This window comes from Grus americana, chromosome Z, assembly GCF_028858705.1.
Source record: "Grus americana isolate bGruAme1 chromosome Z, bGruAme1.mat, whole genome shotgun sequence".
Lineage (NCBI taxonomy): Eukaryota > Metazoa > Chordata > Aves > Gruiformes > Gruidae > Grus > Grus americana.
Window position 1 is genome coordinate 53,667,972 of NC_072891.1, and position 141,471 is coordinate 53,809,442.

General features: G+C 43.4%; 1 protein-coding gene across 1 annotated transcript; it reads right to left on the minus strand.

Annotated features, from left to right (window-relative positions):
• Positions 1-13,058: 13,058 nt before the first annotated feature.
• On the minus strand, positions 13,059-114,338 carry PIGG (phosphatidylinositol glycan anchor biosynthesis class G). Its single transcript, XM_054810491.1, has 13 exons — positions 114,115-114,338; positions 110,317-110,522; positions 108,961-109,170; positions 107,235-107,423; positions 105,568-105,706; positions 102,998-103,210; positions 93,884-94,101; positions 91,024-91,305; positions 81,519-81,976; positions 73,568-73,759; positions 66,319-66,628; positions 54,084-54,247; positions 13,059-14,724 (listed from the first exon to the last, which is right to left on the minus strand). The coding sequence occupies exons 1-13, from the start codon at positions 114,272-114,274 to the stop codon at positions 14,499-14,501; spliced, it is 2,967 nt and encodes a 988-aa protein (XP_054666466.1). The 5' UTR covers positions 114,275-114,338; the 3' UTR covers positions 13,059-14,498.
• Between the last annotated feature and the right edge of the window lie 27,133 nt (positions 114,339-141,471).

The following is a 141,471-nucleotide window of genomic DNA, read 5'->3' on the forward strand; positions in this document are numbered from 1 at the left end:
CCAGATCTGACCTGCAAAGACTGTCCCTGTGCACATGGACGTCTTGCCTGGATTCCTGCAGATCACACTACGAGTTGTGCTGAGGACAACTCTCCTTGATTTCCCACGAAGCTCTTCAGCTTGCATAAGACATGTAAATATTTATAGCATGCAGAAGAAGACAGCTTACTAACTGGTGGGGAGGGACCTCAGCTCCAATGGACACTCAGCTGCTTCATACGAAGGAGAAAAGAGTCAACAGAAGACGGTAAAAACATATACCAGTGATGCTGGGGTAAGTACTCCTGAGTGCCTGGGAGCTGGAGGGTGTCACACAACTGTCCCCTTTTCTTCTTCATGTTGAGTGCTCCAATCAGAGGGGTCTGGAGAAAGAGCTACCATTGCCACTTCTCAGCCCCTTTTTGTGACTCATCTCCAAGTTCTCCACTTCACCTCCAACCATAAAATCAATGTGGCAAATTCAGCCTGAATTGGGGAAGCTGAGCATGGCTAGAAGCTCATTTTCCTGTGAATACATTACTCAGACATGGCAGAAGAGAGTATAGGCTAACTCTTCACTTTCTATCCTCATGCCTCTTCCTGCAGGACCAGAGCCTGGACTAGCTATGGTTGCCTGGCAGCAGCATGCCACCAGCCTCATCAGTTACCAAACTCAAATATTGAGTTTTCCTGAGTGTTGTCTCACGTGACAGACCATAGTTGTGAAGAAACATGCAGAAGAGGCTGAGTATGATCTCTGTCATTTAATTTACTGGAACAGGATCCCAGACATTCCCCCCACACCCCAGGTGTGTACATACCAAGGCAGTAATTGCCATGTGGAGGTAGAGGCACAAGAGTACTATCTAAAAGTGCTTTTCCCTCTCTTGAAACCTAGCTGGGTTTCTTTCACCATAGCTATGTGAAATGCAGGAGATGGACAAACATATACACAGAAAGGCATGCACAAAGATGTGAGATGCACCCTGAAAGAGGCACAGGACAGTGGTATTTCCACAAGCTGGCTTGTGTGCAGCTGAGTAGCGCAGGGACTCAGCAGCTGCAGTAGATATAGCAAGAGAGAGTAGAAGATGTATGGGAGGTAGAAGGGTTGTCAAATAAATAGGCAAAACAAGCAAATAAACATGCTGTCTTCCACTTGCAGAGATCTTGCATATTCTTGCAAGAGGCCATGTCCAGAAAAGAAGGGGTTTCCCAGGTATAATACACCTTTGTAGATTGCTATGGTTTTTCTTTCACCAGCAAAACCTTCTCTTTTTAAAGCAAAGAATTTCCCAGCCACTTTCAAGTATTTCAGCTTTGTTCTTCTTAAAACAAGCTTCCCTCCTCCTTTCACAAACTGTGCGAGGGCCTTTCCTCAGACGTTACCTTCAGGGTGCAAGCAACTCAGGGAAGTAAGGGCCATGAAAGGATTGTTTTCTAAAACTTTCATACATGAAAAAGGAAATTGTTTTGTACTATCAACTCTAGCAATGCTCAGGGCATTATGTCTATGGATATTTGTATATTACATTTACAGCTTTCCCAACCCCTCCCTGTTTTTCATAGAATCATAGGAAGATTTAGGCTGTAAGGGACCTTTAAAGATCATGTAGTCCAACATACCTACAATGAGAAGGGACATCTTCAACTCGATCAGGTTGCTCAGAGCTCCATCCAATCTGACCTTGAAAGTTTCTTGGAATGGAGCATCTACTGCCTCTCTGGGCAACCTGTTCCAGTGCCTCACCACCCTCATTGTGAGATTTCTTCCTTATATCTAGTCTGGATCTACCCTCTTTCAGTTTAAACCCATTACCCCTTGTCCTATCACTACACCCCCTGATAAACAGTCCCTCACCAGCTTTCCTGTAGGACCCCTTCAGGTACCGGAAGGCTGTAATTAGATCTCCCCAGAGCCTTCTCTTCTCCAGGCTGAACAACCTCAACTCTCTCAGCCTATCTTCATAGAAAAGGTGTTCCATCCCTCTGATCATTTTTGTAGCCCTCCTCTGGACCCTCTCCAACAGGTCCATGTTCTTCTTGTATAGTTTTTCTACCTCCACTACATCAAGAAACAGTGGTCTGAACACATCTGTAGCTGTGAGGATGACCATGACAGGATCCCATGAAGTGCTGGGTAGTCAGCAACCCAGGCTAAAGATTAATAGGCAACACAAAACACTATGGGATCACAGCACCCTAAGCTTGTAATGTGAGGTGCCGCTCATGAGAAAACATGCAATGTAGAACAGAATGAATGTTCCTCAAAATAGAGAGGAAGCGTGCTCAGTCAAAGCAGGCAGTTTGAGTTGGTAACTCTTATAAATGTTACTGCTCTTCAAACTGATCTAATTTTCCAGCACCGCTCATCCCGTCTAGCCTATCTTTCCAACCCTCCTTTTACTTTCTTGGTATTTCAGTTCAGGAACACAGTCGAGTGAAGCCAGTCAGAACAACCCCTCTACAAACACCTTGAAAACAGATTTCAACATAACTTTTTCATGTTACCACCAGTAAGTTGAAGGATCACTGCCTGACAGTGTATACACACATTTCCCAGTCTTCCTTTCTTTTTCCTCAGTTTGTCTTCCTGGTGTTTTCTATGACCCATCTGGCTACTTCCATCTGATTCCAAACACTCCATCCACATCGCTTTTCTACCTCCACCTGTCCTCACCAGTCCTTCTTCTTCTCTCCTGCCAAGCCTCTCCCTCCAATGACCAGTACTGCTCAAGGATGAGATGCTGTGTGCTTCTGCTGGTTTCAGTCTGCTAAAGGTGGACCCCAGCCTTGAACGCAAGAGTGGTTGGATGTCTGTGTCGTCCCTTGAGAGGGCTTTCTCCACATGCTTCAGCATTTGCAGGATTGGGATCTTTGATTCTCAGACCCTTGAGTCAGAGAATGCATCATTCTCTTTGCATGATCAACAGTACTTAAGGCAATTACACTCAGAAAATAATACTTAATATGCATATGCCTACATAAAAGCAGCATGACACTGACATTTCAAATGCAGAATTAAACTGATTTGGCTTTTATTTTCTAAGAGTACTTAAGACATTTTAAACAATACAGCATCAGACAAGCAAAAGATTTCAATTATGGGAACTGGAAATGATTTGCAAGCTAGGGCTCTCTTGGCAGTGTGAGCAAAACTCCCCTGATTTCAGTGGGAATGGAGCAAGGACATTAAACAATAATGTTAAAAAGCCCATTCTGGGCAAACAGCATCTTTAGAGGTTTTTTGGGGGATGATACATATAACAAAATCTAATTGATCTGATTAAAAGAGTCCAGCATTTTGAGTTAAGCATCCAACAGCAGGTGAAACACTTCCAGAGAAGTGACACTTGCTCTGTATTCAGATAAGGCATTTTCAAACCATTGCATATAAAAATACGAACTAATTATAATCTTTGCATCAAAGAGGAAAACTGCCCAATCTCTGTGCTTTTGTTTCAGCTAATCTACGTTCACTGCATTCTTCATGCAAATGAACACATTTGTTGCAAATGGACTAAAATTACTTTGCTAATTATCTAGCATTTTATCACCAGAATTTCAGGATTTAAATAGCTAGTTTGTGCTATACCTGTCTGCTAGCTATGGTATAGTACATGGTATCATAGAGTCATAGAATGGTTTGGCTTGGAAGGGACCTTAAAGATCATCTAGTTCCAAACCCCCTGCCATGGGCAGGGACACCCTCCACTAGACCAGGTTGCCCAAAGCCTCATCCAACCTGGCCTTGAACACTTCCAGGGATGGGGCATCCACAACTTCTCTGGGCAACCTGTGCCAGTACCTCACCACCCTCACAGTAAAACATTTCTTCCTAATATCTAATCTAAATCTACTGTCCTTTAGCTTAAACCCATTACCTCTTGTCCTTTCACTACACTCCCTGATAAACAGTCCCTCTCCAGCTTTCCTGTAGGCCCCCTTCAGGTACTGGAAGGCCACAATTAGATCTCCCCAGAGCCTTCTCTTCTCCAGGCTGAACAATCCCAACTCTCTCAGCCTGTCCTCACAGGAGAGGTGCTGACAAAGATGTCAAACACTGCTGGTCCCAATACCAACCCCCGAGGAATGCCACTCATCTCTGATCTCCACTTGGACATTGAGCCGTAGACCACAACTCTTTAAATGTGACCATCCAGCCAGTATACTTTTGGTATCATTGTGTTGGCTCTACCAAATTCACCATAGGTCAAGTGAGCAAGGTCTATACAGAGCTTTTTCAGGGGATGCAGAAGACTGATCTTTCTTTAACTGTGTGTCTGTGCTGATCTGCAAACTAGGAGAGTACTGTGTGTCCTTTCTGGTAGCAGACAGCCCCCAGGTGCTTCCCCACACCATTTTGTGGAGGGGAAGAAGCTTTCACCCCCAAGTCATAGTCCAAGTCACAGGCAGGCTGTGTGGCATTTCTGGCTCCCTTTCTGTTGAGGTGAGAGTCTGATGCAGCCAGTTTCACATACACTGACAGATGCCACAATGTGGAGAAGGATGGAAAGGGTGTCTCATTTCTACCCTGCAATTGTACCCAGGAGCCAAACCAGACAACAGCTGTCTGGACTTCACCACAAGGATGCTAAGGCAGATCTGCAGGTGTTGACCATGGTCTGAGGTCAGAAGCCTACGTCAAAAGCCCAGTAATACTCTACTAATGAGGCACATTTTCCAGGTGTCTCCAGCTACTATGAATAAGAAAGAACTTGTAGGAACTTCTTCAGTATGCATTTAAAGAAAGCTATTCCAGGACCAGGGGAAATAGCAAAGCCTGCTTTCAACATCCATCCTTTGCCCAAAGCATACCTGCATGGACTGGTCAGACAGGTGTTTTTACGTGGACTGGACACTAGCTAAGTCCTGACTGCCCAGTTTTTAGTGGAGGCATGCCCTGAGATTCTTGTCCATGACACATTGCTGATGCTTAGCAGAGAGATGTGGGAACTCAGGTTATCCTAAGACCTCTGCCTTGCTCCATGTTTGGTTGAAACAGGTCAGCAGTATGAATATGGTCACAGATATTTTGTTTCCTTACGTCCCCTTTCTCTCCAACCAGTAAAAGTCTCTCCAAGTAGGATGTTGAGATGAAAACATACTGGAAGTCAGCTGTTGTGAGCTTATGTGTAGGTGAACCATTGGTCCCAGTCAGAGAACTGTCTTGATTTTGTGGGCTTTTTTTCCCTGGGGTTTTCATAAAATGGCTTCATTTTGGCCTGCTCAGAGATGCTGCAGGTGTTACAAGGGCAGATGGGATCTCTCCCCCTGGCCCTGCCCACCCTGCAGAAACTACCCCACAACAGGAAAATTCCTGCCACTTGCCTCCCATAACTCTTATTTTGTTTTGCCCCTGTACCTCCCTCACACCACTCTGCCTTCCCTGAAGTGCTCTTCCCATCCCACCTGGGACTCAGCCCTCTACTGAAAGCCTCAGGAAGGAGCCCCAGTGCCCTCACAGGACTTCCCCAGACACCCCTCCGCACACCCAGACCTGAAGACCATGGAGCTTCTAACCACCCCACAGGGACCTGCTTCTGGGAAGCCAAATAGGCGAGTGAGAGGAGAGTGACTCTCCACATATTAACCTTTAACATGCTTCACACATGAGGCTGTGCTGTGTAAACCAAAGCTGTCTCCCATGCTGCTGTTCACTGAAGGATTTATCACATGCAGGCATCTTGGTGCAAGTGCCTACACGAAGTGCTGTGGTCTCCTCGGCACTACGCACGTGTTCACCTCCCGTGGCGTATCTCCACAGGCTAGCCCAGTAAGTTTATGGGAAAGCGGGAGGGAAGCCTAGGATTTCTGTGCTGCAGCATACTGCTAGCAGGATTAAATAGGCAACACTGGACACTTTCTGTCAACACCCACAGTAGGTATGTGTGAACACCAGTGAACTGCAAACTGAACTCACCTGTAAGATAAGAGGTCTGCACACCAGCAACCAGAGCATGGCTGCAAACCTCTGGGGTTCTCCTGTCTGGGCGCCAGCAGCAGGGGGGGCCAATGGAATTTTTGCCAGGTGTTGGATAAACTATCTACGCAAATACCTGTGTAGGTATATGTGTGTGTTCCTTGAATACTGATCAGCTGGGCAGCAGGATCAGGCTGTCAGTGCTGCTCACCATCCCCCTTGCTGCCCACTGGAGCTCCAGAGCTGTTCCCCAGCCCATGGGCCCCATCCTGCACCACTACCAGTCTCTTGCCCTGAGCCAGGGTAGAACTCGGTATTTGCCCAGGCTGTACTTCATTTCTCCAGTCTTCCAAGGTGCCTCCAAAGGGTAGCCCTCCCCTCCAGTTGGTACCATCTCCAGACTTACCCTGGTCTTGCCATCCTTTCATCCAGCTAAGAAAGATCTTAAATTGCCTTGCCCTAGCATTGCCCCCCAGGGACACCACTGGTCACCAGCCAACCATGGGACCTCAGACCACTGAAGACAACCCTCAGAGCCCAGTGATCCAGTCCACCTTCAAGCCCACTGATACATAGTTCACCATTTGGGCAGCAAGTACACCATGCTGAAGGCCTTGCTAAAGTCAAGTTGTCCAATATCCAGTGTTCTTCCTTTCTCCACAGAGTCTGTCATCTCTTCAGAAAAGGCATTCAGGCACCAATGGGCCAGGCACAAGTTGTCCTGGTGAATCCCTCTTAGTCATTTCCCCTCCATCCAGTTCCTGGGAAACAGTCTCTCTCTCCATCATCTTTCTGGGGACTGAGGAGAGGTGATGGCATAATTCCCTAGACCTTCCTTGCACTTCTGGAAGATGGTGCAATGCTAGCCTCATCAACATCCCCCCATCACAGCCTTTCACAGTTAGACAGAGTAGCCTAGAATGAGATCAGCCAGCTCCCTCTCCTGCCCCACTGATCAGTGGGACCATAGTTTTTTTCCCCTCCCTGTGCTGCTGAAACATTCAGGGAAGCCTTTGTTATTCAGAAGCCCTTCACGGCAACTTGCATCTGTGACCCCTGTTCCTGTGACTGTGCAGTTGTGGAGATAAATCTTGTTTAACTTGCAAATACTTTACATGACGAATTCAAAAAACTGCCCTGACCTTTACAGACAGCACCATAGAGGAGCAGTGGCTTAGCATGCATTCATAGACTCATAGAACCATAGAATCATAGAATAATTTGGGTTAGAAGGGACCTCAAAGATCATCTAGTTCCAACCCCTTGCCATGGCCAGGGACACCCTCCACTAGACCACGTTGCCCAAAGCCCCATCCAACCTGGCCTTAAACACTTCCAGGGATGGGGCATCCACAACTTCTCTGGGCAACCTGTTCCAGTGCCTCACCACCCTCACAGTAAAGAATTTCTTCCGAACATCTAATCTAAATCGACCCTCCTTCAGCTTGAACCCATTACCCCTTGTCCTATCACTACCCGCCCTTGTAAACAGTCTCTCTCCACCTTTCCTGTAGGCCCCTTCAGGTACTGAAAGCTGCAATTAGATCTCCCCGGAGTCTTCTCTTCTCCAGGCTGAACAATCCCAACTCTCTCAGCCTGTCCTCACAGGAGAGGTGCTCCAGCCCTCTGATCAACTTTGTGGCCCTCCTCTGGACTCGTTCCAACAGCTCCATGTCTCTCCTGTACTGGGAACCCCAGAGCTGGACACAGTTCTCCAGGTGGGGTCTCACAAGAGCAGTGTAGAGGGGCAGGATCACCTCCCTCGACCTGCTGGTCACACCTCTTTTGATGCAGCCCAGGGCACGGTTGGCTTTCTGGGCTGCAAGCGCACACTGCCGGCTTGTGTTGAGCTTCTCATCCACCAACACCCCCAAGGCCTTCTCCTCAGGGCTGATCTCAATCCATTCTCCACCCAGCCTGTAGTTGTGCTTGGGATTGCGCCGACCCACGTGCAGAGCCTTGCACTTGACCTCATTGAATTTCATGTGGTTTGCACAGACCCACCTCTCCAGCCTGTCAAGGTCCCTCTGGATGGCATCCCCTCCCTCCAGCATTTGACCACACTACACAGCTTGACGTTGTCAGCAAACTTGCTGAGGGTGCGCTCGATCCCACTGTCCACGTCACCAACAAAGATGTGAAACAGTGCTGGTCCCAATACCGACCCCCGAGGAACCCCACTTGTCACTGGCCTCCACTTGAACATCGAGCTGTTGACCACAACTCTTTGAGTGCGACCATCCAGCCAACTCCTTATCCACTGAGTGGTCCATCCATCAAATCCCTGTCTCTCCAATTTAGGGATAAGGATGTCGTGCGGGACAGTGTCAAATGCTTTGCACAAGTCCAGGTAGATGACATCTGTCACTCTTCCCTTGTCCACCAATGCTGTAACCCCACTGCAGAAGGCCACCAAATTTGTTAGACATGATTTGGCCTTAGTGAAACCACGTTGGCTGTCACCAATCACCTCCTTATTTTCGATGTGCTTGAACATAGTCTCCAGGAGGATCTGCTCCATGACCTTGCTGGGCACAGAGGTGAGACTGCCTGGCCTCTAGATACCCTGGTCTTCATTTTTTCCCTTTTTAAAAATTGGGGTGATGATTCCCCTTTTGCAGTCAGCAGGAACTTCACCAGACTGCCAGGACTTCTCAAACATGATGGCGAGTGGCCTGGCCACTTCATCCACCAGTTCCCTCAGGACCTGCGGAAGAGTCTCATCAGGTCCCATGGACTTGTGCACCTTCAAGTTCCTTAAATATTCTCGAACCTGAGCTTCTGCTACGGTGGGTGGTCCTTCATTCTCCCAGTCCCTGCCTTTTCCTTCTCAGGTTTGGGTGGCATGGCTTGAGCCCTTGCCGGTGAAGACTGAGGCAAAAAAGTCATTGAGTACCTCAGCCTTCTCCATATCCCAGGTAACCAGGTCTCCTGTTTCATTCCAGAGTGGGCCCACATTTTCCCTCATCTTCCTTTTGTCACTGACATACCTATAGAAGCTTTTCTTGTTGCTCTTTACGTCCCTGGCCAGATTTAATTCTATCAGGGCTTTAGCTTTCCTAACCTGATCCCTGGCAGCTTGGACAATTTCTCTGTATTCCTCCCAGACTACCTGCCCTTGCTTCCACCCTCTGTAGGCTTCCGTTTTGTGTTTGACTATGCCCAGGAGCTCCTTGTTCATCCACGCAGGCCTCCTGGCGTTTTTGCCTGACTTCCTCTTTGCTGGGATGCATCGCTCCTGAGCTTGGAGTAGGTGACCCGTGAATACTAGCCAGCTGTCTTGGGCCCCTCTTCCCTCCAGGGCTTTGTCTCAAGGTATTCTACCAAGCAGGTCCCTGAAGAGGCCAAAGTCTGCTCTCCTGAAGTCCAGGGTAGTGAGCTTGCTGTGTGCCCTCCTCGCTGCCCTGAGGATCTTGAATTCCACTATTTCATGGTCACTGCAGCCAAGGCTGCCCTTGAGCTTCACATTGCCCACCAGCCCCTCCTTGTTGGTGAGAACAAGGTCCAGCATGGCACCTCTCCTTGTTGGCTCCTCTATCACATGGAGAAGGAAGCATTCCACCAATGCATTCCAGGAACCTCCTGGATTGCTTACACTCTGCTGTGTTGAAGTCCCCCCATGAGTACCAGAGCTTGTGAACTGAGACTGCTCCTATCAGTCTATAGAGGGCGTTATCTGCTCAGTCTTCCTGGTCAGGTAGGCTGTCGCAGACCCCCACTATAATGTCCCCTGTCCCTGCCCTCCCTTTAATTCTGACCCATAGGCTCTCAGTCGGCTCCTCATCCATCCCCAGGTGGAGCTCCATGCACTCCAGCTGGTCACTGACATGGAGGGTGACACCCCCTCCTTGTCTCCCCTGCCTGTCCTTCCTAAAGAGCCCGTGTCCTTCCATCCCAATGCTCCAGTCATAGCAGCCATCCTACCACATCTCCATGATGCCAATGAGATCATAGCCCTGCAGGCATGAGCACATCTCTAACTCCTCTTGTTTGTTCCCCATGCTACGTGTGTTTGCATAGAGGTATTTCAGTTGGGCCCCCATTGAGGCTGGCTGGCTGACTGGCTGGAATTCCTTTGAGGTGTTTCACCTGTGTTTCCCTGTCGGTTCCTATTATCTCAGGAGCCCCTCACTCATCTCCTCTAAGCTTCAAGTGTGCTGCAGTGTCCTGCACATCTCTGAGCAACAGGCTGAGGGCTCTCACTGGCACCCCATCTCTCCAACCTTGGCATGTCATTCCACAACTTGTTGCAGGCAAGCCTGATGTTATTCCCCCTGATGTTATTTAAAGCCTAGTTTAAAGCTCTGTCAATGAGCCCCGCAAGCTCCTGGGCAAAGACTCTCTTTCCCCTTTGAGAGAGGTGAATCCCATCTGACTGACACCAGCAAGCCTGATGCTGTGTAGGTCACCTCTTTATCAAAAAACCCAAAATTGTGGTGGGGATACCAGCCACAGAGCCATGTATTGATAGTCTGATTCCATCTGTTTCTCCCAATGTCAGTGCCCGCAACTGGAAGGAGAGGGGAAAAATAACCTGTGCACCAGATTCCCTCACCAACCAAGGCCCTGAAGTCTCTTTTGTCGCTCTTGGACTATGTGTTGCAGCTTCATCACCACCCACAGGGAGGAGCAGTAGTGGGTAACAGTCAGAGGGCCGTACCAGGCTGGGGAGTTTCCTAGTGATGTCCTTAACGCAGGGCCCAGGGAGGCAGCAGACTTCCCCAAGAGGAGGGTCTGCCTGGCATACCAGACCCTCGGTTCCCCTCAGAAGGGAGTCACCTACAACTATAATCTGCCTTTCCTTCCTTGTGGAGGTGGTCATGATACAGGAGGAGGGCCTTTCTGACCTTGGTGACAGCCCTGGTGTAGATAGACCATCATCCACATCATCCATTGACTGGCCTTCCACATCCAGAGCCTCATACCTGTTGTACAGAGGCACCTGGGAAAGTGATGTGGGCAAGAAGGAGGTTCGCCTGCCACCCCAAGCATGGACTTGCCTCCATTCACTCCTTTCCTTTAAACTACTGCCTTCATCCTGGCAGGGGGAGGATACAGGGCCCCTTCATATTGGGTTTTGTCTGGTGGCCATCCCTGTTTCTGTATCAGGGAAGGCTGAGAACGCTCCACCAGTCTATCTCTCTCTCACCCTCCCTGATGCTCCTTAACCTGTCCACTTCCTCTCATAGCTTTGTCACCAGGCTGAACAGATTGTCCACCTGGTCACCCCTCACACAGCCATTCTCACCACTGCCATCCATTCCCAGTGACAGGCTCTGGCACTCCCTGCAGCCTGAGACCTGGGGGGCTGCATGTTTTCCTGGGAGCTCTGTCTGGGTTGCCACATCCATTCTGTCGAGCGCAGAGGACAGAGCTTTCTGCCAGGTGGGTACCACAGCTAAGCTCCTTCCAAGAGGGTGGTGACCATCAACTGAACTTGCCTCTTGAGCTGGTAGGGTGACTAGGCTCTTCCTGCACACCCTCCCTGCGCAAACTGCTGCGCCATGCACTGCTTGCCCGCTCCGTTCGCAGTCTCCTGGTTGCTGACGCTCCCCAAGCTTTTTATAGGTGTGGGGTGGCAACCATGGCTCTGGCAATGCCTGGCCATGTCAGCATCTCCTGCAAGAGCTGCCAGGTCTCTCCACTCCCCTGGTGTTTCCCAGCCTCAGGAAAACTCCCTGTGTGCCACGACCTGCCACGCCGCTGCGGATCAGGCCAGCAGCAGAGCAGCTCCCCTCAGCAACTGCTGGACACAGCACAAGTCCCAGCACAAACAAGCCTGTGCTATGACCCTCTGGCATCCTGAGCACATGACCTTCTCTGCATCATGTACAAAAAGTTCAACACATCCATTTCAGTGTGTAGCACACAGGTCACCTGCACAGGACACACCAGTTCATCTGCAGTGCATGGACTCTACATCTATCAGAGGAAGCTATAGTCCACTGTTAACTGGCAGAACCTGGCTCTGACCTGCAGCAAAGGTGTTGAGTGGAAAAATTTACCATGTGTCAAAACTTTGCCCAAACACAACATCCCTGCTCAGAATGCATTCAAGAAGCAGTCTGTGCCTGTGCACATGGTTCTCCTGAGGAAGCTGCAGCCCAGGCTAATACCATGCTGGAGCAGGGACCACAGAGGACTTGGACAGAAGGAACTGGTATGCTCAGAGTGGCAGAAACCATCCCACGTACCATTCCTGCGTCCCACATTGTTTGTCTTCTTCTCTGAGGGTTTGGGGTACCTGAATGTGACAAGGGGTATTGGGATGAGGAGGGAAGACGAGCAGCTAACTACTGAGATGAGAATTTGCATTCAGGCATTTGCTTTCTCTGTACACTCAGATCAACTGCCAAAACTTCGTGCTGATTTAAAATGAAATGGTTTTTACATAATTCCCCAGTTCAAGTCTGTTTGCCTGCAGCAAGAACCAACTATTTCTTCACTGCCTCAGCTTTACATTGCTGTATCCCAAAAGCTGATGAAGTTAAAATGTTATTTCATTTGCCTACACCCAAAGAAAAAGGGTGAAAAAGAATAAAAATGGCAGTTTGAACTTGAAAGCACCATGTTTCCTTGAGGTATCACCAAACTCGTGTTAGACCGCATCTCTGTCTTGAGCCAAGTTCGTCCTTCTTCCTTCCTTTCCTAGTCTTGAAGACCTAAATAACAGAGTTTTCCCAAGCCATTTATTTTCTCTTGGATTCACTCTGGACATCTTTCAACTTCAGAGGAGAAAGGGGACACTATGATTTTTTAACTAAGTAATCTGAAGAAACACAACCTTAATACACACACAATAGTTTTGATCCCACTCTTTGATAAAATGTCCAAGGGGTACACTAGATGCAAAAAATATCAGAAGGAAGGAATAAGAGACCTTGAGAATTTCACGTCACATTCTTTTAGGATTCTGTACCCCAGACGCAACTTCCCCTCCACCCCTTCCAGTAGCACCCTTTCTATCTGAGTCAAATCTCTTATAAACATATTCTGTATGAACATTAGGGAGGATTGCTTAGGAATTAACCAAGTAAGTAAACAGAGATGATGTCGATAACCCCCATATAGTTGCTAGGCAACAGGTAAGGAGAAAAAATACTGAGAATGATGAAAATGGTAAATGTGTACACCATTCACAAATACAAACTGGTTTAAATATTCCATAATTTGCAGTGAAAAAACAATTTATTAAAAGTATTTAACTTTAAAACTTCCAACAGGTGACAGTGAATGACATTAAGATCCAGCAGTCTCTTCTCCAGGTGAACAGCAATACATGGCCAGGATACTGAAAAGTTTGTTGGTTTACAGTTGAAAAAAATTTCATTGTGAGTGATCAAGATTACCTAATATTAATGTATAAACCCTAAAGGCCTACTTCTTGAGATTTGCTCTATCTGAAACCTGAGATGAAAAGTGTATCAGTGGTCCTAACAAATGTGGTGTCAGCTACATAGCGCTTAAAAGCTTTTTATTTTCAGATTTATAACAAAAGTTAAAAGTTCCCTGTATGCTTCCCTTCTGCTACACCTCTAATATATTTAGATTAAATCCTATTGGCTGCTAACATGGACAAAAATACGAGGCAAGAAAACCCATATAAAGAATACTGATACGCAGAATACTCATCAATGTATATCTTCCTGACATAAACAAGGAAAACAACATTGTTAGGAATTAATTATAGCGCATTCATAGTGAAGTGGGTAGACAGGTCACTAGGGGGGAGGTGATGCAAATACACTTTTTATTTTGCTGGTAACTTAGCCCATTAAATTATTTTCCTGCTCAGGGCTCATAACTCTCTACCCTAGCGTGGAAAACATGATCGAATGTTCAGCGCAGCTGCCACCAACCTGATTTAACATTTATACATTAATAAAAAGAAACACAACATTTGAGCAGTTCATGGAGTCCACAGAAGATTCATTACTTTGTTAGTCCATTAGTGTTTCTTATCCAGTGCCTGAAGTGCAGATCGAAATCCAATCCATTACAGATAGTGATTGCAGTCATCTTACAAAGAAAATACTGCCTTTAAATAGAAATGCTGCCTATGCAAAATAAACAAACAAATCTCTTACCTAAGATATTTGTACAATAATTTGATAATTTAATAATAATTTCAATGCACAGGCTAGAAACAAAACAGAAAAACCCCCAAGGCTAATGAATATAAGATCTTGTGAACAGCAACATCCGGCATATCTTTAGGATTCTGTAGTCTAAGAAGGTAAAAAAATTGTATGTGCAAAAGACTTTTTCAGTGCCCCTGAAGCACTGGTCTGTATTTATATTAAGATGTACATTTTTAAATTCATTTCATGTAATATTGCCATTCTGTTATTTGGAGAACGCTATAATGACAGCTACAGAACAAAAGTTATCCATGAAAAAAGAGTTTATTTCAATTCAACATTTTTAAAGCAAACTCAGTTTTAAAACAGGACAGGCCCTTCAAATCCTGATCTTGACTAAAATAAACAAGGTTAATCTTCAAATTCTGCACAATTTAAAGTCATTATTTTCCTTTCTTCCATTCCAGCGACACACTGGACATTACAACACAGAACTGCATACTGCGCACTTATTTTCAGTCTTGCACTTTGTGAGAGTGGTTCTGATCCATGGCTGTGAAGAACAGGCAGATAGCGGCTGTGATGAACACATGCACTCCCTCATAAAGTAGTTTCGGCGAGAAGACGCTCCATATGAACAGGTGGTAACGCAGACCGGTTATGAAAACAATGTAGATGGCAACTGGAATTGAATGCATTAGAGCATAGCAGAAACAGCCATGACCCACTGCTGCTGAATTCCTGGTAACAAAAACAGAGGAGTTCATTCTCAGGCAAACTTAGTAAAGACATCTGAGTTCCTCCACTCTTTGGCTTTATTTCACAACACAAAGAACACTCACAGATCTCCACTTTGTGTTAGAAAACATTATTGGTGCAACAATTTAACTAATAAAGCTTGTCCTTATCACCTCTATAAAACCTATGATGTGTAAGTATGTTAAGCGTAAGCATAGCAACTGTCACCGTAATAAAGGCATCCAGGAGTTCACCTCAAACTGAGAAGTTTCTGTGCTTTAATATACTTTGTTCTAATTGTTAAAGTCTCCATTAAGCAGTTTCAAGATAGCTTTGTCTGTTGGCCTTCCAGTGCCTTTCCACAGAATCTGGATGGTAAGAGGCAGAGAAGAAAGACTTCAGCACTCTTCACAAAGCTGCCTAACCTGTACAATGGATAATCAGCTGGAGTCTGCTCCCCTTGTAAAGGGCATAAAACCTGCCAGAGTACACTGCTGCCCACAGCCAGTAACATGGTACAAAGTGACATGAAAATTGTGCTATTAGAAAACTTCGCAAAGCTAGTGAACATAACGTTCTCCAGAGAATACCATATTCTTCGGCTTACAAGAGCATTACATTGCACTGCTGTCACAGCAGCTTAGCTCAGCTGGGCCCACTGTATTGCAAGAAACCTCTGCCCCGTATCTAATCTATGTGGTCCAAATCTGCCACACCGAGGTATTCTGGTGGGTGACAGGAGTCAGAAGAAAATGGAAGTGAAAGGGTTTTCTGCACTTTGATTGCTCTCCCTCCCCTGAGATGCCAACTCACAGCAATGATGCTGGGTTGGCACGTGCCCACTTTCCCCAAACCACGTCTGCAGAAACTAACTTGCACAGATGCTTACCTGTACAGACAAGAGGAAGGAATAAAGCTATTTCACTGGAATAATAAGCAGAACATTTTCCTCTCCCCATCAAAATATTTTACATCATCCATTCCCGAAAGAACACATTGGTAAAAAGCAGAAATTATTTACACTGAAATCCTGATCTGAGGATCTGTTCTGCTCCTCTTGGTTTTTAATTCTGATCTTGTTCCAAGTAATAAAAATTTGACTAGCACTTCTGTGAGATGTAAATTAGTCACTTATGACTAAGTAAGCTACAGAATGCAGTATTTTACATAAGCCATTAACTTATTATTCTTTAAGTCAAAATAATTAGGATACAGTCCTGTTTTCCAACAAAGTCAAGAGCAAAATTCCCAAAGCTTTCAGTGGAAGGAAGAACAGGTCATGAAAGCAGAGTTGAAAAATCAGCTAAGAACAGCAGGTGCGAATGACTGCAAAACATCGTTCAGTTCACAAAAAACTATTTCCCTCGCTGCTTAGCCAAGGAAACTGTGACTTGGGAGTGAACTAGGCTGCTCTCTGCTTCTGCGTAACTATCTTAGTCTTCAGTGAGCTTGTGTAAATAACCAGCTTTATGTTTAATAACTGATTTTGTTGACATGGATTAAACAAACTGCAGTTCACTCAGTCTTAGCTGTTTTCATGCTGATACGACTAAAAACAGTATTTGTAGTAGTTAGATGATATAACTGAATAAACACAGGAAATGGGTTTCGAGTCGGATAGGCAAACGGGCAGTTTTTAAACAATTTTCTGGAGTAAAAAAATGCACTTGATAGACCAGCTAGATGAAGGCTATCAGTGGCTGTGGCTATCACACTTATTAAGTTCAGTGATGGGATTTTCAAGGGAATCGTAAAGAGAAAAATGAGAGTGTTCACAAACTTAAACATGCAGGTCTTTCAAGAGCTCTGCATTTTAAATTTAAATTTCAGTTCATACCTTTTTCCCTAGTTTGTGCTCACCTAACAACACATTTAGTAACCTATACTGAGAAAGCTCCTAATCGTAAATTAATGGTGTTAAAAATTTTAAAAATGGCTACTTTTTTAATTATGAAAAAAATGGTTGGAAGATTATTTTGAATCAAATCTCTGTTTGCTCACTTCTTTGGCTCAAAAAATTAAGTAGACATAATATTTTAAATTCTTGGATTTTATACTGGAATGAGAGCACACAGTAATCTTTACTACTAACATTTAAATTCTGCATTTTCATATTATAATTACTAGCAAAGAAACCCCAAGTCAATATGTAAATGGTATAACTCTTTCTGTATTCTGATATAGTAAAAACGATGAACCATTTTCTGCCTATATAATACCTTTACTTTCAAAAGGTCTCAGCACTCACTTCATCTCTCAACAAAACATAGACACCTACCTGCAGAAGGAAATCTTGGGCAGTTTCACAGTATAATGCAGCAGTGCAATTTAGAGAAGGCAACAGAAGCACGCTGTATCCACAAAGTTAAACTGTTAGTGGGGTTCAAGAGCAGGATAATTCGGTTTACTTTGGAGCTGGCATAAGAGTTCACACACGTGTTGTTGCGGAAACAGCACTGGAATGACTGAGCACAAGCAGTTAGACCTCTCTGATGCTAAGGCAACGACCCACTTCTTTAAGCACAGCACCATTCTTTCCTCTTGCTTCTGCCAGGCACCCAATTTGCTGAATAGCTAAGAATAATGACTTTGTGCTCTCCTTCTGCTCATTCTGCACAGAGTGACCACAGGGTACAGGGCTTTGCCAGGCCACAAGGAACACAGTGGCCAGGGATCAGGCTGCTGCTGCTAACGTGACCACGAAAATCCAGGTGGTTCAGCTAGTTCCAAAAGAAGTCACCAGGCGAGTACAGAAAGCTGGCTGTGGTGTACCACTCAGGTACCCTACCATTTATGAGCTGGATCAGCCAGTAATGAATAACCTTGCAACCCCTCAGTGCTGTTTCAATGAAAACAACAGAAGACTACAGGACATATCAAAAGCATCAAGCTGTAACTGCTCCATACTGAACTGCCTCTGCAGCAGTTAATGCCTTTTCTTATTTAAAGGAGAACAGGAATAGAGGGATGTAAACTGTACACACTACCTCCATGTTCTGACAGATCCAGCCCAATATTAAGGCCTCAGCATAATGCAGGAGTTAAAAAAAAAAAAAAAAAGGTACCCAGCCTCTAATACTGAGCTCTTTTAGCAAGTTAGCTTCTGGGGACTTTAATGAGAAATCCCAATGTGTTAAGGATGGCAAAGCATATCCAAACTTCATGCGAGATTGATGCTGAAGATTGCTAGATCCAGAAAAAAACAATGCCTTCAGAGACATTTGAAGCAAAGAACACTATAGATTCACAACACTGTACACGCCATACATAGACTGCAAACATTAAGTGTAGTCTAGAGCACATACTGGCCTTCAACAAAACCCCTCTCTTTTAATTGAATATTTAACACATAGAAAAATCTGGCCAAGAAATTGTGCTATTAATAGGTTTTCTGCTTCCTTGGATCTCCTAAATCCTAATTGCCAATGTTTTGTCAACAAATCTTTCACCTCTCAATCTGTCTCTAAGGTGCTATTAAAATGGGTAATACAAGATTTGTAAAATGAAAGAATTAGGATGCCAAAAATATGAAAGAAAACCAACTCTTTTATTGTGAAAGCATGTCTCCCAGTTATATAGAATACTTGGCAGATGGTTTCACACGTTTTGTAGTTTAAAAATTAAGCAAAAAAACCTCCACAGACAGCCCTACAAATACCTCCACAAGGAATTTTAAAATACACTGCTTTACATTGTTTCAACCCTTGTTCTAACCCACCACATTAAATAAACATTTTAGAAATATGCAAGCATATGAGTGGGGAATACCCCGGGACTGTAATTTTTCTGGGATTGGGGAAGGGGGTCATGTCTGGAGGGTTTCAGTATGAAATGTGCTGAATCTGTTCAATTAAAGATATCCTCCAGCATTTCTACCCTTCTAGCTCCTCTTTTCTAACTGAATATCACTGCCTAAATTACCTCTTATTTGGGATACTGAATTTGCATATTTGAAGGCAATTTTACTGTATTAACATTTTTTACTGTATTAGTGGCACTTGTCTTTCTAGGCTTTCTGCAGTTTCAGTTTGCAAGATCTCCCTGTTTAGTGCTCTCTGAAGAACAGTTGGCACTTTGTTAATCTGTCCGGTGTATATTAATAAAGGGTTGCAGTCAGAATCAAACCCTGTACCACTCTAAGTGTCTGTCTGTGACATCTTAGACTATCTGCGATCTATAAGAAATTCCTCTGATCTAAGCAAATATCAATTAGTTTAGCAGCAAGAACAAATTTGCTATGTCTCTCCCACATGCCCTACTCTCACCTAGTATAATTCTTACAGTGCTATCTTAGATTATAGCATATAATCCTGCATTATCATGGAAAAACACTTTATATTTTTAGCAGATCCAAGGGAATCAAGAGTCCTTTAGAAATTTACATCATCAACTCTGGTACAGACTATCAATCAGAACAGCATTAATTCTATAGAGTCACAATTTTTGACAGCAAACCCTATCAATGGGCAGATGTCAAAAAGGGCAGTTGCCAGCAAGCTAAAAAGATTATCAAGTATATTTTACAACCACGGAAATGAAGGAACTGGGGGATGACCATTGATTTTCCTGTGCATCCTCTTTTCCAGTAAGAAAGGTGGAGAAGCTACAACTAGCTGAACAAGGTCAAGCACCTGTGGCAGTATGTTACAGTGGACTGAGGTTATGTATGGACTGCAGTACAGGGCTCAGCAGGTTCTCAGAAAGACTGAGCTCTAAAAGGCTATTAAGACCCGAAACTTCAATTCTCTTCATTTCAGCATCAAAAGCAAGAAAAATAGGATCATATCGATGGTTTTGCCTGTTTTCACTGCTGGCATAATCAGTTGTGCTGGGAGCTTCCTGTCAGAAAGAGAGGTAGTGTCAGTCACCTAGCAAAGGTAACTTTTCTCATTGGCATCCACTACTTGCTAACCTGCTTAGAACAGAGTTCTATCTAAAACACATAGCATGTATCAATTAAGTTTCAGGTTCCTTTTTCCCTTCTTCAGTCAGGCTTGGCCCCTGATAATAGTTCCTAGACTGGATACTTACCAAAGATTTGTATTAGATTGCAAGTAGGAATCAAATTATGCTGGCATTGGGCCAGAAGGTCTGAACAGCCACTCTGAATGGCTATGGTCATCAATTAACTGCTATGGCAAGAAATCAACTGTAGATTTAGTAAAGACTTCTAAAAATCTTGGCAACCTAATTGGAAAGACGTCCACTAGATCCAATTCATCCCCTGCATATGCTCTTCTACCTGAACACTGATCCTGTGGCAATCAGCTTACAAAGGACTGGAAACTCTCTGCTTTTCAGCTTCACTTGATCAGTCCTCACCTTCCCCTACAGAAATGAGAAAACACTTCACAAGCTCAAACATCCGTTTCTATTTCAGGACTGCAGGCAAAGAGATAGCTAAACTGTACTCTCAGCAACATGGTCATGTAATTTCTAGGTTTCTTCACCACAAAGAAGGTATTCCTTTTCAGTAGGTATCCCTGACTCGGGAAACCAGCTTTCTCCATGTAAGCTACAATGGATATTGAGGAGTTCCAGCCATTCTTCAAAGACAGGATTTGCATGAATTTGAGCTGCTTGATATGTTTTTCCTCACTACTTCTGTGGCAGGCCATACTGGTATATATGCAGTGACTGTTCCTGCCTGTTATCACTGTCTCAAGCTTTCCCATAAGTCTGTGTTCAGGTTAATCCTTAGCACGTTTTAGTCTGCTCAGCTCCAAGAAAACAAAAAAAGTAAAATCAGTCTATTCCTGTTGACACAGGCCCAGACTTTACAGCAACAAGAGATAACCAAATCACTGACATTTCTAACAAGCAAAACACAAATCATAATTATTTCAAAGCCCAGCATTAGTCAATTTTCTGCAAGTATTCTTCCAAAATCCACTTAGCACTTCTGATGACTTCTGGCAGAAAAAAGCCTGAAGAATTTCACATCAGCATCACACACGCATGGAATAACAAGGAAACTTATAGTTTGATTTTCTGTTAAGGTGCATCTACAGGCTTTCCTGCCCACCTTTGTAAACAAATAGCTCTTCGTTGTCTTAGCTAAAGATATAAAGAAAAATTGCATCCGACAACTGTTCTGGACAGGAAGGCTCTACAGAGACTTAAAATAGACTGTTACCATGTTATTTAATTAAATTCAAACTTATTGGTTTAGAATATAGCAGTCTAACTGAACAGTGTCACAAGGCATTTCTAGAGATGTGAGGCAGAAATTAGTTAACTAATGGGTAGGAAATTAAGTATTGGTAGGAAACTGGCCAACAAGGCCACACTCAGCAGGTGGTGATCAATGGTTTTTACTTAGGTTGGCAGCCTGTCACAAGTAGGGTCCCCCAGGGATTGACAGTGGGCCCAAATCTGTTCAACATCTTCATAAATGATCTGGATGATAAGATTGAAAGCACCCTCACCAAGTTTGCTGATGACACTAATCTGGGTGGTGACGTAGACATGTCAGAAGGGAAAGCCATCTTACTGAGAGACCTGGACAGGCTGGAAGAGTGGACTTGCAAGAACTGTATGAATTTTAACAAACACAAGTATGAAGTCCTGCACCTGGGACAGAATAACCAAAGGCCCAGTATAGGCTAGGATCTATGAAGCTGGGGAGCAGCCTTGCTGAAAGGGACCTGGGGATGCTGGTGGACAACCAGCTGAACGTGAGCCAGCAGAGCGCTGCAGCAGCAACAAAGATAAATCAGGTCCTGGGCTGAGTCCGCAGGGACATTACTAGCAGACACAGAGATGTGATCATCCCACTCTTCTCAGTGCTTGTCAGGCCACACCTCCAGTACTGTGTTCAGTTCTGGTCCCCACAATTCCAAAAATATGCAGACAGACTGCAGAGGGTCCAAAGGAGCACCAGAGATGATCAAAGGGCTGGAGAACCTGCCCTACAAGGTAAGACTGTAGGAGCTTGGTCTCTTCTCCCTGGAGAAGAGAAGCCTCAGAGATAACTCACTACAGCATTCCAGTACTTAAAGCATGGCTACAAAGAGGGCAGAGGTGCTCTCTTCACTAGGTACCACACAGAGAAGACAAGAGGCCATGGGTACAAGTTGCACTGGGAGAGGTTTCATCTCAGTATAAGAAAGGCATTTTTTTACAGTGAAAACAATCAATCACTAGAACAATCTCCCCAGGGATGTGGTAGAGTCCCCATCAATGGAGGATTTCAAGACGCAACTGGACAGGATACTAGATGATCTCAGTGAGGCTCCCTTTTCCATGAAAGGCTGGACCAAATGATCTTTCGAGGTCATCTCCAACCTAGGATGTGCTATGCTTCTGTGAAGCAATGCTCGCTCTTTTGTACTGAGACCAGAGCCAGTTCTTTCTTGTATTTTTCCATTACAGTAACTATTTTTAAACTTGTGACTTAACTAAAGTAACAGCTCTCTCCTCAAATTACTCCTGCCACCCCAATAACATACACGTTTGAGAAGAACTTGTGCACTTCAAGAAAAGGTGTGAGAAGACAGAAAAATCTTGGATAAATGCAGAAGGACAGTATCCTATGTACAGTCCTATCCACAGCTACCAGAAACAAGAAGTTAGCTTATGCTGGCCACAGAACAGCGGACAGAAAATTAATGGTGAAAAAGAAAAAGAAAAAAAAAACAACAAAAAACCTGCAAGTAAGAACAGTAAGACAATGCCATTAACAGCAAAAAGGTTACATCTAGAAACATTTCTAGTTTGTAAGCAAAAGTCTACAAATATGGTCCTCACTTTCCAGAAGTGTCCCATTGAACGGCCCTGCTCCTGCTTGAGCAGTAATGTAAACCACTGAGAACCCAGCATCATCATGCAGCCCTTACTAATTGTAAAGAAGAAAGTAAGAGAAAGGCAGTGTGAATGAGAAGACAGGGTGTGACTACAGGGAACAAGCAGGGCAGAAAAAGGGAGAGAGAGAAGGGCAGAGACAGGAAGAGAGAAAACACAGGAGAAAGAGGGAGAGATGGATAGAGATGGAGACACAGAGAGAGGGGGAAAGAGAGCACATGGGGAGAGGAAGAAAGAGAAAGGGAGAGAAAGGGAGAGACAAAAGGAGAGAAACAGAGCAAGAAAGAAAGGGGAGGGGTAAGAGCCAAAAAGGGAGAGACATGGAGAGATAGAAAGGAAGCCTGAAGAGAGAGACACACACAAAGGAAGGAAGGGAGAGGAGGGGCAGGAAAGAACAGGAAAAAGAAAAAGGCAGGGGGCTTTATGGAGAAAGGAGTGTGAAAGGGAAGAGGAGAAAAGAGGAAAGAGAGATTAAGGGTGTGGAGGGAAAAAGAGAGAAAAGGGGCGACAGAGTGACAGGGAAGGGAAAAGACAGAAGGGGATGGGGGGAGAGAGAGAGCAATGGGGAGAGAGAGTCAAAGAGACTGAGAGAGAAATTGAAAGAGATAAAGAGAGATTGACCAAAAAGGCAAGGAAAAGGGAAAAGGAGAAAGAGAAGGATGAGAAAGAGAGAAAAGGAGAAAGGGGAGGAGGGAGAAAGGGGGAAGACAGAAAGACAATGGTATGGAAAGAGAGCACAAGAAAGGGCAAGAGATCAAGAAAGGGGGGTAGAGTAGAGAAAGAACAAAGAGTACAGAGAAAGAGGGACAGAGAAGGGGGGAAAATGAGGAACAGAAAATTGACAAAGGCATAAGAGAGGAAAAGTGAGGGGGAGGGAGAGAGGGGAAAGCAAGAGAATGAGAGAGGAAAGGAGACAAAGAGGGCTAGTAATAGGGAGACATGAAAAGAGAGGGAATGGGGACAGGGTGAGAGAGACAAGGGGAGTGAGAAAGAAAAAGAGACAAGGGGAAGAGAGAGAAAAACAGAGTACGAAAAAGAGTGGGAAGGAGGAAAAGACAAAGGTGGAAAGAGAACGTGCATGAAGGAAACTGCATGTGCAAGGGAAACAGAGGGAAAGGGGAGAAGCTGGGCAAGTGAGAGCAGGAGGGGGAAGAGGGTTGGAGAGAGAAGGAGGGAAAAGAGCACACGTTGGCATGAGAGAGAGATGAGGTGGAGACAGAGACCAAGAAAGAAGGGAGCCCAGAGTAAGGGGAGAGAAGGAAAGAGTTAGGAAGGCAGAGAAAGAAAGTGAAAAGAACAAAAAAGAGTACAATGGGAGAGACAAGGACTGAGCAGAGGGTGGTGAGAGAGATGAGGGGACTGAGTGGGAATGAGAAGAGAGAACAGGATTGAGAGAGAGGAGAATACAGAAGAAGAGACAAAGGTGGAGTGAGACAGGAAAGGCAGAATGAAAGAGCAAGCGAGACAAAAATATAGGCAAAGGGAAAGAGAGCGAGAGGAGAGAGACTTGGAAAGGAACATGCAGGATAGAGAGACTTGAGTGAGAGGCAAGGAGACAGAAATAGAAGCAAAGAAAGCCAGAGCATGATTGAGAGAGAAAAAAGAGCAGAGAGAAAAGAGTGAGAGGGAAATAAAGCAAGTCAGGCAGAGGGAAAGAAAAGCAAAGGTAAGACAGCAAGCAAGAAGGAAAGAAGGAGAGAGTAAGAGCAAGCATGGACAGAGATTGACAGGGAGTGAACAAGAGAGAAAGATGCAGAAGCACAGAGGCAGACAGAAAGAGTGAGCATGAGGTAAAGACATCAAAAGGGACGCAGCAGGACAGATTCAGAATGACAAGGGAAGAAAGGGACTGCAGCAGGGATAGAGCGCGAGAATGAGAGGGCAGCAGGTGAGTGAAGAGAGTGAGCAAGGATGCAAAAGGCAGAGGTAAGGGCATTGAGGGATAGGGGAAAAGAGTAAGGAGGGAAGAGAACAGGAGAAAAGACAAAGGGGAAGTGTGACTTGGAAAGACTGATTAGGAGAGAAAGGGAAAGAAAATAATGGTGAGGGAAAGACAGGAACAGGTAAAGAGAGGCAGAGGTAAAAAGAGGAAAACACAGTGAATGGGAAAGAGCAAATGAGAGGGAAAGAGCACAAGCGAGCAGATGAGAGTGGCAGAGGGAACAACTGTGAGGAAAGGGAAGAGCAAGAGGAACAAAGAGCAACAGAGAGAGGAGAAGGGAAGATGACTAGCAGGAGAGAAGGAGCAAGAGAACAAGCAGTTTGCACAACAGTTTCTGGGTCGTCCTTTGGGAGCTTCTGGTAACAGGGTGCAGGAACACTGGGGGACTCCTGGGAATCCTCTGAGAAATTTGATGGTACATGCTTCTGCAAGGTAAGGACAAGGTAAGAGGAGCCACAGGGCTGTGGGCCTGAGGAAGCTTCAGCGGTTTCTGATGTGTTCAGCCAGCTGCCCTTGGCCCAGGGTGCCTGAAGCCTTTGTTACAGCTGCTGCCTGGTAAGAAAAGGTCAGGCACCTGTTTAACTGTAGGCCTAGAGCACAGCTAAGAGACAGCAATTTGTGCAGAAGCATTTGATGAATGGATCCTCATCTCAGTTCAGGCTAGCCTAAACATTCTCATCATGGTGGTGATGCACTAGAGCACATTCTCCAGCAGCTGTTGGAGCAGCTGTCCCAGACTGAGTTTTGGATAGCATATGCAGGCCTGCAAATCCCCAGCTGCAGGGATTGCACAGGGCCTCTCTGTAAGGCTTGCAGAGATGGTCGTCTTTCCTGCAGCAGATACGCTGTTGTTGAAGAGCTGTGTCACTAAGTCAAGGATTTATGGAAGTGAGCAGGCTTTGCAGCATCAGAGGGGATGAAAGAGAGACATGATCTTCTCAGAGACCCTATAGTTTCAAGGGCCCTCAACCCCAACTGCAGTGCAGACACAGGAAAACTCTGTCCCCAGCAGAATGGTAAGTGAAAACTCATGGAAGGCCAAGACTGAAAGACAGTGACTTCTGGCACCAAGAGGAAGGCTGCTGCTCCACCTGAAGGCTTTCAACTATGGAACAGGTTCACTGTCTTCAAAGCTGAGGAGGATCTGGGTGTGCTTTCGAGAGAGGTCATAAGTAAGGATTAAAGAACAGAGCAGTACAGTTGACATTGTAATGGATGTCTGTTATAGGCTTCCTGACAAGGAAGAACAAGTAGATGATACCTTCAGCAGATAGCTATAAGTAGCCTCATGTTTGCAGGCTGTGGTCCTCACAACATACTTCAACCACCCCAACATCTGCTGGAGGGAAAACACAGCAGGGCCTAAGCAATCCAGGAGGTTCCTGGAGAGCATCAATGACAACATCCTGACCCAATTGACCAAGAAGCCTATGACAAGAGGTGCTCTGCTGGACCTCATATTCACAACCAGGGAAGGACTTGTTGGGGTTGTGAAATTCAAAGGCAGCCTTGGCCGCAGTGACCATGAGATGGGGACTCCTGAGAGGAGAGAAGAGGGCAAAAAAGCAAGAGCACCACCCTTGACTTCAGGAAAACAGATTTTGGCCTCTCCATGGATCTGCTTCAAAATCCTATGGGATTTCAGCCAGTTTTCTTGGATGTCTTTTCCCTCCAGGCTGATATTTGAGGATCACCTCCTACAAGCCTAAGAGCAGTTCATCCCAGTGAGCAGGAATTCAAGCACAAATGCCTGGAGGCCTGCATGGATGAACAAGGACCTCCTGGCAAAAGTCAAACATGAAAAGGAAGCATACAGAAGGTGGAAGCAGGGACAGATAACCTGGAAGGAATAGAGAGACATGGTCCAAGCATACAGAGATGTAGTTAGATGGATTCACCACAGGGAAGTCATACTTGACGAACCTGATAATCTTCCACAATGAAACGGTTGACTTGGTAGATGAGGGGAGAGCAGTGGATATAGGTTATCTAGACTTCAGTAAGGCTTTTGACACTGTCTCCCATAAGATCTTCATAGAGACATAGTAAGTGTGGGCTGGAAAAGCAGACAGTGAGGGGGGATTGAAAATTGGCTTAATGGCCAAGCCCAGAGGGTGGTGAACAGTGGTACAAAGTCTAGGTGGAGGCCAGTGACTAGCGCTGTAAGGATCAACACAGGGTACAATACTGATGAACATTTTTGTTAATGACCTGAATGATGGGGCAGAGTGCGCCCTCAGCAGTTTGTTAATAATACAAAACCAGGAGGAGAGGCTGGTACACCAGGAGGCTGCACTGGCATTCAGAGGGACCTCAACAGGCTGGAGAAACGGGCTAGCAGGAACCTCAAGAAGTTCAAAGGGTAGTGCAAAATCCTGCACCTGGGGAAGAACAACCCCATGCACCACTACATGCTTGGGCCACCCAGCTGGAAAGCAGCTTTGCAAAAAAGGACCTGGGGATCCTGGTAGACACCAAGTTGTCATGAACCAGCAACATGCTCTTGCGGCAGAGGCCAATGGTATCCTGGGCTGCATTAGAAGCAGTGTTGACAGCAGGTTGAGGAAGGCGATCCTTGCCCTCTATCCAGCACTGGTAAGGCCACACCTGGAATGCTGCGTCCAGTTCTGGGTTCTCCGCTACAGGAGAGATATAGAGCTACTAGAGAGTCCATGAAGGGCTATTAAGATGATGGACTAGGGCATTTCTCCGCTGAGGAAAGGCTGAGAAAGCTATGATTGTTTAGCCTTGAGAAGAGGAGGATCTTATCAAAGTATATAAATACGTGAAGGGAGGCTGCAAAGAAGATGGAGCCAGTGACTGATGCCCACTGACAGGACAAGAGGCAATGTGCACAAACACAGGAGGCTCCCTCTGAACATCAGAAAACACCTTTTTACTGAAGGATGACTGAGTACTGGCACAGGTTGCCCAGACAGTTTGTGGAGTGTCCATCGTTGGAGATATTCAAAGCCCTCTGAACCTCGGCAAGAGGTTCCAGGTAGCCCTGCTAGAGCAGGGGGACTGGACAAGATGACCTCCAGAGGTCCTTTCTAACCTCAACCATTCTGTGATTCTGTGAAGCAGGTTTGAGAATGAAAGGAAAGGAACAAGAGGGAAAGAGGGGGTCAGGGCAGAGAGGCAGAGGGAAAGAAAGCAATTGAGAGAGAAAGAGGCAGAAGGAAAGAGCACAAGGGAAAGGGATTGTGTGTCAAAAGAAGCAATCAAGATTGAAAGACAGGAGCAGGAAAAGGTAGCTAGAGGGGGAAGGAGTGAGCCAGAATGGAAGACAGGCTGAAGAAAGAGCAAGCAAGAGATGAAAAGTGATCAGGACAGGGAGGAAAAGAGAGACAGAAAGGGAAAGAGATAGAAGGAAAGAGTGCAGGAGTGGAGGAAAGACAGCAATTGAGCAGGAAAGAGATAATAAGAGAAAGAGGCCAAGCAAGTGGGAAGGTTAAAATGGATGTGAAAGAAAATCAGGGGGAAAGATGGTGAGAAAGTGAGAAAGCAAGAGGTATAGAGACTGAAGGAAAGAGACAAAGCGAACACAAGGGAAGAGTGAGAGGTAAAACAAAGGGAGCAAGAGAGAATGAGATGCAGGCAAGAACAGCACACGCAAAAAACTGCATGAGAAGGAAAGTACAAGCAAGGGATAAAGCATGTGCAAGAGAGGGAGATTTGAACAAGGGAGAAAGAGTGTGTGACAGAATATGTACAGGAGAAAGAAGGAAAGCTCAAGAGATCAAAGAAGAGGGGAAAAAGCAAAAGAAAGAAAGCAGGAGAGCAAGATGAAAGGAGTTAAAGACTGAGAGGGAGAGAGTGAGCAAGAGAGAAATTGCAATAACAACAAAAGCACATATAAGTGTGGAAAACCATGCACAGGAGCAGGGGGAGGTGCATGCAAGAGAAGGGACTCACAAAGAGAGGAAAAGTCCATGAGAGCGAGATGGAAAGCTTGTGAGAGAAAAGGCACAGACAAGAAGGGGAGAGCCTGTGTATAAGGGGGAGCATGCAAGAGGGGGAAAGCATAACAGAGAAGGCAAGTGTGTGAGACTGAGAGCAACAGAGAACAATTGTGTGTTCACGAGAGAAGGAAAGAATGCTCAAGATAGGGAAAAAAAGGGAAAAGCAAGACAGAGGGAGGAAGCACATCTGCACATGGGAGAGGGAAAACACAAGACAGAGGTAAAGGCCACAACAGAGGGAGAAAAAGCACGTGACAGGGAGGGAAAGCAAAATTGCACATGAGGGAAAAGAGAAACTGGAGCAGAACATACAAGAGAGAGGGGACATGCCTGAGAAGACATGAACACACATGCAAGGAACTGTGGCAGAAAGAAAGAAGGAAAGTCTGTCACTGACAGACAGACAGAAACCACAAGATAGAGAGGGGAAGCAACAAGACAGTATCAAAGAGGGAAGGGGTGTGCAAGAGAACACACATGCAAGACAGAAAAGGAAAGTGTGCAAGAGAGAGAAAGCATTGGGGGGGGGGAGTAGGAAAGAGAGAGAAAGATAGAAAGCACATCAATGAGAAATGAAAAGCACAAGAGGCAGAGGAAAAGCACAAGACAGTAAGAAGGAAAAAGCATGCAAGAGAGGGAAAGAGAGTGCAAGGGGGAGAGAGATGGAAATGCCCCTCAAAAAGGGAAAGAGGACAACACCACTCAAGAGTGAGCAAGCAAGGAAAAACATGAACAGGTGAGATAAGTAAAGCATGCAGTTCAGAGGGAAACCATGAGAGAGGGACAGTGTGAGCAATGAAGAGACATCATGAGTGGGGGGCACACATAAGGGAGGTAAAGCTCAAGACTCCAAGAATGATGAAAGAGCAAAAGAGCACCAAGAAAAGAATGACAGAGTGAAAAGTGCACAAGAGAGAAAACTTGTGTGAGAAGGAAAGCAAAAGAGAGAGAGACATAAGAAAAAAGGCACATGAGATTGGGAAAGTATGGAAGACAAAAAGCACAGGAGAGGGAAAGGTGCAAGCATGAGAGTGGAAAAGCATGCAAGAGAAGGCGGGAAAGTTTGAGAAATTAAGACGGGGAAGGAGCAAGAGAGAAGGAACGAGATGGTGAGAGTAAAACAGAGAGGGAAACTGCAAGGGAGAGGGAAAGTGCATGAGACAGGAAAAACACACATGAGAGGAAAAGCACACAGTAAAAAAAGTGTGAGAGCAGGAAAACCTGCAAAAGCATGAGAGCAAGAAAGATTGAGAGAGCAAACGCACAAGAGAGGAAAAGGACATGAAAGAGCAGAAGTACATGGTGGGGTGGGCATGCAGGTGAGAAACCACATGTAAGAGGGAAAGAACATGTGGGAGAGAGAGTGAGCATGTATATGCAAGAAAGAGGAAAAGCATGAGTGAGCATGAGAGGAAACATGTGGCAGCATACTCACAACAAAGGGAAAACGTGTGCAAGGAAGTATGTGAGAGATGAAAAGCCCAAGAACAGGAAAGCACATGTGAGATAGAGACGAAGTGCACAAAACAGCAGAAGATTGTGTGCGAGAGAGAAAGCATGAGTGGCAAAGGGAGAGAGGGGAGGTGTACACATGACAGAAGAAGGCCATATGCTAGACAGAGAGGAAAACATGCTAGAGAGAAAGGGAGAATGTGCAAGACAGAGGGAAAGCATGAGAGAGGTGAAGAACAAAAAAGAGGTAGAGAAAAACTGAGAGAGAAAGAGAGGGAAAGCATGTCTGCAAGAGTGTCGAACAGCATTGCAAAGCATGAGACAGCGTGTGGGAAAGTGCTGCAAGACAGAGGGGAAGAGTGCATGACAAGGAAAACAAGAGAAAAAAACTGAATGCAAGGAAAAGAAGCCCCAGAACTCAAGAAAAAGGCAAACACAGAAAAGTAAGACAGCATGAGGGAACAAGCAAAGGAGTAAGACGGAAAGCATAAGATGGAGTGAAAAAGCGTGCAAAGAGGAAAAGCGCACATTAGAATTCTTAAGAGCTAAAGCACAAGAGCGAGTGTGTACTGGGTCTGTCTGGGATGGAGTTAACTTTATTCATAGCAGCTTGTATGCTGCTGTGTTTTGGATTTGTGATGAAAAGAGTGTTGATAACACACCGATGTTTTAGTTATTGCTGAACACTGTTTGCATATCATCAAGGCCTTCTCAGTTTCTCAAGCTGCTCGCCCAGTAAGTTGTCTGGGGGTGTGCAAGAAGTTGGAAGGGGACACAGCCAGGACAGCTGACCCCAACCGACCAATGGGATATCCTGTATGATGCGCTCAGCAATAACAGCTGGGGGGGAAAAGGAGGAAGGGGGAATGCTTCTGGTTACGCTGTGTCTTCCCAAGTAACCATTATGCATGCTGAGGCCCTGCTTTCCAGGAAAGTGGCTAAACAAACCTCTGCCTACCGATGGGAAGCAGTGAACAAATTCCTTATTTTGCTTTGCTTGCACACGCAGCTTTGCTTCACTTACTAACCTGTCTCTATCTCAATCCTTCAGTATCCTCACGTTTGCCCTTCTGATTCTCTCTCCCATTCCACTGGGAGGGGAGCAAACAAATGGCTGTGTCATACTTAACTGTGGACTGGGGTTAACCCACAACAGAGGGAAAGTGCATGAGAGAGGGAGAGCCTACACACAACAGAAAAGGATGAGAGAGTCTGAAACATGCAAGAGAGAGAAAGTACAAGCAAGAAAGAAAGCATACAACAGATATGGAAATGGCATGCACGAGAGAGTATGAACACACATTGGGGGGACAGCATGCGAGAAAGAGGAAGAATCAAAGAAAAAGCATGAGAAAGTGTGACAGAGGGAAGGAAAGAGTGCACAAGAGGTGAAATTGCATGACAGAGACACAAAAAGCCCCAGACAGCTAGAAGCAGTGTGCAAGAGAGAGAACATGCACAAGAGAGAGGGTAAGCCCTCACATGCAAGAAAGAGGAAAAGGGCACAACAGAGGGGAAGCACAAGAAGGAGAAAAGGGAAAAGTGCATGCAAGAGAATGGGACAGTGTACATGTGCAAGAGAGAGCAAATGCCCAAGATTAACGGAAAGAATATACAAGAGAGGGACACTAGACAGAATCTATAAGGAAAGCAGACACATGAGAGGTAAAACAGAGCATGCGTGAGAGAGGAGGAAGTCATGCAAGATAAAGTGTCTGCAAGCGGTAAACATGAGATACAAGGAAAGCCTGATACAGAGGAAGTGTGCAAGATAGGAGGGAAAAGTGAGAGTGTTAGCAAAATAAAGTGCAAGGGAGACAGAACACAAGAAAAAGAGAGAAAAGCACATGTAAGATATGTGAAGTGCCGAGGAAAGTGCAGACAGCAGGAAAACAGGCAAGGGAGAAAAGGAAAGCATGATGAGAGAGAGAGAAAGCACTTGTGATAAAGCATGTGACAAAGAAAGGGTAAAGCATGTGCTTAAGAGAAAGAAAGCAAAGGAGAAAGACAGGAAAAGTGCAGCCATGAGAGAGGGATGATGAAAGAGAGAGAGGAAGTGCACCAGGGAGGAAGGGAAAGCACACACAATAAAGGAACAGTGTATGACAGAGAAGTAATGCAGAAGAGAGAGAGGGAAAGAGAAATCAAAGAACTGAAAAGCGTGAAGAGTGTCCAAGGGTGAGAGGGACAGATGTATGAGACAGAGGTAAAGCATGTAAGAGAGGGAAGGAAACCTTGCATGATAGGCACGAAGAGAAAGCATGCAAGAGGGAGGGAAAGAGTATGAGAGTGCCAAGTTCAACCAAGAAGGGAAGTATTTGAGAGGGAGAGTAGGCACAAGAGGGGAACATATGTTAAACGAGAGAGCTCAAGAGAGCATGAGAGTGAGAAACATTCACAGTAAAGATAGAGAAAGCTTGAGCAAACAAGAGGGAAAGTGCATATGAGAAAGTGAAAAAGCATATGAGAGAGAGGGGAAACATACATGATAAAGTAGGAAACTGTGACTGAAAGTCCATGAGGGAAAGACAAAAGCATAAGAGCGGGAAAGCATGCTGGAGACAGAAAGTAAATGAGGGAAGTGCACATATGAGAAAGCGAGAGAGAAAAAGAAAGGGAGCATGCACAAGAGAGCGGAAAGGTGCAACAGCGAGGGAGCAGAGCAGAGCAAGGGAAAGGTGTCAGAGAAGGGAAAGGTGTCAGAGAAGGGAAAGGCATGCTAAAAAAGATGGAAAAACAAGAGATGTTCATTAGAGATGGAATGCGCACATGAAAGAGGGAAAGCATTTGACAGAACAGGAAAGTGCCACAAGTGAGAAAGAAAGCATGCAAGACAGCACAAGGGAGGGAGGAAAAGGGCTGCAAGAGGGACGGTAAGTGCCCAAAACAGTGAAAGTACAAACAAGAAACACAGAGGAAAAGCACAACCAATAGAGGGAAGATGCAAGAGTGTGAGAGTGGGAAAGCATGTAAGAGAGGGAAAGCACATGCAAAAGAGAGGAAACACATAACAGAGAGAGAAGGAAAGCATGCATGCAAGAGAGGGAAGACTTCAGAGATGAGGAAAAAACAATAGAATGTGAGGGAAAAGAGAGGGAAAGTGTATCCACACACAAGAGGGAAAAGTTAACAAGAGCAAGCAAGGAAAACTGGCATAGACAAAAGGAAAAGCACATGCAACAAACTAAAAGCATGCATGAGAGGGAAAGCACACTAGAAATTAAGAACATGCATGGAAAGGAAAGTGCGAGAAAAGGAGAGGGAGGGAAAGTGTGATAGAGGAACAGAGAGCATGAGCAAGAGAGAAGAGTGGAAGTGAAAGAGCAAGTGAAGGGGGGGAAGAGAGAGCGTGCATGAGGGAGGAAACATACAAGCAGGAGAGACTGGGAGACTGTTCAACAGAAAGAGAAACAACATGTGGTAAAGGGAAAATGAAGTACAGAAGAGAAACAAAATGTGTGAGAACCTAGAAGAAAAGGAAAAATGAGAGAGGGAATGCGCACATAAGAGAGGAAAAGGGTGCAGTAGAGATAGGAAAGAGCATATGCAGAAGACTAGGAGACACAGAAAGCATGCTAGAACGGGAAGCCATGTGAGGAAAGCATGAGAAAGCATGCAAGAAGATAAAAGAGGGGGAAGTGTGTGAAAGATAAAGGGGAAGCAAGAACAAGAGAGGGAAAGCACGAGCAAGAGGAAAAGTATACGAGGTGGGTGTGAGAAACAAAAAGTGCACGAGAGAGAGGGAGTGGGTGAGAGATACAGAGGAAAAAGCATGTGCACCAGAAAGAAGGAATTCATAGAATCATAGAATCACAGAATGATTTGGGTTGGAAGGGACCTTAAAGATCATCTAGTTCCAACCGCCCTGCCATGGGCAGCAACACCCTCCACTAGACCACATTGCCCAAAGCCCCATCCAACCTGGCCTTAAACACTTCCAGGGATGGGGCATCCACGACCTCTCTGGGCAACCTGTTCCAGTGCCTCACCACTCTAACAGTAAAGAATTTCTTCCTAACATCTAACCTAAATCTACCCTCCTTCAGCTTAAACCCATTACTCCTTGTCCTATCACTACCCGCCCTTGTAAACAGTCTCTCTCCACCTTTCCTGTAGGCCCCCTTCAGGTACTGGAAGCTGCAATTAGATCTCGCCGGAGTCTTCTCTTCTCCAGGCTGAACAACCCCAACTCTCTCAGCATGTCCTCATAGAAGAGGTGCTCCAGCCCTCTGATCAACTTTGTGGCCCTCCTCTGGACTCGTTCCAACAGCTCCATGTCTCTCCTGTACTGGGGCCCCCAGAGCTGGACGCAGTACTCCAGGTGGGCTCTCACAAGAGCAGAGTAGAGGGGCAGGATCACCTCCCTCGACCTGCTGGTCACACTTCTTTTGATGCAGCCCAGGACACGGTTGGCTTTCTGGGCTGCAAGCGCACATTGCCGGCTCATGTTGAGCTTCTCATCCACCAGCACCCCCAAGTCCTTCTCCTCAGGGCTGATCTCAATCCATTCTCCACCCAGCCTGTAGTTGTGCTTGAGATTGCCCTGACCCACGTGCAGGGCCTTGCACTTGGCCTTGTTGAACTTCATGAGGTTTACATGGGCCCACCTCTCCAGCCTGTCAAGGTCCCTCTGGATGGCATCCCTTTCCTCCAGCATGTCGACCACACCACACAGCTTGATGTCGTCATCAAATTTGCTGAGGGTGCACTTGATCACACTGTCCACATCACCGACAAAGATGTGAAACAGTGCTGGTCCCAGTACCGACCCCTGAGGAACACCACTCACAACTCATATGTGAGGAATGGAGGGAGAGAGAAACCATACAGGTGAATGAGAGGGAAAGCACATGCAGTAGAGGTAAAGTGCACATAGGAGAAGCACATGCAAGACAGGGAAAGTGCATGCATGTAAGAGAGAAGGAAAGCAGACATGCAGGGGTAGGAAAGCACACCTGTGGAGAGGGAAAGCACAAGAAAGAAGGCAGAAAAAAGGTAAAGTGCATGAGATTGATGGCACAAATGAGAGGGATAGTGTCTGAGAGTGAAAGCATACAAGTCAGGGCAAATGTGACAGGTTGCAGAAGTGAGAGAGGGCAAGTGCGCAAGAGAGCTCAAGCATGCCAGGTTGTACATAACAGCAAGTGCAAGAGAAGAAAAGCATGAGATGGAGAAACTGAGACAGAAAGGATATAACAGGGTGGCTATGAGTCAAAAAGCTTGTAAGGCACAGGGGGAAAGTTTATTTAAGGGAGGCAAAGAGTGTGCAACGGAAGTCAAGACCATGTAGTAGAGGCAACGAGCATGCCAGAGACACAATGTATGTGCAAGACAGGGAGAGTGCTCGTGAGAGACACAAAGCGTCCAAGAAAGGAAGGTATGCAAAAGAGAGAGTATGAGAGAGACAAGAGAAAGAAAGAGTGGCAGATGAGAGACAAAAAGTGTAAATGTGTGGAAATTATGAGAAAGGGGAAGGGGCAGTGAAAGAGAGAGATAAGGAGATGTAGGGACAAGGAGACAGAGGGGTGGGGAGCAAGATAGCAAGAATGAAAGGAACAATGAGGCAGGGGGAGAGCAGTGAGAGGGAAAGAGAGGAAGGTACGGGGGCGGAGGGGGGGAGGCATGGAGATAAAGACCAGGAGGGACAGTGGGAGGGAAGGAGTGAGGGAGATAGACAGCAAGAGTAGGGAGGGACAGAAAGTGAGAGAGGGGGAAGAAGGTACACAGAGAGAGGACGGAACAGCAAGGGCAAGGAGAGAGACAGACAAAGGGACAGAGAGGGGGCAACAGTGACAAAGACAGGGGCCATGAGACAGAGAGAGGCAGAGGGGCAGCAAAAGAGACAGAGGAGCTAGAGAGATGGAAGGACAGTGCAGGGAGGAAGGGCAGTGAGATAGATGAGGACAGGGAGACTTGGAGGGGAGAGAATGGGGTGGGGTGGAGAGAGAGATGGGGACAGAAAGGGTACGCAGTCAGTGGGAGGGCAACCAAAGAGAGAGGGAAGGTGAGAACAGGGGCAGGGGGGAGGGACTGATGGGGGGACCAGAGGGCCAGCCAGGATAGGAGGGGAGGGACAGCCAGGGAGAGAGGGAGAGAAGGACAAGGTGGGCAGTGAGAGGGAAGAGTGAGGGGTGGAGGTAGTGCAAGAGAGAGGGAGGGACCATGACAGAGAAAAACGGGGAGGCGGGAAGGGGGGAGGTTTTCAGCATGTGAGGGTGACAGAAACTGTGCATGACAGCAAGTGCAAAAGTCTGTGAGAAAGAGAGGGAAAGGCTGTCTGCGAGGGAGGAAAACGGAGGGAGAAGGAATGGGGGAGACAGAGGGGAAGCAAGAGAGAGGGAGTTTTGGGGACACGAAATGGGGGGGGTGCTTGAGAAGGAAAGTGAAGGGCACAGCAAGACAAATAAAATGAGGGACTGAAAGGGATGGACAGAGAGAGAGAGGAGAGAAGACTAGCAAGTAAGACAGTGAGATGATGAGTGCTAGTGAGCAAGAGACAGAGAAAGCGCAAGAGAAACTGAAAGAATGTGCAAGAGGTAAAGAGCAAATGAGAGATGCAAAAGCATGCACAAAGAGGGGAAAACTGCAAGAGAGCAAAGGAGCAGAGAATGAGAGAGGGAAGAGCATGAGAAAGATGTGAGTGAGGGAACGTGTGTGAAAGAAGTGGAAAGCATGCAAGAGAGCTGAAAAGCAGAGAGGGGTGGAAGGCTCAGGGCTGGAAGAGTGAGAGGGGGAAGGACCGAAGGGTTAGGGTGAGAAAGCTCATTAGAGAGAAAAAAGCACATTCGAGGGAATGGGGGGGGGAGAGGCTTCAGACAGTGGAGAGAGAGAGAGAGAGAGAGGAAACTTGGGGGGGGTAAGACTGAGGGAGACAGCAACTAAAGGAGGTGCCAGAGAAAGCACATGCAAGAGAGGCAAGGCGTGACAGAGAGATGGCGCATGGGAGGGAGGAGGAAAAGGGGGCAGCAGAGAGGGGCAAAGCATGTGATTGAGGGGGAAAGTGTGAGAGAACGGGAAACCAACAGAGAGGAGCTTCGTCTGAGAGAGAGGTAACACAAGGCAGAGGGAAAGCAAGAGGGAGAGAGGTGGAAATGAGGTACAGACAGGGAAAGATGGGAATAAGGGGGGAAGAGAAAGAGGGAGGGGAACAGGAAGAGAGGGAAAACAAGAGAAAGTGAAAGCAAGGAGGATAACGAGATCAAAAGACACAGCATGAGAGAGGGAAGAAAAGAACACAAAAAACTGACAGCGGGAGTGAGAGAGAACATGTAAGCATGAGAGAAGAAAACTGCCTGGGAGAGCATGCAAGAGAGGGGGAGAGCAGAAGGGCAAAGTGACACAGAGAGAGGGGGATATGCAAGAGAAAGAAGATGCACACAAGAGAGCGAAAGCACACAACAGCTATATGGAAAGCAAGAGACGGGGGCTAAGTGTGTTCAGGAGAGAGGGAATGCACATTCAAGAGAGAGGGCATGAACATCAAAGACAGCATATGACAGGGAAACATGCAGCGGGAGAGAGAAAGCTAGAGAAAGCAGGAGGGATAGCAAGTGGGAGAGGGACAGAGAGCGAGAGAGAGAGGTAGCAAGCTAGAAGGGGAGAGCATTAGCAAGAGACTGAAAGCATGAGTGAGTGGGAAAGAGCGTGCAAGAAAGAGGAAAAATGTGAGAAAGGTGAGAAAGCATGCGAGAGGAGCTTAGCAAGAGAGGAATAAACACAAGAGAAAAAGGGAAACAGTGAAGCACAGGGGAAAGAAAAATCATGCAAAGGCAGCAAAGGGTGTGAGAGAGCGAGCACACTGCATGTCTGAGAGGAAAAGCACGTGACGGGCAAACCGCATGACAGCAAAAGGAAAGATGTGTGCAAGAGAGGGAAAGAGCATGAGGTGGGGATGGGGCAAGGGTGAGAAAGAGCAAGGGGGGAAGCACGAGAGAGGCAAACAATGTGACACACAGGAGAAGCGCACAGTGGGGAGAGGCAGGGTAGGTGAGAGAGAGGCGAACCCTGTGACGGCGAGGGAGAAAGTGTGTGATGGGGAGAGGGAAAGTGACAGAGATGAGCGGGGTGGGAGCTGAGGGAAGAGAGAGGGAAGGGGGAACTAAGGACAACAAGAAAGGGAACGAAATGAGAGAGGGAAAGCAAGATAAAAAGAGAGAAAGCAACAGAGACAGCAGGAGAGGGAGGGAGGAATGCCACTGGTAAAAGACAGAAAGCATGAGTGTGATGGGAAGTGCAAACAAGAAAGGAAATTGTGTGAAGGAGAAAGTGTGCAAGAGAGGAAGAGAGACACAGAAAGGAGGGATAAGAAGACAGATGACTTAAGAGACAGGGAGCAGTGCAAGAGAATGAAACCAGCAAGGAAAAGCACACGAGAGATAAGGAAAGCATGAGAGAGAAGGAAAATTCATGTGAGAGGGAAAGCACATGAGAGAGAGAACACATGCAAGAGGGAGGCTGAGAGAGAGACAGGCACAGGGCACACCAGAAAAAGGAAAAGGGCGCAGGAAGTGAGAGGGAAGGAAAGTGCATAAGAGAGGGAAAGCGTGCTAGAGTGGGAGGGAGAAAGCACATGAGAGGTAAACCATGCATGAGAGAGAGATCGAGGCAAAGTAGGTGACAGGCAGAGGCAAGCGACACAGCAGAGAGGCAAAGCAGGTGAAAGAGGCAAACCACGTGAGGCATGGCAGTAGGAAACTGTGTGAGGGAGAGAAGGAAAGCAATATGGAGGACATATGTCTGAAAGAGACAGGAAGAGTGTGAGAGAAAAAAGTAGGAGAGGTGGAGAAGCGGGAATGAGGCAAAGCAACAGAAAGGCAAAGCAAGACAGGGATAGCAGGAGATGGAGTGAGGAAAAACAGAAGTAAATGTGCAAGCAAGACGAAAAGTGTAATCAAGAGGGCAGAATTGTGTGAGAGAGGCAGGAAGCACATGAGAGAGGGGGAATGCGGATAAAGAAGTTGAAAGTGATAGACATTGAGAGAGTGAAGCACCTGAGAAAGAATAAACATGCAAGACAGTGGAAGTGCATGACAGAGATGGCAAACGAGATAGAGGCAACGTGCATGTAATAGGGAAAGCACTAGAAAGAGGGATGTAAAGCATATCTGAGAAAGAGGAGTAACACATGACAGAGATGCAAAGCAGGAGAGAGAGAGATGCAAATGGAATGACAGAGACGTGAAGTGTCTGAGAGAGGGAACATAAGGGGGGCAGGGAAGGGAGATAACGGGGCGGGGGGGTAGGGAGAGAGATGGAGAGAGCTAAAAAGAGAGAGGGAAACAGAGAGGGTGGCAAGAGATATAGGTGAGTAGCACAAGAGAGAGAAGAGAAGCACAAGAAAGAGACTGAAAGCATGAGTGAGGAGGAAATCACATCAGAGAGAGGGCAAGGATACCAGAGAGTGCAACAGCATGTGAGAGAGGCAAAGTAAATCCACAAGAGCAGGTGAGCGTCTGAAAGAGGCAAAGCATGTGCAAAAGAGAGGCAGAGCGCGTGCAAGAGATGAAGCATGCCTGCCGGGCTGATCAAGACAGGGGGAAAGCTTGAGAGAGATATCTGTGGGGAGCGCGGAGAAAAAGCACATCAGAGAGGGAAAACATGGCTGAGGCAATGGGAAAGCAAGAGAGAGAAACAGGGAGGGATAGCAAGGGAAAAAGAGGGATACTGAGAGAGAAGTAGGGATAGCAAGCAATAGAGCAAGCCACAGAAGTAGGAAAAGCACAAGCAAGAGGGAAAGTGAATGCAAGAAAGTAGAAAAATATGTCAGATGGAAAAGCACAGGAGGGAGGGGAAAGCATGAGAGAGCAAGCTAGAAAGTGAGAGTGATGAGAGGGAACTGCAAGAGAAAGTGAAAGCACACAAGAGAGGCAAAGCATATGAGCGAGGAATAAAGAACATGAAAGAAACAGTGAGAGAGAGGAAAAAATGTAAGACAAAAGGGAAGGCACGTGAGAGGGAAAGTGAAAGAGGAAAGTGAGAAACAGCAAAAGCAAGGAGGGTGAAGAGAGAAAAAAAAAAGCAAGAAGGGCACCCGAGAGAGGGAAGGCCAAGAGAGACGAAAGCAGGTGACAGAGAAACTATGCGAGAGAGGAAAAATTATACAGAGGAAAAGTGTGTCAGAGAGAGAGGGCAAGTGAGAGGGGTAGTGAGAAGGGGAGGTGAAACCAAAAGGAATAGAGAGGGAAAACAGAAGAAAAGTAAATTGAGAGGGAGAGAGAGGGAAGGGGGGGGGGGGGGAGAGATGGAGAGAGAGTAAAAGACTGAAGGGGGAAGCAAAAGAAAGAGAAGGAGACAGATAGTAAGGGACAGCAAGGGCTAGCACAAGAAAGGGAGGAAAATCACAAGGGACAGGAAGCATGAGCAAAAGGAAAACTGCAAGGAGGAGAGATGAAAACTGTGCAACAGGGAGAAAGCATGCAAGATGAGGAAAAAGAGAATGAGAAAGCAACACAGAGAAGGGGAAAGCAAAAGAGTGAGAGACACAAGAGAAAAAAGCACACAAGAGACAAAAGGAAAGCATAAGAGAGTCAAAGTGTGCATGAGAGAGCAAAAATGCATCAGAGAGAGAGGGGTAGTGGGGGACATACTGTGCCATAGAGAGAGAGAAATAATAAGCCACAGAGAGAAGAAAGCATGAGAGACTGAAAGCATAAATGTGGGAAAGTGCATGCAAGAAAGGAAATATTTCAGAGATGGGAATGCATGCAGGGAATGAGGAAAACAAAAGAGTGGTGAAGTGAAAGAGGGAGAGGGAAAGTGAGGCAGAACAAGAGAGGGAAGTGCAAAAGACAGAAAAACAAGGAGGGGGGAGAGTGTGTCCAAGCAAGGGGCGGGGGGGTGAGAGAGGGAAAGTGCATTGGAGAGAGAGGAAAAAATCCCACTCTTAGAGAGGCAAATCACACAAGAAAGAGGCAAACCATATGTGAGGTGAAGCAATACAAAGGAAAAGTGTGTAAGAGAGGTACAGCATGAGATAGAAAGGGACAGCACAAGAAAGAGGGAGGAAAACCACAAGGAAGAGTGAGCTGGAAAGTGTGCATGGAAAAGAGGAGACAAAGCATGCAAGACAAGGAGAAAGCAAGAGACCATGAGAGAGAAGAAACACGCTAGAGGGTGTGCTAGTGAGTGTGAGCGTACAAGGGAGACAAGGAAAGCAAGAGAGAGGAGAAGCACATGCAACAGGGAAAGCTTACCAGAGAGTGGAAAAGCATGTCCAAGAGAAAGGTAAAGCACATTCAAAAGAGAGGGAAAACATGTCTGAGACAAATGGAGAGTTCAGGGAAGGAAAGGAAGAGAGGGAGAAAAGGAGCAATCGAGAGTGAAATAGTGAACCACAGAGTGAAAGCACAAGCAAGAAACAGCAAGCATGAGAGGGAAAGTGCACACAAGAAAGAGGAAAACTGTCAGAGATGGAATAGCATGTGAGACACAAAGGCAGTCAAGGGGGGCGGAAGGTGGGTGAAGACAGAAAAGCAGGCAAAACAAGGTGGGTGGGAAGGGAGGGGAGAGAGAGAGGAAAAGGGAACAAGAAAGATGAGAGGGAGAGGGAAAGCAAGAGAAAAGGGAAACATGAGAGACAGACGGCAACAGATAGCAAGGAATAGCACAAGAGAGAGGGGAGGGAAGAAAAGTACAAGTAAAAGAAAGCACAAGTGGGAAGGTGTAAGCAAAAGAGGAAAACTACAAAAGCAGGAACATGTTAGAGAAAGAGAGAAAACAGCTGAGAGAGAAGGAAAGCACATCTGAGAAAAAAGGAAAATTTGGAGGGGGAGAGAGAAATACATAAGGAAAGTAAGACAAAGAGAAAGCAATAAGGAGACAGGGGTAGGGAACAAAGAAATAGAAAAAAACCATGCAAGAGCATGAATGCTCACAAGAACATGAGAGATAAAGAAACCAAGAGAGAAGCCAAGCTTGTGTGAGAGGCAAAGTATGTCAGAGAGAGGCAAAGTGTGTTTAAGATTGTGAGAGAGGGGAAGGGCCTGTGAAAGAGAAAGCTGATCAGAATGAGAGGGTATGCACATCTGAAAGAGAGAGTTTCTGAGAGAAGGAAACGTTGGGGGGATGGAGGGAACTGAGACAGCGAGAAAGCACACTGCAGTGAGGGAAAGCATGTCTGAGGGAGAGAGACAAATGGAAGGACAGAGAGATGGAGTACAGAGAAAGCCCAAGACAGGCAGAGACAAAGAGGCAGAAGCCAAACAGAGGGAAGGAATGTAAGAGTGAGATTTCGGAGAATTTGTGAGGGAGGAAAAAAGCATACCTGAGACAAAGGAAAAGCCCGCGATGGATACCAAGTGCGAGAAAGAGGGATAGGGAGTTGCAGATAAATAGCAAACAGTGGAGATAAGGAATAAGTAAGGGACTGAAAGCATGAGCAAGAGGGAAAGCGCATGCAAGAATGTGTCAGAGATGGAAAAGCACTTAAGAGATGGAGAAAGTGAGACAGGCAAAGCAAGGGAGAAAGAAAAAGGCAAGCATAAGAGGAAAAAATCACGTGAGAAGCAAAGTGTGTGAGGGAAAGAGGCAAAGCATGTCTGGAAGGGAAGGAAAGCTGGCGGGGCAGGGACACAACTGAGAGAGGAAAAGCACTCTTCTGAGGGAGAGGGAAAGATGGAGACAGAGTAAAGGAAACCAAGAAAGCAAAGAAGAGAGGACAGAGAGAGCTGGAGACAGACATAGATAGGGGAGGGGGGGGGAGAAAGAGATGAAGAGTGAGATGGAAAGTTCGAGAGAGAGGGGGAAATGGTTGGGGGGTGTGATTGAGAGGGAGGGATAGCAAGTGAGTGAGATATATAGCAAGAGAGAGAGCAGGATAGCAAGCGGGGGGGGGTAGTGAGAGACTGAAAGGTTGAGTGACACAGAGTGCAAATAAGAGCGAAAAACTGAAAGATGAAAATGCATGAGAGGGCAGGAAAGAATGTTGGACAGGAAAGCAAGAGAGAATAAGACAGCAAAGTGCCTAAATTGACACAACAGCAGCAAAGCACATAAGACAAAGCAGCAAAGCACACATGAGAGAAGGAGAAAAGAGTGGCAAAGCATGTACATGAGAGGCAAAGGTTGCATGCATGAGAGGTAAAGCATGAGCGCAAGAGACTGAGAAGTATGAGAGACAGAGAAGAAAGCATACATGCATGCAAGAGAGAAAGGCAAAGTGCATACGTGTGAGAGAGGCAAAGCACATGAAAGGTAAAGCACATGTGAGAGGCTAAGTCTGCGAGAGAGAGGCAAGATGCACACAAGAGACACAACATGCACAACGGAGAAAAATATATGTGAGGAGGAAAGTGTGCAAGGGGGGGAAGTGCATGCAAGAAGGGGAAGCACGTGAGTGAAGGGAAGCGCACACAAGAGGTAAAGTGTGCGCAAGGGGCAAAGTGACAGAATGAGATAGAGAAGTAGGGAAGTAGAAGAAAAAAGCACATGATAGAGGCACAGCACGTAAAACAGGTGAAAGGCAGGAGAGGGAAAACATGCAACAGAAAGCAAGCATCAGGGGGCAGGGAAAGTGTAAGAGAGGGAACATACATGCAAGAGGCATAGCACATAGAATAATTTAGGTTGGAAAAGACCCTGAAGATCATCAAGTCCAACCGTTAACCTAACATTGCCAAATCCACTACTAAACCATGTCCCTGAGCACCACATCTACACATCTTTTAAATACCTCCAGGGATGGTGACTCAACCACCTCCCTGGGCAGCCTGTTCCAGTGCTTGACAACCCTTTCGGTGAAGAAATTTTTCCTAGTAGCCAACCTAAACCTCCCCTGGCACAACCTGAGGCCATATCCTCTCATCCTATCATTGGTTACTTGAGAGAAGAGACTGACAGCCACCTCACTACAAGCTCCTTTCAGGTAGTTGTAGAGAGCCATAAGGAATCAGAAATAGTGTGGCCAGCAGGCTCAGTGTGGCTCAGCCTCCTTTTCTCCAGACTAAACAACCCCAGTTCCCTCAGCCACTCCTCTTAAGACTTGTGCTCTAGACCCTTCACCAGCTTTGTTGCCCTTCTCTGGACACGCTCCAGCACCTCAATGTCTTTCTTGTAGTGAGGGGCCCAAAACTGAACAAGGTACTTGAGGTGCAGCCTCACCACTGCTGAGTACAGGGGGACGATCACTTCCCTAGTCCTGCTGGCCACACTATTTCTGATACAAGCCAGGATGCTGTTGGCCTTCTTGGCCACCTGGGCACACTGCTGGATCATATTCAGCCAGCTGTCAACCAACACCCCCAGGTCCTTTTCCGTCAGGCAGCTTTCCAGCCACTCTTCCCCAAGCCTGTAGCGCTGCCTGGGGTTGTTGTGACCCAGGTGCAGGACCCAGCACTGAGCCTTGTCGGACCTCATACAGTTGGCCTCAGCCCATCAATCCAGCCTGTCCAGATCCCTCTGCAGAGCCTTCCTACCCTCAGGCAGATCAACACTCTCACCCAACTTGGTGTTGCCTGCAAACTGACTGAGGGTGCACTTGATCCCCTTGTCCAGATTGTTGATAAAGACAGACATGAGGGAAAGGGAAAGACAAAGCATATCAGAGAGAAAGGCAAAAGGCACACAGGAAAAGGGTGTCAGAGTGAGGAAAATATGGATGCAGCGAGAAAGACAGAAAGAGATTGGAAGCCTCAGAGTGAAAGGGAATGTGAGAGGGGGAGAGAGGGGGAAAGGGACAACAGAGAAAGGGAAGAGAAACAAATGGAGATAATGAGGGGGGGAGAGAGGAGGGAAAGCCAATGTGTGTGAGGAGGGACTCAAGAAAGCTTGAAAGACAGAGGCAAAGTGCATCCAAAAGACAGGAAATGCCCAAGAGGGGAAATGCAAATCTAAGAGGGAGGGAAAGCAGCTCCGAGAGAAGAAGAAAGCAAGGTATGGTTGGGAGAAGCTCTACAGATTGAGAGGAAAAACCACAGATAGAAGGGACAGAGAGCAAATGATAAGGAGAAAGCACAAGTAAAAGACTGCAAGCTTAGAAGAGGGAAAGTGCATGCAAGAAAGGAAAATGTCAGAGAGAGGAAAGCATACAAAGGAGAGGGAAACCAAGAGGCAAACACGGAATGAGGGAAGGAAGTGCAAGAGAAGGAAAAGGCATGTGAGAGAGGGAATGTGGGAAAGAGGAGGAGGACCCAGGTAAGAGAGCGAAAGTGCAATCAATTTAAATTTGTAAGAATTTGAGCGCGTGAGAGATGGGAGAAGTGCGAGACATGGGAAAGCAAAAAGAAAGGAGAAAATATAGAGAGACGAAAGGAAGATAGAAAAAGGAAAAGCAAGAGGCAGAAGGATGCATAAATCAAAGACACACAAGAAAACAAAAGTGCACAATAGAGAAAGCATGCAATGGAGAGACAAAGCACATTCAAGTGAGAAAAGGAGAGTATGCATGAGAAGAAGCGTGCAAGCGAGAGGGAGAGAGTGCATTTGCAAGGAGCAGAGCGCATGTGTGAAAGGGAGAAGCATGCAAGAGGGGAACACACAAAGGAGGGGAGGACCACGCAAAAGAGACGGAAGTGTGCCAGCCAGGGGAAGAACACAAAGGAAAGGGAAGGAGGCAAGAGGGAGAGAGGCAGGTGAGAGAAGGTGGAAGCACACATGAGAAGGGGAGAAGTAGCATGAGAGATGGTGGAAGCGTGTTTGAGAGGGGGAGAAGCATGTCAGAGAGGTGAAGTGCATGTGAGGGAGGGAGGAAGTGCACACAAGGCAGGGAGAATGCGTGCGTGAGAAGGAGAAAGCATGACAGGGAGGGGGAGCAAGTGTGTGCAAGAGAGGGGAAAAAGCATGATGAGGCATTGTCAGGGGGGAAGTGTGAGGGAGGAAGCACCTGAGAAGGAAAGTGCCTGGGGAAGCATGAGGGGAGAAGCATGCCTGCAAAGGGGCGGAAGCATGAGAGGGACAGAAATGCTTGGAGGAGGAGAGCCTGAGAGTGGGGAAGCCCATGAGAGAGAGGTGAACATGTGCAAGGAGGGGAAGGACGTGCACAAGAGGTGGGAAGAGCCTGCACATGAAAGAGACGGGGAACATCCACATGTGAGAGGTGGTGAAATCCCAGACATGAGAGATGTGGGAAGTGCACAAGGAGGGGAAGCATCTGTGAGAGGATGGGAAAGCGAGAGAGAGAGGAATAGCTTTGGGAGGGTGGAAGACAGGTGTATAGCAAGACAGAGACACAGAGAGAGAGACAACGATAGCAAGAAAGAAGCATGAGCAAAGTTGTGAGAACCCTGTGTAAAACCACATTTGGGGTGCCCCAATTTGGCTGGGACACCTCATGTGCATCAATAAATATTTTCTCTTGTAATTCTATACTTTGCATCCTTGCCTCTCTCCTCAGTCAGCATGGGCCAGTTGCAATCTTTTGTGACAAGACAGAAAATGCACAAGAGAGAAGGCAAGTGTGAGAGGGAGGAGAGAGGCAAAGTGCATCAAAGAAGTGTAAAGTGTGTCTAAGAGAGAAAGGAAGCTTGGGGGGTGGGGGGTGAGGGGATAGCAAGAAAAAGAGGGATGGGGAGAATACCAAGCAAGGTAAAGAGAGAGATACCAAGTGAGTGAGAGAGAGGGATAGCAAGCAAGCGAGAGTGGGAGACAGTGAGTAAGAGACAGAGGAAGCACTAGGAAAGTGTAACCTCATTTTATAGCAGCACCAAGCTTCAGGGTCCTTCCTCTACTAACAGATGTGTGAACTAATCAGAGAAATCTTCTTAAATGTCACTATAGACAAACCTAATCCCTTTCATTAGAATTTACTAAAATGCCTTTTGTTGCACCCCAGTACCTATAATTTTTGAAAATAACATGCCAGATTACCACTTCCATCCTGCAACTCTGATGCAAGTTAGCTTTCCTCTGTTAAGTTCCAACAGCCATGGTTCAGTAACAATAGGAAGGACTACCAGAAGTTTATTTACAAACACAAAACGTAAGCAACCTTTATTCCATTATTTTTTTCATATATTCAGAGGCTTCCAAAGTCTTTCTAGAGTCCTGCTAACAGATCCTGTCTCGACTGTTATTATTCTTTGAAGAAATTCTGTTTGCTTACCACTGGACCCCAAAATTTCTGCCTGAAATTTATGTCCCCTAAGCTATTCATGCCCAATGTCATTAATGTTGGTTCTCCTAATAGATTCAATAAGCTTATGTGTGTATTAAATTTAATGAACTCTTTTGTGTAAGCAGCATTTGTAAATCTAGTCATACAAGATTGCAGAAAAATATTGTCTCACAATGCAGAGGTTCTAAACAAGAATAAGTCAAATACTGCACGCTTTTGTACAGCAAAGTGATACTGCATACCTGTACTCTAGGTAGAGTAAGAAGCTTGTAGCTCTACAGATACACTGAGAACTCGAAGGCTCTACAGCCAACTCAGCTACGTGCTTTTGAGCACACTTCTGTAAGTCAGATGAACACCAGAAAAGCAAGAGGAGAAAGACAATGTAACCACAAAAAACTCAAATTAGAGCTTGGACAGAAGTAGTAATTTCAGAACCCTTTCCTTTCAGTTCAAGATTACCCACAAAAAAAAGGTGATAGACTACTTAAAAAATAAAAAGCATATCTGACATGCTTACTTAGAGTGGCCTCTAACAAAGCCAGCACTTCTGCTGATGAGAACAATCTCACAGCAATGGCAGTACGCAGCATCAATAAGACCATTAAAAAGCTGTGCAGACACCTCTACTATGCATTTGGGCAGTAACTACCACACTGAAACACAAGCTCTCAATTAGTGTCATCAGTCATTACTAGAAAAAAATCCTCATGTTGGTTATGCCAACTCTACTAAAAATTAAATCATAATTTTTTAAGTTCCAAATTTGTTCAGATGCTTTCATCTATCTACACAAAGCAAAAATAACATAACCCACCCCAAAACTGTGTATTTGTAAATTCTGTGCACACAACTTTCCTTAACATTTACATAGAAAGTGTTTCAGCTCCTAAAACACAGCTGCATAGCTGGTCCATGGAGTAAGAGGATGACATTTATTTTGCAAATGGCTTTGAAGCAACTTGTCATTTGTTTATAACACAGAGGCAACTGCAGGCAACCTGAGTTTGCTGATCTCTTTTCACTATTAAGAAAATACTTTTCAATACTAAGAGCCATGGCTGCCAGAAGGAAACCTCATAGGAAAAGTCAATGTCTCACCAGCTTGACAAAGGAATGAATGAAGAGGTATCCATCACAGAGCACTAATGATGTCTAAGAGAAATCTCCAGCCATCACTGCAATGATGCATGTCAGGAGGTATCTAAGTGAGTAATATACTCTTCTGGCTTGTGGCAATAAAACCCCATTCCAATTTTATCAAATCACTAGCAGATTTCCATACAAATCAATGAACAAGTAGATACCTTCTATATATTTTATTTATTTTTTTATTTAGAGAATGGGACTGCTGGCAAACACAATAGATAACAGCTGTTACCATTTTAGGTAATTCAGCAGCAGTATATTCTTAGTTGAAAACATTTTTTCAGCTTTAAATATCCTAAAGAAGAGAGAATGGAGTGAAACCAGAAGAATTAAAAACTACTTACGTAAAATACTGAAGGGTTTGGGGAATAATGTTTGGATTGCCCCTTTGTCTTGAAGGAGGCCTGCACTTTCTACCTGGGACTCATTAAAAAAAAAAATCATATATTGAAACACTCACTGCATGTCCAGCTTATGTCAGAAAGTAAAAGGATTAATGTATTAACATGGATTGTGAATGGGGACTCCATGAATCAAACATATTAGCTTGAAGATGGCAAAAGCTGATGTTAACTGCTGAAATTCCTTTAACTAGCATGCCTTCCTAATTCTGTTTACATAAGCATTATAAAAGAATTCACAGCAAAACTTAAGTTTGCTCCACTGGCATTCTACATTAACAAAGTCATGGCATAACATTAAAAGTTTTGCAACTATTAGCACCTTCCCTTTGGGCATAACTTCCATTTTCAATACCTGAAAGCCATTTGCTAACAGGAAAGCAGTGTTATAACTTTCGAATCCCTAAGGAAGAAAAGCCAATAAGCTTGCAGCCTTCTAGTGCTAGGAAACATCCACCAGTTCGCCCTGATAGGTGACTCATTAAACCAATTAAAATGCAGATTCTAATGTGCAAGTAATCTGAAAACTATCACAATGCCTAGCTAAAGACTGGTAATTACACAACACTGTGAGCATCACCCATATGACAATTTTGTTTGGGTAGGAGCTTGAAAACCGAATCCATCTGGAGTGCACTGCACAGTGAGGTCGTCTAAAATAGGTCAGATATCCAACAACATGGCACTTTTCCTGGTCCTAAGGATCCCAAAATCCGAAGTTCTACTTCAGATCAGAGCAATACAGTGGTCACTGTAAAATCTACCCTTTACATGAATAAGGTGCTCCCTGGAATTTATGCAAATCACACAGAGAATATTTAGTTAAGTTTAGGCATCAGTTTAATCAGTACTCCCTGTCTCAAAAATAGTTTCAGGAATTATTGCACAGTTTCCATGGAGACTGAAGCCAAAGAGTTCTTACTATTTCTGTCTGTGAAAATCCCATCACATTTAAGCTGCCAAGTTTCTTAGGAGAGCCTGAAGGACTAAAAGTGGCAGTAATATCCATGTGACTGTCTATCACATGCCACTTAATTATTTTAGAAACATATTTACCTTTCCATATGAGGAAAATATTTTATAGTTCCACGTGTTTCATCAGATGGAAGCAAATTGTTTAAGGAGTTCCAACTACATTTCCACAGCAAATGTACTATTTCAAAAACCTCCTTATTTTCTATTCCATCACACCATATTGGCCTGAAGATACCGGGGCTACATGTATCTAATGAACTTTCACCTCACAAGCAGGCTTTTAACACTATCTCCCGTAACACCCTCACAGGCAAAATGATGCAGTCCAGGATAGGAAAGTGGACAGTGAGATGGACTGAAACTGGCTCAGCTTCCAGGCTCACAGGGTTGTCATCAGCAGCATGAAGTCCACCTGGAGGCCAGTCACTAGTGATCAACCCCAGGGCTTGACACTGGGGCTGATACTGCTTAACATCTTCATTAATGACCCAGACAACAGGGCAGAGTGCCCCCTTGGCAAGTCTGCACACCACACAGAACTGGGAGGAGTGGTTGATACAGTAGATAGGTCTGCTGCTACTCAGAGGCTCTGCAACAAACTGGAGAAGTGGGCTGACAAGAAACTCAAGAAGTTTAACAAAGGGAGATGCCAAATCTTGCACCTGGGGAAGAATAAACCCATGAGCCAGGACAGGCTTGGGGTGGACCATCTGGAAAGCAGCTTGGCAGAGAAGGACATACGTTGTTCCTAGCGGACAAGTTGAACATGAGCAAGCAATGTTCCCTTGATCCAACCCAGGGCTGTAGTGGGAAAAGTAGAGCCATCAGGTTGAGGAAGGTGATCCTTCCTCTCTGCTGAGCAGTGATGAGATCACATCTGGGGTTCTGGATCTAGTTCTGGGCTCCCCAGTACAAGACAGACATGGATGTACTGGAGGAAGTCAGCTGAAAGGTCACAAAGATCACGAAGGGACTGGAGCATCTGACATAAAATGAGACACTGAGAAAGCTGAAGACGTACCCAGACCCTTTTCAGTGGTTCCCAGTGAAAGGATGAAAGGCAATGGACACAAACTGACAGAGAACAAATTCCACTTAAACATCAGAAGACAACTGTTACACTGCGAGTATTGTCACACACTGGAACAGGTTGCCCAAGGAGACCCGGGAGTGCCCATTCCTGGGCATACTCAAAACCAACTGGACATAGCCTTGAGGAACCTGCTCTGGACAAGAGGGTTAGACTCCAGACTCAAGTGTTCTGTGATTTCATAAATGCAAAGTGCAGAGAGAAAGAAGGGTATGCATGTGTACTTGCACCTAGGAAGTGATGCCCTGGTGGAGCTCAGCTTCTAAGAACTCCAGCAAGAAGCTCTGGTAAGCCAACCCAACTGATGCAGCTATAAATTACATGGGCTATGCTAAGTGGCTGGAATAAAAAAACCACAGCTAGCACTGAAGTCACACTTCCCTGCCCAGGTCAACTTCCTCAGATGCAACAGCTCTAAAACAGACTGCAGGATGCCAGGGACTTGGCTAAGAATGGCACTGCTGAGCAGTTTTGGGCACATCCATTCAGCTGAGATGGTACCAAGGTGGGTCATGAATCCTGATGACATCCTGTGGCAATCTAATGAGACCCACTCAGCATACTGCAAAAAAACCAGGGCGGATGGATTCTTTTAGATCTTCCTATCTGTAGGAAGTGGGGAAAGGATCTTTATCATGCACTCAGGACCACATAAAAAAAGGAAAGGGTTTGAATTTCACTGACCAAGGCACATTGCTTATAAAAGTTAATAAGAAGCCTTTGTAAAGAACATTCTAAAGCATACAGCAGTATTTGAAAATGCTCAGTCTCCCATACATTTAAGAAAACACATGAAGCAGCTGACACCTGCCTTCTGCAGTTTCAGCTTGGCTCTAAGTAATAACGACAAAATAATGAGCCAACCATTTGGCCAGCAACAGCAAAACAAAAGAGTAAAATAAAAAGTGTACAGACCAAGTTACGAGCACTATAACGTACCAATTTAAACAAGTCCCAGTAGCTACAGAGATTCCAATCCAGGCTTATTCACTGTTTCGCAGAGGAAACAACCTTACCAGTTGACCCAAATGAACCTTAAAATGGCTACAGACACAGGCTGCTTGATGGAATCTACTTACATAAGTGATGTGGGTATTACAGGTCACAGCTACTCACTTGAGAGCAGTTTAAACCAGCACTGTACCTGGCAACACTACTTAGCTGAGCTTTTAATCTGCAAAAATTCAACCAAGAAAACATCAGAACAACAACCAACACTACTACAGAAGCACATTATTTGAAACAATACTAAACAAGTACAGGTCCTCAAAGATTTTGTTAGAGAAAGTTTTTTATTATTTTGTTAGAAGAGCTTTCAAAAACATGCTATAATTTTCTCTTCATTGTATGTTAGTGTTCATCACAGTCTGCAGTCTAGGGTTTAAACAACATTAAAACTTCAGCTCTTTAAAAACACTACAGCAGCTCTTATTCTCTCCCTCTCCCGCCCCAGACAATGGCACTAAGGTGGTTTACTCCACTCTGCTTGGACTCCAAGCACAAGCAAAAAGCTCCAGTTCCAAAGCACCTACAGTGTAATAATAAAGAATGGAAAGTGGGACTGCTAAAAAAAACAGCATGGGAACATTGATATGACCAGTGAAACTGTCTAGCACTATTTTAAAGAAAGCATGGCAGAAGTATAAAGCAATTGGGAAAAACAGTAGATTGATAGAATCTAATACCTAAGGTCATGGGTCACATATTTACTAGAAGACAAGAGGCAGGGTTTTTTATGTGTACATGGTAACTCTTTAAAAAGAGAGTCAAAAGAATGGAGAAAACTTGAAGAGCTAGGAAGATGTATTGATGGAGAAAAGCAGTAACTAAAGCTAAACTGAGAAGCATTTGAAACAGAGTTAGAACTGAGTTTTGTGTCAAGACACCAAGTAGTAAGGAAAATTCAGGAAAGAGGTTTCTGCGGTTATACAAATCCAGACATCAATAATTACTGTATTCCACATCTGCTACTCCAGAAGCAAAAACCCACCAGAATTAACAGAGAAAAGGCTGGTTTTCAGAGGCATTATACATAAAGACCAGTACTTAGATAGTATCAATCAATATAAGACCAAAGATGACTTCAAGGTAGTTGGCCTCAGAATAAGAGGTAATGTTCTACAGTGAGTCTCAATCTACACTAAGGAGTGCATTACTAGAGTGATACAATGGCCCAGCAGTGGTCTGCATAATTCCGCTGCAATAAAGTAGACGTATCTTTAGACAGCAATATGGCAGACAGGCAAATCAGTGAATAAGGTGAATAATAACTATACTTGTTAAAGGGGCTTGTTAATACAGAGCAACGGACACAATGACTGTGCAGGAATTTAGCCTGTTAGAACAGGTCCTTCCTGGCTCAAAAACCTCCACTGGTCTACACAGCTAGGGATCCCATCTCCTTATGCCTTTGACAAACACACATGTGCCAACACAAGTTCACAGTGTAGGTATAGCCCAAAACAAACAAGTGAAAGGAGAAGAGAGAAGCCAGAAAACAAAAAGCACCAACAGGATGAGACCAGGTGACACACTGTAGATAAAGGAAAGTCAGAGGTTTACAGAGGATGAGAATGCATAAGACAAAGAGTTGTAAGAAACTGAATACTGTCTAAAATCCCACCTGCCAAGCCTGCTGCAACATTTTGTTCTCCATTAAAAAAAATAAAAAGTGTACATTTAAATTCTACATATAACAGAGAAAAGACTCTGGGTTGGTAAGAATTTAGTCACTGTCAAATGTTATTTCTGTGAAAATGTATAAAGTTTTTGCATTTGTGCATTGATATTATATGAGATGGAATTTACAATTCCTCTCCGTATTTTAACATACTGCATCTCGGTTTGAATGCCCTGCATGAGGAGTTAAATGCAATATCAGAGAGTCCAACTGGATTTTACATGCAGACTCATAAGTTATGTATGCACTTTCCAACTATGTCCTCTTAAAATTCCAGATGCACTAATTCATTTTACATTAACCTATCTGCTACACAAGATATCCAGAAGTACAAATATTTTAGCTACAAATGACTGCAATAACCAGTAACATACAATAAAATAAATCTGTTTTATTTATATAATGTTGTATGTCACTATTGCAAACAAGGAGAGACATTCAAAGAACAGCATGTTAGTTAAGTTTCAATTTATTCTATTACTTTAAAAAGTCCTCAGGTGTCCTACTTAATAGGTTCCAAGAAGAATGTTTTTAGGCGGCACATGCTGTTACAACAAAATGTAATAAAATTTTAAGTAATTTAGCACAGCAAACTGAGAACTTATTAAGAAACAAAATTAGTAAAACATACATGTATATTCCCAGTGCAAAACTTCTGCAGAGAAAATGAAACTGGAAGAGTGAGGTGATACAAACTTGTATCAAAAAAAGAGCATGCATTTTCTTAATAGCAAACTAACTTCCAAGGAAAAAAATTATGTAAATAAAACTATTTGTTTGAAAAGGTATACACTACATGGATGGTGCTTATATCTGCAGCACACAGAGGAGCATCACTTTAGTTCCAAACATGATTACCTGCTAACTTCAGAACTCAAGTAGCACAGCAGATGAAGGGCCCAAAGCAAAGGTCCTGAATATGTTGCAAATGCTGTAAGGAAGATAGCTGGTATCTCAACATAGCCTTCTAGTCCCACAAAACCTGCTGAAACATCCACAGTAGCAATGCCATTTGAATTTCCCTGAAAATAGGAATAAAAAAGTAAAGATTCCAATATCGCCAAAGAAACATTTAGAATACATTAGAATAATATTAATTATTGCACCAGTTAAAGACTTACTTTTTAAGCCACTTTACAATACAGTCATATTCTTTATGTGGGAATTTCAATAAAGCATCTTACCAAAGAAGAGCTTCTATTTAGGATTTACAGATTAATGAAGGCATAAACAGCATGATCTTTTGGTTGTCTTATTTTGTCTGCAAATTTACATGCCTGTTGTTTAATAAATTACATCCAAAAAACCAGTTTAAAGCAAGCAGCTACACTTGTTGATTTCAGTCACAGTAATGAAAAAAATGCAGTTTTCAGCACACATGGTTCACACCCAAGATTTTAAGCCTGTTGCTTAAAATTACACCAGGAAATAAATCTTTCTTGCCCTTTGAGCCAGCAGGGCTCTAATTTAGAGCTGTAGTGGAACTTCACACCATCCACCTGCCTGCCCCATGACACAAGTTGCTACAGGTAACCAGATTAAGACAGGCAAATTCAGAGAGGTTTCTGCTTCCCAAGTCTCTATATCACAATAGATTGCATTGAAATAGATGAAAAGTCAGTCTAGATAGCCTGAAACATCAATAAAAGGCATTTAAAATGTAGATAGAGAAAAACACACCAAACATACAGCAATGAAACTATCAAAATCTGACCAGGACTTGCATGATTTACCTAGTTTTCTTTTTCAGTGAGTAAGACCACTAAATAACAAGGGATAATATAAAACTGAAGGAAGTATTTTCCACTGACAATGCTCGAGTATTTAACTTCACTCAAATACCTAAAGCAACAAACACAGCCCATGATTAAGGCAGAATATTTCTTAGCTTAGCAGGTCACAGATCGGTTTCCTCAGACTAACGCTAAAGCTCTTGGATATTCTTACCATACCCGGAGAAGCTGTTCGGTTTCTACAGCACCAGTATTCTAACAGCTATCAATCTCTCTTTTCCCCCCTACAGAATCCCAGAACAACCCAAATATTAGAGCTGTGTCACCACTGGTAGCCTCAGACCCAGTCCCAGCAGAGCACATGAGGAGTGGTGGCTCCCCCTTTCCCTCCAACCTGATCTCCTTTCACCTTAGTGACTGCAGTCTTCTTAAACTGCAAGTTACCCCAGTGAGAAAGTGCTATTGTCAAATACATACCTGGGTTGCCCACGAAATCCAGAGCACACAGGGTGTATTGGGTTTGCGCGGCAAGGTTTTGGTAGTGGCAGAGGCTACAGGGGTGGCTTCTGTGAAAAGCTGCTAGAAGCTTGCCCCATATCCAATAAAGCCAATGCCAGACAGCTCCAAGACGGAGCTGCTGCTGGACCAAGGCTGAGCCCATTAGCAATGGTGGTAGCACCTCTGGGATAACATAGTTAAGAAGGGGGGGAAAAAAACACCAGGGGCAATTGCAGCCAGACAGAGGAGTGAGAAAATGTGAGAGGAACAACTCTGCAGACACCAAGGTCAGTGCAGAAGGAGGGGCAGGAGGTGCTCCAGGCACTGGAGCAGAGATTCCCCTGCGGCCCATGGAGAAGACCATGGTGAGGCAGGCTGTCCCCCTGCAGCCCATGGAGGTCCATGGTGGAGCAGATATCCACCTGCAGCCCATGGAGGACCCCATGCCAGAGCAGGTGGGTACACCTGAAGGAGGCTGTGACCCTGTGGGAAGCCCATGCTGGCAGGACCTGTGGCCCTGTGGAGAGAGGAGCCCATGCCAGAGCCGGCTTGCTGGCAGGACTTGTGACCCCGTGGGGGACCCACACTGGAGCAGTTCATGAAGAACTGCAGGCCACGGGAAGGACTCACGTTGGAGATGTTGGTGGAGGACTGTGTCCTGTGGGAGGGACCCCAGGCTGGAGCAGGACAAGAGTGTGAGGAGTCCTCCCCCTGAGGAGGAAGGAGCAGCAGAGACAACATGTGATGAACTGACCGTAACCCTCATTCCCTGTCCCCCTGTGCCGCTGCAGGGGAGGAGGTAGAGAAATGGGGAGTGAAGCTGAGCCCAGGAAGAAGGGAGGGGTGGGGGTTAGCGATTTTCACATTTAGTTCTTATTTCTTATCATCCTACTCTGATTTGATTGGTAATAAATGAAATTAATTTTCCCCAAGTCGAGTCTGTTTTGCCTGTGACAGTAATTGGTGAATAATCTCTCCCTGTCCTTATCTCGACCCACGAGCCTTTAATTATATTTTCGCTATTTTCTCTCCCCTGTGCAGCTGAGGAGGGCAGTGATAGGGCAGCTTTGGGGGGCACCTGGCCTCCAGCCAAGGTCAAACCACCATCACGAAAAATAGGTAACTTTTTCAGGTACATCAGTAACTAGGCACCAGGGACAGCAAAAACGCTGTTCCTGAAACAGCTCCATGTTGACAGAACCATCCAGAGCTCATTATCAGTAGTCACTGAATATGTCAGTGAATCCTACCAAGATATCCCTAGAACGTAAGGGGAGCCTGAAGCTGTAAAAGGGCAATAAGGTGTGGATTTTACTGAGACATCATACAGCAGAAAAAAATCTTGATTTATGACTGTCAGTCTTCCTCATTTTGACCTTCTCCATTCACCACTGTAGTAATTTATTGTTACGCTGCACCAGTGTTATTATTGTTATGCATTTAGCGTAATGTTCAGCAATGACAGGAGCCAAGCAAAGAATAACTAATGATGAGCAGCTAAAGAAAAAGCATATCTGTGCCCTAGAACCTTGAAGATGAGACTGGAAAAGCAAGCTGTAAAAAAAGGTTCCTCCTCAGGTTTGAGGGGTACAGACTGAGGACATGGCAACAGCAGAAAGGTCAGGTGCAGCACTGTGGGAGCAGGGCAGGGTGCTGCTTCTCAACAAGCAGAGGTTTGACAGGGACCAATAGGGAGAGAACCTGCTCTCTTTTCCCCCAATTTCTGTCCACAGCAACAGGTCTCTTACCCACACATCTACTTATTTTTTCTCCCCTCCTTCTCCTCTGTATGATGCGTGCAGAATAGAAAAGCTAAGGCATCATGCAATCCTGCTCATCTCATGAAGAGCTGAAAAGTCTCTCTCACACTTTTTGCTCCACTTTCACATACACATGGTTGATCCTTGGCATCTCAGGGCAACTCCACATCCCACTGCGTGTGAGAAGGAGCAAGAATAAATGCACTGGTCATGCGCAACAGGGCAAAAAGATGTACTCTCCTCTGGAAGACTGTGAGGGCAGAGGAAAGAACCAGGAAGAAGGAACAGCGCTTTCCACCAACTCCCTCTGGTTCCTTTCACATGGGGCTCACTCCAGCTATCTTTGACTTTGTTTAAAGTGATGTAGCTGTTGAACGAGGAGAGCAAGGATGCACGCACTTGGATCCACACACGTACAACTCCAACCACACTGGATGTGAAGTATCCAAACACCCCACCTTCACCAAGAACCTGCTGAGCCTCATGGATGGCTCCACAGCTACTATTGGAAGAGCCCTGTTGAGCAGCAAGAAGCATTTTTTCTTCATGTTAGCTATCTTTTTCCAAGACTAATTCATATATTTGAACTGAATTTTTGTAGCTTATAACTTCTAATACTCCACACAATACATAAATAACTGACAATTCAGAGTGTCTACTTTTATTTTAAGTATCACTCAAGTATTTCAAACAGTGCAATAGCTTATTATGGTAAGGGCAGAAAGTGACAGGAGGCACTATTGCATAAAAACATTCCATTATAATCCGTCACAATTTAGCACAATGAAGCACAAATATAAAAACACTGGCTAGATAAACTACTCAGCACATTTGTTACAGCAACAGAGGAGAATCCTTCCACAGGCAGTAATGAAAACAATCTTAAACTCTCTTCGAAGCTGCAATGATTTTTCTGCAAACTTTTCGGATACCACATCACTCACTGAATTTGTGCTATTACCTGCAGTATCTCAACGACTCTCACTTAATTGAGAAGTGCAGAGGTGTGAGACAAAACTGACATGCTTCTGGCTTGTTTAATGACTGATTTAATACAGCAGACTGGTACTACACTTCCACTGGGTCCTTCACATAATTGTGTGCCTTCCTAGTAACTGGAATTCTCTAAACAAGCATAGAATGAGGAATTTATTTTAATTATTTGAAGCAAATAATTTAAGGTGAAAAAATTAAGTAATTGGAAAAGGTTGGCCAGAAGGGTTCTTCTGTCTCAAACCCAGGAGGTTTCAAGGCCCTGAACAACCTGGTCTGACCTCACAGCTGACACTGCTTTGAGAATGGGTTTGAACTGTGGGCCTTCTGAAGTTCTCTCCAATTTAAATTATCCCACAATGCTTTCAAATCATAACAAAAGAAAGCTATAATCCACTTTAAAATGTCACTCAGTCCATCTCTCTACCTAAAGACAAGATGAATTAGATATAAATGATTCTGAAAATATACAATCCTATTTTGTCCTCCTCCAGTCATAAAAAATACCAGAAAGTATAAAGAAGTCCTAAAGGTTTTGAGATCGTATTTTATTTCTCCTCTTCTGCAGATGTACTGCTCTAAGGATGGGAACAAAAAACCACAAGACAAATAAATACATGGAATTTTTGTTCATTTATGAGCTTTTATCCAAAGTAAATAAAATATTTTAAGAAATATTTACAGCAACATAAATTTTTAGGAGCTGCTATAGTTAAGAGAAACAACCAAGGTATTTATTTCTATTCTCACTGCAATTGAAGGACCAGTAGCAATAATAAAGATATAATATACTTCTGGGAAGTAACTATGAGATGTGGACAACTCAGAGATTAGGAGAAAACAATCAATCATTCAAGCTTGTTGAAAATTTCATCAAGAGGTTCTCAAGCTTGCAGTAAAATCCTGACAAATAAGTAGTATTCTGACTAAATGTATTAATTCCATATCTGTTTGACAATACTGGAGTATTTTTAACTTTGCTTGTCTTCATCGATTTACACAAAGCAATAAATAAAGCGAAGATCCTAACTACTAAAACAAGACTAAAAAATGAAGTGGTTTTACCCAGCTCCATATAAATAACACAGGACTTTATCCAGCTACCCTCTGAAAACCTCCAAGCATGAAGAATGCACAACCTGTGTGAGCAACCTTCTCCACTGCTTACTATTCACAAAAATCTTGCTAAAGGGTTGTAAAAACCAAGTTAATTGTGTACTCTTCCCATGTAGGCTACAACTGTTTAATAAATTTGCCTTTTGAATTCACATTGTCAGAGAGCAGCAAGGACTAATTGGTTCTGGATGGGAAGGTAAGCTGGGAAATGAACGTGAAAACAAGGGAGGTGAGCCCAGTAGGTCAGGAGGACTGGGAGTGCTCAGCTGCACGTCCAGGTCAGGAGTGGATCCAGACACAGCGATCAGGGCCAGACGCAGTCCAGGGACCACACAGCAAGTCTGTAGTGACAAGGCAGGTCCAAGATTAGGCCAGGAAACCCAGACAGCAGGTCCAGGTCCAGATCAAGACCAAGAAGGTAAGAAGACAGGCACAGACATGCCTGCTTATGTAGCTGTGACATAGCACAGGCAGTAAAGCATCAGATTAAAAGCAGCTCCCAAAGGAAAGGAGTGCCAGGCCCTTCCTTCAAGCTTTTCTCCCAACAGCTCCTCTCAGTGAAGATGACCTTGAACTGCGCTAAACTAAGGCATTTGTGCTCAAGGCATTTGTTTTTAACCTGTACTTAATTTGTTGTTTGAGGTTTTTTCTACTTCTACTTAAGATTAAAATACTAGCTTCCACACTCAGGCACTTAAATTTTTCCCTCACTTTCATCAACTATACTAACTGATTAATGAAAAACAGTATCTGTTCTATGAACCTTGTTTACTCTGTACACTTAGGTTTTTCACAGCTATACTTCCATAAAGTCTTTAAGGATGCTACAGTCTTTTTTTCGAAAGAACCTTGCCTCATTCATTAAATATGCTACCCTGAACAAGGCTATTTTTACCCACTGTCATATTCAAAAGACCATCACTTACATTCCACACTTAATGAGAGAGAGTTACTGCTTTTGTCATTATGTACCCACTTGCCTACCAAGATTTAATAAAGGCTGAGCAACACAGGGAAGAAGTCTCATTCTCCTCATAATCACACCAAGGCGTGTGTAAAAAGTAGTTCTCCAAATCTCTCTCCTATTTCCAGATGGAAGGGGTTTATATTTAGTTTATATTTCTCTTCTCCTGCCTCATTTAGCTAGCACAGTTTAAATTTAGTATCCAATCTGATCTACATCAACAACAAATTTCAGTGTTTTTCAATTTCTGTATTTCAACCATAAACCTGCTATCATTTTTGTATGCCACATTAGATCTTTATGCTTGTCTGGAAATTAAAAACCTATCACCACTCTGAACACAGTCAGTTTAATAGTTCACAAACTTGAAGAAAAAGTCAGGGAAGACATTTAAATCTATGCCAGCATTGCATATCATGCCTAATAATACAGTTGTGCTTCCTTCACATCTCTCCCCTATGCATTCAAGCATAGACTTTGCTCACTCCAGAGGTAGTAAACGAATCACCAGCTGGTACCAAGGCAAGCTGAACAGAGGTCAATACTGAAGTTACTCAATGGATTTCTCCAGCAGAAACAGCCCAGTTGTACTTCCTTAATGTTTATTCAGTATTTGAGAACAAATGATACATACTCTGCCTGAAATACAACCCTTTTCTAAGTCAGTCAAAATGTAAGACCTCAGCGTTGATGGTGATGGCCAAGACAGGTAGTTGCTAAATCTGAGACAACTGCAGTTTACTCAGTAAGAATTGCGTATCTTCACTGGAAGGCATAGAAGTAAGGAGGAGATCTGAAAACTGTCACCAAGCAAAGACTTTCCTGTTTTTCCCACAAATAAAGCAAAAAGATTAAATGGTTTATTCAAACAATTAAAATCTGTTACTAAACCAGAAAGCTACATCATGAAAAGTATGGGTACTTTCAGAGTTCCATCTTTTATCACTCAGGTAAGGAAGAGCTGGAAAGTATACACAACCACCCAAAAATCATCTACGGCTTCTACTGAGGTCACTCATCTATGATACTGTTTGGGAGGGGGGTGTCCTTGTGCAGGGGTGGGGGCTAGATCTTTTTCAAATCAGTTATACAAAATGGCATAGAAATTGGTGAGTGTTCATCTGTTGTGTATCTGGTGTGGATCCTGCATCTATACTTCGGTGACTGCCAGTTAATTAAATGCCATTAATATAAGATTGCCAGTTAATTATGTGTCACTAATAAATCAATAAAACACTTCAATCCTAATATTAAGCTACACAAACTGAGCAGTTTTTTTCCTTGCAGGTCATTCATGCTCTAGACTCTGAACTCAAAGGAAATGGAAGACACTTAAATATATTAAATAATAAAAATATTTAAAAAAATAGTTAATGAAGAAGTAGGTTTTATAGGTTGTCAGGTTTTTAATTTTCCCCAGCAGTGCAGATCAGAATGCTACATACTGAGCAAACCTACATACGAAGAGCATGAAATTAAACATAATTTCTGGAAGAAGTTTCTTCCATCCTTGGATCTAGAGTCCCAGACAGGAAAACCTATTCTCAGAACAAATTGGGAGAAATTTACCAATTCAAAAGAGATCATTAATTTGTAGCCTCTGTAATTTTATGAGCTACTGGCTTGACCATTCTACCTTTCTACACTAACATTTTGCACATCAGATAATTGCTTTCAATTGTGAATGGCAAAAAAAAAACCCCCTCTTAGCCTTGTATGATTCAATTTGTTCCTTTCCATACCTGCAGAACAGTTCTTTCATCAGAGAATAAAAGAACAAAGCTAACATTTGAAGAGTGGTATTTTGGTCAAACTCTTAATCTCCATCCTAGAAAGGGCATCTAATGCAAATGTACTTACAGCATTTTTAAAAGAGAACTGAAAACTTGTTCTCTAAGTAGTGGGGGGTGGAGGAAAATTCCATCTGTCTTGACTCTTAAAAGCAATTTTTCCCTTAGCAGAATTGATTTCTCTATTTTTGAAACATCTCTAGGATCTTTTGAAAATAGAAAAAAATAGAGAAATAGAAAAAAATAGAGAAATAGGCTACAATCAAAACTGTTCCTTCTAAAGTCCTTCCTGTTGTATTACAACTCAGGGGGGCTGGAAGTAGATGATCTTTAAGGTCCCTTCCGACCCAAACCATTCTATGATTCTATGATGATTCTACGCTGAATAGACACACACCTTGGTTTTCCAGGTAGGCAGCCAAAAAAAATCTGCAGAAGATGGTAGGCAAGTTCTTCAGAAATAGATACATTTTTTTAAAGGGCCCTGTACTAAAGAGAGTAAGAATTTGTCAAAATTTTTGCTAAGCCATTGCTAAATTCTGAAGAATCTCTTCGTATTGGGTTTGCGTGGCAAGGTTTTGGTAGCAGCAGGGGCTACAGGGGTGGCTTCTGTGAGAAGCTGCTAGAAGCTTCCCCCATGTCCAATAGAGGCAATGCCAGATGGCTCCAAGACAGACCTGCCGCTGGCCAAGTCCAAGCCCACCAGCAACGGCGGTCGTGCCTCTGGGTACTAAGGGGAAAAGAAGCGGGGTGGCAGGGAAGGGGGTGTGTGTGGGGTGGAACAGTGGTTTTTGCAGCCAGAGAGATGAGTGAGAAGATGTGAGAAAAACAACTCTGCAGACACCAAGGTCAGTGAAGAAGGAGGGGCAGGAGGTGCTCCAGGCACTGGAGCAGAGATTCCCCTGCGGCCCATGGAGAAGACCGTGGTAGAGCAGATATCCACCTGCAGCCCGTGCAGGACCCCATGCCAGAGCAGGTGGGTACACCTGAAGGAGGCTGTGACCCCGTGGGAAGCCCATGCTGGAGCAGGCCACAGGCAGGACCTGTAGCCCCATGGAGAGAGGAGCCCACACCAGGGCAGGTTTGCTGGCAGGACTTGTGACCCCGTGGGGGACCCACACTGGAGCAGTTCATGAAGAACTGCAGGCCACGGGAAGGACTCACGTTGGAGATGTTGGTGGAGGACTGTGTCCTGTGGAAGGGACCCCAGGCTGAAGCAGGGCAAGAGTGTGAGGAGTCCTCCCCCTGAGGAGGAAGGAGCAGCAGAGACAACATGTGATGAACTGACCGTAACCCTCATTCCCTGTCCCCCTGTGCCGCTGCAGGGGAGGAGGTAGAGAAATGGGGAGTGAAGCTGAGCCCAGGAAGAAGGGAGGGGTGGGAGGAAGTGTTTTAAGATCTGGTTTTATTTCTCATTACTCTGTTGTGCTTAGTAATAAATTAATTTGTTTCTAAGTTGAGTCTGTTTTGCCCCTGACAGTAACTGGGCAACGATCTCTCCCTGCCCTTATCTCAACCCACGAGCCTTTCTTTATATTTTCTCTCCCCTGTCCGGTCAAGGAGGGGGAGTGATAGAGCGGCTTTGATGGGCACCTGGCCTCCAGCCCTGGTCAACCCACCACACTCTTCAAAGCTGGAGTTCACAGACATGTGATGGGACACAAAAAGGCAGCTCCTTCTCTCGATCTGCTCTATTTTGTATCTCGGACTTAATAGTAAACCAGCATGGGAAATAACACGGAGGGGGAAAAGCTTTGGTCTGCTTCTACCAGAAGTTTTAATAAGTACCTATCACCCTTCATTTTTCAGATCTTAGAGTGACAGGAGATGCACAAAGACCAATCAAGCAATCTGGCTCTCAACAAAGCAATGGAGAGTTTCTCCTTTCTGAGCTTTGGATGCTGTGATTCAACAACTTGTCTATAGGCAGGAGACTCCCTTGTCAGAGCTAATTTTTAACATATCCTCAAGTTTGCTGAAATCTGTATCATGCTGAAAGTTATTGTTTCCAAAGGAAACATATCAAGAAGAAATGTCAAAATTGCCTGTGGGGTGACGGGGCCTGGGTGAATGGCCTGAAAATGCAGGATATCCAATAGCACAATGTGCAGCCAATTAAAATGGAAATCACTTCTTCCATTCTTTAAACCCAAAACCCTCTTCAATTGCAAGGGTAGTTCAAAGTGCAAAAAATTAGTCATTAAAATGAAAAAGAAAAATTTTAAAGCATATTTCTATCTTCCACTAACACCAGTATAAAGCCACTAAAAAACCCTGACAGGTGCTATCAGATCTAACTTACCTTTTACTGGTCTTGAATAGATTTTTATTGGTATGGAAGAAACCTTTGACATAGCATAGTCAAACTGAAAGAGGTATCATGCTCCTGATAGCCTCTGATAGCTTATTTCTGAAGCAACAGAACACGTTTTCTGAAGTTCATGGAAATTCTTCCAGAAAAGTTATTCCCAAACGTTTGTAGCATTCACATCAGAGAAGACACAAAATTTAACTTACTCAATTACACTTCCACAGCAAATGTATTATTTTAGAAAGTCCTTACTTTCTATTCCATCACACCAGATTGGCCTAAAGATACCGGGGCTACATGTATCTAATGCACTTTCAACTCACAAGGAGGCTTTTAACACCATCTCCCGTAACACCTCACAGGCAAACTGATGCAGTCCAGACTAGCAAAGTGGACTGTGAGGTAGACTGAAAACTGGCTCAGCTACTGGGCTCATGGAGTTGTGATCAGGAAGTTCTGTTTAAACATCAGAAAAAGCTTTTTTACTGGCTAGGGTGGTCAAGCACTCGGACTGACTGCCCAGAGAGGCTGCAGAGCCTTCATGCTTGCAGGTATTTAAAATCAGACTAGACACAGTCCAGACCAACCTGATCTGGTTGACCTACCACTGGATGGGGAGGAGGTTAGACTGAATGATCTCCAGAGGCACGTTCCAGCCTCAAATCTTCTGTGCTTTGGTGGTTCTGCAAAATTCTCAGCCATCTTTACCAAGAATTCATCATCACTGAAAATGGGTGCTTTATGAAAACATTCAAATCATTCTTTATTAGTCCCTTTTCCATAACTAGAATTTTCTTGCCAGCTTACCCACCATTAAATTTCCAGCAGCTGCTTTTGTTTGGTGCCTCTGTACTGAGAGGGCCCTGTCTTCAGCCTCTTGCCAACCCCACAAAGGGCTGCTCTCGGAGGGCCATAATCAGAGCTGACTGTCTGAACAATAACATTCAAGACATGCAAAAGCCATTCAACCAAGAAATGTTATGTCCTCTGAGCAGGAAAACTGGGTAGGAAAGGATGAATTATGATGGTCTTATCCCCATCATCAATGCCCTATCCCTGACTTGTAGTCTCAGAGCAAAGTCAAGCCAACCCTTAGTCAGTACTAACAGGATCAGAAACACATTAGGAAGCGCCCTAAGTTTGACCACAGTTTTAACATCCTCTGCCATGCCTCAAAAGTAAAGCCAACGCAGACCTCACCTTGAAATTTTGCAACGCATCAAGAAGCCTCTCCTCCTAAACCAGAAACAACCTGATTCCCAACTTAACAAATGCCCTCTTAAGACAGTCTGCTACACTAAGTTTCCAACATTATTAGAAGTGGAAAGAACCTCTCCAGCTTCAATGCTAAGGAAAGTTTTTGTGGAATTCCAACCTTATTTGCAATGCAGAGAACTATGTTATTGAAATTAGTAAGGCTCCTCAGGAAAGAAGATACCATTCGATATAATAAGAATGGTAATTAGTTCTGATTCTCAGAAGAGATATTAACTTGTCACAGAACTTCCCTTCAGTCTTAAACTGTATGTAGACCTATTGTGATTCTACCAAAGGTTTTGTAAGCCTCAAGAATCAGGGACAAAAAGCCTTTTATTGGTACTAATCAACTGAGCTGAAATTTTTAAATTTGTCATCACCAGAACAGTACTTAGGAGGCCCAGTAACAGACCAAAGTCACCCCTGGTATAGGTATCCCATATATTTAGCATTTTCGGAAATCTCTTTTGCAGATAAGTTATCAAGGTATGCCTCTTTCCCTGATTCTGAAAACAAAACATTAATAATACAGTTAGAAACTAAACCCTTCTGAGAACTCAGTAAACTCTTCCTCTCTGAGATTTAGTTGGCATTTTACTCATAATGGACAATATTTCTTGCAAAAACTATTCCCCCTCCCACCTCTGTAGCAGGAAGAGTATTCAGCTTACCTGAAAATAGAAGAAAGCTTGGCCAAACCAGTAGTGCATGATAGTGATCTGTGCTGCATCAAATTTCAAAGGTCTCCAGATATATTTTGTCATCATTGTCTGAATCAGCAGACAAAACACCAAGACTGGTAAATTGTGAGGTCTAAATAGAAGGGCTGCTAGTAGTACCAATCCACTATACACCTCCCATAATCCTGTACTCTTCATGTGGGAGTCTGTAGAAATAACCTGTGACTTTAGTAAATCTTTAGTGCCAGTGAAGACTATGCCAAGAACAAAGACATAAACAAAACGAGCTTCAGTAATCCCCCTAAAGAGGAAATTAGAAAAAAAAAAAAAAGGTAATAATAATTAATAAATAAATAAAACAGAAAGATGAGCTACTTACTAGTATCTGTTTCACAGATCAAAAAGTTCTTTCAAGAGAGGTGCAAGGCCAAACAGGTTAAATTCTAAGGCTAGCAGTGGCCAATCTCATGAGAGAGCTTTCTCAAATACAAAAACTCTAAAAATAGTTCATACTTAAATTACAACACCTCCAAATCAACTTTAGCAAAGAAAACAGTTTGTGCTAAAAACTAATCCAAAATACAAAAATAAAATTCTATGTCAATTAATGTAACCAAAATAAATGTACATTATCACTCTTCAAAGTCTAGATCCACAAATAGAGTTATATAAATATGCCATTTATATAGCATAATGAATTCCCCCAAAAACACTCCTTAGAGTGATATAGAAACTTTATTTCAGGAATTAAATTTACTTTAAAATTAGTATTCCCTTTAAGGTGATCAGTGATTTTTTACAACTCATTCACACAAACATATATTTCTTTTTAGCCAACCCAAAAGACAGTGATAGTATTGGAAGATCCTTGTTTCAGTCTGAAATTTCTGCATACTTCAGACATTTTCTCACCTTACACAGCTGCACAGATATACAGATATGCTGGTTTATACCAGCAGGTTTTTTCCTGGTAACTACACATTTTTCAAATCCCTAAGTAATCCCATTACAAAAAAATGAATGTTTTAAGTAGAAAGTGTAATTACCATCTACTGCTGTGTTCATTACACCTATGAATTCGTTGGCCTTTTCAAATCCAGTGAAAGCTGGCTTCTGCAGAAAGCACAGCATCTTGTCCAAAAAGCTGACAAGGACCTTAAAAACTGTGACCTGCTATTCAAGAAGTGCAAGGCCCAAGGAACAAAGAAAGTGAAAGCAGATATCCATCAGAAAGCAGTGATATGTGTACTGGGCAAAAAAAGGCCACAAATCATGTTAATGTACGATAATCCATAATAATAATCCAATGAACTCACCAAATGAGTGTATTAAAAATTTTGTGGTTATAAATCTTATTTTTTCATTGCAAAAGATAAAAATACACACATCTACACACTTTATCCATAATTTAATATACATTATCCTTAGGGATTATCAGTCCCTTTATACATGAGTGGTGAACAAACATAGTTTCCTACAAAGTTACTATAATTCACTTACAAGTGATGATTCTTGAGTCATTTGGACTTAATAATATATGGAGGATTAGACTGTGACACTGAAAATAATAAAAGCATACTTACACTTGGTGTAACTAGTGCAACTAGCTGACCACAGAAAACACCACTAGTCAAAATTTCTAAAAATAAATTTCTCCTTTTAAATGTACATATTTTTTCTGGTTTTGGAAGGTCACTTTCCTTCTCAAACAATTACTAACAAATAAGCTTGAATTCAATCTTTCTTTTCCACATGCAGGACAAAGAACCAAAAAGCAAGACAACAAATAATAAGAAACAGTATTTACATGTTCAGTTTTCTTTTTGCACCCACAGAACCAAGAAAAAAAAGACAAAACCACCACATGATAGTGATATGGTCTTCCTAACCATGAATACAGTGCTCTGTTCTGTGGTTTAACTTTCAAAGGTTCAAACTCATACCTAATAGTCTATGCAAAGAGGCGTTACTATTTTATTTCCTTAAATTGCAAGCCTTTGTAAATCCCTGTAAGGCCCATTGGCTTTTTCCTTTATGGAAAAAAACAAAACAAAACAAAACAAAAACCCAGCAGTAAAGTTTAGAGAGTTCCTGTGTTTTTGGCTAATGCAGAAATTCAGTGTCCTATTTCAGTATCTTTGGTAATTCTGATGTAATTATTACCACGAAATATTCAAATATATTCAAGTGACTTAGAAGTAAAACTATAAGAAATAGCTTTGGACATCTGTCACTATTAAAGTGAAGTGTTAAGTGAAAACTGAAATTAACCAGTTGATGGAAATTCAGATAACAAAAAAATTTCTCAGCAAATGCACTACTATTGTTTTGTCTGTGTCAGTATGGTATATGTTCATCTTTTTCATTGCACAAAGTATCATTTTTAAAATAAACTCTGAGGAAAATGGAAGGCCAAATTACTTCCCTGCATTTTTTAATGTAGAGGTTATCTTAGTAAAGCCACAGAAAATGACACACATTTCAATTGCCTCTTCTTCCTCATCCACCTCACAGCAGCTGTCACATTCAGAGAGAACACTTATCTTCAGTAAAGGGTACAGAAAGGGGGTGTTTCAGAGCAAAGATCCTCCATCTTATAGAAGAAAGCATTAGGCACGTAAAATGCAGTCTGCCTACAACTTTTTCTCACGTTACACAAAACTACCTCTACCTTGCACCTGGATCTGGAGCTATTCCATGTCAAGAATATACTAAAGATACCTCTAGACACATTTAAAAGAAACTCCTGGGTTTGTTCCTGGCAACATTTTAAATAGGCTTTTACCATTTATCACCTCAGCCATCTAATAAAGATGAGCTAGCATCACTATGTCAACACATCAGCTAACATCTGAAATGTACTAACATGTGTCTACCATCTTTTTTGACATGCTGTATTAGGAGCCTTGCCAAAGATAACATGTTTGAGTAGTTAGCGATCTTGGGCAAACTATGTCTGCTATATTAGGCCTTGTACTTTAGGCTTGAGAAGCCCACATGTTAGCATGAGTAGCTGCTGCAAGGGACCATGCTGGAACCCCTGTGCTGGCCTGTGTTACCTGCTGGTGGGTGTCATGACAGAGATAACATTCTGATCTGGCACGAGTGGACACATGGGTTTGTTTTGGTTTCTTTGCGGGTTTGTTGGTTTTTTTTTTTTTTACACAAAATAAAAGGCATCATGGTATGGAAGGGAGGCAGAACCTCTTCACAGAGGGCAGCTGTGTGCCACAGCGTGCCATGGGAAGATTCTTCAGGGCTTTGACTGATGCTGCATGAAAGCAGGGTTCCCAGCATCTGAACACCATATCATTCTTATGTTGGGGGCCTCAGAGCTGCACGCAGTACTCCAGGTGGGATCTCTACAAGAGTGGAGTAGAGGGGCAGGATCACCTCCCTCGACCTGCTGATCACACCTCTTTTGATGCAGCCCAGGGCACGGTTGGCTTTCGGGCTGCAAGCGCACACTGCCAGCTCATGTTGAGCTTTTCATCAATCAGCACCCCCAAGGCCTTCTCCTCAGGGCTGATCTCAATCCATTCTCCACCCAGCCTGTAGTTGTGCTTGGGATTGCGCCGACCCACGTGCAGAGCCTTGCACTTGACCTCATTGAATTTCATGTGGTTTGCACAGACCCACCTCTCCAGCCTGTCAAGGTCCCTCTGGATGGCATCCCCTCCCTCCAGCATGTTGACCACACTACACAGCTTGACGTCGTCAGCAAACTTGCTGAGGGTGCGCTCGATCCCACTGTCCACGTCACCAACAAAGATGTGAAACAGTGCTGGTCCCAATACCGACCCCCGAGGAACCCCACTTGTCACTGGCCTCCACTTGAACATCGAGCTGTTGACCACAACTCTTTGAGTGCGACCATCCAGCCAACTCCTTATCCACTGAGTGGTCCATCCATCAAATCCCTGTCTCTCCAATTTAGGGATAAGGATGTCGTGCGGGACAGTGTCAAATGCTTTGCACAAGTCCAGGTAGATGACATCTGTCACTCTTCCCTTGTCCACCAATGCTGTAACCCCACTGCAGAAGGCCACCAAATTTGTTAGACATGATTTGGCCTTAGTGAAACCACGTTGGCTGTCACCAATCACCTCCTTATTTTCGATGTGCTTGAACATAGTCTCCAGGAGGATCTGCTCCATGACCTTGCTGGGCACAGAGGTGAGACTGCCTGGCCTCTAGATACCCTGGTCTTCATTTTTTCCCTTTTTAAAAATTGGGGTGATGATTCCCCTTTTGCAGTCAGCAGGAACTTCACCAGACTGCCAGGACTTCTCAAACATGATGGCGAGTGGCCTGGCCACTTCATCCACCAGTTCCCTCAGGACCTGCGGAAGAGTCTCATCAGGTCCCATGGACTTGTGCACCTTCAAGTTCCTTAAATATTCTCGAACCTGAGCTTCTGCTACGGTGGGTGGTCCTTCATTCTCCCAGTCCCTGCCTTTTCCTTCTCAGGTTTGGGTGGCATGGCTTGAGCCCTTGCCGGTGAAGACTGAGGCAAAAAAGTCATTGAGTACCTCAGCCTTCTCCATATCCCAGGTAACCAGGTCTCCTGTTTCATTCCAGAGTGGGCCCACATTTTCCCTCATCTTCCTTTTGTCACTGACATACCTATAGAAGCTTTTCTTGTTGCTCTTTACGTCCCTGGCCAGATTTAATTCTATCAGGGCTTTAGCTTTCCTAACCTGATCCCTGGCAGCTTGGACAATTTCTCTGTATTCCTCCCAGACTACCTGCCCTTGCTTCCACCCTCTGTAGGCTTCCGTTTTGTGTTTGACTATGCCCAGGAGCTCCTTGTTCATCCACGCAGGCCTCCTGGCGTTTTTGCCTGACTTCCTCTTTGCTGGGATGCATCGCTCCTGAGCTTGGAGTAGGTGACCCGTGAATACTAGCCAGCTGTCTTGGGCCCCTCTTCCCTCCAGGGCTTTGTCTCAAGGTATTCTACCAAGCAGGTCCCTGAAGAGGCCAAAGTCTGCTCTCCTGAAGTCCAGGGTAGTGAGCTTGCTGTGTGCCCTCCTCGCTGCCCTGAGGATCTTGAATTCCACTATTTCATGGTCACTGCAGCCAAGGCTGCCCTTGAGCTTCACATTGCCCACCAGCCCCTCCTTGTTGGTGAGAACAAGGTCCAGCATGGCACCTGTCCTCGTTGGCTCCTCTGTCACTTGGAGAAGGAAGTTATCGCTGACACATTCCAACTCGGGTTGTTATACAGGGAGCACGTCAGGCTGCCTTCCTCAGCTCCAGCATCTCTCCTGATGTGGGGGGGTCTTTCCTTTTCAGTCTGCAGAGTGGTGAAGCAGTTCTGCATGTCAGGCTTCAGGGGAAGTCTCTTCCTCCTGCTGGTCCTTGCAGTCTCAAGCTTCCATTCTTCTGCATTACTGGACCCCCTTCCTTCTCTGTGTACTGGTGGGGGAGTTTGTAGCTGTTTGGCTATGGGCTGTGGGTCCACTGCAGAGTGCACTTGCAAACATCTATCTAACTCCTTCTCATCCTCCCTGATGTTTCATAGCCTCCTGCAGCTCAGCCACCTGCTGCAGGAGGTACTCCACCTGGGCACACCTTTTGCAGGCAGGCCTGCCACCCATCCCTGCCCCAGGAGAAAGGTCTGGGCACATCCTGCAGCCTGAGGTCTGCACTGCAGCCTCTCCCTTCAGCAGCTCCATCTGGGTGGAGACATCGGCCACTGCTGGGGTAGATGGTGCAGACCCCCCAGCCCGAGCTGCAACCTTTGCTCTCAGATGAGTGCCCATCATTCTGCCTTGAGGGTCAGGTAGGATGGGTGCCATTGACCTGTCACAGAATGCCACCCCGTTGGTGGGTTATGTGAACTTCAAGACTCCCACTCAGCCAGTGGAATGCCCCTCCTTCGAAGAGGCACCCTCCCTGTGTGCCCTCCCTCACAAACTGCTGTGCCAACTGCCACGCCATGCTCTGTCTGCTCGCTGCGTTCACAGCACTCCTGGTGGCCAGTGCTGTCTGGTCTGCCTTATGTAGGTGTGGAGTGGCAACCGTGGCTCTGCCTGGGCAATGCCCGGGCCTCATCAGCATCTCCTGCGAGAGCTGCTGGCTCCTGGCAGGTCTCTCTGCTTCCCCTGGTGTCTCCTGGCCTCAGGAAAACCCTGTGTGGCAAGACCTGCTGCTCCGCTGTGGGCTGGGCCAGCTCCAGGGCAGCTCCCCTCACTGGCTTTCAGTATCTCTTCCTGACAGATCTTACTGAGATCCGGAAAGAGTCCTGTACCACACTTCCCGCCTATATGTCTAGATATACATACATAAAAATATTTTTTCTAAAACATGCCTTGTTAGAAAATTTGATCTATATTTCCTAAGATCTTCTCCTGCAGGTTTTTTTCCATCTCTGCACATCTTGTAAATCTCTGGCCCCTGACGAAGAAGCTCACACAGAAACCATTTGTATCTACATCAAAGTGAGCGTAAGAGAAAGTTTGTTACATCTTTACATGCTTTACAACTTCTCTTCCATGATCCCTTCCTCCTCATCAAATGTCCTAACTGACTCGGGAAGTTTTCCACAGCTCTCTGACATTTAGAAAAACTTGAGGCTGCAGAGCCAGGTACAATCCAAAAGTAAAAAGAATCATAAGAAAACTAAAGCCACTTAGCTACATTCCAAAAGTAGCTATTGGTGAAAGAGCTAATAGCTTCCTTACAGTTACAGACTAGTTCTATAAGAAACTTAACATCCACATAAAAATCCTTAGTATGCATTGTGCAGCACAGCCTAGACCTCAAGAAGGATTTGGTTACATCTTGAAAGGTCATATATTACAGAACACTCACCTGCAAAAGAAAGATAGGGAAAAGCGACTCTCCCAATTACCGCCAAAGCATTTTTCAAAACTAGGAAGTAGCTAAATGAGCTTAGCATGCACTCTGCTAAAGGTGGCAAGTACATCTAAAACAAGAGGAGATGGTGCATTTGGAGTTTCTTTGTAGCAAAAATACAGAGTATCACTATTAGATTTTCCTCATATTAATTCTTATCTGACCAGTTTCTGATCTGTCACAGTCAAAAGACATTTCATGGGGCTCAAAATTAGGCACACATCCCAAAACCAGAGTGCTGCCCACCTACAAAATAGAGTTTTATTCATAAAAATGTGATTCCAGCCTAGATATAATGTCCCCTCCCACCTCATCCCCTGATATCCAAAGTGTTAACACCTCTCTAGAAATAGATTTACATATCTGTTGATTAACTTACTTTGAAATATCTTTGCTGTCATGTTGCCATGGAAATATGACATTCCCAATAGATGCCCGGTAACTGTAGATTCCCAGGAGCCCAAGTGCCATAGCAATTTTTGAAGCCAGCGAGCATCTTCTTTGAACCAGAAAGAAGATCATAAGTAGGGAGACTGCAGCCAAGAAGGAGAGTTCAGATTTATGTTCAGAGCTGGAAAAAAACCCACAAAAAACCCCTTCAAATCACTGTAATTACTGCTAAACGCATTTGATAAAGCCTTAGCTACAGCACTGTATTTCCAAATTAATCACTGCACTGACATGTTACAAACTTTCCAAGAGGTATGGTAAAACAGTTTAGTATTTTTAGAAAAACAGGTTTATTAATGAGGTTTTCTATTCAAGCATGCATGTTTAAAAGTGTAATTACTGTGTTCCACCATAGGCAAGCTATTTTGTTAATTATGTAAAAACTGAGCTGCATATTGCATAACGGCAAAGGGTCTAATGCTTTTAAACTAGGCATTTGTAATTTATACATTTTGAAACAGTATATTTTGCTTATACTACAGCATTTCATTTTCTAGCATACAGCAGAAAATATTCTTGCACTACAGAATTAGAACTATTCTCCCTTTTTAAATAACTGCATATGTATTTGATTTGTTTAATTTTCGACATACAAAACATTACCTACCCAAAATAACCAGAAATATACTTGCATAGTTTAAAACATACACACGCAAACACATTAGCACAATGATTCTCTTATGCAACTGCAGAACCTTGCACTGGATCAATACATACAAGAGATAAAGACACAGAATTTGCATCATGGCCAAGAAGATTACAGATACAGTTTGTATGTTCCCCCGCATCCTAAATAGGTAACACTCATTCCAGAATCAAGGGTGTTTCACTGAGCATCTTGCCAACAGTATGTATTTAAATCTTCACTGATATCAATTAGCATTGCAAAATGTAATGGGGTAAAGATCTGCACTGAACCCCTACCATAGCTAGCTATGCAATTTTAGAAAGTCCACTGTAATCCAAGAATTGCTAACCCTTGCCTACTGCAAATATTCCCAGTATCCCAAATGACCCAGAACAGCTAATTTTGTTAGATTTACCTTCTGTTAAGAACACCACCTAGAGTGTGAAAGCCAAGGGCTCCATCTTCTGTCTTCCACACTTCAAAATGCCATGACAAAAGATCACTAACTTCAGCAAACTGACAATGAGCCTGGGCTGTTATCTGCATTAACTCTTACCATGCTTACGAAACTCAAGTTTTATATTTGATTTAATCAGAATTCTAGTACTTCAAACAGGTTTACTTTCCTATTCTGTAGTATATGCTTTATCAGGAGTTTGACCCAATAGCTGTTTCAGCTGTTGTGCTTGGAAAGTCACAGAGGAAAGGATACGGGGCAGAAGAATTGCCCTGTTAATTCTGCCTGCGGGACCCAGTCAAGCACTTTATACAAGTTAACAAGACTGCCAAGAGACACAGTATTCTCTGCAGGCCAGTAAGGTGAGAGAAATAAGAACTAGAACACTACTGGAGAGAAAATGTAGTCTTGATGTTTCTCCTCACCATTGTTCTTCCTCTGCAGGAGGAGGCAGTAGAAACAGTGAAGGGATTGCTGCAGCCACCTGTGAAGACAGTGCATGCACCATCTCTCATGATCAACACATGAAGAACTAATTTAGTAGCCACTGTACCTTTCAAATGAACCTTTGTAGAAAATTTCAGAAACTTTCAGGCCATATTTTCCTTGGCTGCATAATAAATTAGCACATATTTTGGAAGGGATTGTAGTTGCTCAACACAGAGTCCAGCCATTTAGCAAAGTTCTAAATGATTTTGAAATTCTACTCAGAAATTCAAGCATGAAATTGCTACTCTGATCTCAGCTGAAATGTAGCGGGTTTTGCGCAAACGACAAGATTGAAAGTGAAGAACCAATAGTTTCCTGAGAGAGAACCTGGGGAAGGGGAATGGGAAAAAAAAAGAGCTTCGGTACATGTTCTTACTATAACATCTATGGTCTACACTGTCATACTTCTGGTATCAGAATGAAGACTGAATACATTTCCTTCCACTGCTTTGACCTCACCTCACTACTGCAAATACAAGTAGAGTGAAAGGAATTATAAATGTGCACGATTCATATTTTATGTGGATAAAGCCTTTTTTAATTGTTTACTTTCATTCTACTATGTACAATAGAATACATAGGAGTCACATGGTATGCTAGCTTTGGGGGAAGGGCACTTGGGGATGGTTAAGTACATTATTAAAATAAAATATTATCATCTTCCCATGCTGCTGCTTCTCATCACTTCTCTTCAAGCTGACACTGCCATTGACAGCTTCGCCCCTTCCACAGTGAGCCACGAAGCAGCACTGGCACCTTCCAAGTATCAGTTCTGACCAAGATTAACAGCCAAATGAAGCTACCTGAATACCAACTAATTAAATAGAAAACCTGACTTCCAGGCAAATTTAGGGATTGCATGTTCTCTTCCACTTAATCTACTGTCTGATTTTCTTTTGCCCCCTTTCCCACCAAAGCCTTTTTTTTTGCCCTTGTAGCAGGTTTCACAGAGTCTCTCTGCAAATAACAAAGAACATTTTCCTTATTTCAGCGCTGTTGAATGCACTCCTAATAGCCAAATTCAACACACTAGAAATAGATTGATTTTCTATGGTTTGCTGCTTACGTTTTTCCATGCACAAACCTACACAATAGTCTCTTTGTCTCAAATGCTGAGCTCCTTAAGCACTGTCCAGATAAGCAAAATATTAGTCAGAGCATGAGCACAGATGTCTAAAAAGTCAATGCAAGGGATAAAAAGAAGAGGGTAGTTTGTTCATCAGTTTGTCTTAAAGACAAATTAGAAGGCTGCCTAGAAAAAACCTGAGCAGCTTTAACTCAAACTGAGAAGGGTACACATGATCTACGTAAGGTTCTAATTTCTTATTACTAAAAAATGTGCTATTAAGATATAACTATGCAAATTAAACACATACTAAAAATAGAGTAACAATCAACATTACAGACTAGCAATGCATTTTGGGAAGAGGAATAAGTGCTTTATGCAACTCAGCTTATCACCAACTTTTAATTTATGCTATAAGGAAAACACATCATCTCAATCCTGATCAAAACAGTAGGGAAACAGACATCTCTACCACTCTGTTCTCTTGTGAAGGAGAAGCAACAAAGACATTAAAACCTCCAACCAAAGAAAAGGCAAGCATGCTTGCCAAATAAGAATTCACAGATACTCTACAAAACCACGGGATGTACAAAGATTTAGTTGCATTGTTGCCTCATCTTTCCAAAGCTCGTCCAGTGAAACATCTCAGACCCAAGAACTCACCTACATCCCATCACTCAAGTCCAAAAACTGTGCACTTCAAACGCTGCTATTTGGGCAATCTTTTAACTCTATAAAGCAAGTGAAGTATATGTCAGCATGGTGACATATATTGTATTCTCCTGTTAGGCTAAAAACTTCTCCATTGACTCTTAAGACTCAGGATGTAGCCCCACAGCAGCCCAAGCCAACCTGTGCCAGGGCTGCCAAGGTTCTGCTCTTTCGGCTGCTCCCTAAACATGGCAGAAGTAGCTCCACCAGTGAAAGGGAGAAGGCAGAACTGTGGCACCCCAACGACACATTGTCTTAGCCTGCCACAGCACAGCACTCCACAATCTTTTTAAAGCCCCCAAAAGCAGAAGTTTGTGAATCATTACTTCTTTCTCAATCAGATTTGAAAGGGAAGTGGGTTTTTGTAATGAATGCTTGATAGTGGCAGAAAGAAAAAATGTTTATGTCCACAGCACTTCAAAAGATGCAGATACTACCACATTTGTTTCTACAGGAATTTCAACAGCAGCAGTGGTGGCTTGCAAACTCTTCCTGCATTCCTGTTACTAAGCCAGCCCAAGTGCCTGTGAAGCTGGACGGTAAACCAGAGTGGGAAGAGATCCATCTGAAAGCCAAGAGTTTTCCACCCTGTCTTGGGTTATTTTCCCAGCCACATCTATTGAACAATTTAGTTCTCCACACTGACAAAGCAACAGCTGTGCTGGTGTAATACAGAACCAGTAAGGGGAGGAGGAAGACAGCAGGTACCTTGCCTTGTAAGGCAAGAACTCCTTTAATATACCATGATAGTCAAACAAGCAATTGTAGCCTAAGACTAGAGCTGTAGGACCTTTTCTCCTCTACTTGCTTCAAGACTCAAGCAAATACGCTCAATGTGAAGCTATAATTTGGTGGGGAAGCACATGGAGCAATTCACCTGTAAAATTCTGAAGTTTTGATATGATATCTAGCTGCTGTACTTCAGCCCTACTGAAGGGGGATGCAAACAGCTTTAATAATAGGGTTGCAATGGCTTTATGAAGGGGAAGTAATACTTAATCAACCTAACAGACTTCTGTGATGAGATGGCTAGCTTGGTGGAAGAGCAGAGAGCAGGCAATGTTTTTTATCTTGGCTTTAGCAAGGCTTTTAATACCATCTCCTGTAACATCCTTACAGGCAAAATGATGCAGTCCAGGATAGGAAAGTGGACAGTGAGATGGATTGAAAACTGGCTCACAGGGTTGTCATCAGCAGCATGAAGTCCACCTGGAGGCCAGTCACTAGTGATCAACCCCAGGGCTTGACACTGGGGGCTGATACTGCTTAACATCTTCATTAATGACCCAGACAACAGGGCAGAGTGCCCCCTCGGCAAGTCTGCACACGATACAGAATTGGGAGCAGTGGTTGATACAGCAGATGGGTCTGCTGCTACTCAGAGGCACTTCAGCAAGCTGGAGAAATGGTTCACCTTATTAAATCCAACAAGGGGAAGAGGCAAGTCCTGCACCTTGGAACAAACAGCTACACAAATCAAGACAGATAGAGGACTGATCATCTTTTTAGAGATGGCTCTGAGCATCCTGGTGAACACTGAGTTGCCCATTAGCCAGCAATGTATCCTTGAGCAAAGACGACCAACAGCATTTGGGGTTGCATTATGAAATTATTATCAGCAGGTTGAAGAAGGTGTTTCTTCCCCTGTACTCAGCCCTGTCTCCAGGTATGGGTTAACCAATACAGGGAAAAACATGGACATATTGGAGCAAGCACAGCAAAGGACTAGGAAAATGATGATAGGATTGGAGCATCTGTCATACAAGGAGAAACTCAAAGCACTGGGACTGTTTAGCCTCAAGAAGAGAAGGCTCAGTATGGATCTTACCAGCCTCATTGGAGGTGGAGAATTATAGAATGGTTTGGGTTGTAAGAGACCTCAAAGATCATCTAGTTCCAACCCCCTGCCACGGGAAGGGACACCCTCCACTAGACCAGGATGCCCAAAGCCCCATCCAGCCTGGTCTTGAACACTTCCAGGGACGGGGCCTCCACAAATTCTCTGGGCAACCTGGTCGAGTGCCTCACCACTCTTAACAGTGAAGAATTTCTTTCTAACATCTGATCTAAATCTACCCTCCTTTAGCTTAAACCCATTACCCCTTGTCCTGTCACTACACTCCCTCATAAACAGTCCCTCTCCAGCTTTGCTGCAGGCCCCTTCAGGTACTGGAAGGCTGTAATTAGATCTCCCCAGAGTCTTCTCTTCTCCAGGCTGAACAACCCCAACTCTCTCAGCCTGTCCTCATAGGAGAGGTGCTCCAGCCCTCTGATCAACTTCATGGCCCTCCTCTGGACTCGCTCCAACAGCTTTCTTGTACTGGGGCCCCCAGAGCTGGACGCAGCACTCCAGGTGGGGTCTCAGAAGAGCGGAGTAGAGGGGCAGGATCACCTCCCTTGACCTGCTGGTCACACTTCTTTTGATGCAGCCCAGGACATGGTTGGCTTTCTGGGCTGCAAGTGCACACTGCCAGCTCATGTTGATCTCATGTTGAGCATATCCTTCTCTCTGGTGCCCAGCAAAAGGACAAGAGGCAAAGGACAGAAATTGAAACAGAGGAAATTCTGTTTAAACAGAAGGAAATTTGGAGGGGTGGGGAGCAGAAGAAAACAGGTTGCCCAGAATAGTTATGGAGTCTCCATGCTTGGAGACATCAAAGACCCAGCTGGACAAGGATCTGAGCAATCTGTTCCAGATCACTCTGCTCTAAGTAGGGGGATTGAACCAAATAGTTTCCAGAGGTCCCCTCCAACCTGAACCATCCTGTGATTCTGTTTTCAATATATGGATATGAATTCTGCAAAACATGCCAATTCCAATTCACCGGAGAAAAAAAAAAAAAAAGAAACACAAAAATAGCCTCCTTCCTCCCTTCTCCCCCCTTCCTCCCCAACAGAAAAAAAAAGACTAAGCCAGAACAGGTGTAAACCACCTTGGTTTACCCAAATGGGTTGCTTGAAAGCTCCTGAGAAGCAATAGTGTTAGAGCTGGACATACAGGATTTCCCAGCTTTTGTTATAAATCAGGAAGCCCTAGAAGCACACCTGCTGTAGCTGCAGACTACATTCTACCTGTGCTACCTCCCTCAGTCCCCACAGCCCAATGGTGTAACAGGTTTTCTGCTCTATAGGCATACCTAGCACCAGGAAATCAGAGGTGGGAACACACTTAATTGAGAGAGGAACTTTGGAAGTAAAGTCCAGGCATGCAGACACAATTTTTAGAAGGCTCCTAACATTTCCAAGGTCAGTAAACTTTCCTGGGGGACAATATGAGCAAAAGCACATCTCGGAAACAAATGCAGTTTTTCAGCTGCAAGAATATCAAGTCCTTGTTTCATGGCATTGTAGCACTAGTACACTCAAAAGAAAAAGGCTGACAGTCTGAAGAAGACATCTGGTTTACTTATTGGGCAAATAAATCTTTGGAAGATGCTCAGGATTAATTATAAAAATCCTCCCAGTCACACCAAATCACACATAATCCTGCTCACACACTGGCTTAGCTCATAATGAAGGAGTTCTCTATCATGTGTACTTAACGCTGGGAATATGGCATTCCTTCCTCAATTCCTGACCTCATCTCAAGAGGAGGAATGTATGGCAAAAGCTTTGGTATAGAACAACTGCTATAATGCGATAAACTCCCTCATAATTCATGTCTTTCAGCACTCATGCCTGTCACAGCAATTAGCATTTTATCTGTGAGGCTGCCAATAAGTAACAAGTCTCATAGTAGTTCATTTGCTCATGTTGCTATTAATGAATGATGAATGACATTTCATCCACGTGTTGTAAGATACTGGCAAGAAATCTCTTTATCTTACACAGCACAGCCTCCCCATCTGCTGTCTGCAAAACATTGACTAGTCAGTCACAAGGTGTTGCTTCTCCATCCACCAGCTGAAGTACAGAAGACAGTTCAAATATCAAGTACTTTTTAGCACTGAATAATGGCTGTAGTTCTTCACAATACTAAAAGGTAGCAGACCTTCTCCAGTGTACTTCAAGCTGTAAAAAAATCCCTTTCTTGTTTATCATACTGCACTTGAAAAATTCCTTCAGTTTTCCACCCACACGTTAAATGTCTGTGATAGACAAGGAAGAATTCTATATGCAGCATCTTCTCCTGCAACTTCATGAAGTTTGGAATTGAGCAGAACGTTCTGCCTTAATTTCAAGGGTTTAATTCTATTAAGTGATTTGTAATTTCCCAAACCAGACACTGTTGACTTTCACATGGAAAATATTTACTTTTTGCCTCTGATAAACCTATCATGTATAATTGGCATTAATTACATAAGTCATGGTGCAGGGCAAAGATATAAACTACTGATAGTACACAAGGAATTACTCCTGCATTAAATAGCAGTGAAAAATTCCTTATGTTACTTCACTGTTTACCCACTTTGCATGTTTACAGCACTTTCTAAACAGAGACTGTATAGAAATGTATACATATTTCACCAAATGAAACATACATTAATTTTTACTAAGACAGAAAGTATAACAATAAATCAGATACCCACCTTGTCAGCCAGTGTCCAAAGTCTGGCCGATGAGCCCACTGGACGCCTGTCTGATTCAAGGATCGAAGCAGCCGACAGCAAATGAGTATGATCCATGGACTCGCTAAACTTATCCACTTATCCGATCCTTTTATGAATTCAGCTGAAGAGGTGGCCTTGCCCAATTTTGAATTATCTGCTGCTGGAATGTCTATATTCTTGCACTCAGAGGCTTCTCTGATACCATCAAAATTTTGTTTCACAGTGGTGCTATGTTGAGGGTCACATTCTTTCAGAAGAAAATTATTTCTACAAAGTTCCTGACACAGCACCAAACAAAGCGTATTGATAAGAAAATACCAGGTTTGATGTTCCTCTTCTATAAAACTGCTTGCCCCCAAACTCAAAACATGGCCAATTGTTCCAGCTAGAATCAGCACATCTATTTCTGACCAGCTAGAACTGGACAGAACTGGATTCTGCAAAAAAAAAAGTATATAAAAATTGTTGAAAGTGTATAAAAATTTCACTTGTTTAAACATTCATAGTGTGCTTACAGCAATTTCCTCTAAGAAAACAAAATAAACAGAGAGACAAGTTATTCCTATCTTGACAAATCCCAAAAAAATTTCAAAGAATCATTTTTGTGTAGCCTATTAAGCTAGCATTACAACATAATCATACTGTTTAAAATGACATTCTGTTTAAGGGAAAAAACTTCTCTATCAATAATCATCACAACTGTACAGATTAAGATTCCCTACCAGCATGTGACAGAAGGTTTGAAACAACCTCACTGCACATTTGTAGAAGTAAAAATAGAAATCCTGCAGAAATCAAATGAGATACAGATAATAGGTAATTTTCTAATAGTTTAAATCTATGCTACCCTCAACTCAGTACAATGACATCCTTCACTACGCAAATTAACAAAAGTTACTTGCAGACAGTCTGATGGCACCCCTCAACCTTACTTAGCTTGAAATGTGTCTTTCATCAGAAAATCTACTTTAAACCTTATCCATCTATTATCTACTTTACACACTGTTCCTATCTAAAACCATAATATTCTTTGCCTAATGCCTCCATTAGTTCGATCTCCTGTTCACAGCAGCTACTTGCAATTGCCTCATTGTCACACCCCTCGACGATATGGCTAAAAAAAGAGTGTAAGGGCATGTGGGAGGTGAGAGCATCTGGTTCATTGACATTATCAGGTAAAGGACCTTTTCCGCTCACAGGGAATACGAAGTAACAGGGAAAGCCATAAAAAGACCACAAAGAGACACAAACCTGATAAGTAAGCACTAAGGGAGATCATAAAGATGACCAAAACTCTTCAGCCATTAATTGACAGGCCATTAAGAAACCACAGGCATAGCTCTGAAAAGCATCAGCCTGGACTTTGTAACAGATAAGGGGGAAGCGATGGAACATGAGTATTATGGATATCTGAGGGCGCCTGTGGATCTACGCAAACTCATTAAGCAATACTTCAGGAAAGTGTCAAAGGTGGGGGAAAGGGGGTGGGGAGGAACAGGCTGGAGGCAGGGGGCAAAGTGAGAGGAGGAAGGATAAAGGGGCCAGAGTCACATAAAGCAGGCACCAGTCAGCGTTTCTCTGACTGAGCCCTGTGCCTGATCACTGCTTTCTATCCTGTCTTATTAAATCCTCTCCTGTCTTTCTGTGCAACTCCACTCTCTGTCCCACCTGTGGGTGCTGCAAGGTCTCACTGCAAGTAACTGGGGACAAGCTTGCATGCCAGCAACTTGAGACAGAGTGAGTAAAAGCAAATGCCAGCACCTCAAGCGGGAATAGAGGTCTTTGGACCCACACACCTGTAGTGCCAGGGCCTGCAGAGCATGAGGGTCCACATGCCAGAGACCAAAGTGGGAACCACAGGCCGTGGGGACTGTGTGCCCAAGGTGCGCCAGCAGCTGGAGGTATCAGAGTGCAAGAGAGGTTAGGGTGTCAGCAACGGGAAAAGCAACTATGCATCACCAAGCCTGTAGGTCTGCATCAGAAACTGGAGGCCCCAGAGTGCATGCCTATGTGTGAGAGGTCAAAAGGGCACTGACTGGAGGGACCTCTGTCTGTTTAACTTCTCAAAGCCTGAGCCAGAGGTGGGGACAGGAGCCCAGGCTGGGCATGCACAGCTAGGCTCCAGCAGCAAGGCCAGGACAGATGCCCCAGCCCTGGAGGGCACTGGAGCCAGCAAAGGCTTCCTAACATACCTTAACACATGGTGTTACATACTTGCGAAGCATTTTGGGAAAGGCACTGTCAAAAATCATCCTTTACCATTTTATTTTCTCATTATTTTTTCCTCTATTAGAGAATATGAAAGACTATCTCTTAAATTGCTATTTTAAACACCTGATAAATAACAACTTAAAAGCCAAATCAAAACTACTGCATGCCATTTTTACTTCAGAACAAAGAGCTCTGAAACTACTTTCACGTTAGTTTCTCTAACTGCACATTTCAACCGCATCATCCTCCTACATTTGACCTTCTGAACAAACTTTAAAAAAACGCCTTGAATATTCATACAGATAAATCTCACAGAGAACATACGCACATTGAAAGATGCACAGTGCATTATGATTCCTGAACTGTTTAAATCATTTGTAAGAATAATATAGAAACTCACTTATCTTAGAGCAGGTAACAATAAAGTGGGTGTACACAATGCAAATATTCCTGAGCATCTTAGATGCAAGTCTCACTTATGCTTAAGATTTACTGACAGCAGCATATGTATTTTTGTTCAATAAGCGAGATCATGTAGTATGGAGAGGACAACAAACACACTTGATGCAAGAAGCTAGTTAACACTATCCGGAATTTTGCTTTGAGGAAAACAACTTCTGCAAAATCAAGATTTCATAAGATCTATGGGAAAGAATGCAGAAGGTATAGTTCAAGTTATCACTTATTCACATCACCTCCTTTTCTTGTGTTGTTAAAGAAATATATTACACAAAGGTCACTTCACTTAAAAAAACCCCCACCAAACACACAAACAAAACCAACAAAAAATTCCCATGAGGTTACACACAACAATATAACAATATCAGGGGAAGAAACCACTAAAACCTTAGCACAAGAAGAGTCATAATGTGTAAAACTGCCCAGGCCCAACCTAAATTTACTAGCATTTGAAATTTCTGTGGTGTTCTAAAGACCACTCCTGTTTGGTTTAGTATTCTACTCTGCAAATCAAATACCATAAGATACATTCTGGAACAAAAGGATAAGGTAGAGATGTAGTCCGTGCAGAGACCAAAGACCATGAAATTCACAAAGCTGAAAGAAGAACAGTACATTACTAAACTACAGAAAGTTTAAATTCCAGTAATTCCATCATGCTGACCTTAAAGCTCTTGGCTAACTAAATAATGAGGGAGCATGTAAACACTGTTTGCAGAGACAAAGGAATCTGAGATCCTCAACAAATGGGAATGAACCAGTCTTCAACACAATTGGTCTTCTTTATAAGACATAACATAAAATCTATATAAGGATTGCTCTCTTGTATCTGGTTGTTGTCAGCACTGATATGAAAACTGAAGATGTGAGGTATTACCAATGGCGAACATGCAAAAGCCTCATGAAAATGATGGCATTAGTGTGAAATGTCCCAGTGTCAGAAATCTGTATTTCTTGTCTGCTTGTCTGATTCTCACAACTCCAGTGAAAAAAGAAAAAAAATACTGCTATATTTACATCAAAGGGTTAAAGTCCAATGGCATTTATTGATAAACCACATTTCAGACCAGAGTTAGTCACGATGTAAAATGAAAAATTATCCTGCAAATTATAATCTCCCGAGCCATCATGATCTAAGAAATACTGAAAATAGCTTCATCAAGTTTTTCTAAATTTATTGGTAATCCCTCACATATGAACTGTGTCTTAATTACTTTTTAGATCTGGTTTACAGAGACAGAAATGTAGGTCCTACTCTGATATTCACAGCTCTGTCTTTCTAGCTGCTGAACACCTCCAACCCTCAGGAACTCAGTAGGCACTCCAGATACTAAAAGACTTGCACGACTTGCACCAACATCTGGGCAAACAAACTTAAAACAGAATCTTTGGTTAAGAAATTTATAATGCCAGGCTTTCAATTTAAGCCTATAATCTGCCAAAGCCAAGGTAGCTTTAACATTTGATGTATCAGCATTAGTAATTAAGTAATACAGAAACTGACCTCTTTGGCCTATCGTTGAACATACCTTGCTAGCTTGCAGAAGTGCCAGTACATAAACAGTGGAATATATGCATCTCTGCCCGTTAAACTTACATTTCCTTCACTCTGAAATAAAACCTCCTGTAGTCTACCTTCTGGGTCCAATTCCACTTATGTGACTTCTTTACAGTTGAGAGTAAAGCTCTTTTTCACAAAAATTAACCATCCATGGTTAATGCCTAAGGAATTTTACAATCACTTTTCAGATGAGAAACATTTTATTTTTCATGTCCACCATCACCCAAAATTTAAATACTTATCATTCTGTTCCCTGCACCCAGTCTTGATTCCCAATGATGGTAACCTCCCTATGACAGAGTACAACAGTACTACACTTGCTCCTGCATTTTCACAGCAGTTTGAGATAATTTTTGAAAGCTACCCAGTAAAGGTACTATCCAATCACCTTTTATTTTTTAACAATTAAAAAAAAATATTTAGGTACAATTGCATAAAAATGTTTTATTGTTCAATTCAGTAAAGAATATCACACAGAAGAGGAAAAACAAAAATATTTTAACGTGAACAAGGTATTTTAAAATAAACAGGAAGAGGGACATTTTGTTTACATAACTAAAAAAACCTATAATTCTGCACAATGAAAATTCTCAAAAACATATTTGACAGGCTTTAACTTTTGTGTTCTCTTTTCAAAAAATACTGGTATTGATTTCTATCAGAAATAGGAAAAAAAATATACATCTAGTAGTAGTAAATAGTGTACTTAAGTCAACTACCAAGCAATTAGAGTGAAGCTATGAACAAGAAGCTAAAATTTTTGACGATTTTCTGGAATTCATAAAGGGCTGCAGAACTATTTAAAGCCTGAAGTGTCATTAAAAGAAGGGACTGGTGCTGCTAGAAACATAGTAATCAGAACCTATAAATAACAGTCAGGAAGCAGATGCTAACACTGCCTGCAATGGTCTTCAGAAAATTCATGAACTTGGTAATCAGTTTCTATATTCAGCCATAGTGGAAAAAAAGCATTACAAATGGGAAGCACTTCAGAGAAATCTTTAGATGTGAACGGAAACAATTTGAAGGAAAAAAGCTCTGAAGCCATTAGCAGGAGAGCTTATCTTAATTACTTTTAAAATACCTACATTTTATCATATAGCATGAGACTAGAACAGGTTTTTAGCTTTTTTAACTGGCAAGACCCTGATTCAGGATTCTACTCCTGCCATCAGAAGAGCAGGGCTTCAGAGCTTCTTCAGAAGTGGAGCCCATACGCAGATTCGCACTGTGGAGATGCACAAGGTCAGAGACACTTGAATTCAGACAGCATAAGTAATAGTCCTAACACAGAAGTCCCTTCCAGACCAACACACAGCATATACAGAAAACCAGCTTCTTCCCCAAAGTCTAGGTATTCTACTGGAAAAGGGGATGGAAGGTGGGACATGAATGTTTGTGAATTATAGTGTTTGTGCCCCAGTTACCAGTAAATAACCTCTCACATCCACACTGCAATCAACACCAGATTATCCACTGCTCCTTTCACATTCTCCAGGCTTTATCTTTGTATAAGCAGCCACCTGCAAAAAAACCCCACCACACCATTCTGCAACAGCCCTGAGACTGGTAAAAATGTAAATCAAATCCAGATCACTTCTTTTATACGTGTCTGGAATGGAGGTAGTTACTAACTAAACCTACAAAATATTTCAAGCTTGCTTTGGAACTTGACTAGAGACAGCAAAGCCTATCTGACTGATGAGATGAGATACATATCCAGCAACCCAGTCACCTATGGAATAGCATTGAAGATGGGATGATGAAAATGGATTTCTACAGGTCTGGATACAAAGTCACGTCTGCCTCAACCAGAATTACTATTGCCTACACTTCATAAGACATACTTCAGCTTCCCACATTTTCAGATATGTCTCAGGTAGGATATGAGCACAGACAGACCTGAGGTGGAGAATCCAGTATTTTTTATTTCTATCTGTCCCACCACTGGAAAAACAAACACATACAAACCTTTGGGAAAACATTGCTGAAAACATCCTCATTCATGTATTATCAACTTGAAGCAGATGATCTGATCATCTGCTGGTATGTCCCAGCTAGGTAAAACTCCAGAAAACATGTATGCACCAATTTCAGATACTCCCCCACCCTTCTAGTTCAACCAGGAAATGCTTGAACTGATAACTGTAGATATTTTCAAAGGTGACGTGAAAATAAGCATTTTCACATCCAAGAGACACTGACCGATCCCTGTCCTAAAATGACACAAGTGTTATTGCCAGTGACACCAAGTTTCACTTGTAAATAAAAAGGGGTTTTTTCTACTTCTTGAATTCCAGATGGTCTCATAATTGGTACCAAAGAGGAAAAGGAGATAAGCTGCTGCTGAAGCATCCTTCTTCAAGCAACAGAGGATTGAATCTAAAGCCCCAACATCAACCAGGGAGAAAGCTCCAGCTGCTGTGGTCTCATACGCAGAATGTGGTGTGCTGGAGGAAAAGATATGAAACTGGACACAGTATCCTGGATATAATTTCTAATCAGTTTGCCTGGATTTGCTCAGTTTGTCCTCATAGGCAGATGTACAGACACAGCAGGAGTAGGGAAGGAAGGCAACTGAAATAGAAGGGATAGATAAAGAGTTCTCACACATACTTCTGTCCATGCTCCCTAGGCATAACTGACCAGGTGGAATCATCAGAAATGGCCAAAAGATTATGGGTATGGAAATGGCAATTCCTCATCTAAAGTTCCTAAGAAAGATTAATTCTAAAAGTGAACCAGCATGGATTATATGGGTGCTTCTTTTTATGTGTTTGTTCCTTGAGGAATTATTTGCCTCCATCAGGGACCTAGCAATTAATTCCTTTCATAAGAAAAGCATTTCCACCCAACTCAGGTTTTGAATACCAGGAGACATTTTGCAACTGCTGCTGTGATCACTGACAGACCAGCTGTATTAGCAATATATAAGCCATCTGCAGGAAGTTGATCACCCCAGCACAGCAGCTGTCTCTCACCAACAAGCATGAAAACATGCCAAGAACAAACAGGAATGAAACCCTAAGACTCAGGCCAAACTAAAAAGGCAGAGTTTGTACCTATCAACCAATACTTGGTAACAGCCTATTCTAAATTTAGTAATAGCCAAGGAATAGCAGCATTTTCATAGATTCCAATCTGATCTAGTAGGAGAGCATTTTTCCTAGGTCATATAAAGTTACTTTAAAGTTACTCCTACAGTAGTGGGTGTCACAAGGAATTAACTCATCTTTAGCCATATAACAAAGATTTCTGGTTACAGATAGACTGAATTGCTTTGAGACTATCAACCTGGAGGAGAAAGCTATAATCCACTGTCATTGCTCTCAACTCTGTTGTAGTGGAATGTCTGTAAATTATAAGCAGGTCTAGACAGTCATATTTTTTTAGATTATTACTGTTTGCTAGAATTAGAAAAACTGGTAACAATTAAGATGAAAAATGAGCTTGTCTTCCGTAGTTGTATTTGTTTATCATTGTACAGCAAGTAAATGTTAAGTTTCTACAGAATACATTGGATTGTTAATTATTATTTCAAGACCATATTCTTTTACTTTTTCTAAGAATAATTTCTACCTTGTTTACAATAAAATACAGAAAGCTGATGAAGACCCTAAGTAGAATAACTCAGAAATGGCAGAAGCGAACCGAGTCCATTTACAGACCAGCATGTCCCTAAGTACCAACAGTGTTAACAAACTGTACAACTAGACATCTCATTCCGTAGATTTCTCCATTCACATTGAGTAATTTTACTTTTTTCTTTTATTTGCCTTTAAAAAAAAAAAAAACCACACAGGCAACACTAGCTTTGGCAGCAAAACATTAACACTACTTTGACACAAAAATTTTCAGCACCAAAAGCAAACTGTGATTTACCCTTACAAAGACTCCTCTGTTAGCAGCTATACCCAAGATTAAACATCTTTCCCTGATTTCATTAGGCACACACTGTTAGCTGATCTTTTACTCTATTTTAGTCTATCTAAATGATCAACAGACACATCTAAATCTTATGTGGCTGATAAATATAAACATAAGAACAAAACACCATGTTCTATCAAAAATTCCCTTTTTAATCACTTTCAATACTCTTAAATGAATTGCACTGAAGAAAATTGAAAAGGGGGGGGGGGGGCGAAAAAAAGCTGTCTTCAGGGGAGAAGGGTATTTCTTTTAGTCCAAGGCTTCTCTCAGAAAAGCAGCATTTCCAAGAAGGAATAACACAAATTCAGAAATTACAGAAACAAAATTACAAACTGCTATAGTTTGAATAATAAAAATCAGCAGTCTTACTTCATTGTCCCACACCACAAAAAAAGGCACTAAAATCCCAAACGTGATTCAAAGAAACCCACACTGACAAAGGACTGTACCGCACAGAGGTTGCACCATTGAATAGAGCACTAAGAGCATTGAAGTTACTGAATTTCAGAAACCTTTGAAAGATATGACTAATGAGCATCAGAAAAAACAGCTAGAAGCTGATTCTATGGTGTGACTGACAGTTCTTGGTATACTAAGTTTCACAGTGAAAGAAAAGTAAGACATTGCAAATTCTATTTCCTTGGAATTACCTGAATTCTATTCAATACAACAATAAAACTCATCAAGTACTTTACAGAAGGTAACTACTCACACAACTGAGAACGTTTCTGAGCATTCCAAGATCGTAACAAACTCAATTTCTTAAACTTAAAAAGTTTAACTTGAAAAGTAGAAGAGACAGATAGATTTTGCTCCCTCTGTTACAGTTTCAAAACTATTTTTAAAAAAGCATTAAGAATATCAATATAAGAACGGGTACTGGCAAAGTATTTTCTTAATAGTCTTAAAGCATTCATGTCTGTGGTATTTGGAAAAGGACAAATCATCACTGGTGCATGCTGTTGCAAAATACCATACATCTTCTTTTAACTGCAATTGTGAAACATCACTGTGTAACAACATAAAATTAGCACGGACTGTAACTGTTTCTGATCTCATAAAATCAACTGCAAAATAATTTACACTAATGAGAACATTTTTCAAAGTAATGTGAAAATAAGCACCTCTACGATCTTCATTACAGCAATCGGTATCATGCCACAGCGAACACACCACATTTCGATTACTATTTTAAATTATTCAAATTACATTACAAATAACAATTTCTTTAAGTATTCACACAGAAAATTTTTATAAAACTTTATCTGAAAGTGTGCCATAAAAAGCAAAACATTTTGAACCATAATTAACGAATGCTCTCACCTTCAGTCGAAGTCTGGAATTCTCAAAGATCTTTGCAATGGCAGATAAAATACCGCACATGAGTGCAGAAATCAGCATCATCACTCCAACTGCTGTTAACCAGGACATACTGCAGAAATAGCATAAACTTTCTGCCGATGTGCATACAATGACGTGAACTGCACACAGCATCAGACACATCAAGTAAAACAGCAGAGAGAATAGTGGAGGGGAAAGGGGCACTTCAAATTCTGCCTGGCTGCTCAGGGCTTTTGGAACACTGAGCAAAAGCAGCAGCAGAACCTAGAAAAAATTAGATAATTAATACTTAAAGAATTTGGGTTAGCTAAAACACACAGACAGAATTCACACCAAAAAATCATACTGTTAGTATTAAAAAAAAAAAAATCCAAACTATTAAGAACTATGCTGGATTTTTTGACCCCAGTAAGGTATTACCACATAAATGGGAAAATTAAAGATTGTGTTAAGGGCTTGGACACACAAGTTGCAGAGTTTAATAAATTACCGTGTACCACCCCACCTGTGGTAACTGATCATATCTGTGAACTTCATTCTCTGCAAAAGTAAGAGTTTTAACTCCACAATATCAAAATAGTTCTTAAGTGAACAAATTCGATCCATTATTTGTCACCTGTAAATTCCTAAAGCTACATACACACTCTGCCAATGGCCATTTATCTCACAACGTGTGATATACACATACACAGAGATCCTGCTGAGTTAAATAGCCTCCCAGACCAGGGAAAGTTCTCATACTATTACACGAGTGTATGCTGCATTTCAGGCTTATGAATTCTCCCAGTATTTATTTCTTGTACCTCTCCTTACCTCAATTTGATTTATTGGTTTTACTTTTGCTTTGCTGTAACCTGCACACAGATCAGGCAGAATTCCAACTTTCCTCTCAAGTAACTGTAGCAGTGGAGATGAATAATATCACGAATAATTTCTGCTACCCATGTACAAACCTTTACAAGTAAAGGGAAAATTCAGCCACACGCTAAAATGTTTTGTAAGGGGCACAGATGGAGCTAGGACTAGACTGAGCTCAATCAGCTTTAGCTAGGGCAAGCTTAAAATAAATCAAGACAAAACCAACTTTATCAGACCATTGCCAACCTGTAATCTTTCACTGTCACTTGTGCAGACCTCTGCCTAAAAGTTTTCCCACGATACAGTGAGGTATAGAAAAGGACACTAAAAAAATCCAATGCATTGCACTAGTCTTCCTCCTTCTTCATATTCTACTTCATGCAGTTCACTTGGTTATGAAAATATGAGGTTTCACAGTATTAAACCAGCTTAAGTCTTAACCTTTTAACATAGCACTTACAATTAAAACAAAGACAGCACTTATGATAGGCAAATGCTCAAACTGTAGTTATCTACAGATTTAAATTTTTTTTTTTGAGCAAATGCATTGTTAACAATTCATGTCCCAGAAATATTCTTCTCATGTGAAATACAGGATAAATGGCATTTATAGCATAGCATAGTTTGAAGTAACCTGTGAGTTTCCTTACCCTTATTTATTCAGTGAGGGTGGAAACTACATATAAAGACAAAAAGACTTTGGAAAGCAAGGCAGTTTGTGGAGTACTACACTGGAGAAAAGAAAAAAACTCCAGCAGTTTTGCAACAACTCTTACAATGATGCTGAGCAAGCTCTTGTCAACCAACATTTTCATGGTTAATAGCTGCCTGTTTCTTTTGATGAAGGCCCATTGAGTAAAATACCTGAGATCTGTTTCGTAGAAACAGTAAGCACCTACAACTGCATTCCAGAAAAAAAAGAAATCATCCAATGCTTCAGGTCCAAAGTAATTGTCAAGAGCTTGAATGCATAAGTTCCCAAAACAGAACAAAAAAAGAAATATAAGCGCTTCAGCTTTCTGCTGAGCTTTATTTGCCTCCAGATTTGCCATCTGTAGAGCAGGAACAGAACCTACCATCTCATCTCCCAAGGGCACTGTGTAACTAATTCCTGTGACGGAGTAAGCAGAGTGATAAACCCCACTGAGCAGTCATTTCAGATGTACTCAGTACACAGAGAATAGTCTTGTACAGCACCACACACGTGCAAGGACTAAATTAAGCTTGTAGTAGGTATTTCCACCCTAGGGAACAACGCTTATTCTTACAAAAGTTGACACTCATGTCATCTAAAAGGTCAGTGCAAGCTTTTGTACATAAAAGTTCAGTATCCAGGCATGGTATCCCTTCAGCATAGTTCTGAAAGCATTACCACAGAGAATATTTCCAGCATTTGAGATTTGCCCAAAACATCAATTGCAGAGAACCACTTAAATTTCTGGACATGGGATATCTTATCTTTATTCCTACATGAGATATGAAGTAGCAACCCAGCACCTTACAGTAAGTATTTATTTCAGGGCTTTACACCTATCAGCATGAAGAATAATTCCTGAAATTGTGAAAATTGCCCACACAAGGTATTGCCTGTTCTGAGCAGCTACGCTCACTGTTAGATACAGAGGAACAGGTAGGAACAAACTTGCCAGCCTTTTTTTTTTTTTTTTTTAATGTAGTAAGGCTGCTCGAAAAGTAGAAGGCTAACTAATATGGCAGTAATTCAAGCTGTAGCACATCTGCAGATCTACTGTAACTAGTTACACCAAAACATAAGTAGCTCATATCAAAAGCTCTCTTGAATAATTTTAAAGGCTAAGTTATACTTTTAAAAGACTTAACCTCATCCAAGCAGAAAGTAAGCCAACTCTAAGAGTTCACACTCGGTAATTCTAGAGACCAGTAAAAGTATATGCTAAATAGTCACAAACCAGAAAATTTTATGTTTGTGCACTTAGCTTTTTCACAGAAAGATGTATTTTTGTACCTCCATAATGATCACAGTCCCCACCATCATTGAATACATGTCATATTGTGCCACTTGTTTGCTTAGTGAAGAACTCAGAGTCTTCAGGGCCTCCAAATATTGCTTCAGGACCTTTTTGCCAAGGTTTAAGAGTATTTCTGAATTATTCCCCTCTAAATATAGTTTGATCCAATTACCATGGGACTTTTCTGCTATCTTAAAATGTTCATATCCAGGATCTAAGGAGGGAAAAAAAAAAAAAAAAAGAAAAGCAGTAAGAGGACCCATGAACAAAGAAGGGTAAATTAGACATGTGATCACATTTTTGTATTTGCTTGTGTAGTATAAAAAAATTGCTATGGCAGTTGAAACATTTTTCACATTTAGAAAGTTACATTATCTTCCTGCAGCAAGATCATAATGAGCCAGTTACTCAGAATAAAAGCAATTAGTCCCTAACCTGATAAAATGTCAAGACCTCTAAAAGTGACAAACATATTAAAACATCCATTTACTCTTACAAAAGGTTTCCAGGACAAACTTATTCAAATGATTTAAATCTTGAAAAAAGTCATGTTCTCCACTGGAGCCACTCGTTATCCAGGTCATATTGTACAAGCCAAGCGGGAAATGATCTAATAGCTGATCTCTAGAGGAAACATCAAAGGACACACAAACCATATTAGGAGTCTTGATTTTGCTGCAAAGCTAATGAGCGTCAGGTGGTAACACAGAGTTAAACACACAGGATGTGAGATTTTGAAGCAGTAATATAAAAGTTAACAGCTGAAGTGAACAGTTTGGCTTTAGGCATTTGGACTATCTGAAGCTGATGCAAAGCAATCGTCAGCAGAGAAACTTAGTTATAGTGTAAGGACAGCCCACAGTCTAACTTGATGAAAAAAGAGAAAACCTGATGCTGCCACCAACCAATGGAAGGAAGACTGTTGTGGCAGAAGGTGATTTCATGATGTCCTATCTACATCTAAAAAAATTCTGACCTGAAGAAAAATAAACAAAAACCAAACCAAAACCAAACTAATAATGAATTAAGAAAAACTCATAAAAAACCCCAACCTCCAGGACACAGATGTGTTGTCTATACCTAGGTGATATATTAATCAAAACTACATTTCTACAAGAAAATACGTTTAAAGGGGACTGCAGGTGAACACATGTGAACAACACATAGAAGACTGTGGTCTGCTTTCAGAAATGGGGATGAGGACAACACTAGCATTAGACTACGTCTCTGAAGGAGTAATGTTAATTCAACTCCTTACATTTCATAAATAAGGAACCACTGAATTCTGCAGTTTCAGGTTTTAATGTGAGTATGCTTTCTAATATAGGTACAGAGACATCATTGCTTCTTTTCTTTCTGTCTTACACTGTAGAAACACGTCTGCATTACTCTCTTCTCTCTAAATCTATTTTAAAAGCTTGAGTGAGGGCAACAGGACACACAGGAAAGAAGCAAACAGTTAAATCCTACATTTTAGAAATCCTTTACAAATACATCAGCAGTAGCTTTTCTCCTACATGTATTTCCCCTCACTGGTTATTCCACAGAATCCTTACTTTACACCAACTGTTCTGGTTGAAACCTGGCAAAGGGTAGGTGTGGAGAGGCAAGAATTCAAGTCGATTCAAAGGACACATGAAAGTACTCTACTATTTTATCCTCCCATCAACTACTGTTGATTTTCATCATCAACCTTCCCATTACTAAACATTTACACAAAAAGCTGCAGCATGAAAAGCTGAGTCTTGACAGCCTTTTTACTTCCCAAAAAAGATATATTCAGCAGTGACAATAACCAGAGTCTGGAGGCGAAAACAGATGAGCATCATTTTGTTCACACATTAAAAAAAAGTAAACACTCACTACAAGCATAAAGGTTAAAGAAATTAAACCAATTTCTGCAAAAATTATTATTATAGAGCATTCTATTCACATAATGAAGGTTTAATTTCAAAAGCATTTATTTAAAATACATCAATTAAGTTAGTTTCAGTGCTTTATTGTAAATGTGGCAAATGGTGTTGTCTCTGAAAGCACTTAAGACATATTTTCCCTCTTCAATTTATAGGTGTACCACCCCATACTACAACATGTCATATGATATTTAAAATACTTGTCATTGACTATAGTATATAATCACCACATAAATCCAGTTGACAACAAAAGGAAAGGAAGAGTATAATTTTCAGAAACTTCTATCTCACTGGACATTATACTATGTGTAAACATTTACATATATCCATATTTTTTGCTAGAAATAAATGTTTAGTTTCACTTCACATTAATAATCCTTGCTATTTCCCTGCAATTTCACTTGAAAGTTAATGACAACTTAAGGGCCAAAAGGCCAATTTGGAAATTTTTATATAATAAGCCTATCACTGTCTTCCCATCTTGCAATCCTTACCTTCTTAGCTAAAAGTAAGGCAAAACATTTGCTGTACAGTTTCAGAAGACAAGGGTTAAAGCAATGACCAAAGTAAGTTTGATGTCATGAAGACTTAAGTTACAGCTTGTTTTTAGTCCTCGTAGACCAACAGTGTGTCAGACTTGGAAAAAAAGCAGCATGTTCTTTGTTAATTCTTTTCAGCAAACATACATTGTTAAACTCGGAAACATTTTTAATTTTATTTCAAGTAGAAGAAGATGAATGAAGTATTTCTATTCACAAGTCTCGTACAGTTTTGAAAGAATTCTGCTTACCATTTGTAAGCCTCTTATCACTACAAGGCACTTTGTGATCTACTACAGGCTGAATTGAAAATGAGAATTTCAGAAAGCAATGTTTAACTCAGAATGTCCAGTCTGGTCTCCCAAAACTTCCAACAGACTCCAAAGCATGCTGATCCTACTATGCAGGAGGCTTGCAGATACCTGCTGGAAAGTACAAGTCAGCCAGCAGCAAACACTTGTATATCGAGATAGTTGGCAGTGCTCACGGAGACTTTAATTTCCCTACCATAGTTCTTTGAACAGTGAATTCCCTAGAAAGTTCCTCTTCCAGTATATTTGAAATAAGAGTTAAATATTCTTACTTCTGAGGAAATCCAGAAATGATCATCTAAAATGAGTTTTAATGAAACAGAGATTTGACATGACACTATTTCATTAAACAGAACATCGAGATGAGTCCAGGTTGTATTTTGAAATCTAAATAAATTCTCTCTACATCTGCTGCTGCTGTTCTGCTCCCTTTTCATGTTTTTTGCCCAGTCTCCCTCTTCATTCCTTTCAGCATTTTTATTTCGCTCTCATCTACCTCTTTCCATGCTACTTCCCACCAAACCCATTCTGTCCATGTTGTGAAAGATGACTGTTCTAGTCAAACCCACATTTATATCTCTGATATATATTAAGTGAATGATTTAAAGATCCCGCAGAAAGGAATAAAGGACCACGGTTACCCAATTTCCTTTGAGAACTCCAACAATATGTGTTCAATGGCACAGCTGTATTCCGTAAGTACAAAATAATAAGGGTCACAGACTGTCAATTGTTGGAGAAGCATTTTGGTAACTGGTGAGTAACATTTGCAAGTCACTCCTGCATGGGATACTCACAAGACAAGTTAAATTTGAGGCAAAATTCAAAGCAAGCTTGCCCAGTTACAGGTTTTCCAAAGAACTGGCAATGGTTTACTTGCATAGCATTATACTAGCATTTTCTGCTTCAGCCTTCCTCCAACATTATCACAAACAAATGGCTATGATTCCCAAGCATCTGTCTGATAAAAATTTTACTTAGTTCCAGACACATGCAGCAATCATTTAAAAAAAAAATAAAATATAAAAATAAGAAAAAAAAAGATAATATAAAAGCGACTTCTCCAGTTTCAGTATATAAGTTTCCCAGTAACAATCAAATTATTTCAATCAACGCATGCCTCTAATACAAGTACAGGATTAATTACAAATTGAAAAGTGGACACTCATTTTAATAATAACATCCAACTTGCTCTCAAGCACAACTCTTCATTCCACTGTGAAGTGCCACTCAAAGAACCAATTCTAGTTCATCATTCAAATGAATGTTCAGACGTCCAGAACACGAGGGAATCATTACCAGATACCTACAGCTGCCTACCTTACACTGAGGTATGAACTCGCTCAGAAACCCGAAGTGTGTTTCTAGATAATCTTCCTTTCAGCTTCTTCATTTTTGCCAGCTATTTTTACTCTCCTTTTCCAAACTTTTTTTTACCTGCATGTGTCCATTTCTATCAAAAGAAAACCTAATGCCTCACATTAGCATTTATTAGCATCTTTCAAAGTCTTTTTCAAAATAATCAAGCCCTTAGTCGAGCTTCAAGTTTCTCATTTCAAATTCAATTTACCTTAAGATAGGTTTAACCATGAAGATTCCTTTGTACCTCAATAATCAAAACCCAAGTCCCATGATATGCTATACCACCTCTTGGTTTGAAAATGCATGTTTGCATGAAAAAACATTGAAAAAAAAAAAAGAAAAAAGTTACTGAGCTGCCTCCATTCTGCTCTTTATTAAATAGATATACTTAAAATACATTTGAAGACAAAGATATTTTTGTGTACTGTTGCAGTTTGTTCTTAACATTGGAGTGGCTGAATCCAGGCAACTCCATAGCTTCTTCGTGAAATAGCATGTAAAAATCATTCTGCCTTTTCATCTGACTGCGATTCTGTGATTCATCTCAACTGACACCTGACTTCATCTTTTTGCATTAAAAAGGAAATAAACATTGTCCAAAAATGAATGTATACATTATGCTATAGCTTAAAACGGGTGAATCTTTTCTTACCATGACTCAGTTATCATGTTCAAGGTACTAACAGCTGGTGCCCTATCTCTGTGCTGCAAATTATAATACTCTCCACAGGAATTCCATCTTTTCCCCTTCAGAAGAACCTACTCTTTATGAGCTGAAAATAATAATAATTAAAAAAAAAAAAAGCAGAAAGGCTTAGGCTATGCCTGAAAGTGTATTTCACTTTAAACTAAAGCTTCAGTCAGAGGCATTTCTCTCAGTAGTCAACTGAAATTTTATGATCTATCAGTTGTTACTAGCTGAGAATCGGCACTGGGAAGTTCAAGCCTGCAGTAGCAAATGTGAGATGTATAATTGGGTTATCTTCTGAGGTTCCTTTCCCTCAAAAAAAAACCAAACTGGCAGCACACATTGTCCGTGGAATTCAGAAATGGTATGGACCAAGACTTGTCAGCACAACTCTGATGAGTGTCCAGATGATCCACAAATAAGAACCAAAGGCACAGAGCAGGGTGAGGTAGAGAAGATTGCTCAGAACTGTGTCCAGTCAGGTCTTGAATGTCTCCAGGTATGGAGACTCCACCACCTCTCTGAGCAACACATTCCAGTGTTTGACAACCCCTATATATATATACACATAAAAGTTTTCTTTTATTTAAACAAAACTTCCTGTATATCAATTGTAGTGCCCACTCCCCCTTCTCTATTCACCAGGCACTACCAAGACGACCCTGGTTTAATCATCTTTATTCCTTGCCATCACGTATTATCTACATTGATAAGATCCCTGCTGAGTCTTCTCCTGTACAAGCTGAACAGTCCTAGCACCCTCAGCCTCTCCATGTATGACAGATGTTCCAGTCCCTTCATCGCCTTCATGGCCGTTCGCTGCACTCACTACATTATATCCATACCTCTCTTGTACTGGGGAGCCCAGATTTGGGCCCAGGACCTCAGATGTGGTCTCACCACAGGTAAGGAAAGAGGAAGGATTGACCTGCTGATGACTGTCCTCTTAATGCAGCCTTGGATGCTTTTGGCCTTCCTTCCACAGGGGTATATTGCTAGCTGATGTTCAACTTGGTGTCCCCAAAGACCCCTTGTCCTTCTCCACCAAGTTGCTTTCCAGTCAGTCAGTATCCGATCTGCACTGGTGCATGGCATTATTTCTTCCCAGGTATAGGATTCAGCATTTCCCTTCGCTGAATCTTAAGAGGTTCCTGTCTGCCCATTTCTCCAGGCTGTCAAGGTGCCTCTGAGCAGCAGCAGAGCCACCTACTACATCAACCACTCCTCCTAGTTTTGTGTTGTGTGCAGACTTGCTGAGGGGGCACTCTGTCCCATGGCCCAGGTTAAGCTGAAGGAGGGCAGAGATAGATTAGATATTAGGACAAAAATTCTTTAATGTGAGAGTGGTGAGGCACTGGAACAGGTTGCCCAGAGAAGCTGTGGAGGCCCCATCCCTGCAAGTGTTGAAGGCCAGGCTGGATGGGGATTTGGGCAACCTATTCTAGTGGAGGGTGTCCCTGGCCAGGGCAGGGGGGCTGGAACTGGATGATCTTTAAGGTCCCTTCCAATCCAAACCATTCTATGATTCTACGATAAATGAAGATGTTAAAACAGTATTGGCCTTTGCCAAGCCCCACGGTGACTGGCCTCCAGGTCGACCTTGTGCTGCTAATCACAACTGTGTCAGCCCAGCAGCTGAGCCACTTTTCAGTCCACTTCACTGTTCAGTTATCTAGCCTGAACTGCAACAGGATGGTTGAAGCAGCATATGAGCACCACGGATGGTGAACATGGGGCTTCCTCAAGTTGCCTGAAGACCTACTAGTTCTTCCCAATCAGACTGTCTGTAGCAGACACCCATAACAATATTGCCCATGTTGGTCTGTCCACTACTCCTGACCCAGAAGTTCTCAACTGTTTCATCATCCACCCCCAGACAGAGCTCCATGCACTGCCACTGCTTTCTCACATAAAGGGCAACTCTCCCTCCTCACCATCCCAACTTACAATCATAGAACGGTTCAGGTTGGAAGGAAGATACCTTTAATGATCCACTAGTCCATCCCTGCCACCATGGGCAGGGACACCTTTGACGAGATCACCACTCGTTACTGGTTTCCACTTGGATGTTGAGCCATTGAGTATAACTCTTGGACACAGCCAGTTTCTTCTGACTCCATTTATCAAGCCCATATGTCTCTAATACAGCAGCAAGAATGGCGGGGGGGTGGGGTGGGGTGGGCGTATCAAAGACCTTACAGACGTCTAGGTAGATGACATCCATAGCTTTTCTCTTGTTCCACTGATGCAGTTACTCCGTTGCAGATGGCCGCTAGATTAGTCAGTAACAATTTGCCCTTGGTGAAGCAATGTTGGCCATCTCTAATCGCCTCCTTGTCTTCCCTGTGTTTTGATATGCATTCCAGGAGGATCTGTTCCATGATCTTACCAAGCATAGAGGTGAGGCTGACTGGTCAGTACTTTCCAGGGTCCTCCTTTTTACCCTTTCAAAAATGGGGATCCTTCCTGAAGATGAATCTGATTACTAAATATAGTGGCTACTTTGCAAGATAATCCCTTTCCTATAGGAATCATGACAGATATGCATACATATGTATGTGCCTGTAGTGAGATAGGTGGGATGGTATTTAGAAGCAACCCAAAAGGGCCATTCATGCATGCTTTTAAACTACATGCAGCATTAGCCACTGAGTTAGTGACATTTTCTTTAGTATTTCTAGGGCCTGAAGTATCCACATCAATCAAACAACACTAAACAAACAGCATGTTTCTTTTCCCTGTCAACCTTAATTGTCCCGACCAAAGCGTTAAGCTACAGCCTTGCACATCTAGGACACTAAAAACAAGACCCTCTAAGAAGTTTACAGCAACAGAGAGAATTCACCTAAAGTAATGGTAACCTACCATTACTTGGATCTAGTTCCATGTTATTGACACTTTCCATTACTGAAAGAAGAGAAGCTCATCATGGATGCTTTGCCTCCCAATCCCTTTCCAGTAGGGTAGCACCTCTAATAACAGTTTACAGTCAGAAGCAAGTAGCATAAAAATTTCCCACATTTCCATTCTCAGCAATTTTGATTTCACTTCTCAGATGAAAGCTACAAGTTGAAATTAAGCTGTTCTCAGACAAAAATAAAATGAAAGTGAAGACATAAACAAGAAGCTGGTAGAAATGTCAGTCTGTTTCACCAGTGCTTGCAGAAATACTGTTAGATGGAGCTTTGTGTTGGAATTTTCAGTAACACAGCCATATCCTGAACTTCACCAACAGGGCAAGTTTCCTCACTTGACTCAAATGGGTTAAGTGAGGAAATCTGTGCAGAAAAAAAAAATACCAGAATAGATGGAGCATGGGTCCTGCTATAGACATGTTGCTACCCTAAGCAGCCTTTGTTTTCTTAGACTCTTGGACAGGGTTTACATATGATTAGAAGCCATGATGTTGACAGACAATTAATTCTTGACCTAAAATGATCATCTTGCTAAACTTTATGTTGTTACCCACTTTAATTATTCATAGCTATAAAATGGCTCTGCATTCTCATCCAGTTATTTTAATGATTCAACAGATTATAAATCAAATGACAAGGGCTTCAAGCTTCACAGTCACTTTAAGGCAACATCTTCTAATGTTCATGGTAAAATATTCTCCTTCATCCTCTGACTCAATTTTTTTCACATAATTATCATATTAACTTGCTTACTTATATTGCAGTTCATATCATGCTTCCTAACAAAATACTAATTTAAAAAAAAAATTGCTAGGTTTGGTTTATTTTTCCACTTGTTTTTCATTCTTTCCTCCAAATACATGCACACATATATATGCACACCTATGTGTATTTTTAATAAGCAACTTTGCAGTTCTCTAGGTTCTCACTCCAAGCAAATTCACACATAAGAATGAAATAAAAAGATAACTTACCCTAAATTATTTCCCAGCTTTACTTGAAGCATCTTTTTATTTAAACAAGAAAATTCACTCCTTTGTGCTATTCCTCCAAATAACTCTGAATCAATATATATGTAGGATACCTCACAAATAGCAGGTATGAAACCACTGAGATTTAACTACACTGGCAGTTTTACTTTAATCTTACTCTTTCATCATCATTGCTGCTCTTTTGCCTACTAGGAATAGTACTGGTCATTAAAAAAAACTTTATTCAGAGGCAGTGTGCCACAGCAAGTTACAGTAAAGCCTGAATTCAGTATCATTTCTCTGAACATTGCCCTCAACAGAATGGCTGATTTGCAGTGCCATGCTAAAAGCCCAAACTGTGTTATAAACAACCTCCTTTCATACATGTAACTTTTTTTTTAGCTGATTTACCTTTTTCATATGCAGGTGTATTCTCTTGCAGCAGCCTGCTAAGCTGGAACCCATTCAAGTGTACAAAACGTAGTTGTTCTCTCATTGTCTTGCCTCCTACAACTGGCAATATAAGATTCCCAACACTGTTTCTTGAAATTGGTAGACCAAGACCTACTGCCAGCGTGCTAGCTAAATCAGTTTGTTGCACAAGTTCAGGTTGGGTTAAAGGACCTAGAATAAATAAAAAAAGGAAAAGAAAAGAAAAAAAAAGAGAGAGGAAAAAAAGTATTTCAATAACAAGCCCATTCTATTTCTCCAGAGACAGCTGGCATCTTGTTAGTTTCAAAATGTTTTCATTGGTGTTAGGTCAGCTATTTCAAGTGATCTAAAACATGAATGTTATACAAGTACAAGGAAGAAAAGAGATGGTCCAGGAGATCACCTTAATAGCAAGTCACAGCCTACATCCTAAGAGGGTTTGATAACTTTTACATGAGAAAGAATAGAAAGCACTACAATAGACTAATTTAATGCATGAATGAAGAAGCTGACAGCATTCTACAAGCTTCTCAATATAATGACAACAGCTCAAGATTTAATTAATATCAGGTTGCTACGCAAACAGAATTGGAGGTCAGGTAAAGAATCTTGAGGCCCGAATCCATGGTTCTGTGCAGGCAACCCCAGTGATTTTTAAAGGATTCTCTGCAGGATCCCATTACCTTACTGCAGTTATTAGGATTAGCCTTCAGTCCCACAGCCATCTACACACATGAACGATTTCACTAACATAAGTGACCTTTTGTTTAAGATTGCCTTGTCAATTGTTTCTTTGTGTGCTTTGCTAGTTACATAACAGTGTTTTTCTATTATGCTGTTACTTCATTCTCTTTGTAACTCCAGGCATTGGGTGTTTGGACTGAAGTACAGTACAGAAAGAATTCTATATATAGTGTTTATTAGTCTCAAGGCTCCCTTCAAGAGCATTAAAACTTCTCTCATTTCTCATCTAGCTCTGATTAATCCCATACTTGTATAGAATGCCATCTATAATCCCTAAAGCCTCTTTGCATGAGTGCCTGTATGTCAGCAGTTTTCAGATTTCATCTTTAAAGGCAAGTTCTTAACTGGTTAAAAAAAGCCAAACTACCAAATGCATTTAGCCAATCATGGGTGACACATCTCTGTAGAAGGCTACACAAGTAATATTCTGACAGCATACTAAATTCAAAAGCCCACAAGATTACTATTTTAAGGTCTACCAAATTAACCACAGTACATTTTGTTTACAGTAGGATCATAAGGAGTAGTCGACAGAATTCTGATTACTGTAGCAATGCAAAGCTAGCTCCTGGATATTTACATGGGCATCATTAGAAATCACAAACTTGGTCCCAAAAGACAGGTGAATAGATATATTTCACTGTATTGTAAAAGCTGCATTTTTGGTTTAAACCTAACAGAAACTAATCCCAATGAATAAGAGATTGCATTTACAGAATCTACGCTCATGTGGCCTGGTTGTCCACACATACCAGTGACATTTATAAAGCAAAAACTTACCTGAGAGCTTTGGTCAGCTCTTGACTTTGCTTTGGTTTTATATATAAACTGAAGAGTTCAATGACTCCTCCAGCAATGCTTTCTAATGCAACTGGATAACAGCTTTATAAATGACAAATAGATAAATCTGCTTCCACTGTGCTGCAAGAACCTCCAGCAAGATAAACAAGGCAAGTTTCTCCAAACAGGCTTTAAAAGTAAGGAAATCAGATGGAAATGAGCAAGAGGCAGAATGAAAGGCAGAAGAAAGAATTATTTTGAGAAAATATTCACTCCAGGTATAACTACATTTCACCGATTCACTCAGTCAAGGAGTTTAAGCAAGACTGTACAGATTAGATTACAGATTCTCTACCGCACCATTCCCGTCTTGACTCTTACCTTAAGCTGTATTATACAAGTAGAAAATGAGTTTCAGAAACAAATTCACATCAATGATTTAAAACTAACTGCCCAGCCAATACAGCAAATATACTCAGGCTCCAAATTCTTTCCTTAACACTTAGCAATCAATAGTGATTTTTCCACTGCGGTCACCTCTCATCCCTTCACAAGAGCAATTCTTCCTCTTTCCTGTTACTCTCAGCATGAGAAACTGTCATTCATTCCCCTATCCTGGCTGTCTGAGGGACAAGAATGGAGGCCAGGGAAATATTCTGGCCAAGAAAGACAAAACTTAAAACTCACTTCAAATAGGATTTTACTTCTAATTCTATCCATTTACCAGCATCCCAGGATCCTGACAACAGATCTCATTAGCTCTCAACACTCAAGTAGGACGGAAGTGCAAAAGGTTATCATCTGAGAAATACCCAATTCTCTCAGTGGTTACAAAACTTAAGTCATGGTTTCACCATGACATAGATGCAAAATGTAGCTAAAACCAGAGTTGTAGCTCACGCAGAACGGCTCTTGCCAGATACCTGTAGAACAAATCACAGCACTTTTCGGGAAGAATTCTAGAGCCAATATAAATTAGAGATGGCAATGTGTTCTAGAAGAGGTCAAGTTTCTTTGACTCTTACCACTTCTCTTTTCAAAAGCAGAGCTGATAAACAGCAGCGGTGTGTGCACTTCTCCTTCTGAAGAACCACCATGACTACCTGTTTCAGACATTCCGTGATCCCCACAAACAACTAGCAAATTGGGCGGAGAAGCTTCTTCCTGCAAGTCACAGAAATAAATTTAAGTTACAGTACAAACAAGATGTGTATATATAATGCTTCACTATCTTTATCATTTTCACACATTAGTATTTCTCAAAATAAATTCCATTTTTTAAACTGACTCACAACACCTAGGGTGGATTACAAGAGATGTCTGCAACTAAGTGTTATGCAGTAATATTCATTTTTAATAGTTAAGGCACACATACGTATCTCACATACTTGTCAGTATGTTGCAAAAAACCCAAAAAAGCTTTAAAAAAATCCTCTCATTTACAGAGTCACAAGAAACTGACTGAAGGATTAAATAAAGGTCATCATACTGTGGGGAGAAAATCAGGAGTCCAGGAGCAGTAGCATTAACTGAGAAGTATTCCCTCCTCCATTTCTTCAGCTTCACTGAGTTCTTAATATAAATGCTAAATTATTAATAGTGTAAATATTAATATAATAGAAATTTAATATAAAAAGATAATCCTCTTTCTAATAGTATCTAGTCTCTCAAGTGCTTTTGGGGTAGAAATCTGACATGACTAGTGTCAAATGATGTTCTTCTGAACAAAAAGAAACAGAAGTATAAGTGAGACCTGTCCAACAATATTGAGCTAACAAATCAAAGACAGCAGAAAATAAATATTGTCATTACATAACAATGCAGCTTTTTGTCATCTCTAGTTATTACCAGTACCTGTCATATCTAAAATTAAAGTGCTTTCATTATTTCTGTATTCTAAAGCTGAGATAAAAGCTTGCATATAGCTGGCAAAAGCAAAACATACTAATGAACTGCAGCAAAACTACAGCAACGTTCATGAGACTATAACTTTCACAAGCAGGATTTAACCTCTCTTTTCATACAATAGTATCCATTAGTCTAAAAACACTACTGAAATTTTATGAGCAGCTATTCTGAATTGCAGTTGCCAAAAGCAAACAAGAAAAAAGCTTCAGGCCCCTTGGAATTAGGACTTGGTATTTCAATGTCCAGACTACTTAGATAAATTACCAAATCTGAATCTGTTTTTAGATTTGGAAATACAGAATGTTATTTATGTGCTACATCTAGCATAAGAAAAACACTGTTTATAACCATTATTTCCATTTGAATCTTTTCGATATCTAAGAATTAGCTATGCCTTCACAATTGCAGAAATCAAAGCCATGGCTATACATGCCCATTACTCCTTCTGCTGAATTTCATTACTAGAAAGGACACCAACCACCGTTTTAATTCATGAGTGATAAGAGAATTTTGGCATGCATTCCTCTCCTCTTCCTGCACACCAACAGGAAGTTATTTCCCACAGCTGTTCAGAAGAGACTGTTAACAGATGTTACTAAGGGCAGCCAGTAAATCCTTAAAAATGCTACGCTATATGGTTAACTGGGGAATGGCCAGGGAATGTAAAAGACAGAAGAATACCCTCTTTGGTCTAGGAATAAACAAGCTACCACCCACAAATAAGGAAGCATTCTGAAGTTAGTCCACAACTAACAGACATTGATCCAAAAAGGAGCTATGTTACCTTTGAAAGAAGAGAAATATGAATCTTCTTCAGAATGTTATCCATTTCACGAAGTTTTGGTCCCACTAATGGGCTGTTTGGCCCAGTCATATGTCCAATATGGTCCAACCCCAGGTAATGTAGTATTAGGAGATCCCAGTCTTCTCTCTTTAATACTCTGTCCAAATGCCTGGTAACGTTATCATCAACCTCAGAAATAAAAGGAAAACAATTAAAAGGTAAAAATATTTCCCTCTTGTAAAAAACATAGAAAAATTAGATTGCACTACCCATGAAAAATCTGTAGAAGCTGATAAGAATTACACTTACTCACAGTGTTAACAATAAAAAAAAAAGAAAAAAGAAAAAAGAAAAATCAGATTGATTAGTTCAATGCCAGACAGTCCAAAAAAAAAAAAATCTATCTTACTAGACAGATTCTTCACCCCATTTCACTCTTTTCTGGTTATGAGGCATCAGATTACGTACAAACAGAGAAAATGGTTGCCATGCTTCCACAGATACTTTTGAAAACTGTTTCAAGACATTTTCAGTCACTTTCATCCTTCACACTTCTAATTTGTCATTTCACAAGAAGTAGGTACAGGGAAAAAACTCCTTGGTGCTTGGAAGCACAGGGGGAAAAAACCCCACTCCTGCTTTTTCAACTCGATTATTGCAACTGTGCAAACACAAAAAGATTGTACTTGCTGTGAGAAAAAGAACTGACAACATAGCAAGGAAGAAAAACTATTTGAAAAGTGCTATCTGGGGCCTAACTCACGTGTTCCCCTGCTTAGGTTGACAAGCTATTTTTAGTTGCATATATTTCTCCCTGAATATTACAAATCCTTTACAAATTTCACATGCAACACAGCTTTGTTGACTCTGGATATAACTAACTAAAAAATTATAAAAAGCTGTCTGTGTAACGGACTACATTCAGAAAGTATAAAGACTGCATAAAGAGCATATATGCATGAGAGCCATACAATTGCAGAAGCAGCAGCATGTTTGCATTTTTCCACTCCATGTTGAAACTTCTGCAAGTCTTATTAGAGTAACCAATTAGACGTGTCTTCCAATTCACATGTTAGACCTATCTAATTTCCTTAAACATACTAAAATACTTACGTCAGTAGCAGCAGGTCAAAAGCCCAAGCTTTCACAAATCATAAAGGTTCAAAATATGAGCTAAAATTGCCGAACCATTTACTCTTTTAGTGTGCATAGAATAAGAATTTTCTTAATTTGCTTCATTTACCTTTTATGCTCCCTCTTTGATAACATACTGAAACACTACTCACATTGCAACCACAAAAGCGATACACTACAGAAAGCATGCCTCTAAGAGACCAAGATTACATATTAATAGGCCATTTAAAGATGGCACATACTAACATAAATGTGATAGCAAACTGGAAACATGGATAGCAGAATTTTTAAACAAAGCAAGTAGTCTAACTTCCTACAGCAACATGTTTTGTGAGAATATCATACATTTAGGAAAGTTAAACGGTAACACACTGTTTGTTACTATATCATCGAAACACTTTCCACAGCATACATATGAGGGACTGAAATGCTTAACTCCACATTGAGAATACTGAAAACACATATCCAATTTTTATTTAATTGCCAGGTTTGTATTTCAGAACAAGGACAGTTTTATTAATTCATTCTTAGAAGTTGCCACTATGTGTTTATACTCACATTATTTAACTTGGGATTACGTAAAGTCTCTCACCTCTGTAAAGTCTGACACGAAAAAGGATGTTGTTCCATCATATTCCATGAAATGCTTTGGAAACAATTTAACCCAAGTGTCATCACCATAAAAGATTATTCTTTTCCCAGCTGTTTTTGCCTGCCATATCAGATTGTCATCCAACAGAGCTGGAGAATTGAGGTTCACAATAACATCAATGAAACCAGGTATGCTACCTGTCATCAAAGCCTACATAAAACAGGAAAAGAGACATATTAACAGAAACTAAAATGTCTTTCAGTACTCAGCAGACAGTATTAGCGTAAAGGAAGCACTGAAGCAGAGGGTAGAGAAATTACACTTTCAATAAAAAAACATAATAAAGTAAAAGAACACATGAGCTGCCATGCCACACTACCTGCCACAACATAGTGCTAGGTCATGTCAGAGATAATAGCTGCTTTACAGAAAGGTAAAAATACTATTTGCTTAATTAGTGGACAGCAAAACAACTTTGTATGCCAGTTGAAATTTGCTTTATTTACTCATCATAAAATCACCAAAAAGACAGTTTAGGAGACCTAAGTAAACTGACTTAACACAACAATAGCAATGGTAGCACATTCAATACAGTGATTAAGAATCTTCTGGAAAATGCAATGAAGTCTACCTATCAAGAGTTACCAGGCTATTTCCCCCTCACTCGCTCACCAGCCTTCTGGCTGACCTGTCAAAGCTCGCTCACTCAGTTTCTTCCATGAAAGAAATGTCACTTGGATCCACCACTGAGAAGCCTTGATGATCAAATATTTTGATTACACAGCCACAGTTCATCTTTTAGTTACCTAGAACTTGGCACAATTTTCTTTTTAAGCTATGCAAAAACTTCCCTATGACAAATTTACACTAAACTGGATTTCCTATCAGAAGTTACAATAACACAGAGAAATACCAACAAAAATGTTCTTGGATAGAAGACAACTGGAAAAATTGACAACTGAGAGGCTACTGCCTTCCTGTGATTACAAATTAAAAAGATTATGTTGATCATTTAATCCTGCACTAGGGCCTTAACTGCCCCTAAGTGATTCTCACAGACCTTCCCACCACAAAGCTACCAAATAAAGCAATAAAACAAGGCTAAGTAACTTAAGTAGGAGCTGCCACCTCTTCCTCTTACTCAGCCTTCAATCCCTGACCTGCCCTTTCCTGCACCTCAGGGCCATGGAAAATCAGGACTCTATCACATGCACTACCACAGCAAAGCGAGTCTCAGCCACAAATTGCAGTAACACAGAAAACCTGTCCTTTATGCCAACTCTGAGCTTATGAAACAACCCAGCCTTCAAAATTTTCTCAAATGAAACAACCCTAAGTGGAAAAAAAACCACTTGCCTTAATTCGAGGCATAGTCACAGTGGGTGGCTTCGCTTCAGCAATGAAACTGTAGGATGTCCCTTTTTCAACAACTTGTGTAGTATATGGCATGAACTGTTTACCTTTGGATCCAAACACAAAGTCATCTCTCAAAGCATCTATCAGCACAATGACAACTTTTTTGAAAAGTGGTGGTGGAATTTTGGTCCAGTTAGAAATCTTTCCTAAACAACAAAAAAAAGGGTATATAAAAGTCATCAACAAATTTTAACAATGGCTAGACAGAAGTTAAAGGCCAACTTCACCACAGAAATAAGTGCTTCCAACTTCTTCCTTAACTTTACATTCAGAAGCGAGAAGTTGCAAACAATAGCAAACATGAGAAGTAATCAGAGGAAGCTGAGTTTTCAGGTCATCCAGCACAGGAATGGCACAACAACAAAAAATCCAATAGAGCATCTAGGAAGGAAAACAAAATGTGAATGGAATGCATGATGTGAAATTGGGAGAACTACAGAAAAGCTACAAAATGGAGAATGTTCAAAGGAAGAAGAAGGGATAGCTGCTGCCTTCTCTGTGGTTAATTTACTAAAGCTGAACTACATATATCTGACAGACAACTTTTGTTAGAAACAAGATGCAGCATTCACCTGTGCTAATACCCAATTTTGCACATCAGAACATGTCTCAAACAATGCCTCTCAATTAAATCCCACCATAAGACAACAGGAAAATTACAAAGAAATAGACAGTTTCACTGAAATTTGAAGGGAAAGATTTGTGCACACTTGCGCCCTTCAAGGTAGAAGACTGAATGCCAGGACAGTTTGGTGATGGCAGCTGCAGGGCCAAAATCCAATTCCAGAATCCCCTGAACATGCTACATGGGCAGGCACAGCAAAATGCTGTTGTGCATCAGGGAGCGGACAGTGTCAGGCCTTCAAGCCCACCTCCTTCTCTTGTATGGACTTAATGCCGGCCACAGTAACTCTTCATTTGTATTGCGCTTGGTCCACACAGTGACATTTAGCTTTCACAGCAGCAGTTTTTGGCCCAACCTCTACAGGTCCCATATCTCTACCAGGAAAAAACACAGAAGGACAAAATGGAAGCAGAATGGATCCTACCCACAGATCGCTATTCAGACCACATTGTGGTGAATCAACTTCTCAGTACATGCATTATATAAATTTAGGGGTTTTACACTCCTTTAGGGTAAAATGTTTTTGAATAAGTGGTTGACAATTTTGAAAGGTCACAGATGATGTTACGTCTAACAAAAGAGCCTCAGAAAAACACCTCTGAAACTGTATTTTTTGCTACATAGATAAGCATCAATAAACTGACATTCAGAGACCCCTTACTGCTAGTGATTTTTCCAGATAAGGAAATTGGGGAGGGGGGCACAGCAGGGAGAAGAAGGAAATCTCAACAGCAACAAAATGCTAACTGCCAGCAACCCTGATTAAAATGATAATGTTGTTTTTCCAGGACTTGAATTATCAACTTAGCAGGCATGCTTTGGCTCCCAATGAAAACCGAAAAGGCACAACTGGATGTACTGTATTGTTAGTTAAGTCTTTCTCATAACTTACTCCTCTTCACTGGCTTAGGGAAACAAAACTTGCTGGACAACAAAAATGTTCAGATCACAAACAGACCCTACTCAGAAATCCCTCCTACAGTGTTATTCATCAGTAAATCAAAGTATTGCGAAGTGCAAAGGAATTAGGTGTTGATTACAAGCCATCTGAAAATACTGATTGTAAGACAGCTAAAGCAACAGCTTGTGCAACTTCTGGCATGCAGCATGCTTATTTATCCCTGCTATGGTTATTTAGAAAACAGTTACTTTAAATGAAGCTGAACTTCTGTAAGCAGTGAACAAAACCACAGGTTCTACCAAAAACTTGCCACAATGATGTGCTGCAAGGATTCGCTATTATACAAGCAGCTACACAATTTTATCAGTCATCCCACAGGCAAGACAGCATTAATTCAATGGCGGTCTGGGCTCACAAAGTGAAACATTCAGGAAATACAGAAGCCCCGAATAAATATTCTTTTCTGAATACATCTAAAGTAGGCTGAAAGCCTGTACCACGGTTTCGTAAGCAATCCCCTGCCTTTAGAGCTTACCATCCAGACCAAGAGATCTCTCTGAGAGTAAATTGTAACCCAAGAACTACAGAAAGGAAGTATTCTTCAACTGTCACTCCATTTTTGCCTACCTATACCTAGGATTACTAGTGACATGCCTAAATTTAAACTGTTTGTAGAGCCCTGTGGTACACATTTATACTTTTCAACTCAAACCAGTCTTTTCAAAACCCAACTGTCTGACATTTCCCTCCCACCCCAACAGTCTCCCTCTATGTTAATCTCCTGCTATTAATCACATGTGAATGCAACATTTCACTCACAGCAGCCTATCAAACATCTCTGACAGTCTTGGTAATCTCCACCTAAAAAGCAACCTGCAATTTGGTAGCATCCGCTCAGGTCTGTTACCAGATTAGATTCTTTCAGCCTTCCTGCTTAACTGATATCAGCACACCACACTCTAAATTACACAACCTTCTCTTCCCTCCACTGTTTCTTGCAATTTAAGTAAGCCTGTCCCAACATGCATGACATCATATACTTTGGAAAAATCATCAATAACAAGCAGCTAAAGACCCAGTTGGGCAGTTACAGTCCTGTTCCACCAAGTTAACCACTAGATGTCCTGAGTAAGAGCTTTGTATGAGCAAAATACTACTCAATTTAGCTGTCCACTGAACCTGAAGTTTCACCCCACAAGCTCCAAGCACTGGTGAAGAACACTCCTTCAAGTACACATTCCTCTTCTTCACATTACTTTTAATAGAACTTGTGACTGGACATATAAGACTGCTACGTATCAGCACATCCTCTACAAACTCTTCATTAAAAAGTTGCTCAAAACCTTTGGTTTCAATTTCAGCTAAGGGATACAGCAGGACCTGTAGAGACCACGATTTCAGAGGAAGAGTAATGGACAGTAACATTGTGTATTTTGCAACCTGACTGGACTGTGAATCAACTGCAGTTGATTTCCTCACCACTTAAGTGTTAGTCTCACTAAAGTGGCATTCAGACTCTCACCCAGCACTGTGAGCATCACAAAAACAATGATTCTCCAGCACATCAGAACCAGTAAGTTAACAGAGCAAGCATGTGAAGTAATATAACTGAAATGGAGTTATTTAATGCAAACAACTTATCATGAAAGAGTATGGCTGCATCAGAGATAGGGAAAGGGGAATAAAACAACATAAAAGCATACCCCCAAAAATGTGACAGATGATGCATCAGGTCTTTTGTGACCGTGAGCAGACACTGCTGGCAGTGATCGATAACTACACACAAAATTAGTTAAGTTCTAAACTATTTCGGAAACAGGTCTGGAAACACAATGGCGCTACAGAAAGCCGTCCTGCAGCACGGAGGGGCCTCACGGCACAGGGCTCGCACCGGCTGCTCCTGCCTCTGCAATCTCACAACCCAAGAGACACAACACAAACCGGCGGCAGCAGACGCAATGGTGAGGGGCAAGGCGCCCAGCTCCGAGGGGCTCCGCCGTCCCGGCCCTCTCCCTGCCGGCTCTGGCCGAAGAGCGGGGCACAGCCGTGGCCAGCAAGGCCGGGCCGGGTCGGGAGGTTACCGCGGCAACCGTTGCCCGGGGCAGCGGGCGGGGGTGGGAGTGCGGTTGCCCTGGTGACCGGGAGCCGCCAGTGCTGGGCCGCGGGGGAGGGTTGCCACGGCGACCAGGGAGGGGCGGGCTGCTCGGGTTACCTGGGCCGGGCGGGGCCGGTTCGGCGGGAGGGTCGCCGCGGGACTCTCTGCGGGGCAGGGACCTGACGGGCACCGGGAAGAAGCCGCGGAGGAACAGCGCGACCCCCAGGGCCTCCACCAGGAGGCAGGAGGAGGCGAAGACACCCGAGCGCAGCCGCATCCTCCCACTGCGGCGCCGACCTCTGCCAGGCCCCACTCCTCCGGCTCTCCGAGGCAGCACCTGCGGCGCCCCGCCCCTTCCCTCTCTCCCCACCCCTGCCCATCTGCCGACCAACCAGCAGCCACAGTAAGTCTCCACCGAGGTCTACTATTGGCTAGCGGCCACCCAACCTCTCCACGAGAGGTGTGACCCCCAAACCGGAAGTAGATTCCGGCACTCTCACCCATGGTGAGCCGGGGGCGGGGCGGGTGGGAAAGTGAGGTGCATGGTAGTCCCTGCTTTGTCCGAGGGCTCGGCCGAGCCCCGCGTCCTCCGGCGCTCGGGCAGGTGGCGAAAGGCCGTAGCATTCAGAGATTGCATCAGCAGGCTGTGTCGGGCCGGTGAGCCGTCCTGGTGAGCTGCCGGGCCCTGCGGCCTTCCGCGGCCCTGCGGCGGTGAGGTGAGGCCAGGCCGCCCCGCCTCGGAGCTGTGATGCTGAGGAAGAAGTGGCGAGATGTCAGGGCCTCAGCTTCCCAAGAGTAACCTGTGTTGAGAGCTGATGTTTACTCCGGAAACTAGCATTGCTGTGAGCTGCTTCCTCTAAAACACAGGTTTGAAGCCTGAGGTGTAACAACAGCGAGATTTTATGTAAAGCTGCAACGAAGGGTGCATGGCAGGTGAGGAGGGAAACTTGAGTCAGTGACTGTTGCAGGTGTTTGAAGAGCAGAATCTATTTTCCCTTTTTAATGATGCTGAATAGTAGCAGTCTTTTAACCCTTCCTTTCCATTGGAAAGGTAATAGACTGTAGCAGGTGGATCACGGCAAATGAAGGAGGAGAAATGAGGTTTTAAAAGGCTTTATTTTTCTGGAAAAGGAAACAAAAGTTGTTCTGCAAAGTGAAGCCGAGTGATACTGGTCTCACTATGCCCATTGATACAGGAAGATAGCCTCAAAACTCAGAATTTCATTCCCTCAAACAAAACTGCTTCTCAGATGTTCCACCTCTTTGCTAGAAATACATGGTATGGTTTTTTCGCAGCATACATAATGACCTAGCTTTACCTGTGGGCAGCATGTTTTCCTTAATCTGACAAGTACAGTGTCCCCCACCAGCCACGGACTGCTGGTGCTAGTCACCATTCTGGGCTTAGCCCATTGTGGTCTGTTACAAGCTGCAACAGCTTGATGCTGACGTGGCATCTAACCTGTTTATAGCCATCCTCCCACACCTACGTATGTGTTGATGTGGCTCTACAAGCACCATATAACTGGGCTCCAGAGCAGTTTTCCTGCTGGGCCATTTTCCTTGACACAAAGTAAGATGTGTTTTTGTGTAAAGACAGGCCAAATGCCTTGTACCATGCTTTCAAGAGTGTTTTCCCACTTAGGCAGGTCGATTTGTGCTTTTACTGCCAGCTTTTACTGACCAGCTGTTCATACTGGGCTTTGCAACAGCCGTCACTGGGCAAAGCTGCTTTGATGTGAAAAGCATGTGTGAATGGGTTTGGGATAAAAGCTTCATATGACTTCATATCCCTTCAAGTCTTTCTGAGGCCTCCAAATACAGAGAAGAAATCAAGGACCCCATGCCCAGTGAGCTCATGCTGCTTACATGGGGGATTGGGTAATACATCCCTGAGCACAGTGCTATGTTAAGGCCACAAGTAAGTGCTTTTTGTGGTCCCTCTCAGCCACCTCCTGCTTCTACTCAGACTGCTTTTACCATCTCCATTTCGTAAGAAGATGCAAAGCCATTGTGTAAAAAAGAAATTGCATTTTTGTAGATAGAGTTTGGTTGTTTCTTTCCAGAAGCGAGGCTTTTAAGGCTCACAAAAGTTAGTATTTGGTAATTAATTGCAGCTGACTGTGGACAGTGCAATGAAATTGTGCAATGAAAATGTGCAAGGATTTAAATCACTAGGAAAGGGCAAAATGAAACTTCAGGTTTTTACTGCAGGCCATTTTATGTGTGCTTCAAGCTCTAAAATGTCTTTAGGTAACACATCTCAAAGTTACAGTATTTGTATGTCCAGAAAAGCTCTGTTTGTTACTTTATATGTGCACTTTCTACTTTCCTTTAAACCTTGAACTAGTGAGTGAGTCTGTCCAAGCAGAAAATAAGAAAGAGTAACTCCATTAACAAATTGTCCTGGTTTCAGCTGACATAGAGTTAATTTTCTTCATAGTAGCTAGTATGAGGCTGTGTTTTAGATTCGTGCTGGAAACAGTGTTGATGATACAGAGATGTTTTTGTTATATAGAGATGTTTTTGTTACTGCTGAGCAGTGCTTACACAGAGCCAAGGCCTCTTCTGCTTCTCACACCACCCCACCAGTGAGCAGGCTGGGGGTGCACAAGAAGTTGGGAGGGGACACAGCCAGGACAGCTGACCCCAACTGACCAAAGGGATATTCCTTAACATATGACGTCATGCTCAGCATCTAAGGTGTTTGGAGAAGAGGAAGAATGGGGTTTGGGGTGAGGTGGCAGCGTTCAGAGTGATGGTGTTTGTCTTCCCAAGTAACCGTTAGGCCTGATGGAGCCCTGCTTTCCTGGAGATGGCTGAACACCTGCCTGCCCATGGGTAGTGGTGAATGAATTCCTTGTTTTGCTTTGCTTATGCGTGTGGCTTTTGCTTTACTTATTAAACTGTCTTTATCTCAGCCCATGAGTTTTCTCACTTTCACTCTTCTGATTCTCTCCCCCATCCCACTGGGGCAAGGAAGTGGCTGCGTGGTGTTTAATTGCTGGCCGGGGCTAAAACATAACACAAATATAAAGCACCCTAACGTAGGCAGTGTTTATAAATCACAAAACAGCAACTAAGAAATTTCTCCCTTTTATTTTCTGGGAAAATATTCAGCACTTTCCTTTTCAGGAATAAGGTGAAAATTCTCAAAACACTGCAACTTTCTCCGTAGTTCATACCTTCAAATTCCCACCTAAGATCATAATTTCTGTGTTCATGCAGAAGGATGATTTCTGTCCACAGACATAAATACACTAGCTGGCATGTGGTTCTCACTTCCCAGGATCTATCTCTGGGCATTTTCTGAGCTGCATCATAATTTTGCCCCCATCACCATTTGGCAAATTCTTGCAGCCATGTGCTTTCAAGTTCATTATTTCACTTCACTACAGGCATCAAATACCTAGGAAAAAAATCTGAGTGCTGCACAAGACTTTAGATCTGACAGTAATTATCTATGAGTCTATGAGTATATTATAGCATAATATACTCACAATTGCTGCTGTGCATTTCTGTGGACATATTAGAAGTGCATAGCAGATTTGTGCCCTGTGAGAGTTGGTCATTTCATGAGAATTTGGAGGGAATGATTGTGTGGTCCCCAGTTTTTAAGCACACGACCAGTGCTGTGTGCACCCATTTATGCCAAGAGGCACTGCCTAAGGTTAAATGTTTATGTCAGAGTGTCAGGAAAGGTTGTGCAGCAACGTGCAATTCATGCCACTCAGAAGGTTGTCATTTCATCAGAGCCAGCAAGCGTTTTAGAGCACAGTGCAGCTCCTCCACCTGGGAGATGAATCTGCATCTTTCTCTGCCAGAGCAACATGTTGCTACTGCCGCCGTTGTGAAGAGCCACTCAAGCAAACTTACATCTCCCTGTCTTGAGGAAGAGAAGGAAATTTAAGGCGCTGTTCCCAGCCCTCACTAGAGGCATTGCCCCAAACCTGCTGAGAGGTCGGCAGACAGAAACCAAGCCTTGTCTTCACCAGGCCTACCACTGGTTCCATTAAACCAGTAGGAATGCATTTTGGTGAAGTTCTTTGCAACTAACACTTAAAGCAGCCAGGTGATGTTGTTGATCTCTCTGGCATCCATCAAGGCTTTTCTTTACCAGGGCAACAGTTAAAAAGCAGATAAGACAAAAAGTCGGTGTGTCCCATGAGGGAGGGGCACACCACCTTCCAACAGTCTCTGTGTCCTCTGCCAGCACTTAATGAAATGTTGCACCTGTTAGTACCCAGCATGTCTGCTTCCCCAGCTCCTTTTCACCTGATTCTTTCACTTATGTTTCACATTTTGACTGGAAAAAGGCACAATCTTCTTCTCTCCTCTAGTTTCAAATACAGCCAATATGCAGCCAGTTTCCTCAGTTTCATCTTCTTTTTTCCCCTTTTTTTACTTAACCTTATTTTGACTGGTTCCCTTGTAGTCTTGCTCTCAGGTCTCTCTACCTACTATTAACAACTTCTGGGGATCTTCAGCTTACCACCTTTCTGTTTGAACTGCCTCAGGTATTATCCTTCTCTGGTTCTAATTCAGCAAGATTTTCCATGTGAGTGTCTGTCTGTGTTTATGTGAAACCTGCATATTTTTTCCAAACTTGACAAGGTCAGGTATGTGAACATCTCATGCTGGTGGCTTAAACAAGCATCCTTTTTCTGTAATCAGAGTAATACTTCTTAAACCTGTCCCTAATACATTCAGTACTGCACTGGGGAACATACAAGAGGAGCAGGGCAGTGGCAAAATTGACTGGTGTAAATAAAAGCCACTGTTTTTACATATAAAGGGTGTGTAGCGTATCAGATAAGTGAAACTGTAATAAAAAACCAAAAACTTTCCAAGGTGATCTGACACTTTGAAAACACTACTATGTAGTTAGAAATTGAGAAGGACATGTAGTAATTTTTTCTCTCCTATCACTTCTCCATTCTTCAGTACCTGGCAATTTGAATGTATGTCAGGTCTCTGCTGTTTTTAAGCCATGGTAAAACATCAGAAAAGGTTATCAAAGACTGTCTACTGAAGTGTGAATCTCCCTCCTCCATTCTGGTGCACTGCAAAGCCTCCAGAGACTTGTAGTTGCTGAGGCAAAAGACAATGCAGAAGCACTGTCATTGTAAACCCTGCTTCTCAAATCCAAGACCGAATAGGAATTTCTGCACATACAGGAGAATTAAATAGCAAAAATATATTAAAAAATAATTGAATAGCTTTATCCACATCAAATAATTGATAGTCTGTCTTTACACACACACATGCACGTGCGCACACACACACAGAGGTTTAGATACTTTGGTGACCATGCTTGCAGAGCTTATGGGATTTGAGATTGAGGCAGCCAGGGATCACTGAAGAAGATAACCCTTGATAACCCCTGAGGTGATGAGCTGTAGGAAGTCGAAGTCTGTTTTGTTTCTGTAGACAGCAGAGTTGCTCCTTGCTGCAGTATGAAATTACTTGCTTTCAAAGGGGAAGCAAAGCTGCAGAGCAAGAACTAATTGAGGCTGCTTGTTAGTTTCCCCCAGAGCCCTGCATTCAAAGCTTATACGGCTTAGTAGCGATATCACTGTCCCCTTTTCTGTACACAGGGTTTGTACAGAGATGTAAACAGTCATTCCTGCTTAAGAAAGCCCGGCTTTAGAACTGCATTTGTGCTCCCATTCCAGCAAGTTCTCTGAGAGCTGCAAATATTGGCTGGGATCGCTGAGCCTGATCCCCACGTGTGCTGCTGGTAAGAACAGACCTCAGGATGCTCTGACCCAATGTTAGTTTTTCATCCCGTCTAAATGGGCTGGATAAAACACGAATGAAAAAGAATAAGTCTTCAAGGAAAAATTCCAAAACCACTTAAGTAAATGGACTGATTCTGGTGCTATAAATGTCTGAAACCCCACCAACATCTGCAGATTCTACCAGCTAGAGTAATGCCAGCCATCTAGCCTTCAGGGCAGGCACTGAGAGGAGCCAAATCAAGGCACAGCTGAAGCAGCAGCTTTGCTTTACACACAAAAACTGGACAAAATCCCTCCTCCCTCTAATTTTGCCCCTTTATCTTACCGTCTCCTTTAATGCCATTTCCTTTCCTACTCTACTTCCTAAGGAAAAAGCTTGTGCAGCCATGCTTTGTTTGACAGTCTCTCTCTCCTGCTCTTTCTGACAGCCTTAGCTCATTTCTGCAGAGACAGTGAACAAGGGTTCTGGTGATAATAGGTTCTTGCAGGTTTAATGAGAACCTGGAAACAGCAAACAGATTCTGTCAGTGCCCCCACCAAGAAAGCCCTTTGTGGTGTAAGCTGACCCCTAAAGCAGGTGCCAAAGAATCCACAGAGCAGTGGGAGCAAAGGGGCATGATATAAATGTCCCAACCAGAACATGTGCAACAACCACATTTGCATCTTGGTCACTGGGGTGACCCCACAGCTGCCAGGAACAGGATTGCCCCTTTTCCTGCTTAGCTACTCCCTCTCCATGACATTAGTATGTTTGTGCCCACCATGCAAGTGATGACTTCAGCCCCCTCCAGCCCTCCTTGTTTGCCTGATCTGCCTAGTGCTATAGGGCTTTCTTTAGTCACACGGTCTTTGTCCTACTGAGAGTTTCTCATGGTGCAGAAGTCCTCTTTTCCTGGGTCCCTATGAATAGCAGTGATAAACAATTACAATACAGAAGTAGGAAATGTAGTTACATTCTTCCATGTCATATAAATTTACTGAAATAACCTTCCTAAGCAAGAAATCCTAACCAAGTTTGGTGGGGTTTTTTATGTTCATAGCCTTCTTGTCCCACATGTCTCCTTTCTCTGAGCCCAATTCTTCATTTTAAAATTAACTAACTTCAAGATTCACCTGCAGGTGCCAGATGCTCAGTAACACTGTCTTTAATTTACTTTAAGCCTAGATATTTATTAATAGCTAAACACCACATGCTTTATGTTAAAAAATACCAATGTGTAATGTAAGCACTTCTTGTTTTAGAAAACAGCTTCTTCTCTGACACTTCTTACCACGAATACTTGTTTCCAGGAGAGAGGTCTTTATGTGTTGCTTTTCACTGCTGGCAAATGCTATGCTGTACCAAGCTAGCATCATAAAGCTGTTTATCTTAATGCTCAGGTGCTGTTCAACTGTTTAGCTTAGGAAAGAAGAAAATGAGAAAGGCTAGCAAGCATTAAGAGTGCAGGCTGTTTGCCCATTTGCTAACTGAAGTGTGCACTTTGTCAAATCTGATGCTGAATAGCCAGGCCATCACCAAGGGAAAAGCTAAACCTATACAAGGGTCATTAATAAGATGTATCAGTGGCTGCAGAGAGGTCAGGAAACGCTGCTTGTTACTGTGCAGGCACAGGAAAGAAGGTCTCAGGTGCAACTTATTAAAAGCAAAAGTGTTTTTGAGGGGGGAAGAAACAGTAACTTAGCTGTCTTTAGTCACCTAAGGTAATGAATCAGCATCCTCAAGCTGTGGCATCAGTAAATTCTCAAAGAGGTTTTCAAGAGCTTATATTTTCAGGATCAATCTCTTCCAATACCCTGTAGCTAGAACTTCTTGCTTTGATAGCTTCATCACCAATTAACAGCCTGCCAGGCAGATGTTCCCGCGTCCTCCCCTGTGGGGAAGGGCTAGCTGCTTCTGCATGGGCCAGAGTCATTCTGCGTCGTACCTTGGCCCGCTCTCCTCCATGCCCCAAATCCACTAGAGCTCCAAGACCATTGCTGTGGGGGTTTTCCCAGGTTGCTTTAGCAAGGGCCAAGTGCTGTGTTTTCTGTGGGGTGAAGCTGAGAGTCAGTTGTTGCATGCCTTGGGAAGGACCATGGGGTAGCAGAGGGAACTCAGCCTGCCTGGATGGTCGCAGGGAGCCAAGCCTGGTGCAGTGTCACACAATGGAAGCTGGTCCCTGAAACAGATTCTCTGCATCACAGCATTTGAGTTACCTGCTTCACTTCCAGAGGGAACATGGTGACAAATCAAAATACATGTAAATGTCTGGGACCAAGACCCAGAAGGTGGGTGTTTTGTCAGTGTGGACATTCCTGAGCATGTTACCTGGGCAAGGAAGCTCCCTGGGTTTTGTCCCTGTGTCTGCACCTGCTCACTGCAGCCGGGCCAGGAAAATGGTGACTTGCCAAGCAGAAGAACAAAACTATCTAGGCTTTCTACAGTTTCGTTTCTTGAGTTGGCTGGACCTCTTGCTTCCCCTGCCATGGAGGCATTTATGAAGTCTCTTAGATTCTTAAGGTCTAATGAGACAGAAGTTTGCTTTACTGCTTCCAGCCTTTCATAGGTCCTCCCCACTTTACTCAGCCACCTGTCTCCTCAAGTCATGCAGCGTTGCTGCTTCTCTACCATGTTTCTTTGTACTCGACAAGGGGATTAAAACATTAAAATGGACTGACACTGACATATAGAGACACTATGAGCCCATAAGTCCTATTTCTAGAGAAAATTGTGCAAGGAGTCCTTACATCCAGTTACAGGCTGTTAAGCTCATCTGCACTAGTAAACTGACGAAATTTCCTTGTCTGAGCTTTCTTTTAATTTCCAAAACAGCTTTTGGCACATCCATCAAGTGAAACGAGACTAAAGCAAGATCTCTCCCTTATTTTAGCTATTCTCAGTGCCTATTTTCTCAAAGTGTAGATGGAGAATGAGGCTTAGATTACAGCAACACTGAAATTGGCTGAGCTTTTGGAAGATTTTCGAAGGCCACCAGTGTTCCTGATAGCAGGGGAAAAAAAGAATATTTTCTGTCCATTTCAATGACTTTTGAAAGCTTTCAATGAGCACAAGAATTACTGTAACTAAGAATCAAGAACCATCAAGAAAATGAGATTTCTCTATAGCCCTGAGTAAGAATGGTTTTCCACTCCTTGGATGCCTCTAGTGTTAAGACAGGCAGCTGAGTATTCTCTTTTATTGAAACAGAAGTCTTCCGTTACTGACTCCATTTTAAACTGCAGCAGACTGAAGTGTGAGTTTAATTATCAGCATATCCAGAACACCAAAACCACAGAGTATGATAGCTGCAACAGGAGGTCAGGATTTTTTTCTTTATTTTTCTCTCTGTTTTGTGTGCGTTTTTACTTGTAAGAGTGATTAAACTCAATCCCAAAAAGTTGTCTGACACAGCTCTACAAGGAAGACCTGATTATGACAAATCACATCTCTTTTTTTCCAACCAAAATGGCACAGGAAAGTAGATGAAGAGGGCACCCCTCAGTCACTGAAACCACCCCTTTCCCATCATCTTGTATGCTGTCTTCCATAAACTATAAAACTTCATCTTGCTGTTGTTCAAGCTTCTTAGGCTCTTCCAAAAAGATGACTTGCAGTTGCTAGAAAGCTGCTAATTTCCACCCTCAATGTATTGAAGATCCCTTGTTCATGTGCCAGCACTGCGTGTCATCCAGCTTAGCTCCTCTGAATCCCAGCTGGTTTTCCATCCTGATGACTTTGTAGAGGACACTGTCATTGCACCTCGGCCCCTTTTGGCTGTGCTGCACCTGCCAAGATTATTATTATTTGTCACACCAGGCCTTGTTCCAATATTGCACGTGGCCAGCGCTGCACACAGTGTTTCAAAGCAGGCCTCAATACGTTACTTGTGACTCTGAGAGTCTCTTTCCTCTCTGCTGACAATGGCCGTGACATAGCTGAAGAGCTTCTCCACAGTTGTGCCCCACCCATAGTCTGATCATCTTGTAACTGGCACACCCTCACGTTTCATTTCTCCTACATCGCCTTTGATGTATTTCCAGGTGGTAACAAAGATTCTGGCTGCTGGTTCTCAAAAGCATAATCTTACCAAGTTAGGTTACTGAAACTCATGCTGTATCATCACTCCCATCTCCTTAAATATTCCAGTTCCAATTCTTGTGCCAAAAATCATTAGTAAAAATGTAAACAAGTTATGACCTATAGGACATCGCAGATCAGTCCTGTCTCTGAATGGGCTATTGCAGTCAGCACCTACTGCCTCTGTCCTTCCTTCTCTAAATCCCCTATTCCTCTGCATCCCAAACCGAGTAACAGTAAGTCTGGGTTTCTCATTTTGTTGTTTTAACATGACTTTATTGAACATACAGTTTCTTTCTTTCTGAACCTCACCATTTCCCTTAGTAGGTGAGGAACATAATCCTCTCCACCTGAGAACAGGTTTCACTGCTGCTATGCTTCTCTCCCTGAACATTTCTGTCCGTCGTGTTATCCTGTTTTCATCTGGTCCTGTATCCCCTTCCTGAGTACTGAATGCAACAACAAAAATAATTCTTTGTTTTTTCCACAAACTGGAGCAGTAGCAATCTTGGTAGTTATTAACAGCTTAGAGGTCTCCTATTAGCTTGCGACACTATCTGGAGAAAAATGTATCAAAGTTGTCTTGATTTTCTTTAAGTAGTTGTAGTATGACTTAACAATGGAAGCAGTCATTAAAAAAAGATATGAAAAAAGGAAAAGAAACACAAACATCCTTGACAGTAGAAGTATGGAAATTTAAAGCTGCAAAGAAAGATACTAGGTTGTGAGTGTGATGCTTCAGGATATACCATTTATACATGTACAGTATTGTCTCGCTATCAGCTTCTTGCTGCCTGCAATACTTGAAGAATATTCAAAGGTGAGAGAGGAGAAGATATGTCATGGGAAGAAGGGGTTTGGGGAGAGCAGAGCATTGTGAAACACTGACAGTCAAAAAGAACGAAGCCATTTCTATGGACAAGGCTACACAAACACGAAGAAATAATCAATCCCATCACCAAGCCATGGTTCCTAGGAAGCAGCCTTTCCTACTATATGGAAGAATACAGCATTTCTTCAAAGACTCTATGCTGCCTATGAACTTTAAAAAAAAAAAAAAAAAAAAAAAAGGCAAACGGGAAAAAACCACATAAAATGGCCAAACAGTGCCATCTGGGGACTACTGCTGTAAGAATAGGATGAAAAAAAGGCAGTAAAGTTAACCAAGGACCTGCTTTTTCCACTCAGAATGAGCAACACTTTATTCCGGGGGAGGTTTCGATTATTTGGATGGGGTACTCCAAGCCTCCAGGAAAAGGACTGCTCCAGGAAAGGAATAGCAACACACCTCTAATGCAGGGGCAGTAGTAAAGCAGCAGCTCTGTTACATTTTCTCAATACAAAGAATTTTTTCATTTGAAGTTTGTAGAGAACAGGAGACTACATGGAAAACAAGGAAAGGACAATATGATATAGCACCAAGGGAGAAATGCTTTCAGACCTTCCTGTTTTATTATGCTACCAAACAGGAGTTTATTTTACAAAGCTTCCAGGGCACAGTGTTCCCACATTTAAACCAAATATTTTCAAATGAGTCCCTGAGATTTTGCTTAAGGACTGCAGTGAAATGGCAGCAGCTGACAGGTCCCTTTTTTGATGAGAGCAAGATTCTGCTAGAAATCCCGCACTATTTTATCACTGCTGGGAGTTGCTGCAATGAAGGTGGTCCACTTCTTGGATAAGGCACAGGTGTCTACAGGTTTCTCATGCTATATAGAGATGGGACACAGTGAGCACCACCAGGTAGCTGTTTATACAAGCAGTGCAAATAAGCTTGTTTTCCAGGCTGGCACAGCTGATACAACTGGGAGCAAAGATCTCTTGGAAGGACAGTTGCATTGTTTCAGAACTGGCATGGGGCAAAGGAGGGTGCAGGAGCAAAGCACCTGGTAGTGCCTTCAGTCAGCCACAGATCCAGTCTGGGCTCTTGCAGGAATGCAAGCTTGATGATTGCCTGGACAATGCAAGGAAGGTTTGCAGGCCTTGCAGCAGAACGTAGAAACCCCAGAGATGGACCAGATCTGCTAGGCTGAGTATTGTGCAAACACAACAGAAAGTGGCTGCTTTTATCCCAAAGTTGTACATGCAAAAAGAAGTAGGAAAGTAACAAACGCAGTAAGTTTTTGCATTTCTTTCAGAGGCCCTAGATTTCTTTGAAGGATTATGAGCTGGACTCAATGATCTTAAAGGTCTCTTCCAATCTAAATGATTCTACTATGTTAAGACTTTCAGCCTAAGCTGGATCATAGAGAAAAGAGGAACCAGAGAACACAGTCTTCAGCAAGAAGCTGCAGAAGTAACATGGATTTTTTTGTTGTTGTTTACTCTCTAGTAGTTCAAACTGACTACAAGATAGAGAGCCAGGCTAGTTCTTGTAAAACCAAAGTAACAAGACTAGGCTACATCAGAAGTCTGTGCAATGTTTGGCTACCCATCTGTGGTATCTTAACATCTTCAAGCTTTCAAAATGTTCAGTACAAGTATTCCCTTCTGCTATATTTATAGAATTTATATCACATGTTATTTACTCTGTTTAATATTTATATTGCATTCATTTCAATTCATCTGCTGCAATACACAGTTCATTTTCAGCACATTACTTCTAATTTCAGTTCCCTTGCAAAGTCCGCCTTCTCTTGAGCTAACCCTTGGAACTTATCTCTCATCTAGAGACCAGGGGCTGGGAAATCTGCTTAAATAACAGCACGTGCTCTGCGTCCTCATCAACCTGCCTGACATTTAGGGTCACCACAGAGCTGATGTTATTCCTGCTGAGTTTGGAGAGAGAACAGTAGGCACCAGCTTCCTTCCCTCTAATCTACACAAGGAAAGCAGAACAAGTCACCCAACCATTACTGCTGGAGAGAACCCCATTTCTCCGCCTTCCCACTCAGTCCGAACAAACAAACATAAGTAACATTTTGGCCATCTTTCTGTTGTGGCCACACTGGCCATGGTGCAGCTCTGAAGATATCATGAGCCTAACTGAGCCTTTTTGTTAGAACAGGCACTAGACAACCTTTTCTTGAGGAAACTCATTGTCAGTGAAACAGAAATGAAGGCATAGTAAATTAACTCCCTCCAACTCGCAGCATTTTTCAGGTAGGGCTGGCAGTTCCTGGCAAGCATGTGTCCTCGCAGCACAGTAATTCCCCTCAGCTGCAGTCAGAGCCTCCCTACATCCCTGGGGAAAGTTTCTCTGCACATCCTCTCTAAGGCACAGCTGTGGCTCTATTCATGGGTGCTCTCAGGCCCACGCCTGAGCTCTCTTGCACAGTCTGTCGCTCTCCCTTCTTGCACCCAGCTCCCTGGACAGCTTGACTCTCCCTGCAGTGTGTTTGGCTGTTGCAACATAGATGCTGCAACCTCTGTTTTCACAAAACAGTGTTCTTCAAAAGGTGTGTTACACAGACAAGATAGATGCTTTATGCCAACTGGCAAAAGATGTCTTTTACTGGTAGAGCTCTGCTTGCTGGAGTTGCAAAGTCCATGTAATGCAGGTATACCAGGGGAACTAGAATAACAAAGTTTTAGGTGGGGCCCACTATAGAGTGTCAAAAAATCACCATCTGTTTCATTCAGTTCTTCAGATGCAAAAGAAGTACGTATTCAGTGCCTTTAGGAATTCAGTCACTGACTTTTACGAATGCCTTTTCTGAAGGGATTATCATATCATTAAACCAGCATAACTTCCAAATCCAGTTACTGTTAGAACTGACACTAGCTGTGGAGAGGGAGGAAGACAGGATGCTGCTGTTAGAGCAGGATCTGTTTGGAGGGGTGAGGGGTGGTTGCTCAGAGGCCAGACTGGCACAGGTTTCTCTGACTTTTTGTGAGGCATTTGACTTATTTCTGCATGACGCGTTAAACAAGAGGCATCCTTACTAAGGTTGTTTGCAAAATGCAGGAAGCAGCAGTGACTGGAATCGGGAGGTTTTTCTCCTTGGCAGAGCCCTCAGAAACGTGTTTCCAGGGGAGGCATTGGTGTGCTTTCTCCTGGGCGCTGGAAGTCCCCATGGTGGTGGGACAGCGAGTGGCACATATGCTGCTGCCGCCAAAGGGGTTTGTCCAAGGGAGCTCCTTCAGCTCCAGGGCAGGGAGTGCAGAGCCCCTCACCTGCATGGGGCTTCCTCCAGCCCCCACAAAGCCCCTCAAAAGGGCACATGCAGACCCCCCCCCCCACTCATGATTCATAACAGCTGTACAGGCACTCCATGACAACACACCCATGGGTCCCTCTCTGAGCCCCACTGCTCAGGAGAGGGTGAGGTGGGCACCACTTGAGGACACTGCTTGTGCTAATTGCTCAGCAGCCTTTATCATCCATTTAAAGCCAATTTCCTCCCCAGGGCTTCAGAGGTAAGAGAGCTCAGTTCATGCCTGGGTTTCAGGTGGTACAAGAACATCCCTTTTAACTGTGTAGGTGTGGACAGCCCTCACCAAAGATGACGTGAGGTTGCCAGTGGCTGCCTTAGCCTGGGACCCAACCTCATGGTTCACTGGTGGGACTTGGTGCCAGGCCAGGGCTCCGCCGCTGGAGGTCCCAGGTTCCTGTGCAGGGTCGAGGGCTTGCACGTGGTGGTGGAAGTGGTTTTGATGCCCAAATGTACAAGGGGCTGAGACTCTTCAGAAACTTGTCTTCCCCAGATGGCCCATGGGTCAGCACCAGTCAGCTGAAGGGAAATGTGGAAGGAAAGGTGGGGAGAAGGCAGCATTTTTGGGAGCCCATTGCTAAGGTGACTGCACGTTCAAGCCAGTAGCTCTGTGCACTAGTGACTAGATTGCGGGGTTACAGCTGAAAGCCAAGCAGACACCTCTGAGCCACACACCACATGGTAATGTGGAGTCTGGTACAGGCTGTATCAGCACCAGCAAGTTTTTCCACTTTGCAGCTGAGTCTGCCTGCCTGATTCACCAGTATGTTGGGAGCAGCAAGGACAGCTACACAGCTGTAGCTTTCTGCTGAGCGCAGTGGCAGACCAAGGTGCAGCCATTTGTGGAGATGAGGACCTGTGCCATTTTCATTTTGAGAGCATCCCACATGCTGACAGTAAGTGTCCTCCCAGGACTGAACTGAAGCCATTATTGGGAGGAACTACAGTGATAAGGCTAACATTTCCTTTCACAAGCCAAGAGCTTATCATCATTTATTTATAGGTGGCTTCTGTTTGCTCAATGCTGTATTGCTGGTAACCAGATGACATTTATTAAAGAGACTTGGCCGTTGTGATTTAAAAAAAAAAAAAGTTTCTTCTGCCTTTACCTGTCACCTGTCCCATGTGAGAAGGCATGTCCTGGACAGGCTGGGATGGCAAAAATGATCTGCTATTTTCAGAGGAAGATTTGACCATCTACATTTCATGAAAAACTAAAATTATTTCGGAAATTAAGGACTGCTAAAGAATTTTCATTTCTGCTTCCAAAAAGAATAAAACCTGCATTTATACCCAGTAAGGCAATCAGATTCCTTTACCAATGGTGGTGGGATGTATTTCCATTGGAAGAAAGTGGAGTGTACGGATACTGGCAGATACATCCCTGCCCATTTCTAGGCTATCAGGAAGCAGAGCACAGTGTTTCCAGCACAGAAAAAGCTGCTTCCCAGGGTTTCTGTGAACAAGTCTCAGTTCAAGCTGCAGTCCTGCTGACTTGACAGCAGAGGGGTGTTCACGACGGGGAGCTGCTGTGTGGTGCTCAAAGGGTCAGAACTAAGGCTGAACAAATACTTAAGAGTCTCCTGTGCCTGGTTTTGCAACTTACTCTTGCTTTGAAGGGAGTTCTCTGAAATACTTACAGGATCCCCCAGGGGGGTCCCTCCAGGTGAGAGCTGCCAAATGCCAGGGTTCAAAATGCCTGAAACCCTTGGTCAGGCAAAAAGCGTGGTTTCCAAATTAATTGTCAAGCAGTTCCTTTTTTTTTTTTTTTTCTGAAAGTTGTTTTATTTGATTAAGGTTCAGTCACTCTTGCAGTATCTCATACGCTAAGTGCTCAAACACTAACATGGACCAGAGACATGACAATAGCTTTTGCATTCCTAAGACAATTTCTGTGAGTCTGCCGAGGAACTACTGTGTCTCACAGCACTGCAGTTTGTCTTTATCTCATCTTCTCACCACCCTGTATTTCCAAGAAAAAACAGAACAAAACTAAACTAAACCAAACCAAAGAAACTTGTGATGCAGTCACAAGGGGGAAATTGTCCAGGTCATCAGTAACACTGCATTTGGGTTGCCAAAGCTGAGGGAATGATGTTCCCACATCCCAGGGGTGCATTCTCCATCCCAGAGTTGTGGTTCATGCACTTCTGTGCATTGTAACAGAGGTGCTTAAGGAAGGATTGGTGGTTACCCTGGAGGTCAGTTTCCTTCTGAGATCCTGTGGTAGCGATAGCTGCAGGTTGTCAGCTACCAAGGCATATTTCAAGGCAGGTTTGTGTTTTTCTGCAGCTATACTGCCTGAGGATGCACAGGGAGCCTTTGCACCTCCCTCCCTCCCAGTGGCTGTTTGTTGGTCAGTTCTCTGTTGCAGGTGTACCTGGGATGGGAGACTGTCGTGTAGGGTACTGTCTTCCTACATCAAGACCAGGCCAGGAACTTGTGTGATTTTTGTTTCTGTGTGACTAAGTCCTACCCAGAAACCTACTGAAAAGAGGGAGAAACAAGGCTTCTTTATTCCCATTAGCAGGAAGGAGATTTTGTAAGCTACTAGGTAACAGGTGTGAGGGGGTGGTGAGGAGTTACTGCCTTCATAAGTTTTCTTTTTAACAGCTGTTTGGCTTGTAGTGTTGCTTGGAACAACTGAACATGAGTATTAGCTCTGCTCCCTGGGGCTCCCAGTGATTAATCCACATACGGAGATCCAAAGCAGAGCTAGAGATTTGTCTAACAGCTTTAAGCTTTTCTTATATGATGAATAGAAACTTCAAGGCAGTTTGTCTCAGGGTCTATTATGCTATCAGTACAGCTCTAGACCATTTGAGACCTGCAAACAGGCCCCCACAGAAAGCATCAGAACATCAACTGGCCGCAGTGCTTAATGGGAGCTTGGAAGAAAGCTGCCAAGTTCAAAAGGAGCAAGCCCCCACAAGTATGTTTGCTGGTCCATGCTGTCCAGCTCTCCACTGGTGTCATTTAGAGAATCCCTTCCCAAGAGGAACCTGGTTGTGTTTGATGGAGGCAGCAGCTTCCCACACCTTGAGCATCACCTCAGACACTGTGTTTGTGCCTGCTCCCCTGCCATTCTGCAGCTGTATTGTAGGCATGTGGTGAGAAACATACCACACTGGGTTAGCCAAAGGAAACAGTCTCCTGTTTGGCTGTAAAGCAAATCCAAATCCCTGGATCAAACACTCTCATCAAGCAGGGAGGAGAAGGAAGCAGCAGGTTTCCCCAGAGGTTTTTGCTCCACCAGCCTGGGGAAAAAACCTCTAGCAGGAACCAGTTCCCAGAGGTAGAGGAGCAGGGTCACATGCACCTGAAAGAGAAACGCCACTCTGTGATGTTAATTAGTGTCATACTCACCAATGATCCCCTGCCATCCTCCCCAGCTGAGCTAGATTGAGATGCAGCTCATGGAGGAAGGGTATGCAGCTCCCACACCTTGGGGTGTGCTGAGACTCGAAGAGCCACAGCTTCAGCCCAGAGGCTGGCGGTGGAGCACTTTGGACACGACCAGGCACGAGAGGCCCCTTTTCCTAACTCTGAGAGCATTTGGAAGAGGAGAATTGACCCCCAGATCTGGAAGGTTTTCTTTAGAAGACTTTCTTAGTGCTGAAGTCAGTAACTTCGCTTTCCCAGCAACACCCCTGTGGGCTGCCCCAGCAAATGACGCCCCAGGCAGTTTGCAAGGCGGGAGGAAGCTGTTGCTGCCTGCAGCACCCAGGACTCAGACAAGTGAGCCAATACCTCAGCTTCAGTCCCAGCTCCGGGGTGACACGTTGTCCAAGGAGTTGAAGACGGAGCCGAAGCCCACCTGGGATGCTCACAGCTCCGTCCAACCTGGACAATGTGAGGGAGGAGGTGCTGTGCCCAGTCTCCGGAGGAGTCTCACAAGATGAACTGGGGACATCAGGATACTACAGGAGCTTCAATTAGAAGGCAGTCACAAGGCAACGGAGTCATGTCTGTTTCTCATGAGTCGCACCCTCCCCTGTCCTTCTTGCCCTCCCTGCAAGGCGACGGCAGGGATGACTTGGGTGGTTGCTCTCTGTGTCTCCTCTCTTCCTTCTGTGACAAAGGGGAATGGAGTGCTGCTAAGCCATAGATGGTGCTAGGACATGGCCTTGCAGGGGACTCTGCCAGCTCTTCAGGACAGATTGTGATGGAGGAAGAAGATGGAAATTTCCAGGCCTCTGTGAGGGCTGGCTGGGTTTCACAGGCCGTTCAGACATGTTAGAAGTGAACTTCTAGGGAGGGGACCTTTGGAGACCTTCGGGGGAAAAGAGTGTTGCCAGGCCAGCAGTTACCCAGGAACTGGATCAGTAATGGCATAGAGGACAGAGATTGTATGGATAACCATATCAGAAATACCAGACTTGGGTATGGATGTAGCAAAACTGGAACCAGTGGAGAATCAGTAATTTGGAGTGATCTGTTTATTTGGGAAGGGATTGAGCTGAGAAAGGGAAGGACAAGGGCAGCAAATAGGAGGATCAAGTAACAGGATACTAAGGTATACAGTCAGGCTGTCCAAGGACAACTGCCACACAGCCCTGCACCTGACCACTACAGCCTGGGGCAGAAAAATAAACCAAACCTTTCTCGTCATACCACATGTGACTGACTGCAGCCAGGAGGGTGAGGAGGAGTGCAGGGAGCACAGGCTGGCTAGCAAGGGAGAACCCAGGACAGACCGATCAAGCATGCCCATGACCAGGCCCATTCCAGACCTGATGGCCTCAACATCTTCCTAACACCTACCAAACTCTTAATGTTGTAGTCTTAAATCTCCACTTTTTCTTGTGGACACTTCTGCATATGGGTGCACACGTTTCCCACCTCCCTGTACATGCCTAACCCCCTGGCAGCTTCAAATGCATGTGCAGGGAAGCTGGGAGACCTTCAGGGTGTCAAAGATCTCTGGTTAGGTTGATCGTGTCAAATGCTGCAGTGATGTAAAACCATTCCTCTCAGTTGCAACTTCAAACTGAAACTCATAAAAATGAGTTAGAAGAAAAATAGTCGCTGTTATCAAATGCATCAGGAAAGCTGAAACACAGAGAGAAGAGGTCTGCTTGCATTAACCAGGAACAGAAAGAGCAGATGACCAAAAGGAAACCTGGAGCCAAAGCCAGTTGATGAAAGAGGAGACTGATTATAAAGCCTTTCTTGGATGTCCAGTTTTCAGCTGGGATAGCGTTAATTTTCGCAAGAAGCTGGGAGGCAACACAGCCAGGACATTTGACCCAAACTAGCCAGAGGGGCATTGATACCGTGACATGTGCTCAGTATATAAGGGGAGCCTGGGGCGGGGGTGGGTAGTGCATGAGTGGCTTCCTGGTGCTTAGCTGCCAGCTGGGGCTAAACCACGACATTGGATCAGAATGCAAACTGAAGTGTGAACAGCAGTAAGCACCTCTTTAAGTCAGCCTTCAAATGTTCCTACTTTCATACACAATTAGCCTCACTAGAGCAGTAAGAACTGCCTGAAGTCCCCTTAATGTAATCATTGCTTGTGGAAAATTTCCTCTTGCATCTTTGTTACAGTTTTTCCCACAACATTTTTCTCTGAATAGGTGATCATTTCAGTCAGAGAGTGGGAGGAAACATCTGGGCCCATCTGGCTCAATTAAAGTGCATTGTTCCAAAAGCATAACCCATCATTTTCTGTTCATCTTGTTGTATTTTCACTTTTGTCTGAAATTAGGACATACTTGGAAACGCTAATTATTTCATGAACCATCTAACATCAGACTTAAAACATCTTTTTCTGTTGTTGTTGTTATGCAGAACCCTTACTTTTGATTCTTTTGTCCACCGATACCAACGTAACAGTGTTCAGCTTATCTCATTTCACAGCCACTAAAGCCTTCCTAGCAGTAAAACTGGCAATGCGTATGGCAACGTGCTCTGCATATCCAACGCGCCTGGCTGCTAGCAAATTCTCTGTGTGCTCCGGCATACAGACAGCAAGCAAGGAGGAGGCAGATTGTGCTGTGCAGATGACAGAAAGGAGATGCTGCCAGCTGGTTCTTACCACCCAGAAGTCCTGGTTGATGGGTTGCATCACCCCACAGCTCTGCATCATTTGCAACCCAGCAAGCCTTGCACCCAGACTGCGGCAGGACTCCAAAGCACATAAGTAAAACCTGTTCTGGGGCCAAAGCGCAGTCAGTGCTAGGCACAGACCTCACAATCTCAGGCCCAGCTGCCAGGCAGCTCCTCAGGCAGAGGGTGGGAAGCTTTAAAAGGTGCTGTGCCCTGCGGCTCAGAACATCCTCAGATGGGGGAACAGGAGGGGAGCCTGTGGGAAACACCTTCCCCTTTGCAGCACCAAGGAAGGACTGAACAGCAGAGCATCTTGCACTGTTGTATTAGGCAGCGATGTGTCTGTTGCAGAAGGGCACGTAGAATACTTAAGAAGTGTAAACTTCATGAAGTTCAATGAGGCCAAGTGCAAGGTCCTGCACAATGGGTCAGGGCAATCCCAAGCACAACTACAGGCTGGACAGAGAATGGATTGAGAGCAGCCCTGAGGAGAAGGACTTGGGGGTGTTGATTGACGAGAAGCTCAACATGAGCTGGCAGTGTGCGCTTGCAGCCCAGAAAGCCAACCGTGTCCTGGGCTGCATCAAAAGAAGTGTGACCAGCACGTCGAGGGAGGTGATCCTGCCCCTCTACGCTGCTCTTGTGAGAGCCCACCTGGAGTGCTGCGTCCAGCTCTGGGGGCCCCAGTACAAGTGAGACATGGAGCTGTTGGAGAGAGTGCAGAGGAGGGCCACGAAGCTGATCAGAGGGCTGGAGCACCTCTCCTGTGAGGACATGCTGAAGGAGTTGGGATTGTGCAGCCTGGAGAAGAGAAGGCACCAGGGAGATCTAATTGCGGCCTTCCAGTACCTAAAGGGCCCTGCAGCAAAGCTGGAGAGGGACTGTTTATCAGGGAGTGTAGTGACAGGACAAGGGGTAATGGGTTTAAGCTGAAGGAGGGTAGATTTAGATTAGATGTTAGGAAGACATTCTTTACTGTGAGGGTGGTGAGGCACTGGCACAGGTTGCCCAGAGAGGTTGTGGAGGCCCCATCCCTGGAAGTGTTCAAGGCCAGGCTGGATGAGGCTTTGGGCAATGTGGTCTAGTGGAGGGTGTCCCTTCCTGTGGCAGGGGGTTGGAACTAGATGATCTTTGAGGTCCCTTCCAACCCAAACCATTCTGTGATTCTATGAAGTGCAACTTTGGACCATAAGGAGAATATCATGTCCCATGCTTTGTAGCTGCTGTGACAGGAAGAGGAGCAGGGGCAGGGATCATGTCCCTCTTCAAGACATTTGGGACAGCATTTACAGGACACACAGCAATGGGCTGGTTCCTCTGATCTCCTGCCCAAGCACGAAGTATGGTAGGGAAAAGCAGCAGGAGCAGGACAGCATGCGCCTCCAGAAGGCATGCCAGAGGGCACCCAATTCCTTTTACTCAGTCCCTTGCCCCATGGCCCAAAAGGGTATGGTGCCATGACATGAGCCACTGGAGAAGGGCAGATCTCTTCTGTGATACTGAATAATTAAACCTGCATTTGCATGATTGGCAGCTGCAATACTTCAGGCTCCCACCACCACAGACAGCATATCAGGGAGATTTCCCGAAACCCCAAGGTCTGATCTGCCTTGGAGCCACAACAGCAAATGCACCAAGACCCTGTTCCAGGGGCCCAGATACCACAAAGCAGGTGGATCTAGGAGGTGTCCTTGGGGCAGCAGCGTGCAGATTCCCAGGTGTCATGTGCCAAGTTTCCAAAACGTCTGCCCTGAAATCAGAGGTCCAAGACGGCAGCAGGTACCCAGGATCCCAGAGCCACCCTGCTCCCTGCAGCAGCCCGTGCAAGCTCTGGAGCAAGCTCCTGCAAACAGTCCTCCCTGCAGTGATGCCGAGCCAGCTCCCTTGTCAGATTTCAGTGTTAAGTGTGCAGCAGCAGAATCAGTTCTGCCTAGCAAGGTATTTCTGCCAGGCAGCACACCGCAATCACCCGTCTGTGTAGCTGCAAGCTGCTCATGCAAAGCCCCATGGTTCAACTGGCCAGCAGTGGCTCCCACCATGCAGGATGCACCCAATCCTGGTGACTATGCAAACCGTGACATCATTGCCAGTAGAGAGGAGGGAATTGGCTCATACCATCTCATCCTTCACATCCCCAGGGCTGAAAGCAGGAAAGATGCTAAGTGGATGTGTTATTTGCTAGAGATCAATTACGGACCAATGTAAACAGCTGATCTCCTACTGAATTCACTTCTTTATTATACAATTTATTAAAGGATTATTCAGACAGCTCAGCTGGATCTTACTAGTGCTTCGATATTTACTCTGCCCTTTAGCAAGAAGCAGAACTGCAAAGCGTAAGTTTCTTACTAAACTCTCCTGCTGGGAAGACAGCATGTTGCTAATGCTGCAGAAACCCTATTTCTCCTCCTCCGCGAAGGCTGATGGCCTCCCACAGACCCACCCGTGGGCCCGGCTTGGGGGCACAGCCCAGCACCCATGTATCACCAAGGCGCATCTGCCCCATGCCAGGTGTCCAATTGCACAGGCTGGTCTTCTCTGCAGAAACCTGAGTTGTAGCTAAAAATCTATGTGGAGGTATGACTGCAGTTATGGCAAGGGAACCACTTCAGCTTTTCAAAAATATCCTAGCGAGAAAAATAAGCACCGCTATTTCAGATGACTCCAACACTGGAGTTGCAGGGAGGTTGATAAGCAGATAATTCTGTGCAAGCTGCATATCTGAAAACAAGGCTCTGCCTCAGCACACGTTTGCCAAGAGTGCCAGGTTGCTTTCTTGTTCATGCTCATTGCTCCAAAACTGAACAGCCTCAGTGTTGATAACTGAATGTGTAAAACAAAGGCAAACCTTATCTCAGACACAGTCAAACATCTGAATATAGGAAATACACAGGCCTGTAGGACCCATACTAACAGTACCAAACCTGAGATGTTTTAGAAGCTATCGAAATACTGAGAAGTAATGACCTCCCATTGCAAAGTGCATGGTATTGTTGGTTGTTTGAAGGACTTCATTCCTCCTAACACTTAGAAATTCCTTACAGGAATTATCTTACAGGTGGGTGTTTGATTGCCACAAACATATGACTGGCACACAAGAATTTCTGAAATTTCAGGTCTTAAGCCTTGGAATTGCCTTGTGTCACCTAGAAACTGTAGCCTTGTAGCACAGTCATATTCATATCAGGTCTCAAGCTTTATAACATTAATTCGCTACACTAGACCTCAAGTCTTGTCAGACCTTGAACTTGATGTCAGCCATCTCTGTAAAATTAGTTAAGATGCATCACCTGCACCTTACCATAGGATTAGACACATATTGTCTAGCTTGTCCTAGCTGCAGCAGCAAAATTGTCTAATGGCCAGTGTGTGCTCTTGTCCTGTAAGCTTTGAGCTTTTTTTTTTTTTTTTGGCACTATTGCCTAATTCCTTTAGCGTAAGTTTTGTTTAGTTTGTGCAGTCATCTGGTTCTCCCTTCCTAAGAAATCATGTTGTATACAAAGAAACAGCAAACCTGAGTCATCATGGCATAACTAACCCTGTGGACCCACAGGAGAGGAGAAAGTATAACCTATTAGCACACGTGGGTTTGAAACATACAAAGATCATCCTACATGTACCCAAGAACAAGAAGGAAGAAATTGCCCGCTATTAACAGAGCATTTCACCTGGCAAAGGACACAGGATGCCAATGAGCAATGCACAGGAAGGACTAAGGCAAGATGTTGACGAAGTAACTAGTGCTAGAAGTAAAACATTGTACTTTTTAGGGTGAACTTTTCGCTCTTTTCCTTTTCTCACGTTGGAGCAGGCAGCTCAGAAGCCAAGCTGTGCCCACAGATGAAGCCAGGACACATCCTGGGCTCCGAGCAAACACGTGCCTTTGGGTTCACACAGGGACCGGCAGCAGCGCTGCTGCCATCTAGGCAGCCACCAGCATCCTTTATAATGTTCCTCCAGCCACACGCACCCTCCCCAATCTCTCCTGCACTGCCTCCAGGAAATTTTCATTCATAAGACTCAAGCCATTTCTGAGAGAAGGGTACAAGAAAAATATTTGGTTGAAGTCTACAACTTCCTGGGACAAAGCACAGGGGTGGGTCTGGCAGGAGGACACAGGTGGAAGCAGCAGATGGATGTGTGCCTTCTGTGCGTTGCCCTCTTGGGATCATTAAAAATGATGCAGCCTTTGTCCAGTTAAGGGATGCACATGTGTCCCAGTGTTCTGCAGACCTGGAGCTTAATTTCACATTCCTGGATAAGTGCATGGTCTTTTACCATCTCCTGTTTATGCTTTTACACAAACAACAAATACTTGAGCTAGAAAGCCTTTGGGAAATACATTTGCATGTCAGTCTATCTATAGAAAACAATAAGTATTAAATGCCATCATGGATTACAGCAATAGATCTTCCAGCCTATGCTAATCTTCCAGCAGGTGCTGATCTTCCAGCATCAGGAGTAATCTTTTAATATTATTTGCATAGTGCTGAAATTAAAGAACTGCATTTATCATTTCTCGGTTGAAGGAGACACATTACACTTGACAGCAACAGAATTAGAAGTTGAAGTTTATCTAATTTTATTTACTGTATACAAGATGCTGGATCAGATTAAAGATGCACTTTCCAACCATTCCTTGGTAAAATTCAAACTTCACTTTTAAGGTCTTGTTGGTATCAACTCCTTGTGAATTGCTGTCACTTAGGCTGAATTTTATACCTTCCTGCATGAAGGTAAATAAATGTAGATCAAATTTTCTTTGAAGCTGCTGGCATCTTTCTTCAGACAGGAAACTTCCCAGGGTAGAACTTAATTCAGCACCTGAGTTTTAAGTATTTAACATTCTGATCAGATGAATTTTGTGGCATTCCTAGTGGGGCATAGGAATGCTGGTGAGAGATTGGTCTTTTCTATAAGAGCAGGTGTTGAGGTGCCACCCCTGAAACTAGAGCTTGACAGTGCAAGCAGCATCCTTTGCAGCCACCCAGGAACTGATGATGATGGCTCAACAACCCCCACCATGGGTGAAGCAGCCTGGGCTGAACAGTCAGTACAGCCTCATTTACTGGGGGCTTGGAGCAAGTATTGGGACCATATAGCAGATTGCACTGCCACAAGTTTTGGCTGCTTATCTACTCACTCTTCCTCCTCCCATTGCAAGCAACTATGTCCCAGTATCTGCACTCTGAATACTTGTGTGTCTATACTGAGGTCACATCTACATGCCACAGCTGAGCACGTGCAATGCACAGACCTGTGATCTACTTCCTCCTCGGCCCTTTGCTTTCCTATGTTGTTTTCAGTCATTCCCCACCCCCAGTTCAGAGACTCCTGTGGTGCACGTCTCCTCTTCCCCTTTTCTCCAGCTCCAAGATGACAACAGCAAGGTAGATTACTTCCTCCTGCTTCAAGTTGTGGATCACCCACTGTCATGGGGTAGCAGTTCAAAACCAGCAGAGGCAGAGCCTGTGGATTCCTGGAGGGGGAAAGCAGGCAGCAGTGCCCCAGCTTGAAACAGGAGCAGCTGCACAGCACTTTCCCCAGCAGAGCTCAGGGAGATGACCTGGGTGCCTCTGCTGCTCTTCCAGCCCCACAGACAGCTGTGAGCCCTGCCTCAGGCATCATCAGCTCTATGAATTCAGACACCCAAAAGCAGCCCCTTTTCTGCAGCATTCACATACAAAATACACAAAAAGATGCAAAATGTGTGGCACAGGTTTGGTTAAAACAACCCTGTGCAGTACAAGTGTGAAATGGTTACGAACATAATCTTCTGCCAGCAGATGGCAATCAAAGCAAAGAAACATAATTACTTCTGATAAATAATTCCACTAGCAGTTATATGCATTTTATTCAAGCAAGCAATGCAGCTGCCACCCACCCTGAGGCGTGCATGGGAGAGGGCTGAGTGCTCCTCACCCCACAGCTCCTGCCCCCTCCTCCTCAGCAAGGAGAGCAGCTGCCTTTCCTCCTGGCAGAGCTGTGCCGGCCACAGCCCGGCCTGCCATTGGAAGGGCTGGCTCAGGGCAGCCACCTCCCCATCACCTCCCTCTCCTGGCAGGATGGAGAGGATTACCACAACCCCCAGGCCAGGACAGGCTGAGAGGAGCTGCCTGCGTTAGGAAAAGCAGAGCACGGAACAGAGTCCCTTCTGCCTCTGCCCCTTCACTGAATTCCTAAGAAGAGCTGATAGTCCTAGGAAATCCTGAAACACCCTTTTTTTACATCTGGAAATGGTAACCAATTGCAGCTCAAGGCTCCTTGGGAGGTGTGCTCCTCATGATGCCCCCCACACAGGAGAAGTAGAGGTGTGAAAGCAGCCTGTGCCTTGCACACATGGGGAAGCAGCTGCAGCAGGTGGGCACAGAAGCAGATGAGCACATGCAGTATTCTGCACAGTGTTGCTGCTGCCGCCTTCTTTTATCCCCCATTTGCTCTTCCTAGTTTGTTTGCCCTGCTTGATACTGAACTTCAGGCCATCCTTTAACACATTCTGCCTACCTGTTGTAATTACTTACTGACACCTGCCAGCTTGACACTGCAGGATTTCAGTCTGCTGTGGATTGTACTCCTAACTCAATCTTTCCAAATAGATGCCAGAGTAGCCAGAGGCTTTATACATGGCAAAGAAAGATGCAACTCACTAACATTATCCTTTTTTGCTGCAGCAGTAAGGGATTGGAAGTAGGTATCAATACATTTTTCAGCAGTTTTGCACATTAAGAGTAAGCAGATTAACAGCAGTAGTGGCATGTGCTGTATGGGACAGAAGGAGAAAGATTATTTGGTCAGAAAATGCTAGAAAACCTATCTTAATATTCAGTTCTCATAAACCCATCAGACTATTCAAAGTAGTAAGCAGAATATGAAAAACATTACCAATGCCAAAGGCCCTTCCCTGACAGAACTTTGCTTTGCTTGCTTCTCAGCTGCTGATGCTTCTTTCCCATCCCATGCTTATCCCACCCATACTCCTTTAGTCATGCCCACCCGTTCTACCATGTTCTGTTTCCCACCCTTCTCCCTGGGGATCCCCTGTGGTAATGCTATACTGCTATGCTTTTATTTTTTTTAAAGAAACTCTCAATGTCACCAAGTGGCTTGTTCCCAACTGCAAAAGACCCTGCTTCCTCCACTCTTGTTTGAAAGCATGGAGTCCAAAGATGCTTCTGGGCACCTAGTTAGCACTATCCCAGCAGCGACTCCCCCCTTTTCCAGCATTCCCTCAGAGATTCCCCACATCTGCAGTCCTTCATCACCATATGTCCCACTCCCCCACCCTCCCTACAGGCTGCTCATTCCTCCCTCCTGCCTCAGTCTTGTCCCCTTGTTCCTGCTCCCTTTGATTCCCGTCACACATCTATACGAGAGCTTCCCTTGGGCACAGGATGGCATTGTGTTGCACCAAGTCCTCTACAAGAACCCCTCTCAGCCTGACACAGGCAGCAGTTTAAGCAATTCAGCTGCC

Bases quoted from the DNA above. Each gene is read 5' to 3' on its own strand.
- PIGG (XM_054810491.1), bottom strand. From the start codon at position 114,274: ATGCGGCTGCGCTCGGGTGTCTTCGCCTCCTCCTGCCTCCTGGTGGAG. The intron at 105,707-107,234 runs GTAACATAGCTC...TGTGACTTGCAG, and splicing joins ATATTTCTCTTCTTTCAAAG to GAAGAAGCTTCTCCGCCCAA. The intron at 81,977-91,023 runs GTGAGAGCATTC...TTTTTTTTGCAG, and splicing joins ATTCCAGACTTCGACTGAAG to AATCCAGTTCTGTCCAGTTC.